We start from the raw sequence: 144179 nt of genomic DNA, 5'->3' as shown, positions 1-144179 counted from the left end.
TGGAACCAGAAACTCGATTATGAAAGTGTCCTCTTCAGATGTTGATCCTGCTTTGAGACAGGCCAGAAAAATTCTGCTAGAAAAAATCACCACAGATCTACATGGTGGGAAGGAGCACAAAAAGAACACTACACTGTCATCAAAGAGGAATACTCTCAAGAAAACTCTGAATCACAAGAAATCGGCCAAGAAAGAAACAACTCTCAAGACAAGCAAGGGGAAAGCCCTGCCCAACAACAAAAAAGTGAACTCGACAACCCCTCAAGCATCAAGAGTTATGAGGACTCAAATACCGCACAAAATAAATATTCATTTAACAGCAAAGCAAATCTCCTAGACCAAACTTCTTCTCCAACTATCTTCAAAAGGACGAACACAGTAGATCACGAAGCTAAGACACCAATGTCCCAAGAACCAGAAGAGATGAAGGAGATGCAAGATAAAGAAAGTTGGAAGACTGTAGAGAAAAAAAAGAAAGCTACAGCATCAATCTCGCCAAGAAAGACGAGGAGCCATACAATTAGAAACTAAGAAAATTATAGGTCTGATAGACCAATTTGGTCTTAGTGGACGTTAACCACCATCAAATATTTTATGTAAAATCACAGATATATAACTTTAATATTACCCACAATAATGACATTATACAAATTAGTCACCAACAATCACTTCCTTAAGCATAAGGCTCGGTGAAACTTGTAGTAAGAGGATTTTTTAATTGTTTTTTAAAGAATTTTGCATAGAATTTTGGCTTAAGTATATATTATTTAAATTTTCAATGAGTATTTAACTTAATGAAATTTGATTTTAACATTCTTTATAATGAAAAGAAACATAAAATACATAAAAATCTCTTATATATATTTGAAATCATCAAATCAACCAATTATATAATATTTAAACTTTAAATATTTTAATACTATTAATTGTTAAATATTTTTATCTTTTAAATATAAATAGGGAATTATATAAATTAGTCAACTTGCAAAACTTAATTGACATCAAAATACTGTCTTTAATCTCATTACTATGATTTAAAATATCATAAAAATCAATTCAATTATAAAAATTTTATTATAATTATTATTGTTATTATTATTAAAAATTAATATATGATATATATATATATATATATATATATATATATTAAAAATACATGTAATGTTTTAATTATGAAGGTCCATCTTTACTTTATCATGAAGTTTTTTTCTTTTGTGACTAGGTTAAGATTAAGCCTAAGCGAGAGTCATCCTATTTATTGGATGTAATAAGAATAATCAACCTATAGTGTAATGTTATTGGATACCATGGAGATTCACCCCTACTTTACCGTGAAGATTGGTTTTTTAAGCCTAGGCCAAAGCCACCATATTTATTGGGTATACGAAGAATAATCAACTCATAGTGGGATGCCATTGGATACCATGGAGATTCACCCCTACTTTACAATGAAGATTTTTTTTTGTGTGGCTAGGCTAAGCTTAGGCCACAACCACTAAGCTAGTGGTGAGTGGCTTCTCTAACTAGGCTAAGCTTAGGCTAGAGTCACTATTATGATCAACCTAGCGAGGAGTGCTTCCATCCTCAACCCCTCCCCATGAGGTTTGAACCTAAGATCTGCACTTACTTTTGTGTGCACGGGTCACAAACTCATTTAATATTATTCTACCACTACCTCAAGGTGCCCTACTGACTCGTGGGAAGCTCTCGTGGGAATTGAACCTTGCCCAAGGGTGAAAAACTCCTCACCTTTCCACGATTGAATTTGACCCCCTTGGGCTACCATGGAGATTATTAACATGTAAATATGATTTTGACAATACCATGGCTTACTGTACTAGATGTCAAAAGACCATAACTCACATTCATATGATTTTGTTTGTTAATTAATCAATTTAATTAAAAGGGTAGAAATAGCATAACTCCTTTTGTGATAAATGTTAACCTTTGATATGTTACCACTACTAAAAATATTCTATAATACTTTGTGGAGGTTAAATCCCTACAATCCACCTAATAATTATTGATAACTGAATTAAAAATAGATAGACACGCCTATCAAAATAAATATTTATACATTTTTATATAATTGTCTCATTACTATGTCAAAAAAAGTTTGCTGGATTTTAGATTTTTTTTTTTAATTACATATATTATATGTATCATTGATTTAATAAGAAACAAATGAAATGTTGTAATTAAATTTATTAATTTGCAATTTCTAGGTGGGGAGTTATGATTATATTTATTATGAAAAGGTTTTTTAGCCACATATATGATTTCCAACCTTAAGATTTGAATTCTTCCAACTTTATTAACACATTGTCTTTCTTTCTTGCATGAGTGTCCTAAGTCTATCTATGTTTATTAATCATTTAACTTATATGGCTTAGTTAATTATATTATTTCATAACCCCTAAAGATGTAGATTAGTTGGTGTTAAATTGTATTGTTAAATCATTGTGACATCACTCATTTAGATCTTCTCCAACCCATATGCCATACATAGAGGATGTACAATACACCTAAAGATTATAGTATTAGAAGTCGTAATGAATAAGACCCCTCTCTAATTACAAGATGTGTGATGCACCTAACTCCTTTAGAAAAAAAAAAAAAAACAAAACAATTATATATATATATATATATATATATATATATATATATATATATATATATATATATATATATATATATATATATATAAATAAGCTTTACATTAAAAATAATAATCAAAAACCAATATTTTCATACTTATTTTTAATAAAATATACAAATCTTATCACTAGCCTAGATCCATTTTAACCCTAGATCTATCAAGCAACGAGAGGGATCAAATATCTCGAGGTGAAAACATCTTTTTTTAATGCAAAACTTGAGGAAAGTTTTGAACCTCAAGAGGTTCGATCCCTCTCAGCGCTTGATAGATCTAGGGTTAAGATGGGTCTAGCCTGGTTTTAGTCATGTGTGGTCATACAAAAATTTGTTGAATGTATAATTATTTTGATCATTTTAAATTTGCTAAATGTGTCCAAGATTAATCCTGTCATTTTAATTTTAAACTTACTCAATTACCTCAGTTTGTTGAGATGATAGACACTTAATAACATGAATGGTGAAAATGATGAAATAAAAAATTTGAATGCATAGTGACAATGTAACAATGTTCAAAGATAGAAAAATTGAATAATAAGAATGTATTCAATTTTAAAAAGTCTTCATTGTGATCAATCTCAAACTATTTTCTTCTATTGTTCTTATTGTCACATCTTTTAGTTTTGTCATATTTTCACATCGATCATATGAAAAGGGTGGTTGAAATCATAAGCTATTGTAGTAAATGTCATACCTTGGCTCTCTTTCCCTCCAATATTAATAATAGCTTTCTCCAAATTCAATGCTTAAGACTTATGAAGTGTTAAACTCCAAAGTAAGTTTCAATGGTGATTGTTTTCTATTACCTCATATGAATGCAAAGTGACTTACAATGTTGAATGATGGAAAATGAGAATAATAAAAAAGCAATCAATTACAAATAGTTTATTGTTTAAAGAAGCAAACAGTTCAGGTAAGTGAACATTTTATTTAAAATGAAAAATCAAGTATTTTATTTATGGTTGGAGTACTATAACACAGAAATCAATGCACCTCGTTAATATTTTTTTCCTTACATTGAAATCAATCTACAACATTAATCTAATTACTTTAAAATTAATGTACATCATGTTGGAAAATCAAAGTAGTTATATTAGGGTTTGATTCTCCTTTACTGATAATTACTTGTGAGTGTGTTGGCTTCGTTTACTTCTTTATTATCTTGTATTTCATCAAGCAATTACCATATTATGTGTGTATGAAGATCACAAAACAAGAGACACAAGATGTAGGCACTATGCCAAGGAAAAACCCCCCTCGAGGGGAAAACCCAATCAAGAAAATTCTTTCTTTCAATAGTATTCTTTGAGACTCTTCACCCTAGACAAATATGTGACCTTCCCTCCACACCAAGTTAGCCTCCCATATCTACAACCCCTTTCCAGCAACTTCGACTCGGCAACATCTTCCAGCAACAGTGAAACTTGGAAGACTTTTATCTCCCAATCTAGGGCACAAAAAAAAGAGAGAGAGGCACCAAAAGTTCAATTTTCTTCTTCTCCTTAGACATCCCCAAACTCGCACTTCCTTTGGCTTCCCAACAACAGGCTTCACGCTTCCCCGACTACTCTTGAGATATCAAACTAGCTTGAGATGTGATGCTCCAAATGACTTTATAGCTTGTATTTATAGGCTTCTTGTAGGTTGAAATAGGGTCGTTATGCTGACTTGGTGTGGAGGATACATAAATCATATTTGACTCAATAGTTAACATTTTTACATGATTCAAAAGCCCAAGCAAGTCTCTTTGAATGTACAATGACTCTATAGACTCAATATTATCCTAGGAGTCCACAATGGGGACTTTGACTAATATAATGACTTCATCTTTTGTTTTGAGGAGGTAGATCCATGTCTTTCTAGAATGGTCATCAATGAATGTTACATAGTAGAGATGACCTCTAAGTGATTTGTTAGACATGGGCCCACACACACCAGAATGGATGAGGTCTAATATCTCTTTAGATCTATTTTCACTATTGTGAAATGGATTTCTTGTATGTTGTCCCAAAGAGCATCACTTTCACACACCTTCATGATCCAACTTCATATTAGGAATACCATGAACCAATTGACTAAGAGTAGGGATGATATTATAATGTAGATGACCATACCTCCTATGCCATAGCTCAATGGAACTTATTTCCATATGAACCAGAGCTTGAGGAGGTGGTGTAATGACTCTATAAAGACTTCCTTCATGAACTCCAGTAACCCTAGATTTATCAATGCTAGAGTACTTTCCCAAAACTAATACTTTTACATGAATAAAAGAAATTATTTCCCCTTTATCTTCTAAAAAAGATATAGAAAGAAAATTAATTTTCAAACGTAGAACATATAGAATGTTGTTGAGATGCAACTTCAATTCATTATCCACCTTCAAAGATGTTGATCCCAGGCCTCTAACAACATAGCTTTTGTTGTCACCAAATCCCACTGCATGAGAAGATGGCTCCTTTGATAGTGTATGAAGTTGTTTATTTTACCATGCCATGTGTCTCTATGCTCCAATATCAATGATCCATGCATTGTCATCATTAAGAGATCATGTAAGAGCAAACAAGAATCCTTGGCTTCTAACCTTTTTGAACAATTAGTATATGACCTTCTTGATCTTCAGACACCGCTCCGTTAACAACACAATAGAGAAGAGGTGCAGAAGGGGAGCCTTAACTCTCTTGCATTGCACAGTTTGACTCAGGAAAAGATGATGAAGTGGTGAGAGTACTTCGAATCAAGCACAGATGATGAAGAAATTATTCAGTTTCAAGAAGAACAAGACCACCCATCCTCCCCCATCTATGGAAGAGGTTTATGAGAAGGTAAGCATTTAAGAAATTATCACTTGTTTAATGTAGCTGCCATGGATGATCATACTAAGTATCTATGATAATCTATCGCGTAAATTATTTTTTTGTTTGTGGTAGATGGACAAGAGAGGCGATGTGATTAACAAAGATATGAAGAAATTGGACATGAATATTTGGATATACAAAGGAAGGTTTGAGTTTGTCCTTCTCATCACGCTCTCAAAGCACAGGCTATGTGCATCCTCAAGAAGAAAAAAATGTATGTATATATTCTCTACATTTTGAATGATCCTTCTCATAACTCTCTCAAAGCACATGCTATGCGCATCCTCATGAAGAAAAAATTGTGTGTATATATGCTCTGCATTTTGAACATTTGTGTGGGTTTCAATTTGTTTAATATTACTATGTTTTAATCACAGAAAACAAAATTATGCACAACTAAATATTAGAATTTGGATACAAATTTAAAATTGAGTGGTGTTTGAAGTCTTGTTTGGTTGGGGGGAATTTCTAAACTAGTGGGTTTAGGGATTCAAATATTGTTGGCAAAAAAATAGAACTCATTAGCTAAGGTGGATGTCCTAGGCTTTGTTGTGTGGGTGGGTTGGGCTTTGAATCCAACTGGAAAAATATGCATAAAATCATAAGCTAAGGTGGTTGACCATGCCTCTGTTACCTTTCAACATAACAAGGACAAAATTTGTAACACACCCCTGATCCACTCTAATAAAGGCAATTGGTTACTATCTTCACTCAATTTCCAAGTACAGTTATGAGGGTGTTATTCATAGGGATAATGCACTAAAGTTACATATATGTTCCTAGAAGTTCTAGAACATGGAAGAAATGGTCATCACCCTCACATTTAGGGCGTAGACTCGAGAAAATGACATCACTCTAATATAGGGTTTTGGGAAAAAGAATTGACTGTCAAGCACACAATAATAGGTTGCTATTATTTAGTTGGTAGTATCCCCTTACATTAGCATGACAAGAGAGCAAAGATTGAGTTTCGTTGACTATATGGTTGGAGTCGAGGAATAGAAGGCTAAAATAATGGAGTTATGTGCACTTGGAGTATGCGATATAAGATATGTATAGGTGGCCTTTACTTTTACTAGGGAAGGAAGAAGAGGAAAATGGTTTTCACCTTTCAAAGTATCTACTTTAGTGGCCTGTTCTTGCCAGAATGTTGTGTGCAATGGAGCCTCAAACAAATAAAAGACCACTAAAACAACTTCAAGATTTGGGCTGATTTATAAAAGTCTTGAAGTTTCCCACATGTTTATACAGTAGGGAGAGTTGACTTCACACCATGTTGCAAAAGTTCTGAAATCATATACAGATCTGAAACAAGCACTAGCTTTCTTCACATGGGTAGCTCATAAACCAAAATTCATGCACCACACAAAGGCGTACAATTCTATGAAAGAAATTATGCGATCAACCCACATGTTCAATTCAATGATATAAATTCTCGATCTAATGGAGAAAAAACATTGTAAGCCCCTGACTTTTTAATGATACAATTGGATCACTTTTAGAACAATTTTTTTGGGTCTTTAGGTTCAGAGGAGTTATCTAGTAAGCTTCTCTAGCCCTGGAAGAGATGAAAGGATCTATTTTTGTGCTAAATAACATGTCATACAATGGTATGATAACTCTACTGTTAAAATCTATATTTCAGATAGAATCCATGGATGTATACAAGAAGATGATATCAGAAGACTTCTACCCATCATGAATTGATATTCGACGCTTATGAGTTCCTCGGGGAAAAAAGGAGAAACAAATAGGTATCCAAACTTTTTATAGAAATCAAAGGTTTGGTTTGAAGCCCAATGTTTACACCTTCACAATCTACATCAAAGTTCTAGGGAGAGCTAGGACAGTGGATGAAGAATGTGTGATATTGAGACAAATGAAGATATAGGGATGTGAATTGGATGTCATGGCCTTCACTGAATTGATGGATTCTCCTTGGAATGTTGGCATATTGAATGAGGCAAGGGAATTGCTAAGTGAAATGAGGAGAAACAAATGCAGGCGTGATTCTGTCACATACTATACTCTAATCCACAAGGAAGTGATTTTTGGAGACATCAAGGTGTGTGCGAGACGTGATTACCTTCACTACTCTTATCAATTCCCTCTACACAAAAGGAAAAGTTGATGAGGCCTTTGGAGCATTGGATAAGATGGTGAAGAAGGGAAACTCTCCTAATTCAATTACTTACAATAATTTGATTATTGGGCTTATCAATACTATCAAATTAGAAGAAGCACTAAAATTTTTGCAAGTAATGTATTACCAATTAATGCAGTTTATTTTAAGCCTGCTTGTGTTTCTAGAGTTGGAGAAAAGTGCCAAACGAAACAAATTGCTATGGTTGATGCTTAATAACTAACAATTGGAGATTGTTCTTGGGAATTTGACTGTGTAGGATTGTAGACCGTAAGATAAGCTAGATATAAAACTCTATATTTCAACATATGTGCTCATGTATGTTTTGGCGTATAAAATTTTGAAGACACCCTAACTTGATTTGTCATGTTGTGTAATTTGGTAGTTTCACGATATTTTTACACAGTAGTGGTTTCTTAGATTGGAAGTGAAACTCTAATGATGTAAAAAGATCAATAATGTTCTAAGAACCACACAAAAATTTGAAAATCACAATTTTGATCATCAGTGAGCCCTCAACATGCATGATACTAAATAGTAAAGACTACTTGCACTTAGCAAAAGACAAGGTAAATTAATGAAATTGTTTTGGTAGAATTAGTACCCTCACTTGAAGGTGTAAATTAGAATTATGAAAGTATAGGAGGATGCATAAGCAAAAATAATATAGCACTATATTTTATGACTTCTCCATAGGTACATATGCAGGAGGTTGTGTGCAAGCAGGTTAGGCTATAACACAGATTTTAACCTCAGAAATGCAATTTGGCCACTTGGCATGCAATTTTGACACCTTAGTGTGCATTCTAAATATGGAATATAATGTTTCACGACATATAGTATATCTTATTTTCCTTATCATCCATTAGGTTTTCAATTTATGTACATGGTATGCATTTTATAATGCAAGTAGACATTTTGGCACTATGAAAATAATAGGTAGAAAGAAAAGTTGGTCTTACAAAAAGCATATTTTGGCCCATGCAAGTATAAGTCAAGGTAGGAGATGGTGCTAGTGAGAAACATGAGTCGGTGTCCCCTTAGACGTTGCATGACTAAAAATCATCATAGAGGCTAACTTGGAAAATTTATCATTCCAAAGACCTCCATGGAAAAAACTAATGGAGAATTTGTTTGGTTAAGAGACTAGGGTTTTAGCTTTTAAAAAATGGTATAAAATTAACTGCTAATTATTAACCCAAATATGTTAGGCTTGCTAGAGTGAGAAGGCTCTAGAGTAGTTGGCTCCCTAAAGAGAAACAAAATCCATGTGACAGGCAAAAAAAAATAACTGACACAATACTAAATCTACAAAGCTATATATGAATATTCTAAGATATTAAGACTATGCAACAAGAAATATTAACCCTGTCATAGTTGCAAAATGGGAAAGCCTCATTTTGGTTAGTCTTTTTGAGTCTTTGCAACGTGTTTTGGCAACATAGAGAATAAAAACAATACTCCCCATGAAAAGTACCGACAAGGAAGAAACTAGAGAGGGTGGAACAAAATGACGCACACAGCTAGGGTTTACCAGTTCTCAGCAACCCAACAGGCTGCCAACAAACTAGAAGACCTCGCCACTGCAACACTATGCATTCCAGGCTTTGGCACAGACCTGGTCATGCTGAGCTTAGCAAATTGCAATGGATCACTCATCCAGGCCTCCCTTTGGAAACGACCGAAAGACATCCCTGAGCCTGCAAAAAAGACTAAGAACGGCAGAGGGCTCGAGGAGTTAATCGAACCTCTGTATCAGGACTAGACTACACCACAGAAATTGTTGGGCTTAATATATGTTGTCACGTATTTTCTAGTACAGTCGGTCGAGGTTGATTTCCAAGCTACTGACCTAGGAATCAAGGGCGTTTGGGTAGTTGTGAACAACGTTGCAAGAAAGCAAGCAATCACTTGCCGGAACCAGAAAACAAGGTATGAAATCCCAATGGCAGAAAGACATCCACAATGGTCATGGAGGTCCTCCCCCCATCTGATTTGCGGTGCACCTTACATATTAGGCCAAAGGAAAAACGATGTGTGCAACTAGAAGGCAGAGTTGTTCATATGCTGGCCAGATCTAGCCGTCTATAGACCAATCTCCCCTGTTTACCACCAGCTACCAGACCTTGTGATAAGAGGGAAAGGGGAATCCTCTATGATGATCACGACAGTGCAGGAGAAGGTATGGCGCACCTATCTGGGCGCACCTTATACAGACCTACCAGCACATCGAGAACAAGATCTCGAAAAGAGAGAACTAGACAGGGCATCGATATGCTTAGAATTGACATATCCGAGCACGAGGGCAACAAGTCGAGCCCCTCCTCAGGAAGATCCACACACAAATGTGGAGGATATGATACAAATATTCATTAAAACATTGGAAGGAAAGACTATTTACTAGAGGATCTGGAAATGGAGGAAGATTCAAGAGCTAAGAAACAAAATCTAGAACCACCTCGGTATACTAGCATGCTGACAAAATCTGATCTACATAGGCCATAGTTTACAGGACAACCTCACACTCCATGATTATGGCATCACCACAGACTCGACCATCATAATTAACCCGTGTCTAAGGGGTGGGTGCTGGAACCAGCTCAAAAAGAACAGGATTCTTCAAGGAAGCAGTCAAAGGTAAGGAAAACACACAAACCAAATCTGCAACACTGCCTGAGCTTCCAGGGCCCTACATTGTAGAACAAAAATGATAAAATCTGAGAATCTTGCTCTTACCATTGAAATGCATGAGGTAAAAGACCTGTACACATATCTCTATTCCAAATCAGTTATTTACAGATTTAATGGGTTTTGGCCTAAATCTGATGTTCTGCACCAATGGATTTATGGTGCTTGGTGACCACACTGTGAAATATACTTATGCCCCAAAGGATTTTCTATAGTTAAATTCAAAACAGTACAGGAAAGGGAACATATCCTCAATAAGGGACCATGGTTCTGGGGAAATGAAAGACTATTTATGACCCCTTGGTTCCCGAAATTTGATGCCAACACAATGGTGGTATCAAGGATGCCAGTTTGGGTTAGGCTGCACAACCTCCCGTTACACTTCTGGAATCACAATGCATTAATCGCCATAGGGAATGTATTGAGAAAATTCCTAAAGATCGATGAGGACAGACTTACAAGGGGGATATTTACTTTTTCCAGGATATGCATTGAGGTATATCTTAGTGAGGGACTACCAGAAAGAATAAAATTGAATTTCAATAATACACAGTGGACACAACCACTAGACTACGAAAATACAACCTTCTGATGTCGTGGATGTCTACAAACAATACACGTCCACAATGTATGTCCTAAAGCAAAACAAACTCCCAAATGGAACAAGAAGCAACATAAACAACAAAAAGGATGGAAATATATAGCCCCCTAGGAAGAAGAAGAAGAAAAAGAAGAAACAACAACATACAAAGTAGAAACGGAGGATCAACATGACTAGAACAACACACAAAAGGAGGAGGAAGTCCCAAGCAACCCTATGCAGCACCAAGCATGTCAACTAACAGGAATGGAAATAACTGGCATCAAATGAACTCATGGATTAGAAGGATTTGATTCTGACAAAGACACTCCCACTCATACAAGTGAAAATCATCTTTCCATTGTATCGGCCACTCCCAACACTGGGGGTTGGAGAAAGGTGGAAAAAAAAGAAAGGGAGAAAAGAACAATAGTTATTTTTATTTTTATTTTTTGTCTATTTTGTTTCCTATGAAAACGGGAACATGCCATATTCATATGCTCTTCAGCATCTACAAAATTTAATTTTGTCTTCTTAATAAAATTACGAATTTTCCAAAGTGAAAAAAAAAACAAAACTCCCCTTTATCCTCATCAATCCACCCACCACCAACCTCAACTACTAATTTTTCATAACTTGTTATAATGGCTTCTTGCTCATTCATGATGGTATATGAAATTCTTGCAGACCCAAATAAGCTCACCACCATTTGATACCATACAACCATCCTGGCTAGCCAAACCTCACACAACATATTCTACTACAAAATGACCATAGATGATATGTTGAAGACATTCACAATGGTGTGAAACCATTTGAATCAGACACCTATCAACCTCATGATGAAACCCACTTAATGCCCACCTGACATGAGGGTAGGAAAATATTCTTGCACTAGGTCACTACATATAGTTTGAAAAGATTCCCAATGAAATTTATCCCATTATCACCCTAGGACTTGGTTTCCCATGTAAATTCCTTAATTTGTCAACTTTTATATGACTTTTTTGCCTTCTCTATGTATATTTTAATTTGAAATAATAGTCTATTTATTATTTCTAAGCCAACCTCTAGTTTTCATCTTTTGTACATTTTCATAGGAGAAGAGTCATTATAAAGTTTTCATCCCATTCTAATGATTACCTGTGATTCCCCTTCAAGAATGATGTTAGGTAATATTCTTCTTATTACTACCTCCAAGCCAAATTCTATAGAATATAACTCCATTGCATTATTGGTGTCCATACTTATAGAACTTGTATATATGTGGATAACATTTCCTTGTGCAACCCTAATGACTCCTTCAAAGCATACTAGGATATGGTTTCCCTTTGATGCACTAATGAAATTAATATTCAAATAGCCCTAGGGTGGGGGTAAACAAAACTCTAGGCTTGGAATTCTCTTATTTTGAGGGCCTCCATCTCTTAGTTCTTGTTAAGGGTTTAGATATAGGGTATTTGAGATTCTTGACTCTTCTAGAATACTTGGCTAGTTCTAAGGTGATGAATTGTAGAATAGATTCCTTGATACTAGATATAATCCACTTCCAAACATCACTTACTGAATTTTATGTGGATTCGAAGATCATTTTTCTTCTTTACCTCTAGTTTTAACAAAGTATGAAGATCAATAGAAGTTTCTAGGCTCTATTGACTATTCCATTGTTGAAGAAATTATCTATCCAATCAATGATGCTTAAGGTTTTGTTTCCTTTTATTATGTCGAATTCCTAGAAAGTCCCACCCCCCTTATTATAGAGATTTGATACAAATTGAAAATCATTAATGATATGGTCCAATATTTCTTCCTTAGATTTGCAGATATGGTGGATCAAGGGACCAATGAATCCTATTTTCTTGATTTTTTCATAGCTTAAGGGGTTTTGATGACCTACGACCTAGAGCAAGATTGTAATTTTTGGCCAAGCTTTAGACTCCATATTTTCTTCCAAATATTTTCTTTTCAAAGCTGTAAAAGGAAAATGGGTGAATTGCAAGCTCCTTTAAGGTTGCATTTGCCTTCATGTTTGTAGGCCTCACAAGGTAGAATAGTTTGGATTTTTATTGGATGCTCTTTGAGTTTTGAATATAATTCATCTAGTGTTTTAATATCCCCATGACCTACGAGCTAGAGCAAGATTGTAATTTTTGGCCAAGCTTTAGATTCCATATTTTCTTCCATATACTTTCTTTTCGAATCTATAAAAGGAAAATGGGTGAATTACAAGCTCCTTTAAGGTTGCATTTTCCTTCATGTTTGTAGGCCTAGCAAGGTAGAATAGTTTGAATTTTTATTGGATGCTCTTTGAGTTTTGAATATAATTCATCTAGTGTTTCAATATCCCCATGATAGCCCTGTTTTTATTTAGGAAATTTTTCCCTCCATCCATAAGAGGATGTTGATCTTTGCCAATAGTCTTCTACAATGGCCGTGATTCTATTTATCATCCAATATTTACGCTGATAGGAATTTTCTTTGCTGGCTTGGGGTGGCCAAACATTGTTCGCCCCAGCTGATGGGAAAGCTTGGATTTCACCCTTCCAGCCAATAACATTTAACCATGTGTTTTTTCCTTCAACCAATAAAATATTTCCAGCTGTCCAAATTATTATAGGCCCATGATTTCTGCTACCTTTCTGTTTCTACAGCTCTCTACCCTCAGCTATACTTGTGCCCTCCCTTCCAGTTTTTGTTTTCACATCCTCCTCTATAGAAGGTTGGACCTTAATCCTTCATGATTGTCAATCGAGCACCATCTTCCATACCTCCAGCATTGAATTTCACTGAGCCCCGTCTGCCATCTCACTCACATGGCATCACCGGTGTTAAAGAGCATTGTTATTCATAGGCCATCTCAAAGTTACAACTTTTGGCTTGATATTTTCTTAGATAATATTTGGTGCATCCCAAAAAATAGCAAATGATAGTGAGAATTGTTGTTATTGGGGTATTTCTTGTTGGTTGTGGTCCTAAGAACATAAACAAAGTAAGTGCAAGAAAAAAGAGTTCTGAAGAGAAATGGGGGAAATATTAGGGATTTTTCAGTCATATTGATTAGTAAGCCTAAGTTTATAGCCCATTCCACGTTAGCATGGAGAGGTATTCAACTTCTGCAGTTAAATATGACTCCAGAAATGTTCCAACATATGAGGAGCACGAGGAACCCATCTCATGCATACCATCTGTGGATGGTAGTGCAGACAACCCAGATTATTTCGATGTTGATGATTAGTCATGGCATTCACAATATACTTCAAATGGAGGAAATTATGATGATGAAGATGAATATTCTAATGATTATGATACTAACATTATAGGAATGTCAAATCTCGCAAGGTGTTCTCTTTCTGATAGTTCTGATGTAGATCTTGTGAAGGGTCTTGACCTCGAGGTGAAGGCACTGGAAGGGAATGTGCCTTCTGATCAAGGGAGGCAATTAGACAGAATTGGGAGCCGGTTTGAGAAGGAGTGTAGAATATTCCATCTTACAATGGAGAGAAACCAAGAGGCATGGGCACCTATTGTGTTGGGTTGTTCTTGCAAGGATGATCTCATTGTTGCATACAAGAAGTGTGTAGAGGCCTGGTTCAAAATTAGGGGTAACATGTTAGTTCTTTTCCCCAATGACCATCTTTTTAAGTATCTATACAATGGTTACTTATTGGATATAACACCGTAGACTCAAATGATGGCTTAATTTTATGTTTGCATATTCCCCTTGTCGTAGGTTTTATCTTAGCTTCCTATCTAGGTTACCAGAAATGAGAAACATGACCAAGGGACCTATTTTTCATTTCATTCTAGTTATTGTATCTGTTTCTGTATTGACAAGAAATCTTGACACTAAATTAGTGCACTGCTAATCAATTTTTCATCTATAAAATACGGCAGAGAAAGTGGGGTTTGTGTTAATTATCTTCTAAAACCCTCTAGCTCTACTTCTCACTTTGTTCCTACTTCTATTTCCTTTTCCCCCTTCTGGTAACGTAGACACATATCACTCTTTGGGTGAGGGGCTCTTCTCATTAGTTGTTTTTGAAACAAAGGTAGCAATTTTGGACTCTTTTTTGGATCATGTTCTTCACATTTTTGGAAAATTTGTCATCTGGACAATATGAATGGTTTCAATATAAATTATTAGGTTTATTTTCTAGAGTTTTTCTTCTTTTGAAATATTTTATCGATGTATTGTAAGAGAAAAATAAGAAGCTTTCAAAAATAAAATCACTGAATTGGTACTGTAGGTGAGTTGTAAAAATCAGTGCTTTAGAAGCACCATATTAATTATATGGTTTTTTACTTCTTTGTAATTAATGCTAGTCATCTGATTACCATAGACAAGTTTCTTAAGCTACCATCAAAATTTCTGTTAAACAAAGACAATGGTCTTGTTATTCTATGTTGTTTGACTTATTCATGTACCCTACCAGATCAGACTATTTTAAGGTAATAAGGTTATGTCTTTGGTTATCCATATGTAATTTGCAGTAGTCTTACTTTCATTTTGGTTTTCTTGCATCCCTTTTACTTTTGTCATGATCCAAGATAATGAGCGGAGAAAATGGTCTAAAAACGAAATCAACACCTTAACTTATCAACCTTAACAATTGCAAGTAAGTGGGTTTATAATCTAAATTTAATACCAACTCAACAATTATTTTTAGGTGGCACCAAAATCAATCCCATCAGAGGAGTAGGAGTAAGTAGCTTTTAAACAGACCTTCATTATTGTTGGCCATACCTAGTTTGTTCATGTCTATTTAGTCTTAACACCAAATTGCTATCAATAGTGGTTAGATCCCTTGGGCATGCCACATTGTTGAGTAATACCATATGCCTTCATATAGTCACATTTGGATCCTGAATAAACAAAGAAAATGCTATGTTATCTATATCTATAGCAAAATCATGAACTATTTCCTCTTTGGTTTCCAAAATTCAAAATACGCAGTTGAACCTTTGTCCAGAACAAGAATGCCATCTTTATTTTCTCCTTATATATTCTCAAGAGGGAAGGCTAGGAATCTCTTTGGCTTTCCAGATGTTTCTTGAGTCGACAGAATTTGGAGCCTTTATAGTGGCATGAAGGGACTACATTCCTAGTGATAACCCCATCCATCTTCTCTCACCTTTTTCTAACAACAATTGTTATGTTTTTTTGTCTTTCCCATTGGATTGCAAATTCCCAAGGTACTCATTTTCTTTGAAAATTCGTTATGACTGAGTTCAAACATGGCTTTCAGAAAATTGTCCAAAATGGTATTCGGTTATGGTCTCCTTAGAGGATGCTTACTTCTCTATATGCTTGAAGGTGGCTACCAATCCTTGATGTTCAACCTTAAGAAAAATTGTTAGATTGAGATAGTGGAGATCTATTGTATATGTGTAAAAATAGATGAAATTTATTGGCCTTAGTTGTGCACAAAATGGTGCATCCATTATCCTCTTGTATGCATACAATAATTCCCTAGTGTGGGATTTGACCTCAAGGAAAGACCAAACTACTGTACAACTATTTCTTAATCTCTATCAGTGGTGTTTTCCTAAACTATAACATTTGCTACTATTTCTAGAGGCTAGAAGTATTGCTTGATGTGTAACATATTATATAAGCATAAACTCCTCTCCTTTGTTACAACTTCTTCTCTTTTTTTTCTCGGTAAAAGACTAAACTATTCTATTATGTACAAGATTCAAAAATACATCATGGTGAAACAGGAGAGAGTCAGGCTCTGGGCATGTCACCCGAGAGTGATTGAGTCATCCCAAAATAGCCCACACAAGCGTGCCAGACACAGAAACCAGACTTCCATAGGAGCTCGCCCACACAGGGGCACCAACCATTTCATCCCACGTAGGGGACACCGACCTTACCCAGATCATTGACACAAAATTCAGGAACATGGACATAGACCCAGATACTGTAGGTTTTAACCCTGTACAGAAATTACCTTCATACGAATTCTTAAACAAAGAAAATAAACAATGCGAGAGCATAACCCATAAAACACATATACACAGAGATTTTCCCTTGGATCCCAAAACCGGGACTACCAGCTTGATTTTTCATTATGTTCCTTTCAATGTTACAATACATATTTATACATGCCGAAGCATCCAATACCATGGACCGAAAACCATCGCGTCCAAAAAACATGTGCTAAAATCATGCACAAAACCATAGGTGGGTCCGCCCAACCTAACATATGGTCCAAAACCAAAATTTTCTGGGGCGCTGCCCCGAACCCCATAAAGTGGGGTTACGGGTGCCCTTCAAACCCCCTATTAACTACGTGGAAAGAATATAACACAACCCAAAAATCTCCCACTTGTTTTTTTCTTTCCACAGGGGGCCACAATAGAGCTTAGTCATTTTTTCAGCCCTGACATTCCCATTGCTTCTCTACACCAAGAGAACTTCTCAGAGCTCACAAATTTTGTCAATGCATATGCAGTATTCTTCAAAGTGTCCACCTTTACCAGAAACACCTTTCTATCTTCTATCATATCCCTCACAAAGTGATATTGAACATCAATGTGTTTTGTCTTTGAATGATAAGCAGGGTTCTTTGCCAAGAAAATTGCACTTTGGCTATCACAGTCTATTCTTATAGCTCCCTGTACTAACCCCATACTTGAGCAGAATCTCTGCAACCAAATTACTTCCTTGCTTGCATGAGTGGCTGCCATGTATTCTGCCTTTGTAGTTGATAGTGCCACTACAGATTATTTCTTACTCATCCAACTGACTGCACCTCCAAATAGGTTAAACACATACCCACTTGTAGATCTTCTCTGATCTAGATCTCCAGCCCAGTCTGCATCAACAAAGCCATGAATATCCAACGCTATGTCCAATCCTGGTCTTCCTTGGTAGCACAAACCATAATCACTAGTGCCACGCAAATACCTAAAACCCCGCTTCACTGCTGTCCAGTGGTCCTTCCCAGGTTTAGACATAAACCTGCTCAATACTCCCACTGCATGTGCAATGTCTGGTCTAGTACAGACCATTGCATACATCAGGCTACCCACTGCACTTGCATATGGAACACAAGACATTTCCTCTTCCTCTTCTTGTGTCTTGGGACACTGTTCAGCAGATAACCTCACACCTACAGGAATAGGAACCTTCACCGGTTTACTATCCTCCATATTAAACCTCTAGAGTATTGTCTCGACATACTTCCTCTGGTTTAACCAGAGCTTCCTCTTTGACCGATCTTTTAATTTCCATGCCCAAAATATAGTTTGCAGCACCAATATCTTTCATGTCGAATTTGGAGGACAATTGGGTCTTCAAATCCTGGATAATTTCTTTGTCATTTCCAACCAGCAACATATCATCCACATACAAGACCAGATAAATAATACGGTCACCAATTAATTTAAAATACACACAATGATCTGCTTTGCTTCTGGTGAAGCCAAGTCCCCGTATAAATGTATCAAATTTTTGATACCACATCCTTGGTGACTCTTTTAACCCATAGAGATACTTCTTTAACTTGCATACCATTTCTTTCTTACCCTTCATCGCAAAGCCTTCAGGTTGCTTCATGTAGATTTCCTCTTCCAAATCCCCGTGAAGAAATGTTGCCTTCACATCCATCTCTTCTACCTCAAAATCAAAAGCAGCAGCAATAGATAAAAGTAATCTAATAGAAGTTACCTTGGCAACATGAGAAAAAATATCACCAAAATCAATTCTCGGCACCTGGGAATAACCTTTTTCTACCAACCGAGCTTTGTATTTCTCCACCTTTCCTTCTGCATTTTTCTTCTTCTTGAACACCCATTTGCTGCCAATGGGTTTCCTTCCAGCCAGTAACTCCACCAGATCCCAAGCCTCATTTTTGTGCAAAGATGCCATTTCATCGTCCATGGCCTCTTTCCAAAGTTTTCCATCCTCTGAATCCACTGCTTCCTTCACAGTTCTGGGATCATTATCAGTAACAGACAAAGCAAAATTTGAACTGAAAGTAGATGGACTATACCTTTCTGGCTGCCTTATTTCTCGAACTGATCTTCTCACAGTTGGAGTTTGTGGCTCTTCATCTTCTGATTCCTCCTCTGCTGCAGAGTCTGATTCTTCCTCCTTTGGCTCAAACTCTATCTTCTCAGGTTCCTTTGGTTGGACTTCATGTTGAATAACATCTTTTACCTCTCTGAACAACACATCTCGGCTGTACACACCCTTCCTTGTGACTGGGTTCCAAAGCTTATAACCCTTTAAACCATCCTTATACCCAATAAAGATGCACTTTTCAGATTTACTATCCAACTTGGTCCGTTTCTCCTTTGGAACATGTACATATGCATCACATCCAAATACCCTTAGATGTGAAATAGAGGGTTTCCTACCAGTCCATACTTCTTGTGGAGTCTTATCCTCCAACGCTGATGAAGGTGATCTGTTGATTAGGTAACATGCAGTATCCACCGCCTCTGCCCAGAATTCCTGTCCTAACCCGGCACCACTGAGAATGCTTCTTGCCCTTTCCATCAACGTCTTGTTCATTCTTTCTGCGACTCCATTTTGCTGAGGTGTATATGGAGTAGTCTTCTACCATGCTATACCACACTTCTTACAAAATTCTTCGAATTCCTTGCTACAAAATTCTCCACCATTATCTGTCCTCAACACCTTTATCTTCTTCTCTGTCTGATTTTCAACCAGAGCCTTAAATTCTTTAAACCTGTCAAAGACTTCTGATTTCTTCTTAAGAAAATATATCCATGTATTCCTTGAGAAGTCATCTATGAATGATACATAGTACAAAAACTTACTCAGTGATGGAACCTTCATAGGTCCAAACACATCACTGTGCACAAGCTCTAATATCTGTTTCGTCCTCTTACCACCAGAGGGGAAACTCACCCGATTCTGCTTCCCATATACACAATTTTCACAGAAATCAAAATCTAGAGAGATATTATTCATACCTTCTACCATACCTTTACCATGAAGTATTTGAAGGCCCTTCTCTCCAATATGTCCAAGCCTTTGATGCCACAACATGGTCTTCTCTCCAGAGGCCACTAGATTCTCTACTCCATTTTCAGGAACCATAGAACTATTGCACCCATCAACAACAATGCTACCTTGCAGCTTGTACAGAGTTCCAATCCGAACTCCCTGCATTAATATCAGTGCTCCTCGAACCATCTTGCAGGTATCTTTCTTGAACACCGTCTTTACACCTGCATCATCCAACTTTCTTACAGAAATCAGATTTCTGGCCAATGCAGGAATATGTAGAACACCCGGAAGTGTTCTAACCCTTCCACCTTGCAACTTCAACTTTACTTTTCCCCGACCAATGATTCTATCCTTCCTATCATCTCCTAAGAAGACATCACCACCATTGTATTTCTCATACTCACAGAACCACTCTCTATGGGGAGTGAAGTGAAAGGATGCACCTGAGTCAATCAACCATGCCTCATGATCTACATGTGTACTTGAAGAAGCCAAGTACACATCCCCACCTTCATCTGAGGTGGTTTTCGCCTCTGTAGAAGGAGCATCATTAGATCCCTTTCCTTTATCAGGAGCTTTAGATTTACAATCCCTTCTGAAGTGCCCTTCCTTTCTGCATTTCCAACACACCACCTTTGTAGGTTTTCCTGAAGATTTAGATCTCCCTCTAGATTTAGATCTCCCACTCGATGACTTATTTTTGTTTCTGTTCTGGGACCGTCCTCGTACAGACAAGGCATCACCATTCTGGTTGTCCATATTTTTCCGTCTCATCTCCTCCGTCAGCAAGGCTGAGACTATTTCATCAAACTGTAAAGCAGTTTCATTGCTACCTATTGCAATAACCAGACTATTCCACGAATATGGTAGCGAACACAACAGACTGATGCACTTATATTCATATGAAAGTTTAATATCAACAAATAATAACTGACTTACCACAGTATTAAACGCATTCAGATGCTCTGTCACCGAGTCTCCATCTTTCATCCTCAGGTTATACAGCTTTTTTCGTAGGAACAGTTTATTCACCAGAGACTTAGATTGGTACAAAGTCCCTAACTTGACCCACAAAGCCTTTGCCGTAGCTTCCCCTGATACTTTCAGCAATACTAAATCCGAGACACACAATCGTATTTTGCTCTTTGCCTTCCGATCTAACTTCTTCCATTCTTCATTGGTCACTCCCGATGGTTTAGTACCCGGATCTACCACGATCCACTGATCTTTATCCACCAACAAATCCTACATCTTGAGTTTTCACAACTCAAAATTCTGACCATCGAACTTCTCAATCACTATCTTTCCATTGCTCGCCATCTTCTTTCACCACCAGAATCGATCTCGTAGATCTCCCACTGAACAAGGTGTACCACAGGCCCGAGCGAAACCCCTCAGCAACAAAGGCGTCCCCTTGAAGCCAAAACAGCTCTGATACCAAATGTAGGTTTTAACCCTGTACAGAAATTACCTGCATACGGATTCTTAAACAAAGAAAATAAACAATGAGAGAGCATAACCCATAAAACACATATGGACAGAGATTTTTCCCTGGATCCCAAAACCGGGACTACTAGCTTGATTTTTCATTATGTTCCTTTCAATGTTACAATACATATTTATACATGCTGAAGCATCCAATACCATGGACCGAAAACCATCACGTCCAATACCATGGACCGAAAACCATCGCATCCAAAAAACATGTGCGAAAATCATGCACAAAACCATAGGTGGGTCCGCCCAACCTAACATATGGTCCAAAACCAAAATTTTCCGGGGCCCTGCCCCGGACCCCATAAAGTGGGGTTATGGGTTTCCTTCAAACCCCCTATTAACTACGTGGAAATAATATAACACAACCCAACAGACACGAAAGAGACCAGATGCATTGTTACTTTAACAAAGTCAAAAAACAAACAACAAAAGACCATACATAAGGCCATATAAACCTTATGTGTGGGCATCCTCAGTCGTCCATTTGCACCTCCTTGACCCGGCACCAGCCATAGGCTTCTCTTTCAACCGCAGTGGGAAAGGTGTCTTCCTCCTCGCAAGTTCCCAGCTTCTTATCTTGCGTGCGTTGCATTACGTCTTCTGGGGCTAAGGCCGCATCCTTAACCTTCTGCTCCTTGTCCGCTTCAGAGGCCGTTGCTTCATGCTTCTGATTGTCATTCGTCCTCTACCCCTGTTCATCCAAGGCATCCTCATCTTCCCTTGCATTTTCTATGAACAAGACTGAGACATGCGTGCTAATCCGCAGATTGTTCATGACACTACTGAAATTGAATATAGCCGAACCAAAGGCAGGTAGGGCATTCGAGCTCGAAGCCCCTGCATCCATGAATTGGCTGGAGTGGAGGGGGTTGGCGTCAGTAGAGCGAGCGAGGTTATAGTGGCAACAATGAACAACATTGTCCGCTTCATGATTGCGCGTGGTTCCCCCCCTGGAGGTACCTCGAAGGCTAAGCATGCGCTGTCGAGGTCTCACCATTCTCGCGAGATGTGGAGGAGCGAAATTCCAAACGACCACAGGGTAGTTCCAATCCCCTGCAACCAGACCCCCTGCACCCAACTCCGAATGAGGGATGAACTAGAAAGATGGATAAGAAATCTCGACAGAGACGGAGAGGCCAGGCAACTGCAAAACCCCAAACATTCTCTGATCCCAAGCAACGATTTCCCTTATAACTTCACCGGCTCTGCTTTGGAGCTCCCCTGCCATAACTGTTGCCATCGCCTGAGCCAAGTTACCTCGCGTATCATTAACTCTCTTCTGCCATCCCACCTTATACCAGCTGCAGTCAGCGGCTATGTTCTTTATTGTTTCCACGTGATGGCCACGGGCTGGCATGTGGCCATCTCCCAATTCCTGTCCCATCTCATATATCACCCGCATCCGGGGGTGCTGCATCGTTCTTGACTAGTTGAGAGCACTCTTGAGCCTTGTCATGTGGTAATATAGTGTTCAGCTGCCCTATGATTAGAGAGTGACCAGTCTCCACTCCTACATTGGCCATGAAGTCCGCAACCCTGTTGCCTTCTTGTCTTGTGTTAGTGAAGGTGATTCCTCTGTTGTTATGGAGCTCACGTTCTATGGCTTCCAGTCTTGCTTCAAGCCTATAGCTGGTGACGATATTCCTGGCCTGAGATCCATAAAGGATTTTTTTGGCCATGTTTATAAGGATCTGAGAATCTCCTTCCACCTTCAGGGGGTGATAGTTGTGTCCCCCAGCAAGTAGTAATCCACGCCATAGACCCTCTAGCTCAGCTGAGTTGTTGGTGTCCCATCCAATGTTTCCGAAATATAGCATTAGGGGTGCACCTTCATGATTTATTATTATTCCTCCAAAGCCTGCGAGACCAGGATTCCCTTTTGAAGCACCATCGAAGTTGAGTTTGAATGTAGACCTTGTTGGGGGCTTCCATGTGTTATGATTTTTGTTGTTGGTTTTAGAATGGTTCATCTTATGAGAGCCTTGAGTATGATGAATTTGCCAGTTGTCCATAATGGTTTTTTCGCTGGCTAGCGTAGGCCAGTCCTCCTCCTTCCAGGATTTTAACATAAGAGTCTCCTGAAGATTTCTGCATAGCAGGTTCCAAATGTTGTCTATCGAGGAGTACTGATTTTTAAATATACGCTTGTTTCGCTCCTTCCATGTGCTCCACAAAACTAGCCCGGGTACTAGTCTCCAAATATGATTGAGGATTTCACTCTTGTAAGGGTTTTGTGGCCACTGACGAATATAATGCGTGATGTCATTCTCAAGTCTACATCTTCTTTGACACCGAAAGCTCGCCTTTTCCCAGAGTTGATTTGCCAGGGGGCAAGAGTCCAGCAGATGTTGGAGAGTTTCCTCATGGGCGCTGCAGTTGAAACAGATGGAGGGGCCATGAAAATTTCTTCTTCTAAGCTTGTTCCAGGTTAAAATTATCTGATGTCCTACCAGCCAGAGAAAATGAAAGATTTTGGGCCAGGAGCCCGAACTCCATATTTTACTCCAGATTGGGTCCTGAGGAACGGATTCATTGCATAAGATTTTGTAGGCCTCGGATGTGGTGTAAGCTCCTTTCGGCTGGTATCCCCACCTTAGAATGTCTCTACTCTCATCACACCTAATTTTCCTTTTGCTGAGTTCCCTTTCCAGCTCCACAGAGATTTGGATATCTTCATTTGTGAGTACATGGTTATCCGGTTTCCAGATCCTGAAGCCCTTCTCAGAGTCCTGAGCTCAGTATTGCCTAATCTTCGCTTGCGGTGTCTCCTCCTCAATGGTGTCCAGAGGCAGGTTCAGAACATTACTAAGAGTAGGCATTTGGTTCCAGGCATCTGTCCAAAATCTAGTGGGGAGACCATTTCTTACTTCCCAAAAACTGTGCTGCTGAATCATTTGATAGTGTTCTTTGGCTGCATTCCAAATTAGCGATCCTTTATCATTGGGCTTTAATCTGATGAGTTCTTCCTGGGGTCGATGATTGGCATACTTTGCCGTCCATAATGTGACCCATGGTTTTCCTGGACTTGTGAGCCATTTCCACCATATTTTGGCCCCCATGATGGCGTTGCTGTGCTCGGGATCTCGTAGTCCAATGCCTCCTTTTGCTTTTGGTTTGCATACAGTGCTCCACTTTACCAATGCCCATTTGCGATTAGTTGCTTTTCCGCCCCAAATGAAGTGTCTCTGGATATTCCTTAGTCTTTTTAGGACCCACTTTGGTGCATCTAGGATGGAAAATAAGTACAACGACATTGCTTGTAGAACGGCCTTTATGAGCACTGCGCGGCTGACTAAGTTCAATGCTCTGTGCGTCCACTGGTTGAGACAGGATTCAAGATTTTCAATGAGGTTGCACCAAGAGGAGTGCTTGATGGCTGAGATAGCAAGGGGGGCCCCAAGGTACTTGGAGGGAAGGGTGGCGATAGGGAACCCCAAAATACGGACTATAGCAGGAATGACAACTAGAGGGGTATTAAAGAAGAAGATCTGTGATTTGGAGCAATTGATGCTGGTTCCAGAGGCTTCGGCGAATTCATTGAGCACGAATTTAAATTTGGAAGCTTCTTGAACGGAGGGGTAACCAAAGAGCATGGTGTCATCAACAAATTGCTGATGGGAAATGGCAGGCGACTGATGAATAGAGAGACCTTTAAGCTGATGAGTGTGAAGGGCATTATTAATGTGACGTCCTAGTCCTTTAGCCATTAAAACAAAGAGGAAGGGGGAAAGAGGGTCCCCTGGAAAAGGGTCGAGAAGGGATCCCATTCACGAGTATGGAGAAACTAGTGGAGGAAATGAGGCTAATGACCCAACGAATCCATGCGGGACTAAAACCGAAAGCAGTTAGCATTTGCTGTACATAATCCCAGCTGAGTTTATCAAAAGATTTTGAAAGATCCAGTTTTAGGAGCATACCTGCCTGTTTTGAGTGCTTGAGAGTGTGTATGATCTCATGCGAGAGGATGATGCCGTCCATGATCTGTCTCCCCTCCACATATCCTGACTGCTCCAGAGAAATGAGCATTGGCAAGAGGGGCTTTAGCCTGTTTGCAATGACTTTGGAGATGACTTTGTATATTACATTGCAGAGTGCGATCGGTCTGAACTTATCCGGTTTGATCAAGTCCTCCTCTTTTGGGATTAAGGCTATGAATGTGGTATTGAGTGAGGGAAGCAGCTAGTGATTCACTCGAGATTCCTCAACCACTTCCCATACTTCCAATTTTATTAGTTCCCAGAACTTGTGGAAGAAAGTGTTGGTGAAACCATCTGGGCCGGGAGCTTTACCTTCTTTAAGCTGAGCCATAGCTACGTCCACTTCCTGTGTTTGGATTGGATTGAGGAGGAGTTCATTGTGCTCATCCGTGATTAATTTTGGCACATTGCGTATGATTCTTTATGTTGCTGGACATCTGTTGATGTCAGGCTCTTGATGGACTTGCTTGAAGTGGTTGAGGAATTCCTTCTCAATATCTTCGTGTTGTTCCACCCTTTCTCTTCCTGATGTTTGAATGTAAGGGATATTATTGCACATTCTATGCTGCACAGTGGTTCTGTGAAAGAATTTGGTATTTCATTCTCCCTCTTTTAACCATCTGATTCTTGACTTTTGCTTCCAGTATATCTCCTCCTGCTTTCTTCTCTCCTCAAGTTGATTGTCGATGAGCTGCTCCTGCTTAAGGGTTCTCTCTGTGTCGCCTTTAGTACTTATTTCTTGCTGCAATTCCTTCAGAGCTTTTTGGAGATCATGTTGCGCCTTGAAGATGTTTCCAAAGGTCTCTCTGTTCCATCGCTTGAGGCAGAGCTTTAAATGTTTGAGTTTCTGTTGGAACTAGTACATCTTGGAGCCGTCTGGGGGCCTGAAGGATGTCCATGTAGAGTGAACCAAATCGTTCAATGAGCGATGGGTGAACCAAAATTCCTCGAAGCGAAAATGTCTTCTTGTGGTGCTGCCAGGACACTGCCATTGAAGGGCTACCGACCAATGGTCAGATCCAGAATGTGGAAGAATGGTTGCCGAGAAGTCTCCCCCTAGGTGAATCGTGTTGTCTGAGATTAGGAACTGATCTAGCTTGGAGGCTATTTGATGCTTCCCTGCTCTTCGGTTGCTCCACATAAAAGTGCCATTGCAATAATGTAGATCTATCATGGATGCGTTCTGGATAAAGTCTTTAAAGTGGGTATTTTCCTGTTCCAGCCTGTTTCTGCCTCCAATCTTTTCCTCCAATTTTGTTATCATGTTAAAATCCCCCCCAACAATCCAGAGCGAGTTCCTTCTATTGGAGTTAAGAGCTTCTATGGTTTGGAGGAGAGAAATTTTTTCCTTCGCTTCCTGCGGGAAATATACATTCGAGAGATTCCCATGTATATTTGTGCATATTATGTGAAAAGCAGCCTGAATTATACTATGAGAAGCATGAAAGTCTGTGAGGGTAGGTGCTTGGGAGTTCCATGTCATAGCCAGACCTCCATATGCCCCAGAGGCATCCATAGCCACCGAATGACTACCTGGCCAGGCTTTAGAGAGGATCACTTCTAGAGTTGAGCTGTTACATTTTGTCTCTTGGAGAAAGCATATTTGTGGCTTTTCCATTCTTAACATATTTTTTAGCATTCTGAGTTTTCCTGGGCTGTTAAGCACCCTTAGATTCCATGAAATGAGCTTCATGATTCACTATTGGTAGAGGGCTTGTAGTACTTCGTAAGCTTAGCATACCTACCTGAGTCTACCAGGATCTTCCCTATCGCTATTGTTCTTTGGAGATCAGTTCTTCTTCCTCTTTTTTTGGAGTCTTTTGGAGTTTGGCTTAAATCCCATTGGCTTCCTGCTTGGATACCAAGCTGGTGCTGAAGGTATGCTCTGGAAATTACCATTTCCAGTTTGTTAAGCTGAAACTCTGGGATGCTTTCATAAGCTTTCTTTTTGCATGCTGCTTCAAGTTCCAATATGTCTAATCCATTTAGATCTATACTCTCCGATTCTTCCTCCATGCGTTGCATCTGGTTGTCTTCTTCCGAGGGAATGTTTGGGCTTAGGAGTGGGTCTGAGGATCCGTCAACCTCCATTTCATTTTCTTTTTCCCCTTGCTTTTCCTTGCTTTCCGAGGGGTTATCTGGGGCCGCTTTGGTTGGAGGAAGGTTCGAGGAGGGGGCAGAAAGAGGTGGTTGGGTGGAGGAGGAAGGGATATCAGTGTTGGGGGGAGAGGAAGTGTTTTGATCTTCCATGGTTTGAGCCAGGATTCCAAATCTATTTCTGACCGCAGGGTCAGAGGTGTTATTTTGCTGGGGTTTCTTCCCTGTTGTTGATTTTTTGTGAGCTCGTTTGTGGGTAGGGGCTTTGGTGAAGCCATCATGGGTCAAAGAGTTAGAGGGGATAGGGGCAGTAGCTTTGACATTTAGGGGGCAATCTCTAAAAATATGCCCTATGGCATGGCATTTACGACATCGAAACGGGACATGTTCATAGTCTAAGGGTTGAATCCATTCATAGTCACGGTGAGAGAGACTTACCGATTCTGGCAAAGCTTTGTCCAGGCGCATAAAGACGCAGATGCGAGCGTATGATGTGTATCTTCGCATTTTCGTTTCTTCGGCAGCCTTTATGTATTCCCCCAGACCATTTCCAATGTTTCTCAGGATATCCTCGCCCCAATACTCATCTGGGAGTGAGTATAGTCTTATCCAGACCGGAGCCCAAGTGAGGTCCTCCTTATCCGGGTTGAACCTGGGTGCCCAGTCCCTTAAGTATAGACCTGCTGAGTTGAAAAAGTAAGGTCCCTCCACTAGGATTCTGTATTTGTCTTCCAGGCAGAAGAAGATCGCTGTGAAGAATCCTTTTGGGCCTAGCTGCAGAGTTACATCGCCCTCCGGCTTCCATTTCGTTGCGATCCAACTGTGTAGGGCTTTTTCCATCGGCCAAAACCCTATAAATTTCCCGATGAGCGCATGATCTGTCATAAATTGGATTCTTTCTTCTATTTTCTCTCCCGGTAGTTCGATTCTGGGTCGATCTGTTGATATTGGTTTGCAGGTGGTCGAGGAGACCTTCGGGGTATCATCTGGTCGGTTATTCCGCCCTGTTTCTTCATCCACCTTATTATCCGGTTTGTTCTTGCCATTGCACTCATGCTGGCACGGAATCTCCTGATTGATCACATTCTCGTTGATCGATCCAAAGCGTATCGTTCCTTCTATTTGGTTCTACGCTTTATTTTCCATGGGGGAGGTCATCGTAACCCCCCCTGGGGGTTATCCATTTGCCTTCCGGTCCCTTCCAATGCAATTGAGTGATTTTTGGGTGCAGGGTTAGGTCCTCGATGGTTGTCTGCGCAGGTTAGGCTGCGTCGTCTGAGGATAGTACGAAACCCTAGCAGTCAAGCTGCTTCAGTCCCCGGCCATCGCCCTCATTTTTTGTTACAACTTCTTTTACTGGAAGGTGTTATTCTCATTTTTCTACCATCTGAGTTCAAATGTCTATCTCATGGATAAGCGATTCTAATATTCATTGTCTTGTTGTTGCTTCAACATTGTTATAGATTTGTCCAAAGGAATTGTTTACACATTGGAGATAGTACTTTTGTGCACCATGTGCCTAAGCAAATAATTTAATTAGTAGTAATGTGGAGGGTGGTTATACAAAATTCTAAATTTTTGTTGTAACTGTGGTTGAGTTCTTATCATTATTGAAGGCCTTGGTTTCTCATACTAATTAGTCTGAGAATGTAGAGCTCAATATTTAATGGGAAATATTATCAGGATATTTCTTTCCACACATATTTATATCAAAATTTTGGTTCATTACCATCTACATGGGTCGGTTTCTCTGCATTGAAGGTAAAATTGTATTTTGTCATTTATCTATGAGAAATTTCATACGATTGATTTTGATGATATCTTTTCATCGCAATTGCCTTTTGTGGCACCCTCCTTTGTTCCATCATTTGGTGGTTTAACATTATTCTTTACAGTCTCTTTGTCTACTTACTTTTTAGCAACCTTGTCTTATTCTTTGTATATTTCTCCTCTATTTGTTTTCATTATCTTGAATGAGCTATGCCACCATTGAAAAAATGTTGTAAGTGCTTGCATGTGATCTTTGAACTTATAAAGTAGTTATCTTTGGAACATGCCCTTTATTTTAAAGAAAAGAGGACTTTTATGGAAATCATCAAAATTTATACGAAATATTTTTATTATGCATTTAACCATCGACTAAGATTCAAGACTAAATTAGCCATGGTCATCCTTCTAACTAGTTTCCTTTTTCCATTCTTCTTGCTTGAAACTGTAGTCAATTTGTCCCTTTACAAGTACCTTCCAATCTCAACGTTATCATCTCATACCACTCCAATAATAGCTTAGAATTGTTGGTGCCATCAATTGAGGGAGAGTTAAATCTTCTTCCTCTTATGTTCTTTTCCTATAGCCTTAAGGTTTTCACCTTCACTCTATCCCTCTCATATGTATTTTCTTCAGCTTTATTGTTGCAATCTTATAACTTTGTTCAAGTACAACTTAAAAAATCTACTCGAGAAGAGATTTACGATATCAAGTTTCGAGGGGAAGTAGAGGTAGTTTCCAGTGATGATCAACTCAATGATGCTATTAATTCACCTAGTTGGTAATGAATTCATGTGATTCATTTATTGTATCTGCTTATTGTCGCATTTTAAGGTTTCATGTTTTTTCATAGCATGAGATGAAAAACTCCTCGAATAACTTGATCTATATGTGTATGGATATGCAGGCCTAGCAATAGTCCATTTAAACAAAATATCAAATGACCAATGCAAGAATTTTTCTTCGTTTTTCGATCTGTTATGTGGAAGATACCATTCTGTCAACTTCTTGAAGGTACCCATAGGTAGAAGAATTCGGTAAGGACTAATATAAGTGATCGCTGATGACTGATTCTGAATTTTTGTAGATATTTTACAATCATTGAAGTTTTAGATCGAATTGTGGATCATCGCACACGGAGTAAGGGCTTGTGTAGCTAAACGATGATGACCTACAGAAAGTTTGTACATATTTTACAAACATTCATGTTTTACATCAGATTATGTGTCAAATTGAATACTGTAGATGAGCTTGGGATTTATGCTAAAGGGCAAAGACAAATATTTTTTTTTTGGAAATTGATGTATAATATAATTTTAAAATTGAATTACTACTATTATTTTGTGATGCATTTGAGAGAAAATGAACATTGTTTAACTTTCTCTAACATGAAATTGTGTTTAATTGATGAAGGTGGACACTAAAAAAAATAGAGTTGTATTGAATTATTGGTTAACCGGAGATACATTTGAGATAAAATTGTAGATTGTTTAACTTTCTCTAACACGGACTTGTCTTTAATTGTTGAACGTGCACACTAAAAAAAAACAGATTTTCACAACGTTTGAAAGCATTTATTGTACCCATGTTAAAGATTCACAAGAATGGTGTCAAAGTAAAGGAAACCATTTTCCCAAGCATTATTACAACCTCTAGAAAGAAATATGCAGCCTTTCTCTATAACCATTGCCATATCATTTACACATTCTGTTGTGAAACACCTATAGACAACATAAAAAAATGGATTTGATTCATATAGGAAGAGTATTTCCTAGTTTTTTCTAAGATTCTTTGTGGCCTCATCCCATTCTCTTCAGATATTTCTACCTTCGAGATCAATTTTTCCCTATTCATGTTTCTGTTTAGTCATGACGGTGATACAAGAGATACTTAACAGATATATCCTCTACGAATAAGCATATCAACCTAGTGCATTTTCAATTCCAGATTTTTATACACATTTCAAATCGTTGGTCAGTTGTAAACAATTTGCAAATATATTCTCATTCTGTTTGATTTCTCTCACAGAAAACATTATCAAATTGGTGGGTGTTATAGGTTCATTTCTTGCACTTGAATAAATATATGGCATGGTACATAGAGAGACAAAGACATGTTAGATAGAAGTCTACTCAAGTAGGATTGTTCACTGTATATGTTTTTTAAATGTATCGGAAGGCCAAGTTTAACCAAAATTTTCAATATCTCTCCCTCTCTCTCTTTTGCACTTGAATCCCTGCAATCTGTTCAGGATGCACAATAAATGAAAAATGTTTTTGTATTACTCTCACGGATAGGTGCTGCTAGATTTTAATGTCATTTTTGGGTATAAAGGGGATGTTGTTTCTTTAAATGGTAACTTCTACATCTGTTAAAAAATTGACATTGTAGGTTTCTTCTACCAGCAATAAAAAAAATCAATCAAATTAATTGTGAAACTAGTTTTTTTGGCAAAATCAGAATTTATCTTGTTACTTGCACGAAATATTCACACCCCCACAATACCATAGCAATGTAGAAAACTTTAGCTCAATTTCAAGTTTCTTACTAGCCTCCCACATTCTCATTGTCACGTGGGCGACAAGTTTCCATATTCTAGCCATGGTTGGGAGGGTTTGTACATTGAACACTTTTCATAGATAAATCACTAATAAAGTTCTAGTGTAATTCCATGCTAGAATATCTACAACCCTTATGTGGGTAAGAGGTTACCCAAACTGCATTGGGCGCAAGTCAAACTATGCATAAAGCCCCAAGATTCTTGGAAACAACTCATTATCGATGAGAGAACCCAAGCTAGACTTGGCTGCAAGCCAAAACTGTCAGCAATGCCCTTAACTTCTTAAAATAAGCTCACTAGGTTTCTATATTCTCCTTCTAACTGTTAGATGATCCAAAAATAATTTATTATCATAGGTTATAAAATTGAAATAAAATAATTATTAATTTAAGAAATTAAATTAATAAGTATTATTCTAGAATGATTAATTATTTAATGGAGACAATTAGAAATTAGTATATTGTTGTAACAAGATATGACTCTCCAAATGTGTCGTATCTTAGGCTCTATTTTAGGAGATTAGTTAGCTATTTGGTTTGAATAGCATTTAATGTAAATGGACACTTGTTATTTAATAAGTGATCCATAATTAGAGGTAGTTAGGACATGGAGCTTGTAAATAGCTCATTGCAAGAGTGTTTGGTTGTTCGGGTGTAAACTCTTGCAAATCAATTATGTAAATGTTTTTCTGATTAATAAAATTATGTGTCTGAGGACAATAATTTTATTCGAAGGGTAAAAAAAACAAACAAAATATTGATGTATCTTTGCACCTTTTGGTGCAAATGCTAGTTTAACCCTTGGAATCAATCAAATTGGTCGAGCATGGGAAGTTGATTCTAGTAGTCCTCCCATAAAAGAATAGATTTCTCTTCTCTAAATAACCAAAAGTAATGTTCTTGGATAAGTGATTTATTTTCCTAGGAAATATGTGACCCTTATAGGCCTCCTTCAATTTGAATGCAGATCAAAACCTCGATTAAGAGACACGCCATACCGTGGAAAAAAAATGATGGTATTGACGAGTCTTCCTTGTTGGTCAGCTCTAATTATTACAACACTGCCCAAATTTCAGTTATCTGCAATGGCAATAGTGACTTTAGGTTTAGTTGTAACTTGTATGAATAATGACTCTAGCTATTGTCTTGTTCTTTTCCTATGATTGATTTTGATTTTTTACCTCCAACTAGTTTGTTATGAAACTAATTAAAGATTTGATGACAAACATATAGTTTTTAAAGCTCTTTTCTAAATCTATTTTCTTGAGAAAAATTGTGTTTTTACTTTATGTACAACAATTGCTACTCAGTGACATATGTTATGATATAATTTCATAGATTAAAAATAAAATAAAAAAAATTGTTTAAATCTAAAGAAACAATATTTCTAAATACAAAGTTTATTGATTAAGAATATCTTTTTGACCTCTTAGCTAAGTTATGATTTTACTTCAGTAGGGATTTTAGAAATTTTTCTCTCTATAGATCTAGCCCTTAGACCATGTAGAAAATCAGCTATAGGTTAACTCGATAATGCAATATAAATCAAAGCAAAATATTATAACCTACTTCTACTATCAATTTGCAGAAGCTTAAAATATTTGAGCAAGATCAAGTTGAATACATATAACAAGAAGAATAATCGATGCACATGAAACACTGAAAATACTCAGGGGAAAGCCTCAGCTAAAAACCCCACTATTTGTATTATCATGCTAGGTGGAAATACATTAGAATTATACAAAGCCTTAGCTCTCACAACTAGTCAGCTATCAGTACAATCCTCCTGGATGCTCACAGGAAATCTAGGTTTCTCACAAGCCTCCCTCTATGCCCTCCAAGCTCCTATTTCCTTACGTTGTTTCTCCTAAGTGATCCTCCTGTTACCAAGTGGAAAACTCTAAACCAAGTGGAACACTGATCTCACACCTTGTCAAAATTGCGCAATCCTCAAGGAACCTCTACCTTGACTGCATGCTTGAGTTTCCTTTATAGGTAAACACATGCAACTAATAGTACATTGTCCCTGCCTTTAATATCAATTAGGTCTTTCTCATAATAGACATGCATGAGTTTCTGATGAGGGAATCTTCAGTTATCTGAAGTACACTAGTTGAGTGCATTCATGCATCCACTGACTAATAACTCACAATTAGTTCCTCAAACAGTTTGGAACTAATTTAATTGGACTTAACTCAGTAAACTGAATTAACTAATTACACCTCAAATATAACTCAATATTATCTCCTTAATTAAGGGATAATATCATTAATTTAAGGGATAAATGTTGCATGACTTTAGAAAGACTTCTAAGTTGAATTTATCCAACTAATTAATCCATAATGAATTAATTAATTATTTTCAAGTAGCTGGTAAGACTAAATTCAATTTTAATTCAAATACAAATTAAAATTGGAATATTCTGGATTCTGTTTTTATCATTTCTTGTTACTATTTTCAACACTCCCTCTCAGCAAGAAAGGAATTCAACTCGATCCTGATCGTGTTGTTGAAAAGTGTGCAACAAGAAATGCTTGTTGAGATTGCAACAAGATGATGGAGCTTAGTGAAAAGAGTCGCCTTCACTAAGTGGGCCCGCAGGCTATTTTTGGTGCAAGTCTATTTTTAGACATATGGATCATGTCTATGGATTGCAGGTTGTTGTTTATGGATGATTGATCAAGTTGGGAAAAAATAGATGGACTTCTATTTTTGATGAAAGTGTGAGTGATCACAGTGTGAGTGATCAAAGTCAAAAATAGAAAAGTCAAATATTATTGTCTCATAATAATATTTGGACTATAAACTTAATCTTATTCTCTTGGAGAACTTCAGGATGAGCTACGGATGTGGTACATGCAGATCCCAAAGGGAAATACGTGGTTACCTATGGGATGACTAATATTTGCATGCATGACTTCAGTTAGAACTCAATCAGTTGAGTTTGGTGGAGTTGATGGAGTTGTGTTCAGTTTAGCTTTGTTAAACTGGTTGTATTTAGTCTAACTGGCAAATAGACTAGAGATGAGTTGGGTGAATTAGTTATTAATTAATTCACAAGTTATTAACTCATAATACAACAAATGAATACATCAGTTAACTCAGTTGTATGTCAGTGCATGTTCAGTTCAACAGGGACAGGTGGTAGAGAATCAGATTGCTATCAGTTGTGACTATAGTTGTGCACCAGATCTTGCACAATAAAGGGATTGAGTATGCCAATGAGTTTGCTCACGTATTTGCCCAGTATTTTAGCCTTTGCTCACGTCCAAAAAAGTGTGAGTGATTATTTTGAGGTGAAGTACGAGTTTGGGAAGACATTCTCATCAGTTCTTGAACAGGTATTGAGCTGTGGAGGCAGGCAAGCAGCGGGGGAGATTTGGAGATCAAATCTGAGTTGTATTGTGTGTAACAGGTGGAGCTGGTACTGGATTGCTTGTGATAAGCATTATACTTTGTAATGCTACATGATTCAATCACTATAATATACAGATAGTTGGGGTTTTTAGCGAGATGCTTTCCCCGGGAAAATACTGTGTTGATATGTGTGATTGATGCTTCTATGTGTACCTGTGAATGTTTCTGCTTCTGTAAATTGATGATCAACGTAGAGGAGATTATGTATTATACATGTTCCGCTTATAATTGTAGGATCAGGATAATCTCTGTGAATATGTGTTAAATTATTCAAAACTTCTACATGGTATCAGAGCTAGATGATTTGTAGAAAAAAATTCTACATGGTATCAGAGTTGCTTGATTTGTAGAAGAGATTTTTACAGGATATCAAGCGAGGATTGATCATCGGATCTATTATTCAGAAAGTGTTTACATTCTATTTCTTCAGGCAGAGTCTGTAATTGGGCTAGGTAGCCTCTGGATTCATCCTTCTTTTGGAAGGTGATATATCTGGTGAATGCCCATACAGTCGATCTCTGTACAAGAAATAATTTGTTCTCACGAATTCTAGATCGGAAGCCGTTGAGTTTTGTGCTGGTGGAATTCGAATTTAATTCCAAAGCAAGAGATAAACTCAGAAACATTCAGTGTGAGAATGGAGACAGTATGCCCAGGTAACTCACAAAGTTCATCCAATGCCAGGATGAGCTGGGAAGTGTGGGGGTGACTGTCGGATGGGGATGGTGAGTCTAGGACTCCTTGACCTTCCTAAGAGTTGGCATAGCTACCAGGACTCGGTGAATGGAAGGGAGAAACTGACGAATTGTGAACGACTATGGTCGGATTTGATGCAGGAGGAGATTAGACGGAGCACCAGAGACGGTTCTTCATCCATGCAGGATGAGGAGAACTGTGGCTTAGCGAGTAAGGCGAAGAAGGGGAAGGGGAAGGTTTCTCTTTCTGAATCCAGTTCTTCCAATGATGGGAAGAAGGTTGACAAGGCGAAGGTGAGATGCTTTCGTTGTCATGAGTTCGGTCATTATGCTACTAATTGCCCAAAGAAGAATTCCAAGAAGGGATCCAGGGAAGGATCTGAAGGTGAGGCAGCCTCACTTGCTTCACAGTTTGAGTTGGACTTCACACTCTTCGCATGCATGGTTTCATCCATGGTGGGAAGTGGTTGGTTTCTTGACAGTGGAGCTTCTTTCCACATGACCAGTGAAAAAAGTTTGTTCAGTACTTTGGAGGAGAAAGATCTCCATATACTCATAGGGATGGGTAATGATGAGAAGTATAGTGTCTCAGGTGTAGGCACGGTTATTTTTTAGAGGGAGCATGGAGCTCGCCTTACCTTGACCGATGTCAAGTATGTACCAGGACTGAAGAGAAACTTGGTGTCGATCGCGATGTTGGAAGACAGAGGCTATGATGTGGTCTTTAGTAAGGGAAAGGTTTTCCTTAGACACATCATCACTAGACAGGTGAAGCAGATTGGTTCACGGGTCAAGAACCTGTATGCTCTTGAGGTTCAAGATGCATGCAAAGCCTTGAGCAGTGAGGCAACTGATGGAGACTTGGTGGTTGAGAGGGAGCGTATATTACCTCTCAACATGCAGAGCCAGAAGAAGTCTCAGACTATTGTGGAGGAGCCACGATTGGTGCAGCAGCTTCAGGAGATTGTGGAGTAGCCACAACAAGGGAAGCTGAGAGGAGATAGAGTAGAGACATCTACTCATCCAGAGACCTCCAGTAGGGGGAAACTTCGAGCCAAATGGGCTGAAGGATCGCATGCAGACATACCTCCAGGTAGGAGGTGGGGTGATGTGGATTGATTGTCCCAAGGAGGAGGGGCAGGATCCTTGAGGTACCCAACCTCTTGGATGAGACCTTGCTACGGGAGCCCCCGATGTGTAGTAGCAGAAACTGACTGATTGGGTAGAGATAGATGCGGATGGAGCGGTAGAGAGAGCGACAATGCAGGGAATCCCAGGACAGCGCATAGCTAGCAGGCCGCAACAATGTGAGAGGCACAAGTGTTTTGCACAGTGCTAGGAGGCACAAAGAGGTGTGCAATGGTGCGAGATGCATGGAGATGTTGCAGTAGCGCAGATGTCAGAGAGGGAGCACTTGTCAACAGCAGGTAGAGCTTCAACATCAGAGGATGTTTCTATCCCAATAGGGAGGTCATTTGGGAGGTGCAGTGCGGATGCAATGCTGGGAGATAGAACCAACAGCAGCACGGATGCAGTCAGAGATCAAAGTGACAAAGGCTAGAGCAGTCAGATACTGAAGAGCACAAAGATGCAGAGTTTCAGTCGACAGAGGCAATAGCAGTCAGAGACTTTGATGACAGAGCAAGTGGACTGGCCAGATGTATTGCATGGAGAACATTCCAGAGTTACAGGATCGGGTTTGAGAGGAAGCCTTTCTTGTTGAGAGGGAGTGTTGAAAAGTGTGCAACAAGAAATGCTTGTTGAGATTGCAACAAGATGATGGAGCTTAGTGAAAAGAGTCGCCTTCACTAAGTGGGCCCGCAGGCTATTTTTGGCGCAAGTCTATTTTTAGACTATGTCTATTTTTAGACATATGGATCATGTCTATGCATTGCAGGTTGTTGTTTATGGATGATTGATCAAGTTGGGAAAAAATAGATGGAATTCTATTTTTGATGAAAGTGCGAGTGATCACAGTGTGAGTGATCAAAGTCAAAAATAGAAAAGTCAAATATTATTGTCTCATAATAATATTTGGACTATAAACTTAATCTTATTCTCTTGGATCACTTCAGGATGAGCTACAGATGTGGTACATGCAGATCCCAGAGGGAAATACGTCGTTACCTATGGGATGACTAATATTTTCATGCATGACTTCAATTAGAACTCAATCAGTTGAGTTTGGTGGAGTTGATGGAGTTGTGTTCAGTTTAGCTTTGTTAAACTGGTTGTATATAGTCTAACTGGAAAATAGACTAGAGATGAGTTGGTTGAATTAGTTATTAATTAATTCACAAGTTATTAACTCATAATACAACTAATGAATACATCAGTTAACTCAGTTGCATGTCAGTGCATGTTCAGTTCAATAGGGACAGGTGGTAGAGAATCCGATTGCTATCAGTTGTGACTATAGTTGTGCACCAGATCTTGCACAATAAAGGGATTGAGTATGCCAATGAGTTTTCCCACGTATTTTCCCAGTATTGTAGCCTTTTCTCACGTCCAACAAAGTGTGAGTGATTATTTTGAGGTGAAATACGAGTTTGGGAAGCCATTCTCATCAGTTCTTGAGCAGGTATTGAGCTGTGGAGGCAGGCAAGCAACGGGGGAGATTTGGAGATCAAATCTGAGCTGTATTGTGTGTAACAGGTGGAGTTGGTACTGGATTGCTTGTGATAAGCATTTTACTTTGTAATGTTACATGATTCAATCACTATAATATACAGATAATTGGGGTTTTTAGCGAGATGCTTTTTCCGGGAAAATACTGTGTTGATATGTGTGATTGATGCTTCTATGTGTGCCTGTGAATGTTTCTGCTTCTGTAAATTGATGATCAACGTAGAGGATATTATGTATTATACATGTTCCGCTTATAATTGTATGATCAGGATAATCTTTGTGAATATGTGTTAAATTTTTCAAAACTTCTACACGTGTACCTTTGGAATGTTATGCATGCAAAACTTATCTCTAGTGTTGTTGCACCAACAACTCCAGAAATAATAAAACATCCAACTTGAATTAGTATGATGCATATGTCATCAACTTCTGTGACTACTATTTCTTCTCTCAACTAAAAACTCTGTGCTTCTGCTGACTGTGACTTTCTGCACTATTGTCAATCTTTCTCTGTGCTCTTTAGTATCTGACTATTCTAGTCTTTGTCACTTTGATCTCTGACTGCATCAATCCTACTGATTTCTCCCACTACTATGTACTTTGAGCTCCCATAGCAAGGTACGATCCAGGAGATAAAACCTCTCAAAATGTTGGGCAATTTATTGGGACTTAAATTGCTGCATTAATTATCAACCAGGGAAACTAGTAAGCTTGTGATGATGCCAACACAATATATGAAGGAGTAGGCAACTAACCTATGTCTAACTTAATTATTTACGATTCAATATAATATGCAAGGGAAGAGGCTCCTAACTAAGGAGGTCCTGGTTGTCCTTCCCTACAGTATCATAGAAAAATCATTGATTACATGAAACTAAAAGAACTTGAAATGAAGACAAGATAATGAACTTAATTATTGTTCAGATTCAAGTAGAGAGAGAGACTAACTTAGTCTCTTGATTGTCCTCTCATGTACTAATCCAAACTAAACTAAGATTCATTTACAAGCATAAGAAATGAAATAACTTGAAACATAAACACAAAAGAATGAATTTCAATTACCATATAAATCAATGGAGAGAGAGCCTAACTTAGACTCTTGGTATCTCCTCATATGATACTTGAAACATAAAAGCAAAAGAATGAATTTCAATTATCATGCAAATCAAATGGAGAGAGAGAGTCTACTTAGACCCTTGGATATTTCTCATATGTTGATAAGATTCTAATTTAAAACTCATTCATCAATCACAAAGAAATCCTCAAACATCTAAGCAACTAAATGAAATAAGATCTAATATGAAATAACATGCTCCTTTGATCCTTCTAGAATGAGCTCAATTCTCCTAAGAACAAAGTGACAAGCTATTCCATATACTACATTAAGGCAATTTATATCTAAAACTACATAATGAAAATATATGTAAAATGAAGCTTTATTCTATTCCATCATAAGTTGGATACAATGCTCTAAGAGTCCTCTCTTTGGAATGGAGGAGGTACTCCTATTTATACAATGAGAGGAGATAACAAACTCATAATGATGATCCACTAATCTCTCTTTAGTTCCATACATTTCTCAACCATCTAGACACATAACCCTATCCTCCATGAGGTCCATGATCTTCTCCATGATCTTATCCATGAGGTTTATCTTATCAAATTCGAATTTGATCATTCAAGGCCACATAAAGGTGTCTTGGAAGCTTCCTTGCAACCTACACATGTCACCAAAACAACCCACTTTCCATATATAAAGTAAAATATATTATTTTCTAATATTTAATCAAGAATTTCTCTCAAAAATGCTTAAAAATAAACAATATTTGGAAAATATGAATGAGACCCATTAATGGTGAATAGTAGGAAAAATGGAGTGGCAAGGTGATGAATAGTGAGCGAAATAATGGAAGCATAGGTGAAAAATGTATGGTAATGAGTGCCATTTTTGGAGCCCAACATGGACCCTGCTCAATTTCAACCCTCTTGGGACTATCACTTCACATCGCCCACCTCACACTTGGAGTTATGGCTGCATGTGATCCCTCTACTCACTTGGATCGAAATCCCCCTTTTGGAGGTCTCTGCATGACTAGATGTCTCCACTCGGTCTCCTCTCAACTTCTCTAATTGTGGTTGCTCCACAATTTCCTGAAGCTGCTTTTGGGGCTTCTTTTGGGGCTTCTTCTGGGGCTGCATGTTGAGAGGTAATTTACTCTCCCTCTTAGTCACCAAGTCTCTAACATTTTCCTTGCTCCTCAAGGCTTTGCATGCATCTCGAACCTCAAGAGCATACCGGTTTTCAACCCGTGAATCGATCTGTTTCACCTGTCTAGTGATGATGTGTCTAAGGAAAACCTTTCCCTTACTAGAAAATACATCATAGCCTTTGTCCTCCAACATTACAACCGATACCAAGTTCTTCTTCAGCCTTGGCACATACTTCACATCTGTCAAGGTGATAGGAGCTCCATGCTCCCTCTGAAAAGCAACCGTGCCCACTCATGAAACACTATACCTTCCATCGTCACCCATCTCTATGCATCTTGAGATCTTTCTCCTCCAAGGTATTGAATAAATTTTTATCACTGGTCATGTGGAATGAGGCTCCACTATCAAAATACAAAACACAACCCATCATCGATGACACCATGCATGCGATGAGGGTAAAGTCCATTTTGAACTGAGAGGCTAAAGCCTGACCTTCCGATCCTTCTGAGGATCCCTTCTTGGACTTCTTCGATTGGAAATTAGTCACATAATGTCCCCTCTCATGACAATTAAAGCATCTCACTTTAGACTTGTCACCCCTCTTCCCTCCATGAGAAGAATTCGATTTGGAATGGGAAACCTTCCCCTTCCCTTTCCCTGCCTTACCTGCTAAGACCAATTTTTCTTCATCATCATTCTTGGATGAAAAACCATCTCATGTGCTCCTCCTTATCTCCTCCTGCATAAGATCCGACTGCAGTCGTTCCTAATCCGACAGCTTCTCCCTTCCATTCATAGAGTCCTGGTAGCTATTCCAACTCTTTGGAAGGCCAATGAGAGCGAGGCTCGCCATATCATTATCGGCAATAGTTATTCCCACACTTCCAAGATCATCTCTACAGGTGGTGAGCTTGTTCAGATATGTGGAAATAGTATCACCCTGCTCCATTTTGATTCTTCGAAATTTATCTTTGAGTGCCAATTTCCTCTAGTTTCTACTATTCTAGTAGAGGTCCTCCAATGTCTTCCACATTGAATATGGAGTATCATTCCCATGGATACTCGAGACAATATGGTCTCGAACTCCCTTAAGGATGATTCATCTCGCCTTCGCCACACACTTCTTCCACTTAGCCAATCCTTGTGCACCAGTTGAAGCACGCTTTGGGATTTCTTGATCAATGAAATCCTTCAAGCCGTTGTCTTCTAATACAGTCTCCATTTTTTCTTTCCATGCTATGTAATTCGAGCTATCTTCCAAGGTATACTCGAGTCTCAAGCCATAGAATGCCATTGGCTAACCTTGAAGTATGATATGAATTTGATTTGCACCTGCAACCCTGAACTTCAAACATCGAATTCTCTTCTCAGTGTACTGTTCACTGCTCCGATACCATGTAGAACTTCTTCTACAATTCCTGCTCTGATACCATGTAGAAATTCTGCTCTCTACAGATCTAGCTCTTAGACCATGTAGAAAATCAGTTGTAGGTTAACCTGATGATGCAATATAAATCAAAGTAGAATACTATAACCTACTTCTACTATTAATTTGCGGAAGCTTAAAATATTTGAGCAAGATCAAGTTGAAAACATATAACCAGAAGAAGAATCAATGCACATGAAACACAAAAAATACTCAGGGAAAAGCCTTAGCTAAAAATCCCACTATCTATATTATCATAGAAGGTGGAAATACATCTGAATTATACAAAGCCTTAGCTCTCACAAATAGCTAGCTCTCAGTACAATCCTCCTGGATGCTCACAGGAAATCTAGGTTTCTCACAAGCCTCCCTCTATGCCCTCTAAGCTCCTATTTCCTTGCGTTGTTTCCCTTGGGTGATCCTCTTGTTATCAAGTGGAAAACTCCCAACCAAGTGGAACACTGATCTCTCACTCTATCAGAACTGCACAATCCTCAAGGAACCTCTGCATTGACTGCATGCTTGGGTTTCCTTTATAGGTAAACACATGCCACTAATAGTACATTGTCCCTACCTTTAATCTCAATTGGGTCTTTCTCAGAATAGACATGCATGAGTTTCTGATGAGGGAATCTTCAGTTATCTGGAGTACACTAGTTGAGTTCATGCATGCATCAATTGACTGATAACTCACAATTAGTTCCTCAAACAGTTTGGAACTAATTTAATTGGACTTAACTGAGTAAACTGAGTTAATTAATTACAAATCAAATATAACTCAATCTCATCTCCTTAATTAAGAGATAATCTCCTTAATTTAAGGGATAACTGATGCATGACTTTAGAAAGACTTCTAACTTAATTTTTCCAACTAACTAATCCATAATGAATTAATTAATTATTTTCAAGGAGCTTGTAAGACTAAATTCAATTTTAATTCAAGGACAAATTAAAATTGGAATATTCTGAATTCTATTTTTATCATTTCTTGTTGTTATTTTCAACGGGGAATTTTATGTATGCTAATGTTGTGTTGTCTGTTTGGGTTGTATGAGGTAACAATGGCTAATAATGAATGTATTCTTAAACGGAAAACATATATCTTATTTTAGTATCCACATGAATCTCCATGGTTTTCATGCATGGAAACAAAAACACAAATGTAAATGGGACCTCCAAAGTCTCTCTTAGATGAATTTAATACCATTGATGATTTTGAGCTCATCAAATATAAAGCAATGCATTCCTAAGCCAAAAGAGTCATACATATGTCCTATTATAACATGCCAACAAGTACAAATATGGAAATACGTTGCAAGAGTGACAAACATTAGGAATATATAGCTTTGTAAATTCTTCTCTAGATCGAGTCTACTTAAAGGATAAAGCAAGTTGAATAATAACAAGTCCACAACACAATCAAAATTGCACTCTGTCGTTTTATAACTAATTATGGTAATGTAGATAAAAGTGTTGAAAATCTCGTAATGTGTTGCACCTCAAATATTTTAAATCTTAGATACACATCCAAAGATCAGACTCTTAGAAGAATAATTATACTCCTGTGCAATTCTTTTCAGATCTGGAGACAAAGACAGATTTCATCTAAATATTAATGCGTAGACTTCATAAAAAAATGTGTATGTCCAACATTACAGGTATATTCCACTGAAAATGTTTTTCTATGCATCAATTTGTTTCAAAATAATGAGGCCGTATTTTAATATTCCAGGTATTAAAATTATAACGAATATGACATTAACACATGTCTCACATTAGATCGAGCTCTATATTATTGAATCTTCACAAACATAGACACCACACGCTAACGAGTTGGAAACGAGGCCATCTGATGCCTCCTGTAGAAAATTTAAATTACAGAGAAGCAATAAAGCACATAGAATAAAAACATAGAACTTGGCACAAGATTTTTGTATTGGAAATATATCTAAGCCTTCTACATCGTGAAATGAAAGGTCAGGGTCCCATAGCCAAAAGGAGGGACGTGAAAACTTAGATTGATGGCATAAAAATGCAAATCAAATAGCTGCTAGCACATGGTCATGAATTTCCTTTTTATGATTTTTACAAAACTTTACAAGGCTTCAAACCAGTCAATCAATACAAATGAAATGGAAAGAAAATCATAAAAAGTTTCCATAGAAAGAAGGTTGGCACAACCACTAACTACTAGTCATAGATCTGGTGCATGTTTTTTCATTTTCTTCAAAATCTGGGCTTGATTTTGGAAATCTAGAAAATTGAGTGTTTTAACCAATCTTTTTATCTTACGAAGAATAAGAAATTTTGGATTACAACCCATGAAATACCCAATTTTCCATACTAGGAAAAAAGATCATGTCCCATAATTTTTAGATTTGACGTCATTTATGCGTAAATTGCGGAGAAATTTCACTATTTTTAGAACTGCCACAAATTTGGGCTGAAGTATTAATTTCTTCTAAAAATCCATTCTCAGGACCTAGGTGTGTTTTGAATCACAGGGGAATGAAAACATCACTGCAGAAAAAAGCCATGTTCCAAAGTGTGCCAATATGTCAAACTATATATGCACCACCATGTTCCTAAGTAAATGTGCCAATATGTCAAACTATGTATGGTGCAAGCACTGTATTGTTGGTGCATGATCATGCCAAAAATTTGTTACATGCTACAATATGATCTTGTTCGGTCCTTTCTCACGCTGTTTATGCACTACAAACCAATTATTATGTCAACCTGCCACCGGATGAACCATTATTAATAGAAATCTCACATAATTCCTCTTAAATTATTGAAAAACAAAGGAAATTAAACAAGTTACCTTGTCATTAGTTGAAGAATGTGAAAAATGATGATAATAACCATGAGAGTGTTGGAAGTAATGGAGAAAGCCAGACTTAGATTGTTGTTATGATGATGACACGTTTGAGACTCTAATTTTAGACCTCATATCCTAATATCTAAGGAGTCGTTGAAACCATCCCGTTAGTGTGAAAGCCTGTATATTTGAGGCTCATATGACTCAATGTAATAAGGGGCTTGTATGAGTGTTTGTACACTCTCCAGGTATCTCACCTAGAGAGCCATTTAATTAATAGAAAATTAGATTTTATCATGGTATCAAAGCTATAGGGTCGAGGAACCTTTATGCTGAGTGAAGGATTTTTCTGGCATGCCTGAGGCAAAATAAGCGTGTGGTTTGGGGAAAAATAATGTCGACCCTCTTAGGAACAAAGCTATGTGTTTTGTTTTTTGAAAGCCTGTGAGTTGTGGCAGCTGTGGCGTGGTGAGAGGGGCAGCGTGCTCGACCTGATTGAACTGCGTCGCAAATTGGAGTTTGTTTGTCATCGACACACCTATTCTGTAGTGATATTTCACTGAGCCGAGCGCAGTTCTACCTAGTACCCACAAAAAATCATCTGACCTTCGGTCATTGTTGTAGATCGGAGGCTGTGGAAGGTGTGAAAAATGCATGGAGGAGGCCAATACATGTGGCATGAGTTTGTGGCATGAACAACCATAGGTGGCCTGAGCTACTGAAGAACTCGTAGAACATTAGCAGCGATGGTCGTGGAGGCATTCAACGGGAGGAGGAGCCGTTCAGGTCGCAAGGAGGGTTGCGTGAAAATGGCGTAATAGAAATAAGTCTGGGCCCGTGTAGCGTGGTGGAGGTCAAAAACCTGTTCGAAGGCCATGTTGGTGGAGCCCTACACGTAACAGTTCATAGACGGTGTGTGACTGACCAATAGTAATTGCGTTCAACCCTTTTTCTTAGGCCATGGAGGGAGCATTTGGATAGAAACAATCCGGTATTGTTGTCAGCATCATCTAGCATATTTGTCCTGGAAATTTAATTGTTTGAGAAACTCAAGTTGTAGGTTGTGGAGATCCCAAAACCAATTGGGTAAATTTTCTTCTAAGTTATTATATGCCACAATGAAAATGCAAAAGTTCTTGCTAATTTGAACCCATCTTCAGAAATATGTGTTATTAGAAATTGCTAATTACATACATCAGAATTAGATATTGATAACGTTTCCAGCTTGTGAGAGGTCATTTTGTTGCTCGTCGCCAGAGCCGAGGGCACTGAGAACTGTGTGGCACAGAAGCCACAGTCTACAAGGTTCTATAGTTGAAGAGCTACCAAAGGGAGAAGTTTCCCGCTTGCGTGGTAACGAGGTTGTTGGCGCTCGTTAGAGGACCATGTGGAGTCAAAAAGAAATCTTGAAGCAAGATAAAGCAAGATAAGCTAGAATTTAACATGTCTATATTTTTAGATATTTCTGATTCTGATGATGATGATTTTCTCATGTGGGCATTTGGAGGCATTAGCATGAGTAGTATGTTCGAGTTAGAAGAAATTTCAGAAAAACAATGTGGTTTGGTTGATGACCCTGAGAATCAAGAGGCACAGTCTGTTATGCAAGATCCTGAGATTGAAGACCCACAAGTTATTTTTCAGGAAGGAAGTAAAGAGGAACATATTTTTGAAGATCAATTGGACGAGCCACATGAAGCTAATTGCAAATACTTGGTAGAAGAAGACAAAGCTGGAAAGAATTAAAATTATCATGATCTTATGAATGTTGAAGACAACATGACTGACATTCAGTTGTTTGACATTGGAAGTAGTGAGAGGAAAAATTCTCCTACCAAGCTTGTACATTCTAAAGTACTATAAATTACCAGCCTACAATTAAGATCGAGGAGGATAAGAGTTCAATCATTTCGCCTTTGGGGAAGAAAACTAAAAAAGGAGGTGAAAATCTATCACTACGTGATGGCAAGGAAAGTAAAAATGAAGTCTCACCTACGAATGAACAAGCATGGACTCTCAAGCAAGAAGACTAAAATGAAAACTCTGTTACTAAGTTTTTTATGTACTATTGTAAGCCTAGTTGAGACTAGACCAACAGGCGTATATTATTGTTTAGTAACCTTTCTCCATTAAAGGGGAGTGTTGGAAGTAATGGAGAAAGCCAGACTTAGATTGTTGTTATGATGATGACAAGCTTGAGACTTTAATCTTAGGCCTCATATCTTAATATCTAGGGAGTGGTTGAAACCATCTTGTTAGTGTGAAAGGCTATATATTTGAGGCTCATTTGATTCAATGTAATAAGGGGCTTGTATGAGTGTTTGTACACTCTCCAGGTATCTCACCTAGAGAGCCATTTAATTAATAGAATATCAGATTTTATCAGAGATCTCAGTAAAAACATGAGGGATTATAGAGAAAAAAGGTGCATAAAACTAGACCCCCTATGACCCCCCAGCTACGCAATCGGCGCAACGAAGGGGGGGGGGGGCTGCCCCCCCTCTAACCCCCTAGTTAACTACGTGGGCTAGTCATGGAAAGAATATAACACAACCCAACATTCTACCACTTGTTGGTTTCTTTCCACAGGGGACCACAAGAGAGCTTAGTCATTTATCCAGCCCTGCAATGCCCACTGTTTCTCTACACCAAGAGAACTTCTCAGAGCTCACAGATTTTGTCAATGCATCGTAGTATTCTTCAAAGTGTCCACCTTTACCAGCAACACCTTTTTTTCTTCTATCATATACCTCACAAAGTGATATTGAACATCAATGTGCTTTGTCTTTGAATGATATGTAGGGTTCTTTGCCAAGAAAAATGTACTTTGACTGTCACAGTCTAGCCTTATAGCTCCTTGTACTAACCCTATACTTGAACACAATCTTTGCAGCCAAACTGCTTCCTTGCTTGCATGAGTTGGCTGCCATGTATTTTGCCTCTGTAGTTGATAGTGCCACTACATATTGTTTCTTACTCATCCAATTGACTGCACCTCCAAATAGTTTAAACACATACCCACTTGTAGATTTTCTCTGATCCAGATCTCTAGCCCAGTCTGCGTCAAGAAATCCACGAATATCCAACACTTTGTCCAATCCTGGTCTTCCTTGGTAGCACAAACCATAATCACTAGTGCCACGCAAATACCTGAAAACCCGCTTCACTGTTGTCCAATGCTCCTTCCCTGGTTTTGACATAAACCTGCTAAATACTCCCACTGCATGTGCAATGTCTAGTCTAGTACAAACCATTTCATACATTAGGCTACCGACTGCACTTGCATATGGAACACGGGACATGTCCTCTTCCTCTTCTTGTGTCTTGGGACACTGTTCAGTAGATAACTTCACACCTACAAGAATAGGAACCTTCACTGGTTTACTATCCTGCATATTAAACCTCTGCAATATTGTCTCGACATACTTCCTCTAGTTTAACCAGAGCTTCCTCTTTTCTTGATCTCTTTTAATTTCCATGCCCAAAATATAGTTTTCAACACCAAGATCTTTCATGTCGAATTTGGAGGGCAATTGGGTCTTCAAATCCTTGATAATTTCTTTGTCATTTCCAACTAGCAACATATAACCCACATACAAGACCAGATAAATAACACAGTCACCAATTAATTTAAAATACTCATAGTGATCTGGTTTGCTTCTGGTGAAGCCAAGTCCCCATATAAATGTATCAATTTCTAATACCACATCCTAGGTAATTGTTTTAACCCATACAGAGACTTCTTTGACTTGCATACCATTTCTTTCTTACCCTTCACCGCAAAACCTTCAGGTTGCTTCATGTAGATCTCCTCTTCCAAATCCCTGTGAAGAAATGTTGTCTTCAAATCCATCTGTTCTACCTCAAAATCAAAAGCAGCAGCAACCGATAAAAGTAATCTAATATAAGCTACCTTGGAAATAGGAGAAAAAATATCACCAAAATCAATTCCCGACACCTGGGATTAACCTTTTGCTACCAACCGAGCTTTGTATTTCACCACCTTTCCTTTTGCTTTTGTCTTCTTTTTGAACACCCATTTGTTGCTAATGGTTTTCCTTCCAGTCGGAAACTCCACCAGATCCCAAGCCTCATTTTTGTGCAAAGATGTCATTTCATCAACCATGGCCTCCTTCCAGAGTTTTCCATCTTATGAATCTACTGCTTCCTTCACAGTTCTGGGATCATCATCAGTAATAGATAAAGAAAAATTTGAACAAAAGCACATGGAATATACCTTTCCAAATGCCTTCTTTCTCGAACTGATCTTCTCACACCTGGAGTTTGTGGTTCTTCATCTTCTGATTCCTCCTCTGCTGTAGAGTCTGATTCTTCCTCCTTAAGCTCAAACTCTATCTTCTCAAGTTCCTTGGTTGGATTTCATATTTAATAACATCTTTTACCTATTTTACTAGGTTTCAAAGCTTATAACCATTTAAACCATCCTTATACCCAATAAAGATGCACTTTTCAGATTTACTATCCAACTTGATTCTTTCTCCGTTGGAACATGTATATATACATCACATCCAAATACCCTCAGATGTGAAAGAAAGGGTTTCTTACCAGTCCATACCTCTTGTGGAGTCTTATCCTCCAATGTTGATTAAGGTGATCTGTTGACCAGGTAACATGCTGTCTCCACTGCCTCTGCCTAGAATTCTTGTCTTAACCTGGCACCACTGAGCATGCTTCTTTCCCTTTCCATCAACGTCTTTTTCATTCTTTCTGCAACTCAATTTTGCTTAGGTGTGTATGGAGTAGTCTTCTTCCATGCTATACTACATTTCTTACATAATTATTCAAGTTCCTTGTTGCAAAAATCTCCACCGTTATCTCTCCTCAACACCTTTATATTCTTCTCTGTTTGGTTTTCCACCAGAGCCTTATATTCTTTAAACCTGTCAAAGACTTCAAATTTCTTCTGAGGGAAATATATCCATATATTCCTTGAGAGGTCATCTATAAATGATACATAGTACACAAACTTACCTAGTGATGGAACCTTCATAGGTCCAAACACATCATTGTGCACAAGTTATAATATATGTTTCGCCCTCTTACCATTAGAGGGAAAACTCACCCGATTCTGCTTCCCATATACACAATTTTCATAGAAATCAAAATCCAGAGAGCTATTACTCATACCTTCTACCATACCTTTACCATGAAGTATTCGAAGGCCCTTCTCTCCAATATGTCCAGGCATTTGATGCCACAATGTGGTCTTCTCTCCACGGACCACTAGATTTTTTGCTCCACTTTCAGGAACCACAGAACTGTTGCACTGATTAATAACAGTGCTACCTTCCAGATTGTACAGAGTTCAAATCCAAACTCCCTGCATCAATACCAGTGCTCCCTAAACCATTTTGCAGGTATCCTTCTTGAACATTGTTTTTACACCTACATCATCCAGCTTGCTTACAGAAATCAGATTTCTGGTCAATCGAGGAATATGTAGAACACCCTGAAGTGTTCTAACCCTTCCACTTTGCAAATTCAACTTTACTTTTCCACGATCAATGATTCTAGCCTTCCTGTCATCCCCCAAGAAGACATCACCACCAACATATTTCTCATACTTTCAAGACCACTCTCTATGGGGAGTGAAGTGAAAGGATGCACCTGAGTCAATCAACCATGCCTCATGATCTACATGTGTACTTGATGAAGCCAAGTACACATCCCCACCTTCATCTGAGGTGGTTTTCGCCTCTGCACAAGGAACATAATCAGATCCCTTTCCTTTGTCATGAGCTTTAGATTTACAATCCCTTCTGAAGTGCCCTTCCTTTTCGCATTTCTAGCACACCACCTTTACAGGTTTTCCTAAAGATTTAGATCTCCCTCTAGATTTAAATCTCCCACTCGATGAATTATTTTTGTTTCTGTTCTGGGACTGTCCTCGTATAGACAAGGCATCACCATTCTCGCTCTCCATATTTTTCCGTCTCATTTCCTCCATTAACAAGGATGAGACTATTTCATCAAACTGCAAGGAAGTTGCATTGCTACCTATTGTAATAACCAAACTATCCCACGAATATGGTAGAGAACACAACAAACTAATGCACTTATCTTCATATGAAATTTTAATATCAACAGATAATCATTGACTTACCATAGTATTAAATTCATTCAGATGTTCTGTCATCGAGTCTCAATCTTTCATCCTCAGGTTATAAAACTTTTTCCATAGGAACAGTTTATTCACAAGAAACTCAGAATGGTACGAAGTCCCTAACTTATCCCACAAAGCCTTTGTCATAGCTTCCCCTGATACATTTAGCAATACTAAATCTGAGACACACCATGGTATTGTGCTCTTAGCCTTCCGACCCAACTTCTTCCATTCTTCTTCAGACACTCTCATTGGTTTAGTACCTGGATCTACCACGACCCATTGATCTTTATCCACCAACAGATCCTCCATCTTGAGTTTCCATAACTCAAAACTCTGACCATTAAATTTCTCGATCTCTATCTTTCCACTACTCGTCATCTTCCTTTACCACTAGAATAAATCCCATAGATCTCCCACTGAACAGGGTCTACCATAGGCCCAAGCGAAACCCCTCAGCAACAAAGGCGTCCCATTGAAGCCAAAACAATTCTGATACCAAATGTAGGTTTTAACTCTGTACATAAATTACCTGCATACAAATTTTAAAACACAGAAAATAAACAATGTGAGAGCACAATACATAAAACACATATACACAGAGATTTTCCCCTCGATCCCTAAACTGGGACTATTAGCTTGATTTTTCATTATGTTCCTTTCAATGTTACAATACATATTTATACATGGCGAAGCGTCCATTACCATGGACCAAAAACCATTGCATCCAAAACCATGGACCGAAAACCATCGCATCCAAAATCATGTGCGAAAATCATGCAAAAAATCATAGGTAGGTCCGCTCAACCTATATAGGGTCCAAAAACAAAATTTTCCAGGGCGCTATCCCGGACCCCATAGAGGGGGGCTACCTGCACCCCTCAAACCCCATGTGACACCCTCGCTATGCAATCGACACAACGAAGGTGGGGGGGAGCTCCGCCCCCCCTTTAGCCCCTTGGTTAACTACGTGGGATAGTCATGGAAAGAATATAACACAACCCAACAGGCTACCTATAAGGTTTCTAACTTAATGATTAACCTTTAATTCATATAAGATATTTTCTTCATAATACATTATTTTCCCATGGCCCTAGTGTTTATATATTTTCTTAATGACATCTTTACATTTTCAATGTAAAACCTTCTCTCTTGATATATCAGAACACTACACAACTTGGATGTTGGTGTTGTACTCTCCTTCCAATAGTTTTCTTCACTAAAAACCCCTTGCAATAGTGCTTCCTAACAAATACTTTGCCAACACTATTTTCTCTTTAGGTTTCTCTTGATATCTCTACCCAATAACATTTTCTCTTGGAGTTATCTTCAACCACTCGAAGACTTTAAAATATATCCTTCAATCTTCAAAACCTAATTGGTTATTATCTACATAGAGAGGCCAAGGTTTGCAACTCTTTGTACCAATAATGCATAGATACCAAATATTTCCAAAAATTCTCAACACGCCATGTGAATTTTCTCTTATACTATGTGCACTTTCAAGTCCTTAATAACATATACCCAACTGCTAATTAGAGTTGTTCATTTCCATTTCCTACAAATCTAGCTATTAAACATTGAAATTGTTGTAAAAATCATCCACTTAGTTTTCCCTCTTTCATGTTGTGACTTATAGCAAGACTCTCTCAACTTTGACACCAATTAGTGTATCCAATAATGTCACTAATTAATTAGTTGAAACACACCAAAGATTTGAGTTGAAGGAACAAACAAGTAAGGGGAAAATAAAAAATTGCACAAACAAAGTTTCCTTTTTTCCAAAGGGAAATTTTTTCTATTAGGTTGTAGATTAATGTATTTACAACATATGTCTCAATGGGCTTCCACTATTGAAATAATGATAAAGCCAAATTATCTTTTCTCCAATCTCTATATTGGAAGTACGCACTAGCCTAAATCTTAGCTAGGCTTATAGAAATTCAAAGAGATGAGAAAAGTGTTAGGTAAACTTGACTCAGGATAGAGTCAAAGTTGACCAGGTTAAACAGTGATGGTTTTGGGGCACATGGTATTGTGCACCCATAGTATTTTGCCCGTGGTATTATATGTAATGGAGCCTATAAAAGGATGGAAGGACTTCATTGTAAGGAAAGATTTGGAGGTGAGCGGTGAAGGCTCACTTGGTCAGATTGGCCAGGGTTTTGGCCAAGGATAATAAAATTTCATTATGGTTGGGTTTTTCCTTGGATTTGGGGTTTTCCGTGATACTTTTTTTTTATGTGTTTATGGTTGTTGCTGGTTATTTCTTATATTTATTCCTCTCAGTAATTATTTATGTTATGCAGTAAATTTTTTAACAAAAAGAAAAAATAATTTATGTTGGGCCTCTTTCTATTATACTTTCCTCTACTTTTCTCTTATTGTAGGCCTTCTTTGGTAATCCTTCTCAATTTATTATATTTCTTTTATTTCTTTTCCTCAAGCTTTGTTGAAACAATAACATTGTTCTACCCAAAAGTGTTTCTTGATGATAATTATCCACAAAAAATTATTGGAATTGTCTCCTCATCTTTGACATATCTTTTATTTTCCCTCCACTTCTAATTTCCTTATCCTCGCCTTGCAATTTTGTCCAATAACTTGTTGGAATTTCTTTTGTAATACTCCTGCTTATTTAATCATGTAAATACATGTACCAACTACTTATTTAATCATGTAAATATATGTACCAATGAAATTAGGTTGGCGAGCCCAGTATTTTGACTATTAGGCTAGTGAGCCAAATGTTTTACTATATGGCATATGTGTCTAGTTAGATAGTTTTGGGGCTGTGGCCTAGATGCTTTTATGCCAGTTTTGACTGGGTGGCCACAAAATACACAATGTAGATATTGTAAAATTGTATATATTTTTATAAATTAATAAAATGAGACACACTACAAGGACACTCCACAAAAGGAGTATGGAGACACAGATTCGAGGGAAAAGGAAACAATTGGGGATGTTTTGGAAAAAGTGTGCCCTTGAGCCCACATGGCTTCAATGAGAACCACATGGACAGATGGGGCCATGCATTTATAAAGATGTGTAGGTTGTTTTTATGATTATTGATGGATGGATGGATGCTTATTATTTTTGTTTTTAATTATTCATGGGAACTCATGGAAACTAAGTAAGAGAAATAAGGGTGAATGAGTCGTGGGGTGGAATCTGGGTATGGTTATTAGGTTAACCATTCCCAGGGATGTATCTAATTTTTATGGAGCTCCAAAGCATCTCCAATAGCTTGGTGGGTCAAAGGGTTTGTTTGCCCTGGTCATGGCTTAGTGACATGGATTTTTGGTAGGAAACTCATTGTCAATTTGCTAGCCTAGAGGGTGCATGGAGTCCTCTGAGTAGCATGATTGTTGGGTTGATACTTTAGTAGTTAGTCTCAAGGGTTCTTGAAGCCCTAGAGAAGCATGTTTTTTAGGTTGGAAATTTGGAAATGGATGTGTGGTTGTCTTTGGCTTTTGTTGCCTTAGAATTGTTGTCCCAGATCGAGGGTGAATAGTGGTTGAGTTCATGAACCACTCAGTTTATGGTTGGGAGGAACATTGAGAGCCCACAGACAACTAATATTTTCTCTAAATAAGTTTTGAAATATTGTATTTAGCTATGAACTATGGAAAGTGTTTGAATAAATGTTTATATGTTTCGTGTATTATGTTTAATTTTTTTAATGTGTAGTATACATAATTTCCTATATTATAATGCTGCACATTAAGATAATTAAAAGTATAGCTAGGCCCACATTCACGTGTTGGAAAAAAATAATATATACATGCTTATTCAAATATTTCCATAGCTATTAATTGAGTTTGCAACACTATTAAGGTAGTGTTAACTGGTTGGGGTTTGGGGACAATACAAATTGATATTAGAGCAAGTTTCAACAATGGGTTTGAATTGGGCTGGTTAGACACCATGTTTTTAACGAAATGTTACATGGTGGAACTGTTAAAAATTTCATTGATATTTCAGAGCATGTGTCGTCAAGGATACAAAGCAGAGTTAAAATAATTGTTGGTTAACAATTGAGGGGTTATGGGCTCAGTGGAGATAAGTTAGTGGCAAAATTAAGGAAGTACAATTATTTTGCCAAGTGGTTAATGAAAGTTCTAAGGATGGGAAGGGTGTGATGTCCCTCAGAACTAGACAACAATTTCTATGAAGGCTTGATGATGGTTAATTTGGTTCAAATGCAGGGCTAGTTTGTTAAAATTTGACCAATATTAGCCTTGGAGGGCTATCGATATAATTTAGGGTATTACACCCATGGAGAAGGAGATATTTTAATAATTTTGATTGATTAATTACATACTTAATGTAATTGTGCCGAGAGGTGATCTACAACCTAGTATAAGAGTAATGTGTAGATGTAATGTAAGAAGGTTTGTAAACATTTTTACATGTGAGCTTAATATGTTGAATTTATATTAATATGTCTAATTTATAATACTTAAATTGGTAAACATTTACATGTCCGTTAAAATTACATGTCTTTCACCATCTTTATTAATATGTCTAATTCATAATACGTAAATTGGTAAACATTTTTACATTTCCATTAAAATTACATGTCTTTCACCATCTTATTTGGCCTCTTCTCTAGGTGGGGAGGAAAAAACATAGGTTATATTCATTAGTTTACTTTGCATAAACTAACAATTGAATTAATGCTAAAGTTAATTCTGTAAAATTTAATGTTTATTATTTTTTCATTGCCTCTGTTTTATGTTTTATAAAAAAAATTTACCCTGACATGCAAATTGCAACATTCTACCTAGGCGGCAACATGACACATGTGCCGCGTACCAAACTACAACATTATGCGTGGCAAACTCCAACATTATAGCTGGGTAGCAACCACCCAACCTCCCATGATGTGGGGTGTTATGCAGGGTCTTTTACTAGGTAATATAATCTTATTCAGGGTCTTCTACTGGTAAGCATTAGTAGCAGCTCTAGATTATCCAGTCAAACCAGCAGTGGTAGTAGCAGTTCCATATTATCCACACGATCCAACACTAGCATCATCTTTCAGTGTCTTTCTCTCGCCAATGTACACCATTGTAGCTTGAGTCTTTATAGCTCGTATAGCTTGTATCTTGCTATTAGGCATGACTGTGAATAAGGTATCAAGAAAATGTTACATATAAATTTAAGAATTGTAAGATGAACACACTAATAAAAAATGACTTTGTAACAATTTTGATATCTTGCCTTATAGGTAATAGAATGACTATAATTTTGATTAGTAATGAGGAAATATAGCTGATGTTAGAATTACCGGAGTTCAAATTCTAGGATCACTTTCGCAAGATATTGAATTATTAGTTTCCTTGCAGTCAATTGCATGATCCACCTATGAAACTGGGTGAAGGGAAGCCAATTGCATATCGATATCCATCAGCAAAAGCACTAGAAATTTACCCCAATTACTCCCCAACAATCGTTACCTCGTAGAAATTGACAAGGGGCAGTTTGTAAGCCTGAACCTATTGCCCTTCAAAAGCCAGTTCTGCAGCCTACCTGTTTTTATTTATCAATAGTTGCTTGCACGTTTAGATTTTGCTTAGTTACGCTAACAAAAAAAAGAGACGGATGTGATAAAATCAAGTCCATAGTCCCACCTTTTTACTTCTCGATTTCTTCATGCTCCTTGCTGAGAGCGTGATAAGTATAAGACAAGCAACAGCACAACCAGTAGTCCCCCACCAGAAAATGCACGCTCAATGTTATACAAATCATTCTATGAAAATATTGGACTTGTCTTTATTAGGCATATTTAACACGTAACATTCAATATTTCCATAAACAGAGTAAAAGCGTCACATATTTATAAGAAATACAAGAACTAATAGCAGAATAATCTCCTTTTTTTTGTTCTTCAGAGCTTACATGACTTTACATCCCAATCAAACTCGAACTCCATCTGCTTCCTATAAATCACGATCTTTGACATCCATATGTTTCATGTGGTTTTGTCTTCACATACCCACAACCACCACGAACTGTCAACTTTTGCATTTCAAACAAACTGCCAACAATTAATGCTCCAACAAGAGAAAAATGAGTTAAGAAATAGAAATATATGAATATAGTGAGACTCCTAGTAACTCGTATACTGATTTGCACAATTCTCTAGGTTTATGAAGGCTACTCTCCCAACACTCTAGGTTTATGAAGGTCACTCTCCCATCCGTTCTCATGTTCATATGTGTAAGCAGGCATGACATAAAGAAATTTTCAAATAAATAAAAATGGAACGGTTACAAGTTGTTGAATAAGTGTTTTCTGCCTAATTACTTGCATCTCTTTTACTTCAATGGTGAGGGAACATGTAATACATGCAGAATTTTAATAAGTGTTGGTCTCCATGCATTTAAAACCATATCCCATCTCATGTACCTACCCTTTGTGAAATCTCATTTCACGCATTCCCAGTACCACGTTCCAACATAAGTAGATGATACATTGACGTTTGAATTATTGATAACACTTGACCAAGTGAAAAATATTACTACAAATTATGGATATGCCCCTGACTTGGCATACTTGGATCTGGGAAATGATATTCAGTCCACTCATACTAGATTTCATTTTTTCTTATGGTACTACTGCCACAGAAAACCCAGTTTTTTTATTTCCTATAAACACGAGCATATGTGCGCTAGATTACATTGTAGTTAAAAGAATTCATTGAAGAAAAGAAAAGATGCTAACACCAGAGTGAATGGATAAGTGTTATCAGTGTTAGCATGGAAACGAAAAACAAGCAGGAAGAAAATGTGAGAAACACAAAAGTGTGCCAAACCAAGGCATATTACAATTTGCAAACAACAATATCAAATATTGTACCAGTGTTTCTATCTTGTAGTGTTGCATCAACCAGGAAAAAATAGCATGATGTTCAAACTGAAAGCACATGCTACTCCATCATATCAAACATCTACAACATCGTTTTAGTTAGTAGAGGTGAACCTTAGCAAGAAACAAAATCAGAAAAACAAACACAGAGTTCATAAATTCACTGGCGCACTAACTGAAGATTGAATTATTGACTCAGGATCGAAGTATCATTTCATACTAATGAACCAACATCATAATAAATCATTAGATGTTAACATGTTCCTATTTACCAAGATTCAGGGCAGGGACTAGCTGCCATGTAACCAATCTTGTTCATATATATTTTAACTCGAATGATGAATGACAGGAGGAACAATGTATATAAATGTCTCAAATTTTATGTTTGAAATACCCGAGGGATATATAGTTTCTTAAGGATATGTGTTGTCACATATAAATACTTTGTTCCCGTCCTCGCTCACTGAGTGTGTATGTGAGTATTTTATAGGGGAATTTCTCGATACGTTACAAAAGACGATATATACATATATAGGTTATTTTGAAATCCATGTTTGGATCCCGTTCCATGGAGTATGGGCATGGTTCAGTGTTGATTTATGTGTTCGAACAACGTATGGTGGATCACATTGTGGTAGGGTAGTGACGACATGGTGGCACAACCACGAAGGTACGGTGGCACAATGATCAAGGCCACGAAGGCACAGTGGTAGGGTAGTGACGGCCTTAAGGATTGTAACAACATGGAGTAGGGTCATGGTCACAAGCTCGAGATCGATGGTTAAGAATATAAGAATAATGAGGGGTAGAGTTACTCTACAAGAAAACAGAAGAAGTACAAAAAGTGAAGATACCATCAAGAAAACAATTAGTGGCAGAATTGGATTCCTTGTGTAAAAAGTCGAAGAAAAATGATTAGAACTTATGAGGGACATAGATTGCAGCCTATAACTTGGAATTAAGCATGTAATTAGTTGTTGGAAAGCTCATTCCAAAAAAAATTAATTGTTCACCCATAATTTGAAGTGAGGTTTGAATTTTTGGGAGACTTTAAAGGAAAGTTACCCCAATTTTTATTGGTAAAAAAATTCCTTAACAGGATGTAAATTTTTCGAGGGTGTATTCTTCAACTCGAGCATCAGAATTAAGTAATTAGATAGTCAATAGAAAGATATTAGCAAGGAGCATAGGATGGTGATATTATAACTCATAATTCCAAGAGGAAATTGGGTAAGAATGTACAGAGAAATGTATAGGTGAAAACTCTAGAGAAATTTCATAATGGAAGATAGGAAGCTTGTGGATGCTCAAAGACCTTACAATGAAGGAGATGAATATAGGGCTGAAAATATCTCTTTGTGTAATGATAATACTAAATTTAATGGTCATGAAGAAAGAAAACTTGAGGAGACAATGAGAAGTCTAAAGATGGAAGTGCTCAACTACAAGGCTGACAATGAAAAAATGAAGGAACAACAACTGATTAATAATTAAATTATAAAAACCTTGAACAAGATGCAGTAGGAATTAAAGCAACACATTGAGTCCAAATTAGCCTATGAGAACACTGAATAATTTAAGGAGAACCATACAAGAAGTTCAATGTACTCTACGAGTGTTTTTCATCAAGAGAGCAAGTAAAAGGGCCTATTCCACTACAAAATACGATAATAGCTCTATTGTGTCACCATAGAGAGAAAAAAAAAAAAAATATGACTGGGAAAGTCTACAATGGGAGCTGAGGAAAATTAAGCCCCCCACCATCAATGGAGAAACCAAGAAAGGGGATGAAGCATAGACTTGGTTGTTGGAGATAAATAAGTATCTTCAATTGCTCCATTATTCTTAAAACTTAGAGGCCATCATTTCTATATATCTCTTGAAGGGTAAGGAATATATCTGGTGGGAGCAACTTAAGGCAATTAAGGATCTATATGAGAGACAAATTACTTGGAATAAATTCAAAGAGTACTTCCAACAAAAGTATCTTTCTGAAGATTATTATGAGTGTAAAATGCAGGAATTTTTTGAGCCATAATTGGGACATATGACCATGGAGGAGTATGGTTGGAAATTCACTAAACTTCTAAGTTATGTTAATTTCATTAAAGATGGAAAATCCAAAATACAAAGGCAAATTAGTAGCCTACACTATTTTTAAGAAGACAAATTAAAATATGATGAGCCTAAGACCCTTGAGGAAACTATGAGAAAAGTGGAACAACTATATGAGAACAACAACAATGTCATTCTGTAGAAAACTATGGGAAACAAAAAAAAAAAATCCATAAAGCAAAGGAAGAAGGGGTTCAAACCTCCACAATTCAAGAACAATTCACATATAGGTCAATATGCTACATCAACTCCTAGCTATCTAGAAGGGGGCAATATTTTCAACAAAAATCCTCAAATTACACCAATTAAATATTGGGGTTGCCAAGGAGTTCACATGTATAGGGAAATCCTAAGAGAGCATAGAAGATGAGGGTTGTGCACATAATGTAAGCAAACATCCTCATAATTTATGCACCTTTGGATAACCAACAAACAAAGCATCATGCAAATATCATAGAGGTAGAAGGTAAGCTTGCAATAAGTTTATTACTATTTTAATTTATTCTAGAGTTAGTCACAATTATATTAATGTGAATGTGGTTGAAAATCTTAATTTGAATAAATGTAAGAATTCCAAACCTTGGTTAGTACCACTAGTTATATGTTTGAAAATAAAATTTATGGAGTCGGTAAGAGAATTCCCAATTAAGATGAATGGGTTGAAAACTATAGTGGAATTGATTTTAATTCCCTAAGCTCGTATGATTATTTGACTGCATGGATTGGTTGGAAAAGCACCATGCAATCCTTTACTACTACAATAAAAAAATTATGTGCATGGATGATAAGGGACAAAAAAGAAAGGTTCAAGGAATTCCTAGGCCAATATCCATGACGTAAATATTATCTATGTAGCTGAAAAGGAACTTGAGGAGAAAATGTCAAATCCTTGTAGCTCATTTGGAAGAGAAAAACATGAATCAACAATTTGATTTGTGGAATTACCCAGTACTTTAGGAATTCCCCATAGTATTTATAGATATACCTTGATTTCATCCAGGAAGGGATATTGAATTTAGTATCGCTCTAGTATTAGTGTCAGTGTCTAAGACACCATATAGAATGAGTACTCCATAGCTTAAGGAGTTGTAAATGTAGTTGGAACTATTACTCAAAAAGGGATATATACCCCCAAATGTGTCACCGTGGGGTGCAACAATTCTTTTTGTTAAGAAGTAGGATGAAACTTTGTGTTTATGTATTGACTTTGAATAGTAAAATAAAGTCACCCTTAAAAACAAATACCCACTATCGAGAATTGATGATTTGTTTGATCAACTCCATGGGGCAATTGTTTCTTTCTAAAATTGATTTAGGATATAGATATCACCAACTATAGATCAAAGAGGAAGATATTAGTAAAACTACATTCTAAACTCATTATGGGCATTATGAGTTCATTTTTGTACCATTTGGATTATCCAAGGAACTAAATTTTTTTATGTGTTTAATGGATGGAGTCTTCAGTGAGTATTTGGACAAGTTTGTTTTGTTTTTCTCGATGATATTCTAATATACTCCAAGTATTAAGAAGAACATCTGAAACATTTGAGGCCATTGATGGGCCTCCCAAATAGGTACAATTCAAGGCCCATATGACCATCCTTTCAACACATTTTAACCTCTGTTTTTTCATTTTGATGATATATTTTTGAGATATAATGTGTTCACTAGGAAGGTTAAGGAATATTTGTTATATCCTATAGCATAATGCATTGAATGTGCATGAAAAAGAGCATTTATTATGCAGAAAATGTTCTGGACCAACATGGGAAGGTTTAGGAGGCCTGTTCTTTGCATCATCTCATCAACAAATCAGTTGTCTTATGGGTAGTTATTACCCCCTCAGCGACTACGAGAACCCTAGGAGACCAAATCCACTTCTGTAAGAGTTTTGGAGGAAATCAACTCTCCCTTCAAGAACGTTGACTATCACTCATTTTTGTGTAAATAAATGAGCTTAACAACTTAGTATGGTTGAAATTTCAAAGGAAGATAGAAGACCAAATCTACTTGTTGTTTCCATTGTCATGTTATTGTTGGCAAGGTTAATCCTCTCCGTCGAAAGAGACGATTCCTCTAGCCCAATGAGTGGGTCTAGCAACTGAGTGACAATCAACTAGACATCTTCCTAGAGTACAATTGAAAAGTAGAATGAGAGAGATGACCTACCTCGCTCTAATGCTATTTCAATTTCCTTTGTTGAGATCCTCGAATCGCTTATATCACAAACTTTTTCTCACTTCTTTCAATGCTTATGTACCTGCATGAGTGATCAAGAGACTACAAAACATGCCAAAACCAATAGAAAATCCAATAATAACCTACTTTAATCATAAAGGAATGTCAAGCTAATACATACATGAACATATATTTGGGAAGATGAATCAGTAGTTGTATATTATTTAAAGAATAAAGGGAAGCTTACAACCATAGCCTTGATGTTTAAAGGCTCTCCTTAAGTGGTAATCCAATTCCAAGCTAAGAAACTCTCTAAACACTCCTTCTCCAAGTCTAATGAATAACCTCTAAGCACAAGCTTAGCATAGGGGTGCAAATGGACATAGACCAACCATTTGGGAATGGGAGAGGAGGAATTTATATGTTGGGAGAGGGAGTTAGTACTTCTCCAAAGATAGGATTAGGTCCACATCTCAAGGAGGTAGCTCATAGGTATGAGATGAAGAAGTCAAATTATGAGGATTCGACCTCATCTATGAGAAACCACCTCTAGCTCGCTGCTTTGGAATCTTCTAGATCATGAAGCTTCTCACCCTCTTTGGGAAAAATTCTTTTTGAGACCATCATGGGTATGCAAGGGAAAAAAGTGATGCCATCACTATCCTAACATGGTGCAACAAATGACCATCATGATTTTAAGCTTCATAAGAGCGATGACCCTCATTTTAGGGTTTACGAGCTATTTCTTCAGGGAAAGCTCTAGAGATTTATAGGAGGGATCTAAGCTATATACATGGGGGCTTCACTCAATGAACCTCTAACATATCGCCTGTGTTCGTGTCATACTAAAAATACCCCTAATTTGACTACATATCGGAAAATACCTCTAAAAATCACATTATTTAACCCCCTACTAATATGAACCCAATACACCTTCCCAATTTAAAAAACCCCTACTTTCGCTAGATATTGTAGGTATGCATTTTTTCATTAACATTTTTAATATCCTTTTATATTTTTTCATTAACTTTGAGCTCCTTTTTTATAACCATCAATATAAAAACCCTTTACCCCTTTATATCCCCCAATATATTATGTCATTTTCCCCTCAATATATATCCCCCAATATGAACCCACGTGGTATGGTATTGCTTCCCTAGTGAAGTTCCCATGGCTATATACATGGATGAGTATACTGTATAATGGTCATGTTTCGAGCACTTTAGGGTATGTCACAGGGAAGTGTAGGAGGCGTGAGAAAATACTACGTAATAGATGCCCCCTAAAGCATGAAGGAAGAACGAGTAGTGATGGCTAAGATGATTTACAAGCTTTTGTCAAGGACAAGGAAACGCAGTGTCAGGAGACCTGCAAATCAAGAATGCATATACATATACATATTAGATATCAAGACATGAATCCATGGCATGGACACAACCATCCGGATGATGAAGACTATATGAAAAGATCCATGGTTTAGACGCAACCATCCAGATAACAAGGATCATCATAAATATAAAGTCCCACGGTATGGTTATAACCATCTATATAGTAGAAACATGTGTACAACCATGAATGAAATATAACTCCATATATCCTGAGTCATAATAGAAAAGACTCAGGGTCTTGCGGTCCATCTCGACCCAATCAATGTATGAATCCTAACATGCAAATAAATGTGTTGAAGTCAAACATTCTAGAAAACCACCTGATTACTAGCCAATGATGTGGACCATTAATAGGTATGAGAGAAACCACCAATAATGAAAATGGCCCTCAAGGTACAAAAATACAATCCATGAATGTGATAATGAATGCTGAGGTCGAACATTCATGGAATCACCCGATTGAAAGCCAATAATGAAGACCTATCATTGGATGCGAAGAACTGTCCATTAGGGCATGCCATCTCTAATGTACTGAAAGGGAGTTCCTAAGTCATCTTCCTGGATAATAAGCTGAAGTCCACAGGAAGAGACTCGTCGAAGGAGGGAAATGTATAGGAATTTACAGGGTAAGTTCCTCAGACAGAACACCAAAGGACACTGCTCACAGATCACAGATCAATACACCAGTATTTCAAAGAGGGAAATAGTCCATGGCTTGAGCCAACATGTCCAGTTCAAGCAATTTATTAATAAAAGAATGAAAATTTACATAAGCTTCTCTCATGAACAGTTACCCTACAAATGACCCTCCATGCTCTTTAAATAGAGATCATGGACCAATCGGGTGATAAGCCACGGATCAAGTGTCGGTAATACCGAGGAGGGAATGAACCATTGGATCATTACATATTGTGACCGTTGGATTGTAATTTACAAAAGTACATAGTAAAGAAGCAAACTTTACCTAACTCTACACTAGACCAAGTTATACTTAACTATTTCCTATGTGTAGGAATTTCATAACATCCCCCCTTAAGAACAACTTGGGTTAGGATTGAAGGTGTTAGTGTCACTGTCTTCACACTTCCATCAGTGATCAAATTGCTCTTTTGCACGCATATTAGGTGTCTCATTCGATCAACTGCATTCCATTAGGTCATGGATCAATTGATGGTAGTGGTTTCATTTCAATTTCCCCCATGTCATATACCTGTTGGCTCGTTCAAAACCTATTTTCAGTCATTTATAGTCATTTCAGTTCATTTCATTCCATTTTAGGGTTTAGTTTCACTAGGTCTAGGGTTTGTCATCATGGTCATCCAAAATTGAATAAAAAGGTTGGCAGGCACATGAGGAGGATAAATGATTTCATAAAATCATAAATTTACTTCTGATATGCTCAATAAATCTATTTTTTGGAAAAATTTCATGTAATTTAAGTGTTTCTATATGTAATAAGCTTAACAGTTGTTCCTGGTCACCTTGCCAACTACTACCAGTGCAAAAACAAAAGCACCAGGGCATCAGTCCATCAAAGTGCCAAGAAAAAGCCAAACTTCTAATTGAAAAAATAGAGTTTTTGAGAAAAGTGACTAAGACTTTATAAAAGTCGGTTTGTAATGAGGAAAAATTAAAGTGCATGATATATAAAGAAAATTCATGCTAGCTACTCCTTTCATTGTGCAAAAAGTCAAATAGAGAGCCAAAATCACATTTTGAAGGGAAATTGAGCAAAGGAGGAAGAAAACCCAAAATTTGCAGCAAGTTTGCCTTGCGCTGCACATCAGAGGGTCGGTGCTATGCATCAGAGGAGCACTGCACATGAGTCAATTTTTTCCAGTGTTAAATTACACAGGCATTGCGCATCAGTCAGTCACTGCGCATTGGGCTCAATGCGCTGCGCATTGGCCAGGGAGTTTCTAAAATGACTCAAATTTATCCCAAACTCTCCCAAATGCTGCATTTCACTCCTAAAAGTAAGTTTTCATCGATCTTGAGCTGAAATCAGTCTTCTTCATGTTTTGTTCATGATTTTTTCTTCTTAAAATCAAAACCCTATCTTGCCTTCATACATTTCCACCTCATTGCAAAATTTTCACTTCATTACAAAACCAGCATCCTTTGTCCCTTTTCCCAAACTTCATTACCCTAAAACTACCCATTAATTCCATTTTCCCTTTCCCTATTCCCCTAAGAAACTAATTCCCTTCATTGAAACCTAAGTCCCTCATAAGTCAAAACCCTAGTTTCCTAAATCTTTCCCTTCATTCCCCTACTCCACTTCACATTTGCAAAATCTCTTCATGCTCATCCTCTTTGTCCCCACCCATTATCATTGTTCACCACACCATTATCACATTACATCATTAAGACAAGCATGGAAAGAAGCAGTGAATCAAGTTTTGAATAAGATGCACTTAGTGATAGCTCAAGGGAAATAAATGTGCAGTCCAAGAAACCTCACAAGGGTGGAAAAATCATTAGGGAGGAACCTATTAGCATGAGCGAATTTCTTGCTTTCCCTCTAGCCACCACATGTTTCAGATATCAGTCCTATTTTCAGTTTTGTGAAATGATTGAGAGGTTCAAATATCACTATGAGTTAGCAAGGCAGTTTGTGATAAACTTGGATAACAATGTGGTGCATTTTTCTGGGGTCAACTTCACTCTTTCACCAACTATCGTTTCAGAGGCCACAAGAATTCCAGATGTAGGGTAAAAGTGGAACAAAAGGTATAATATTAGTAAGCATCATTATCAGGGAAAATTTTAAGAACCCCCCCTAAATTTATAAATATAATAAATGGGCGAATCTCCATGGTATATAGGAAAAATGGAAGGCGATTTTATCAATAATATAATATGCATATATAATTTTTTGGCGAATCTCTCATCAGGTATGGCGAATATTTTACTCAATTATAAAATCTTGTAAGATCTTGGCGAGTCTTTCACTAAATAATAAAACTTTGTAAAGTCCTAGTGAATCTTAGCATAAGCTACAGGTTGGTTTAATTCCCCCATTTAAATAGGCTACATTCCAGGTGAATACCATGGGTCAATACCATGTGCCATTTTGGTGAATACCATGGGTCAATACCATGTGCCATTTTTATTTTTATTAATTCTAATATTAGGGTTAATAATGGTTTTTTGCATGGTATTAATAACAATCTAGTCCATGGTATTTGTCCCATAGTATTTTGGCCATAGGTTTCACCTAAATATAACCCATTTTTTGAGTGTTCGTAAATATAAGGTGACTTATGGAGTAAATATAAAAAAATGTTTTATTTGTTTACTGTACCTCTAGTTTATTTATATTTTATTAATTTACCATACCTCTTTTACAAATATGGTATTTGGCCCATAGGATTCACTTAAATAAAACCTCTTTCTTGAGCCTTCATAAATAGAACGAGGGTTATGGACTAAATATAAAAAGAGGTTTTATTTATTTACGATACGTCTAGTTTATTTATATTTTTATTTATTTACCATACCGTTTGAGTAAGTATAAAAAGACGTTTTATTTATTTACCATACCTCCACTTTACTTATATTTTTATTTGTTTACACCGTTACATGTATATAAGGTGACTTATGGAGTAAATATAAAAAATGTTTTATTTATTTACCATATCTCTCATTTATTTATATTTTTATTAATTTACCATACCTCTTTTATAAATATGGTATTTGGCCCATAGGATTCACTTAAATAAAACATATTCTTGAAAATGGGCGAATGGATTCACTTAAATAAAACCTATTCTTGAAAATGGGCGAATGGAAGGTTGTAAGTCCTAATTTCAAGGGCTAAATTTACCTTTTTTACCCTCTCCCTTAAAATAAGGTGGCTATTTGAGGTGATTTGTAAAAATGTACTATGATACAAAATATTCGCCCACTAAAAATTTAAAACCCCTTAATTTCGCCAAAGGGCGAACATTCGCCCCTAAAATTATCCTTGATCATTATGAACCTTATATCAAGGCCAAGTACCATGGTAAACTTCGTAGGGTGTTTCCTTTCAAATTCTTGGAGGACCGGTATGTTCCACTCATGAAACTTATCATCAAATACTTTACATGTGAGGGTAGGTTCTCCAGAATTTATGCCTACCATATCAGATTGCTTATGCACTTCACCAGGGTCAGAATGATGAGCATCCCTTATTTCATATGCAAAAACATAGAGAGGATGAAAATGATTGCAAAAAGAAAACCATATCCACAGTAGCTCAATAGTATTTATCATTTTTCTATTATCAAAATTGTTGTTTTGCATCAACTCACTCAGTTGGGAGTGCCATGGGAAAATTTAATTTCCCATGAGTGCTTCAATGGGCCTAAAATGTTTCAAATCCTCAAGAAGAAGGTGAAACTTCCGGGCAACAAAAGGAGCATGAAAATAAAACAGAGGAGGTTCATCTTCATGTGTTTGTCACTTATGAAAGAGGCACTAGGATGCTCTTTGCAGCTACCAAGCGAGTACTATCTCCACTAGGGGTGGAAAGGGTCTCGTTCTATTCACTGAACCATAGGCAATTGCTATCTTCACTAGGGGTCAAAGGGGCTTTGCTTTCTTCTCTAGCTAAAAATATATAGGGTAGAGACAAAGGAAAGAAAAAGATGCATGAGGAGGGCCCTACTGAAGGGCAAGATAGGGATTTTGTTTTGATTGAGGAGGATGTCACTGATTTAGGTTCTCAAAGCTCAAGACTCAAGGACATGATTATCAAAGAGAAGGAGGCTGAAATACAAGCCTTATCACTTAATATTGAGAGGGCCAAATGGATCATCAACTTTCTTGAGCAGGAAAACAAGCAACTGGAAGATAAGCAAGCTATTATGGAGCTGCAAATGATTAGAGAAAATAGGCAAGTGGCAAAGAAAATAAAGATCAAGATGACCTCCCTTGAGCAAGAAATTGAGGATGACCGAGAATCATGGTTGGAGAGGGCAAACATTCACCTTGAGAAGATGCTTGAGAAAGCCAACAAAGAGAATAAAATGTTGCACCATATGGCCTATCACTACCTAACCCAGAACAAGATTTGCAAAACAAGGGTAAAGAGGCTAAAAGCTAAGTTAAGGAGAGCCTTGAGGGTCAAGAAAGAGAATGATAAACTTAAAGTTTTGGCTGAAGCTTCATTAGCTCAGAAAAGAACTTAATATGGTTGCTTCTTGCCAAATTTGAAGAAATTTTGGGAACTTTTTGTCATTTTTCAATTTTGTACATAAAAACACAGGAAATTTCAGCTGATGGCACTGTGCATTGCATTGGCTCACTCTTTTGCCAAATGTCTTGTAGCTTTGGATTCCTCATGAAAAATAATGAAACCCAGAAAGTTTCATAAATTTTGGAGGAGATCTGGGTCACTTAAAGGGCACTGTGCATCAGGCTCAGGGCGCTGCACATTAAGCAAATTTTTGCCAATTTTGCCTAAAACTCAGAATTTCGCCCAATTTGACTACCAGTTGACTTTTTCTTTTCTCCTTGGTAAATTTGTGATGGTAAATGATGTAATATGATGTAAAATGACTTGAGGGGGTAGATACATCAGTTAGAGGTGGTTTGAGGTTGAATGAATCAGTTTCCATGGTTTTAGAGGCAAGTTATTCCACTGCCTATATTCCTATTCTTAATTTAAATATGGTTGAAACCACCCCTCTTCTCGTGGATTCAACACCTGATGGATAGCATAGCTGTTTTGATGCCTATATTATGTACTTTCTTAGTCATTTGTAAAGGTTGGACTCTTGTGGATGCTTTGAGCTTCATTTTAAATCACTTCTACAATTTGGCAAGGAAATGAACGAGGGTTTGGTAGCATTTTATGGGATTCTTGTGATAATGTGTCTTTGCATTGTTTCTTCCTTTGTTATTTAATTTCTCTTATGTGTTATATGTGCCAGCATCTATTTCTTTCTTCATAACTAAATGAATCAAGATAGATAGGTGGAATCCATTGATATTCAATGCTCTGCCTTGGGAATACATTTAGTTTTTAATGTTTTCTATTGTTTGAATAGGACTCATGAACTTTGCATGCCCTCTCCAACTCCTCACTAGTCTTGGACTTACCATCACACTCAATTCAAAGTGCCAAAACACCTACCTACCTCGTGTAGAGTCCCTACTTTACACCTTATCCTCCATCATTACCTACTGTTTTCATCACTTTCCTCTCTCTTTTACCTCATTTTCCACCCAGATCATTACATTAGTTGTCATTAAACATGATCAAGTGAGCTTTGCTAATGGATAATTGTTTTGTTTAGTTTTTGATATACTTGCAGGTATTCCGCAGCTTTCTGCTGATTCCGCAGCCATCTGCTGATTCCGCAGCCATCTGATGATCCCGCAGCCATTTTGTTGTTCTCAAGGTTCCACGTGCTATTTTGCAGAATGAGCCACGTGGGCATGTTGGAATATACATGCTCGAGGTTCCTGTGCCATCAGTTCAGCCGGCCACGTCATTTGTACCTCCGGTCAAAGGGGGTCAAGTTTCGGTCAAATAAAGACAACTCAACGTGGATACGTAAGCCGTTTGATCACGTCGGTGGAAAAGGTGACCTGTCCATGTTTTGAAAGCCGTGGGGGACATGATCTACTGTTAGATTCATTGCCCATATCGACCAAGACCTCCAGCTTGACCACGAAGCCTATGACGTGTTAATTGCACCTTTAATACGCATGACAGTTAGTTCATTTTCTGTTTTTATGTTTACGTACTAGGCCATCTTACAGATTCCTATATATACTTGCGTCTGCGTACGCTAAGGTTACCTTTTCAGATGCTGTAGTGTATGTATTTGTGAGAATTTTGGCACGTTTTCAAAACTCTGTTTTTGTAAGAGCTGTTACAACACTTTTGGATTATGTATCTTTGCATATAAAGTAATGGAAACGCTATTTTGAAGTCTTAAGAGCATCTGAGTTTTCTGTGGATAATATGAATGGAGCGCCCCTGTTCGTATTAACCTTGTAAAGTATTTTTATGTTCATATTTCTGCAATTTCTTTATTTTACAAACATAATTTCTTTTCTTGAGTTATGTACAGCTTGATTTCTCTTTGTTGCTGCAGCCTTTATTTTCACTGATCAGGTTTACTTCTTTGCAGGTTTTCACCCGGGATTAAGTGTGTTGTGTTTGCTTTAAAATCTAATGGTAGTTGCAGTTGTGTTGTTCATGATGCTGCCCTTTTTACTCTGTTTTTTTTAGACTAGTTTTAGCTTAGTTTTACAAGTTGGATGCTAACTAGTTTATGCTCTCTTTATCATGAATGGCTTATATTTCAAGAGAACAGAACACTAATTAATTGCAGCTTGTATTTGAGTAGTCTTGGCTTGTGATACTAATACTTTTTCCACTTGTTACACATAATCACATATGTAGGAAGCAGTATGTTGGAGAAGGCTTAGTAGTGTTACAATTTGTCAATTAGAGTAGATTAGAGTTTTTATCAATTCTTGGATTTGTTTTCAGCTACCTCCTAATCGTGTTTTACGCAGTACTATGTGGTAGAAGCAGGGAGTTAGGAGGAGATAATCATTAACATCAATCCTTGAAGTGATTTTCTTGTTTCTTTCATTTGCAGCAGTATGGATAGAGACTAATGCCATTAGAACATGGTCATTTACTTTCAAGTCATTTTAATTTATTCATTTCTTTCAAGTTCTTCTTCTTTACGAATTCAGCAAGTAATTAGAAATCACCTCCACACACACACTTTCACTCATCTAGAACTCACTTTTCACACACTTGCACTCATCTGTTTATAATCATCACTCCATCTTAGGGAGATAAGTTAACCATAAACAACACCCCCAAATGAAAAAATCTCTAAGAAAGTTACTTAAGTACATATAGTACACCCTCACTTCATCAGCTTACGAGCCCCGGGTTCACAATTAATGACATCAATTTAGGAACACTAAATTGACTAAACATTTTGGCGCCGTTGCCGGGGAAGTGAAATTAAGTAGCCATACTTAGAGAAAAAAAAACATAAAAAAATTCAAGGAAAGAAGTTAATAATCTATCCAAGTATGCTCTCCTCTTGCACTTTAAAGTGATCTGGAGGATCAGAAAGGAGAAAGTTATTGATTTAGTAGTCTCTTGAGTATGCTCTCTTCTTGCACCTAGAGTGAACTCGAAGATCAGAAAATGAACTATTAACTTGACTTGAAAAAAAAATAAAAAATGACATGCATAGAGCTAGAGATTCTAGAGGACGGTTTTTAGCTAGAGCTCGAAGTTCAATTTTTACAAGTCCATCTGCTTCAAGGGAAAGACAAGAGACACCCCCCTTATCTCCAACCGAAACTCCTAGTCCTAGAATTCCCGAAATTCAAGAGCCAAGAGTTGACTCTCCTACACCTTCTATTGAGTTTGAACCAGGAGGAGACTCTTCTCTTTCTCCTACAGGAAGACCAATTGTAATTGAGGAATTGGAATCATCTGAAGAAGAAGGAGAAATCCCTTCTCATTCACCTTTTGTAGAGGAACCAGAAGATTTTGAAATCCCTAGGAGAATCATCATGGCAGAGGAAGAAGGAGGAGGTAGAGGTAGGGGTAGAGGAGGAGGAGGAAAAAACAATAACAATAACGGAGGTAGAGGTCCCATAGGAGGAGGAAATAGAAATGGGGATAATTCATTTGGGTTTCCCATTGTTAATGAGGATTCCCGAGCCACTATGAAAAACATATCACCATCTGTCCTCCCTAACTTCCATGGGTTAAGGACTGAGGACCCTGAAACATTCTTATTTGAGTTTGAATTGGTGTGTCGAACTTATGACTACCTGGATGACTCTCAGAAACTCAAGTTGTTCCCTTCAACACTGAAGGATCAAGCCTTGAAATGGTTTATGGGGTTACTCACTCAATCCATTAGGACTTGGGATGAGATGAAACAGACATTTTTGGATAGGTATTTAGACTATTGCATGCCTACTAATCACAAGGATGAGGTTTTTAAAATGATACAAAAAGATGATGAGAGTCTAGAAGATTTACTTGAAAGGTTTCAATATAACTTGAAAAGAGAAAAAATGAACACCTTGGATGAAGAGACCTTAAAAGCCCTCTTATTAAAAGCCATCAGGGATGAATGGATAGACATCTTAAACATGATGGGGAAAGGGGATATTTCTCAACTTTCTCTCAATGACATAGCAGAACTTTGTATCCATCTCTCAAGGGGCAAATCAAAAACTCAAAAAGGGCCTAGAGATCCTTCTCTCCTTAGGGCAAATAAATCTGCAACAGGATCAGTGAGTAGGGCTGAAATCGGTAGTATGCTTGATGAGTTTAAAACTGACATCTTAGGGAGTCTTAGTGAACAACTTGATACCCTTAAGATTCACAATAGACAAAAAGCAGAAGCTGAAGCTTTGGCTATCTTTTTCCCGAAATGTAGAAAGAAACATGCTTTAAGGGAATGTCCCTTAGATGCACACGTTGTAGAAACATGTGTAATTTTCTCAGAAACTCATGAGACCAAGGATTGTCCTTCAATCCCTGGCCTCAAAGCAGTCTTTCAAGAGGATCCAGATACACTCGAATCTCTCTGTTTTATTGCAAGGAGACCTTGGAAAGGACAACAAAATCAAGGGTTTAACAACTCTATGAATTCTCAATCCCAACCAAGTTGGAATCCTTGGAAACAACCTTGGCCTCAACCTCAAAATGCTTTCCAAGCATGGATGCAAAGCATGCAAAATCCTTATGGGAGATTTGCACAATTCTATCAATATCCTCCATCATTTCAGAATCAGCAAGCTCCACAAAACCAAGGTCAACAACTATCATTGCCATACCCTCAACAACAACAAACGCCTCCACAAAATCAAAATTCTCAATTAGCACTTCAATCCCAGCAGAAATCTAACCAACTTCCCCCTCAGCCATTACCGAATCCAAATAATAGGAACCCTCAAAATGCTTATATGATGGAAGGTCAACCATTCCCTACCTACATGGTTGTTCCTCTTAATGAAGTACAACTTAGATCAGGTAGAATCCTAGATCAACCTTCCACAAGTGTTCAACAACCAAGCATTTCTGAGGAAGAATCTCTCAAAGTCAATAAAGGTTCTGAAGTATCACTTCAAACCCAAAATATCCAAAAAGAAAAAGAAAAAGAATCAATTTCTACAACTCCCCTAGTTGAGCAACCTACACCTACACCTACACCTCCCTTTCCTGAAAGATTGCAAATTGATAAAGGGGTAGAAAAGCAGATATGGGTGCCTGACTATAACTTCCTAGATGAATTGAAAAATGTATGTATCAAGATTCCCTTGTTACAGGCCATTAAGGAAATTCCCATTCTAGCGAAGACAATAAAGGAGTTGAGTTTGAAGAAAACAGTAAAAATAACCAAAGATACTAAAAGGATACATCTAGTTGGAAAAATTGCAGACATAATGATGGGTAAGATTACCATGCAAAAGTATGTAGATCCCGGTAGCCCTATTGTCAAAACTCATATTAATGGGGTTGAAATCCCAAATACTCTTATCGACTTAGGGGCCGCGATCAACATCATGAGTAGACAGACCATGGATCAGTTAAAGCTTCCTAACCTTCTCTTTACACCCACTCTACTGCAGCTTGCAGATAGATCAATCATTAAACCTGATGGTGTATTGGAAGACATTCCAGTCTCTCTATATTCTTGGGAATATCCTGTTGATTTTATGATCTTAACTCCCAAGAACAATCTAGGAGGACATCCTCTTATTTTAGGAAGACCTTGGCTGGCCACAGCTGATGCTTTCATAAGCTGTAGGTCTGGAGACATGTATATATCAGATGGTAATTCCACCAAGAAATTCAACTTGTATCCCCCAACAAAAGCCATAACAGAAATAGGAGAAGATGAATGGGTAGAGGATGAAGATACTATACAACCAGTTCTAACCATCTCTGAGATCAGTGAAGATAGTCAAATTCTCAATACATTAGAAAATTTTGAAGTATCTTTAGAATATGACTCTGAACATTTTTAGATAGATGCAAACATTGAATATCTCTCCTCTAGAAAAATGTCTCTCTTCTCAATGGAGGAGTTTGGTAGTTCTACAGTTGAAATCCTCCCAGGAAAAACATTAAACATTAACAAAAACTTGGGAAGACCACAACAAGAAGAATTAACTAAACTGTTGCAAAAACATTCCACTGCCTTTGCATGGGAATACACTGACATGAAAGGAATCGATCCTAAGACTTGTATTCATCATATCTACATTTAAGAGAATAACAGACCTATTAGGCAACCACAAAGAAGGATGAATCCAAATCTTAGGGAAATTGTGAAAGAAGAACTGCAGAAATTGCTCAAGGTAAACTTCATTTACCCCATCTCAGATAGCCAATGGGTTTCTCCCTTGGTTATAGTGCCCAAAAAGAATGGTAAATGGAGAGTTTGCATTGATTATCGAGAATTGAACAAGGCAACCTTAAAGGATCATTTTCCTTTACCTTTTATTGATCAGGTACTAGACACTTTAGCAGGTAAAAAGTATTTCTCATTCTTGGATGGTTTTAGTGGGTACAATCAAATTCAGGTAGCACCTGAAGATCAAGACAAAACCACATTTACTTGTCCTTGGGGAACTTTTGCCTACCAAGTACTCCCTTTTGGATTGTGCAATGCACCTGCTACATTTCAAAGGGCTGTATTAGGAATCTTTTCAGATCTGATTCATGATTGTGTAGAGGTATACATGGACGATTTCACAGTTTATGGTAATACATTTGAAGAAGCTTTGGAAAATTTGGAAAAAGTACTGGTAAGATGTAAGGAAACAAATCTTTCTTTAAGTCATGAGAAGTGTTTTATGATGTTTACTGAAGGGATTGTTTTAGGACATCATATTTCAGGAGATGGGATCAAGGTTGATAAATCCAAAGTTGAAGTCATCTCTAAGTTACCTGTTCCAAATTGCCAAAAGGATGTTAGAATTTTTCTTGGGTTTACTGGGTATTATAGAAGATTTATTGAAAACTTCACTAGGATAGCATCCCCTCTTTTCAAATTGCTTACCAAGGACTGTGAGTTTAAGTGGGATCCTGAATGTCAATCTGCCTTTGAAGCTTTAAAGTCTAGAATATCTGAAGCACCCATCTTAAGGGGGCCAAATTGGAAACTCCCTTTTCACATCTCTACTGATGCTTCAGATACAACTCTAGGAGCTGTTTTGGGACAAAAGGATTTGATCCCTTATGCCATTTATTACACAAGTAAGAATTTGACTCCTACTGAGTTAAATTATAATGTTACAGAAAAAGAGTTCTTAGCTGTGGTACATGCAATCAACAAGTTTAGACATTACATAACCGGCTATGAAACCTTTGTCCATACTGATCACTCTGCCATAAGATATTTAATGAACAAACCTGTCACTAATGGTAGAGTTACAAGATGGCTTTTACTCTTGCAAGAATTCAACATTATTGTGTTAGATAGACCTGGAAAGCAAAACACAGTAGCTGACTTCTTGTCTAGAATCCAAAACACTAATGAGGATTCTCCAGTAGAAGATAAGTTCCCAGATGAATACTTGTTTGCAGTGACTACCAAGACACCTTGGTATGAAGATATGGCTAATTATCTTGTTACAGGGAAACTTCTTCTACACTTATTTCCTAATGAGAAAAAGAAAATCATTCGGGAGAGTTCACATTATTCTTGGATTTCTAATGAATTGTTCAAAACAGGGCTAGATTGTATAATCAGAAGATGTGTGCGGGAAGATGAGATACCTGACATCCTTAAGGCATGTCATGATGAACCATGCGGCGGGCACTTTGCGGACAAGAGGACAACCTATAAAATCCTTTCTCTAGGATATTATTGGCCTTCTCTCTTTAAAGATGCAAAGCAGTATGTTAAAAGGTGTGACAGCTGCCAAAGAGTTGGGAAATCAACTCCTTCAAATGAAATTCCTCTACAGCCTCAGGTATGCATCGAACCCTTTGAGAAATGGGCTCTAGATTTCGTTGGACCAATTAATCCACCATCAAAGCAAAAGAAATATATACTGGTTTGTACTGATTATGTTACTAAGTGGGTAGAAGCAAAAGCATTGCCTTCTGCCACTGAAAATTCAGTTGTTCAATTTCTTTTTGAGGATATCTTCACTCGTTTTGGTGTCCCAAGGGAAATTGTGACAGATCAAGGCAGCCAGTTTACATCTAATTTGATGGAGAAGCTGATGGAGGAATATAAGATCAAGCACAAAACATCTACTCCCTACCATCCGCAATCTAATGGTCAAATGGAATCTACCAATAAAGTTCTTGAAGGCATTATCACCAAGACTATTCATCTTCATAGAAGAGATTGGGCGGAAAGGCTCCCTGAAGCCTTATGGGCCTATAGGACTACATGGAAGAACACAACAGGACATTCCCCCTATGAACTTGTTTATGGGAAGGAAGTCCTGCTTCCTATTGAGTTCCAAATAAAGACCTTCAAGATGGCAGTCCAATTGGGAATGAGCCTCTCAGAAGCTCAAATTCACAGAATGGACCAGCTAAATGAGCTAGATGAAATGAGACAAGATGCAATTCTAAGGACCGATCTAGTTCAACACCAAAGATCTAAATGGCATGATCGTCATATCAAAGAAAGAAAGTTTCAGAAAGGAGATTGGGCTCTATTGTTTGATTCAAAATTCAAAGACTTCAAAGGAAAGTTTCAAACTCATTGGCTTGGGCCATATGAGATTGATGAAGTCTTTAACAATGGAGCAGTTCGAGTAAAAACTATCGATGAATTTCATACTCCTCTTATTGTGAATGGCCACCGCTTGAAAATCTATCAGAAGCCATTCTCAAAAGAAGAGTTTGTCAAATTGTTCAAAGGAGATTCTGCAATCAGGCTGGTGGAGAAGGATTCTTCTCCTCCATCAGCCTAAAGCTTTGGTTTTTGAAAAAAAAAAAAAAAAAAAAAAAAAAAAGAAGAAAAAAAGAATAAATGTATGAGCCTGAAAACCAATCTCTGATTGGCAGTCTCATACATAAAACTTGAGGTGAAAATCAGGGTCACCTGACACCTCATGTTTTCTAAAGAAAAAAAAATTCCCTTTCTTCCCTTATTTCATTTCATTTCATCATCACCACCATTTCATCCATCATTTCATCCATTTTCCACTCCACCTCATTTGTTTTCATTCATCCATCCACCCACTACACTCCATCTCATCAATAAAGTCATTTTTTTTTTACAACTAAAGTGCTTTTGTGCAGATGGAGGCTACTACTGCAGATTCCGCAGCCATCTGAGGATTCTGCAGCCACCTAATGATTCTGCAGCTCTCTGTACCTGCACAAATAAAAAACACAGTCTGTTTGAAATTTCTTTACAGCAGTAGTCATCAATAATAGTCATGCAAAATCAGTGAAGGGTTAAGTGGCAAGTTATCAGAGACAAAACTAAGCGGGAGTCTGAGGTATGTTTCAAATCCTACACTAACAGTTATTTCATTATGTAAAGTTCTCTAAATTATGTTTCTTCCCACTAAGTGTAATGATTGCCTAGCCATGAGAACATATATCCACGTATCATCCACGACTATCAGTCCTTGATTACCATGATTTTAAATCCCACTGCCGGCTGCTTCTTCCATTAAGATCTCGTACTTAGGTGACGTAACCTAATGTACTACGTCTCCACTCACGCAGCCAAATGTAATTTCGAAGCCGAGATCTAAGGACATAGCCGTTGTTTATTCATTAACCCTTCTACCCTCTTACGCTCATATCATTTCACTCCCATTTCCACTCGCATGTTTCATTCCATCTACGCTGCTACCACACTCTGTTATGCTGGGCTCACTACGCTGCCATTCACCATACTCTGTTTTTTTCCTTTCCCTCTCCGCTAATTCGAAACACCAGTGGAGGTCTGTTACGGCTGTATTCAAAGTTGAACCCATAATCCTCTGTGTTGAGGCCGTAAATTCACTGTCTAAGGCCATTTTAAAGCCAAGCTCCAAAACAGAGCCGTGAATTCACTGTATAATACCCTTGTTGAAGTTGTGTTCCAGAACAGAGTTGTGAATTTACCGTGTAAAACCCTTGTTGAAGCCGTGTTCTGAAACCAAAGCCATGAATTGACTGTGTGAAGCCGTTTAAATCCGTGTTTCAAATAGAACAGAGCCGTAAAAGCAAATGGGAAAGCTCTTGAGGGCAGAACCGGAAGGTTCAAAGTTTTTGAAAGGTTATCCTCAGGTCAAGGAGGCTTTACAAAAGGCAAATTGGTTACAATGTGTACAGAAGTTCAAAGGCTACCATAAGGAGGTGACAAAGTGTCGTGGCGGAAAAAGTCATTTGGGCTGACACAACTGACCTCCCTAGGAGTTTACACTCTCTAGCGACAAACAAGACAAAATGGAATGATCTTTCTCTAAATATACCTTTTATGACATGAAAAGTACAAGTGTTTAGGCTTACCTTATTCCAAAACGCTGTTGTCGTAGTTCGTCCTTGCCAATCCGGATGAGCTCCTCCTTCAAGTCAATTCCTGCAACCACAAACAAGCAAACAATTACCGAGCACTTGTATTTCATATAATAAAATATACATTCAACATGCAGACCAAGGAACACATGAAATAACTCATTAACACAAGCTATTGAGAAAAATAAACCCGTTTGTATTAATAACGAAACAAAGAAACTCTTACAACCTGGCCTTGGTGTTGTGCAAGTTCCTCCCAGGGTCCATCAAGTGTTTTCCTCTACCTTGACAAAGCTCACCCACTTCCAAGTAGAATCATGTAAAGACAATCTCTCCTCACAAAGGTTCTAATGGAAGTCCTAAATCCTGCAGCATTTACCCAAAGAAAATGTATAGCTTCAACCTCTCCTCCTTCTGGCTCAATGCCTTCATTTATAGTGCTGTAAAGAGGTTATTCAGGTCCACTATCAATGGGATCATTCCCCTCTATGGGTGGGATAGCTCCCTTATTGATGGGATAAGTTCCCTCTTAATAGAGATACATGAACCAACTGGAGGCGTATCCATTCCATCAAACCGACCTCTAGAATGTTCTAGAAGTAACCACAAGTAACTTTCTCAAGATAAAACTTGCGCATTTTGCCTTTTACAGGAGGACGCACCTGTCCTTTAACATACAGAGCGTCCATGGACGCAGTTTTTGTGAACATGGCCTGCGTCCCCGCAGGTAAGGCTAGAGAGAACCTGCGACCCCAGAGATAAACATAGTTTTTACAAGACTTTCTCTCTTCTTTGAGTTTGAGATGGATAACAGAGGCATAAGACTTGCCTAAGAGGGTAGCATGACTGTTGATTTTGAGCCATACTAACTGTAAGTATTCAAGGTGACATTTTTTAGTGTAACAGATTGCCCCCTAAAGTGCGAAGCCTGGAATAGATTGGTGTTTTATAATTCTAGGAAGGGTGAAGCGCTTTATCATTTCAAGGATTGACTTGTGGATGCCCTGGTTGGAACCTGCAATTTTCAACACAAAATACATGGATAAGATTATATCATCACTGAGGTAGGCATTCCCATACTCAGATTCAAAACTTTAACTAATGGACTAACTATTCTGATACAGGAATGATCTTGCAGTACATCATTTTTATAGACTTTTGTAGACACAGTATGGACGCAGCCATCTATTTATGATTAGTCTACATAGATAATGAATACAAAACTCCTCGCAGCCTGGATGGTAGAAACTAGATCCAGGGTCTTCACTTCTACTTCCCGAATTCGTACGATTCTAAACATGTGATTAAATGATTCGATGTCGAACATGCTAGAAACCACTTGATTACCAGTCGATGATGTGAACTGTTAACAAGAGTGAGAGAGACCACCAGTAATGTCAATGGTTCTCAAAGTACCAAGCACAACCCGTGAAATGTGAATAGATGTTTTGATGTCGAACACTTCACGGAATCCTTTGATCGAAAGTCAATGATGTAAACTGACGTCAAAGGAGAGAAACCTGCCATTGATGCATGCAGACTTCAAGGTACTGTCGATTCCTAAGTCATCTTTCTAGATAATGTGTCAATGTCGATAGAAAGCGACCCGTTGCAGGAAAGCCCGCAACACGAAATCATTGTTCAAGTTGAAGAAATGTTGCTGTAAGGACTGACTCAGGGATGGTCAAACGGATGATAAGTATTTTGCAGATGAAAGTTTTGCTCGCAAACCTCTTGAACACATAACGACACAACAGATGGTTTGGTGACGAATAACTCAAAGTTAATCTCTGAACCCAGTTAAAGATTTTCAAAGTGATTTAGTCAACTGTGAGGTAAAAGATTTCCCAACCCAGGTGAAATGTAAAAGTGTCGTGTTCAAGAGTGGTAATAAAGTTTCGTTTGAGACAAAAGGTGACAAATAGGTTCATTCTTCTCTCTTTTCCCCCACCATTTCTGGCAAGTACCTCTTTATTTTTAACAAGCTTGAGGAGGATAACATATGCTTGGTTATAAGCTCATCCTTCGGACGAGTCCAACCTAGTTTAAATTCGAACCCTAGGAAGGAGTGGTTCGTTCCTGTTTGTAATTGAACAGGTCCTTTACTGTAAAAGTTTAACGAGTCCAGTATAGGAGAAACTCGGCGTTTTTCAATTTTAGAGAGTCTGAAAAAACTTAAGGAAACTCCACGTTGAACTTTTTCGTAAGTTTGTGTCCCTCAAGCCCGAAAAAGTATAAAATAATACCTGGGGGAACCGCTTGATCTTGCGACCAAGGAGTACTTTCATAATAGTGTCGTCGACCTGAAAAGTAAAAAGCGATCAAAGACACGTCGTTTTAGTTCCTTATCGAGTTTGAAACGACAAAAACCCGGCAATCTTTTCCTGATTTCACGGTCAGAAAAGAGCTAAAAGGGGACCGTCTTTTAATTCCGTTTTAACGAGTGAAAAAGAGACACTCGGCGATCTTTTCATGTTTTAGGAGTCAGAAAAGGGCTTAAAAGATGACTCTGATATTTTGTTTGTGAAAATTACAACTTCCCTCGGAATCCCTTTGTCCTGCACAAAAGCGACACATTACTCATACCTGTTTAAAATAGGCAAAAATTCATCGAAAAACATCTTTTCATGGTAAAAAATGAACTCATTCACCCAAAAAACCTATAAAAAGACCTTTTACCATGTCATTTTTACCGTTTGACTTTGGAGGTTGAAAAAGGAGCTTTTGACAAGAAACTTCCCGTGGTCGCTGTGGAAAATCTGACCGTCGGAATCGAACGCCGCTTCACCCAGGTATTTTACACATCCTACTCTGCATTTCTATCCATTTAGAATTTAGTTTTTGGTCTCTGCTTCATTTTTTGGGGGGGTTTTGGGTTCAAAATGCGCCTCTCGGCGGACGCAGGTGCCCTTCGGGTGACCTGCGTCCCCCGACTTTTTCTCACACGGGAAAAGGGTCGGGGGACGCAGCCCGCCTTCAGGCAAGCTGCGTCCGGACGCCCTGTGCTACAAAGCCGGGGTGCGTCCTCCGCAAAGGGCGCATTTGAAAACCCTAACTCTCTCAAAAAACCACCAAATTTGCTCAAATTAATTTCTAATTGACTCTTTTGATGTGCAGGGCCTTAAACATGTTAGACTGGAGAGAGAGAGAGCACGTAGAAGAGGATGAAGCTGCAATAAACCACCAGCCTTCTGTGGATGCCTTAAGAACATGTGGGTTGTATAAATATTGGACCATACTGGGCATGAGGGGCCAGGTAAGATTTCTGGAATGGCTGGTTGAGCGATGGAACGTTCAAGATCAATGATTTTACATAGGAGGGCACCAGCTCGAGATAGAGCCCTCGGATGTATACTTTCTTACTGGCTTGCCAAACAGAGGTGAGCAACTCAATCTCGCGGGGACCAGGCCGGGTGGCCAATCCCTCGATGATCTCCGCGCGGAGTGGTGCAGACCCGGGACTCGCCATAAAAAAGGCGTAGAGATAAAACACATCGCTCTACCGGAACTCAGAGTCCTTTCGTTCACGGTTACCAGAATTTGCGGCGCGGCCGCTTTACATATTGCTTCCAGATCCCAAATGCGGATGGCAGTTGACTGTTACCAAGGCACCATCTTCAACTGGTGCGAAGCTGTGTCGGCTCATATGAAGAGCCAACTGACCAAGGCAAAGAACGGACGACTAAAGACTTTTGGATATGGGCCTATAGTCGTGAGCTTTGCCTTGGAGAGAGTTCCAATGCTGATCCCTCAGCAACTCACTGTTGATGACTTGGGTCCTTGGGAGCCAAAGCTTATTCGATGGGTTGCGGTAATGGCCCGGCATCCTGACGAGGGCACGGCAGTGGTTCGATTCTCAGACAGTTACTTCGACTGGTTAGAGGGCCAGCTTTTTGTGATACAAGACTTTCCATATGCCGGAATGGATTTCAGAGGTAGCCCGGACATGGTTCTTCCACAGGGAGAACAATGGGACGACAGAGGTACTTTCATTTTCACGAGTTTTCTAGTTATGTAATTTTTTATTTTTCATATATATCGTCTCAAACTAACAGTAAAATTTAAAAAATGCAGATGTTGGACCACAGCGTCCAGCCAATCTCCGGCCTTACGACAGACGACATCCAGCTGCACCGGCACCGGCCCCACAGGACGCGGCTGCGGACGTACTAGCTGAGTTGGAGCATGACCTAGATCGTCTCACGGTAGACATACCTGAGACTCCTATGGACGACATTCCTATCAGGCTTCAACGTTTTGTAGTCGCGGTTCCTGGACCGTTTAGGAGATTTCTGCGCAAGGTAGCCCGCGCAGTGGTATCGTACAGAGAGCACCACCAGTGATTGACTAGTCACTTTTGTAGTCACATGTGACATTTTTGACTTTTTGTACTATCATTTTTCCGATCATAAGGTGTGTTAAACCTATGATCAAAGACGATGTATATATTTTGGACACACTTCTATTTATATCTATATACCACTATTACCGGCTTATCTTGTTTAACATGTATGATGAAATGTCTTTAAATTTACTTGCATGATTATTATAAATGTCTGTCCAACACTCGAGAAGCAATTGCATCTGCTAATGTATTCAGGGACCTTGGAATATGTTGATATTCAATGTAATCAAATTCACGTTCCAAGAGACGCACTCTCAAAAACAACCTTAACAACACAGGATTTCTAATGGCATAAATTCTATTAAGCTGTAATACAACAAGTTCAGAATCTAACCTCACAATCAAACGTCGAATTCCAAATGAAATAGATTCGGATAATAATTCAACCACTGCACTGTATTCTGCAATGTTATTCGTTGTTTGACCGAGGCTTACCCCATGCATAGAAACTAACTCGTCAGAGGGCGAATAGATAACCCAAGCTGCGGAAGAGATATTCCGTGTACTACGACAAGCACCATCAGCAAATCCAATGTATGTTTGGAGAGGCGTCGACATCTACAATATCAAGAGTAAAACCAAGATAAGCCAGAATAATGACGAAAACCACACGCGCTATACTAAGCACACTGACTAAACTAACACACTTGCTAGCTAGAAAGGAAAACTAACCTATCTAAAAATTTCTCCATCCATCATTTTAAGCATAATACCTCTTTAGGTAAAGTCCATTTCTGGGTTTGCCCAAAGAGTCCCCATCAAAATCAACTAACTCATAAGCCCCTTTTGCTAGCTTTCGCTTTACAATGTAGGGCCCATGCCACATGGGAACGAATTTTCCAGCACCTAGCTTATCGTTTGCTTGATCATATAATAGTACTAGGTCTCCTTCTGAAAAACTTCGAGGAGTTACATTTTTATCGTACTGGGCTTTCATTCGTTTTGCGTGAGTCTCGATAGCTAAGGTAGCGTCACGTCGAGTCTCATCTAATTTAGCCAAGTATAACAACCGTTTCTCCTCTTCGGAAGTAGCTGGAAGTAATTCGACAGCCATTTGAAGTGATGGGATTTCGCATTCAATAGGTAACACAGCTTCTAAGCCATAAACTAGCTGAAAAGGGGTGAAACCTGTTGAATTTTTCACTGAAGTTCGATATGCCCATAGCGCCGAAAATAACATGTTATGCCAATTCGTTCGATGGATACCAATGATCCGTCGAATCATGACGACTAGAACTTTGTTGATTGACTCAACCAAACCGTTGGCTTGCGGATAATAAGGTGTAGAGCTATCGTGGCGCAAACCAAGCTGGCTTGTAAGCTCAGTCATCATGACGTTTCGAAAATGGCTCCCATGGTCAGTAATGATTGCTTGTGGGACACCAAACCTAGTTATGATATGATTGAATACGAAAAGTGCAGCTGTCTTGCCGCTTGGGTCGAATGTAGGCATCGCCTCGGCCCACTTAGTAAAATAATTAACCGCGAGGATGATATACGCATGCCCCCCGGCCGAGTGAGGGTTACAAGTAATAAAGTCAATGCCCCATTTGGCGAATGGACCAGCGGCAATTATAGGGTGGAGAGGAGCAGGTGGAGCGCGCATCTTGCGATCAAACACTTGACAGTTGTGGCATTTTCTGACGGCAAGGATACAATCTTTGAACATAGACGGCCAGAAATAGCCAGCGCGCAACACCTTCTGAGCTGTGGCATACCCAGACATATGACCGCCACATGCTCCAGAGTGACAATCATTCAAAACTCTCTCAGCCTCATCGTGAGTCAAACAACGTCGAAAAACTAAGTCTGCCCCCAGGCGATAAAGTGTATCTCCAATAATTCTGTATTGCTGGGATTGAAACCGAATTTTTCGACGGTCTTCCTTGGAAGCTTCAGGCCGAAAGGTTTGGGTTTGGAGATAGATGATTATATCCCCATACCACGGATCTACAGTGCTAATAAGAAACAAAGATTCGTCCGCAATGGACTCCTCTGCCACAGTCTCTGTGTCAGCACTTGGGAAATCACACATCAATTCCGCGAAGACTAAAGATTTCTTAGACTTGGATTTCTCAAACTCCAAGTCGAACTCTTGCAGGATGACAATCCATTTAGAGTACTTGCCCCCTAGCAGTTGTTTTGTCAGTATATAAATCATAGGGTTGCAATCCGAAATAACAGTAGTTTTGCGGAGAAGAATGTAGTGACGAAAACGCTGGACAGCTTGAACGGCTGCCAGGGCCAATTTCTCCACATGTGAATATTTTAACTCAGTTGGATTTAAGGTTCTGCTAAGATAATATATCACATGCTCTGCCTTGAATTCATCTTCTTGAACTAACACCATTCCAATGGTGGAATGCGAAGCGGCGAGGTATAAGAAGTAGTCCTGGTTGTAGTTGGGAGGATGCAATAACGGTGCATGGGTCAACGCGTGTTTCAGTGCATCAAAAGATTGTTGGGCAATCTCGTCCCAAAAGAATTGTACTATCTGTTTCAACAACCGTGTAAAACCTTTAGTGACCTCGGCGTAGTTAGGGATGAATCGGCGTAAAAAGTTTGCTTTCCCTTGCAAACTTTGGAGTTGGCGCAAACTCGAAGGAGGAGGCAATTGGATGATAGCCTCGACTTTCGAGGGATCGACGCGAATGCCGGTTTTGGAAACAACAAACCCCAGCAATCGACCTGTTTCTATACAGAAAACACACTTGTGGGGATTCAACCGAATTCGATAATGCCTACACCTCATAAAGATTGCTCGTAAATGGACAAGGTGATCAGCTCGACGTAAAGAATGAGCAGGCAAATCATCGAGATAGGGTTGCACAATGTGCTTGATGTCATGAAACGCATAAGACATGGCCCGTTGAAAAGTAGCGCCAGCATTCTTAAGGCCAAAAGGTAATTTGCAATAAGCAAATGTCCCCCATGGACAAATGAATGCCGTTTTTGGTTGATCGGCAGGTAGAATATTGATTTGATTATAACCTGAGAAACCATCCATGAAGGAAAACATCTCACTTCCGGCACAATCATCAATTATTTGATCGATATAAGGCGTAGGATAGTTGTCTTTTGGACAAGCTCGATTGATATCCCTATAATCGATACAGATTCTTATTGTTCCTTGTTTTTTATTGACGGGAACAATATTCGATACCCAATCCGTTAACGGGATCGGATATATGAAACCTGCTTTCAACAGCTTTTCGACTTCTGCTTTGATTGCAGCTGCTTTTCGAGGGTGAATCTGACGCAACCGTTGCCGAATGGGTTTAGCATCCGGGTAGGTTTTGATTTCATGAACAACAATGGCAGGATCGATTCCTGGCATTTCTTCGTAGGACCAGGCAAACACGTCGCGGAATTCTTGGAATAGGGCCTTGTAAATTTGGATTTCTTCTTCAGTACATGCGGCACCTATATGAATGTTCTCCTCAATTCCGGGCTTCACTGATATATCAATGGGAATAGTACGAGAAATATTCCCTAAATTCAGCTCTGAATCAGAATGTTTCGTTGGATCCTGAGCGTCTTTGACATAATCAGCGGTAAAGATAGATGAAAAATCATTTTCAAATGCATCGCCCTTAGGTAAAAACGAAGATCTGTGATGGAGATCTTCCCATGGTAGATCATCTACACTTAGGATTTCGCGAAGTCGTTCGTCAGATGACACTTCTTCGGGAAACGTTATCCGTTCTAAAGGTGAGGTGAAAAGTGACTCTTCACTGACCACATTCATTTGGTCGGGTTGGGTTGAATGAAAATCAGTAAAAGACATAAGAGCTTCATAAGCAATTTCATACGGACTCAACGGCATAACATCACCGAGTGAATCTAGCTCAGAGTCAGAGGGAACATACCAAGGATCATCGTGAATAATGTTTTCTGACGTGATCATATGAATCGTTGCAAATGAAGGATCTACATTGAGTGGAGGGAGAGGAAAAGTTCCCAGTAAACCGGAATCTTTAACTAAACCTACACCAATGTCCTTGTAAGGGATTGTCATTTTACCAACATGTTGGATAGTTTCTGAAGAGGATGGGTCGGATGAAAAGTATGTCAGCTGATCAATAGTCACGATCTTACCGTTATGTGGAAATTTAATGACTCTGAAGACCGATGAAACGACCGCTGTCATAGCATATGACCAACTTCGACCCAAAAGAAGGTTGTAATCTAGAGGGGCATCAACCACTTCCACATCCAGATTAACGGTTTTACCTTCGACCCCTATAGGCAACTCTTGTAGAATACCAAACGGACGGAACCCACGGCCATCAAAGGCCTTAAGGATGGTGGGGGATTGGTTCAATGAAGGAGAACCAAGTGATCTCCAACATTGAATGGACATAATACACGTAGAAGCTCCCTCATCAATCACAGTCCGATGAAGAGGCCTGTTTTTGACTATCACTAGGATTTGGAAAGCCATTTGATGGGGGAGACGCGGTGTACTATTTTCTAGATCAAAGATCATTAGGTTCGGGTCCTAAACATCGACAGCTCCAATAGCCGACAAAAGCAATTTTCGTTGCGCTGGACATGATTGCAGCACTTCGAGTGCCGACATTGCTGAAGGTGAAACAGCTAAGTCTTCAACAATGTTGTAATTCTGGGCTGCTCTCGCATGTGGATTGAAAGCAGACCTTCGAAGTACACCCTTGGCGGGCGGCTTAATCACTAAGTCTGGGTTAGGTTTCTCGATCTGTAGTGGATCGGAACCAGGAGTTGAAGTTGATGGGTTAGAGTGAGAAGATTCTGCTTCTTTACCATCAACAGGAGCCTTACTACCATAATCTTGCGATCGAGTCGCAATCCTGACATGAGACATCATCAAAATGGGTTCTTCACTGGCATTTGAAGAAGAACCTATCATCTTATTTTCCTGCTCGGGAAATGGATTCTTTAACACAGCAGGAGTGGAAGAACCTTTGACAATTTTCACTACCTCGGCCCGATGAGGGCAGTCTCTCGTAAAATGATCTTCTTCACAAATGAGACAAGGATAACGAGGTTTGCGTCTTTCGTCATTGGTTTCCAATTTTTCTACTTTCTCCTTTGGAGCCTTATCTGCTTTGGTCTTCTTCTTTCCTTTCTTCTTCCCACCGTTTTTTGGTTTGGCCGTAGATGACTCTACGGCGTGAATGTCGGCGGTGAGTTCAGGAGAAGACTCTCCTGTCGGAGAATCAGGCAAAGTGATAATTGGAGTAGTTGAAGCCTTGGAAGACTTCTTCTTGCTCTTCGTAGTCACGATACCAATCATACCATCAGCGGCATGAGATCCCGAAGGAGCAGCAGCGATTTGGTTTGACTTGGGAAGATCCAGGTATTTTCTCGTGTAACGTACCCGACTGAGTATAAACTAAGTCAAGGTACTGTGCTTGAGCAATGACTTGCTCCTCAGTAACTACTCCGGCCTTAGCTACATCTTCAGTAATTCGTGGTAATAATGATTTGACAAACCATTCAGCTAAGATTTGGTCCGGGATAAAAACTTTCACTAATCTTCTTCGACGTCTCCACTCATGGATGTGATCAGAAATGTACGTGGATGTCGATTGTTTTAGCGAAGTTAATAATTCTGTACCATTATCATATCTGACTGGTAACTGAAAATGAGTTAAGAACGAAGTAGCTAACTGGCTAAAGTTGTAAAAAGAGGCCCGTGGCAACTCAATGTACCACTTGGCCGCGAGACCAATGAGTGTACGCTGGAAAAGACGTAAGCGGATGGAATCATCTGAGATGGAATTTGATGCACACCAGAGGTGGTAAGTCATCACGTGATTGGATGGATCCTCTCCAGACTTACCTTCGAACTTGGGTATATCGCTGGGCAACTTATTTGGCATTGGCGGCCAGAACTGTTGATATTGAATTGGATCGTTTGTTAGGCGCGTCAAGTCGGGTAAATCTAAAGTTGCAATAAACGGTAACTGACGGTTAGGATCTCTAAAATTCTGAGTCACAAGACCAGCCCCAGGAGGAGGATATCCAGGATAACTAGGAACAGGAGTTGCATTTGGGATATTATATCCTCCTGGAAAACCAGGATTAACCGGACCGTACTGGGGTTGTTGAGGTTGATGATAAGTGTACCCAGGATACGGTTGATACTGGTAAGCCGGTTGTTGGGCAGCTTGCCCAGGTTGATACGGTCCCTGGTACGGAGGTTGAACAAATTGAGGTTGAGTAGTAACAACCGTACTTGTACCAGGCGGTCCTACAGGCATCTGGACTGTGGTTTGGACTGTAGATCCAGACAACGGTACAGATGTCTGAGGAGTGGTTACAGGGACTGTAGAAACCGGAGCTGCCGATACTCCAGAAGTAACCATGGTAGATGTAGCGGTAGTTGCTGCAGCCGTGTGAGGTGGAGTACCAGGTGCAATTGGCGGCTGAGTAACTACCGAAGTTACAGGGGTCTGAACACTTGACTGGACAGGTTGCGGTTGCTGGGATGGACCAGGAACTGCAGGTTGTCCTGCTTGAGGTGCCGACTGTATACTTGGCTGCAACATCTGTTGACCCTGTGAAGGATCCCATGTTAACAATCCAGGGTACTGACTCGTAACAGGTTGAGGGTACTGAGATCCATAGCCGTATTGAGGATAGGGTTGATAACTGTAAGGTGCAGTCCCATATGATTGCCCTTGAGGTGGTTGATAACTTTGACCAGGGTATTGACCCGTAGGTTGATAACCTTGAGGTAAATACGAGTACTGGGGTTGACCTTGACCTTGAGGTTGCCATCCTTGAGGTTGATACTCTTGGGGTTGATACCCTTGGGGTTGATACCCTTGAGGTTGATACCCTTGAGGTTGCCATCCTTGAGGTTGCCATCCTTGAGGTTGATATTGGTACTGAGGTTGACTTTGGGGTACATATTGAGGCTGGGGTTGATACCCTTGGGGTTGATACCCTTGAGGTTGCCCCCCAGACGCAAATGAAGTACCTTGAGGTTGCCCCCCAGGCATTAACGAAGGTTGCCCCCCAGGCGGTAATTGGCCACCTTGAGGTTGGTTAACGGGAGTTGAACCTGACATCATATAAACTTCACCTACACTCAATGGAACGTTACCACTGTTTCCAACGAATAACCCATGCTCAATGGGTCGAGGAGATGCTCCTGAAAAAGTACCAGAAAGTGATTGATACCCAGCAGGAACAGAAGGACCACCATGTAAAAATGATTCAGGACTTTGCGTAAACACAGATGACGGACCAGACATATTTACAGGATTATGAATTCCTCCGGGTGGAAAAGGAGTACGAGGTGTGGAAAAACTTACTGCGTTGTCTAAAAAATTGGTTAAAGTAAGGTACCAAGGTTCACTTCTAGGAGGACTGTAAAATATGGATTCACGCTCCCTCAAATCAAGGGTAATTATATCTTCAGAATCAGAAACGCCTATTTCTTCCTCTGGAACAAGTTCTTCTATAGCAATTAACCCAACAGGAAGATTTTCGGTGATAATTCTTTCTATTTTTGGTGAACCAGGGACACTAGGAGTTGGAGTAACAGGTTCGGAAATTTCAGGTTCTTCGCCTGTTTCACTGGCAGATGAAAAACTACCAGTAAGCTCGGAAACTGTAACAGCTTCGGGATTGTAACCTGTTTCTAAACTTTGGTAATCTGGATGGACTACCAAGGCAGACTCTCCTTCTTCAGGTGAACCTACTTTACTGCCACTAGGAGTTACAAGGACCTTTAAACCTTCTAACTGACCCGGAATATCTTCAGGAGATTCACCCCGTGATTGACGGAGTTTTCTTAACAAATCTAGTCCGGTGACAATCTCAGGAGACTGGCCCCCAATTCGACGGGACCGTCTCGGTAATTCCGCCACAATTAATGATTTTAACTACAACACACGAAAACAAAGTAAAAAATTTCAAATCAAACCACCTAAGTCTTCTAAAGAACCAAACAAATTTGAAGCACACGCCTAAATAATCTAGAGTGTCAAAGCACACACAAACAGTATCTTCCGGACCAAAAGCGCTAGTTAATGATTAGGCCCAACCTCGCAGGATTCAGTACAGAAATGGTGGGTGGAACAGTTACGCCGACAACCTGCTTAATGAATAGACTGGACCAAGTACCTCCACTTTAACCGTCTCGAAGTGAAGCGTACCCCCCAGAAAATCCAAGTGAGTATAGCCGACGTCTGCTCCAGGTACAGTGGGACCTTCCCTCCACCGTCACCTTGGGTAGAATCCTAGATATTATGGCCACTAAGGTTATCAATCACAACAATTACACCTGGGGGAACAGTCTAAACTCCGACAGCACGCAAGGGCAGAGTAACAAGCTCCAATCCCCTTACCGGCTCCTTGACAGTAATCCAAGGTTTACCGATAAGTGACCCCTGGCTCCTCGACAATGGTTAATCCGAGGTTTACCGTTTTTAATACGTACTGACTGGCGTCGTTCCCAACGAGGGAGGAATGATCCCCTCACTGGTTCGGACACGAGCTCGTGCTTCTCCTTTAAGAGGAGCTTTCCCAGAATGTAACTGAAACAATTGGATTTGTTCTACTCAAGATAGACTAACTGTTTGGTTTTGTAGTCTTGGAGAGTTAAGTACTCACCTACTCCAAGACCCTAGCCTAAGCTATGTTGGTGCTTCAGAGCCCTAGAAAATAAAAGTTACTAGATCAATTTTAATTTAAGCGTTACTTTTAAGGTTGTTCTTTAAGTCAAAAGGTGATGGAAGTGAAACTAGTGGTGTGTTGACTCGACTCAAAACCACTACAAAATGCACCTAGGATGATTTATCCACTACTTTTGCTTTTTCGATGAATTGTTTTAACTAAAAAGTTGAGAGAATGCCATCTTTATAGAAGCAACTTCTTAATTGAAGACAATCAAAGAAACAATTCGATTTTCTTTTCCAAGCATAAAAACATAACTTCTCTTTACATGCACGAAAAAACTCTTTTCTTCTTTGAAAAACAAAAAGCTACTTGAAACAAGACTTTTAAAGAAGATGTTTTTGTATTTTTCTTTTAATAAAGCAAATAAACTAATATAACCAAAAAGCAATCTTTGACAACTACCAAAATCTATGAAAATGCACTCATAAGCAAACTAAAGATAAATTTATTCTAAGCAATTCTAACAAGGTCAAAACTAACAATGATTATTCTAAGGTGTTTTACTTGATTATGAACGAATCAAGGACTAGCTTATTGCAGAACCAAAAACTAGTCAAAACAAAATTCTAATCTTTTTGTTCTTTTTTGAAAATGGAAATCAATACTTTAAAAACAAGCAATGCGAAATGTGACCCAAAACAACTCAAATGACAAGTTGCTCAAACAAGGAGACTTTACAACAGGCTCGACTTCTAAGAAGGTTGACTAACCAGAGATATCTAAGGCTGGACAACTTTCTAAGCTCAAAGTCACTACAGAACCTATTCAAAAATCAAACCCTAGGTCTAAATTCCGTTGAAATCCACTAAAACACTCAAAGCTCACAAAACCAGTTCAGGTGAGAATTCTTAACAGGGTACTAAAGGATCTGGGCAGAAAATACTAAGGAAAAACAAAATCTAAAAGCAATTTAAAGCAAAAATGGAATTTTCTTAACTTTTACAGGAAGACGCAGGCCACCCGTTGTCACAGGTGCGGGCCCGCACTGTGCAGTCGACAACAGCGCGTCCAAGGACGCACTGTGAAGCACACAGAGACTGCGTCCTTCTGGAAAAAGAAAGAAAAACTAAAGCCAACTAAATCTACAGCTAAACCACCCAAATACAATTCCCACAGTAAAAAACCAGAAAATAAAAATGATTTTCACAAAGCAAAGTTCATATAAAGGAAAAGACTTATCCATTAATGGAGTCCCCAGTGGAGTCGCCAATTTGTCGTGGCGGAAAAAGTCATTTGGGCTGACACAACTGACCTCCCTAGGAGTTTACACTCTCTAGCGACAAACAAGACAAAATGGAATGATCTTTCTCTAAATATACCTTTTATGACATGAAAAGTACAAGTGTTTAGGCTTACCTTATTCCAAAACGCTGTTGTCGTAGTTCATCCTTGCCAATCCGGATGAGCTCCTCCTTCAAGTCAATTCCTGCAACCACAAACAAGCAAACAATTACCGAGCACTTGTATTTCATATAATAAAATATACATTCAACATGCAGACCAAGGAACACATGAAATAACTCATTAACACAAGCTATTGAGAAAAATAAACCAGTTTGTATTAATAACGAAACAAAGAAACTCTTACAACCTGGCCTTGGTGTTGTGCAAGTTCCTCCCAGGGTCCATCAAGTGTTTTCCTCTACCTTGACAAAGCTCACCCACTTCCAAGTAGAATCATGTAAAGACAATCTCTCCTCACAAAGGTTCTAATGGAAGTCCTAAATCCTGCAACATTTACCCAAAGAAAATGTATAGCTTCAACCTCTCCTCCTTCTGGCTCAATGCCTTCATTTATAGTGCTGTAAAGAGGTTATTCAGGTCCACTATCAATGGGATCATTCCCCTCTATGGGTGGGATAGCTCCCTTATTGATGGGATAAGTTCCCTCTTAATAGAGATACATGAACCAACTGGAGGCGTATCCATTCCATCAAACCAACCTCTAGAATGTTCTAGAAGTAACCACAAGTAACTTTCTCAAGATAAAACTTGCGCATTTTGCCTTTTACAGGAGGACGCACCTGTCCTTTAACATACAGAGCGTCCATGGACGCAGTTTTTGTGAACATGGCCTGCGTCCCCGCAGGTAAGGCTAGAGAGAACCTGCGACCCCAGAGATAAACATAGTTTTTACAAGACTTTCTCTCTTCTTTGAGTTTGAGATGGATAACAGAGGCATAAGACTTGCCTAAGAGGGTAGCATGACTGTTGATTTTGAGCCATACTAACTGTAAGTAGTCAAGGTGACATTTTTTAGTGTAACACAAAGGCCTTTGCAAGGTCCTTCAAAGAAAAAGATGGTCACGTGGAGATAGGAGACTTACAATTCACAGTTAATGAAAGCAGCATAGCTCAAGCTACGTCACTTCCACAGATAGGAGAAAGGTGGTTCAAGAACCGGGCAGTCCAAGATCAACAGTGGAAACAAATTTTGAAAAACCTAGGTATGGACACAAGTATCTTTACCAAAGGGATTCCGGTTTCTTATGTTAAAGAAGAGTGGACCACTTTACTCTTGTTAGTGCAGAAATTTTTCACTTGTGAAGGTAGATTTGGGGTCTTATATGTTTATCATGCAAAGGTTATGATGCATTTTCTAGGTGATGACATTAATCTCCCTTACTTTCTCTTTTCAAGTCTTAAGAAAATGTGTGCAATGGTCCAAAAGAACCCTAGAAATGCTGAAGCACATTTATGTCATCACGGTCTTGTGAAATTGTTGGTAGAGGAACAATTAAAATCAAAAAGAGACTCATGGGAGAGGTTTCTCATAAGGAACCATTTTCAAGAGTTAGGAGAAACTTCTGGAGGATCCCCTCAAGTTCCAAAAAGAAGTAGAAGGAAAAGAGGAGAGGGGGTTAACCAAGAAACCACTGCCCAAACGGAAACCATTGTTCCTGATACTACTATGCTTGAAACAACTGCCCAAGAGGAAACAGTTCAAGACCAGTTTGATGAGGAAACTGATATACAACATTCTGGACAGGATATTGATCCTGGATTTACTGAAGATGATAACCAAACATCCCAAGGAATTATCTCTGAAACCCTTTCAGAACTTGCTCAAGAAATTGCTCAGAAAAGGAAAGAAGGGAAGAAGAAACGTAAGAAAGATAAGGGTAAATCTGTAGTCCAAGAAACTACCCTCATTCCTAAAGATGTTAGTGAGGAAGACACTCAACCCTTAGCTCAGAGAATGGCCAAACTTCACAAAACTGCTCTTTCCAAAAAGGAGACAAAACAGAAGCAAAAAGTACTAAAAGAAAAAACAACAGAAGGTACTAAAAGAAAAACAGAGTGCTACCTCTGTAAGAAGGAGCAGCAGATTGCAAAATAGAAAAGTAGGGGCCACAAAGGGTAAACAGTCATTCTTCATTGATTTAAGCTCACCTCAAAAAGGTACTGCAAGTCCTCCACACGCTGAGCACATTGAGACTTCTCCTCCACGTGAGGAAAGTCCGTTTGAACATGAACTTGAGCATGAACATGGATCTGAATTTGACTATGAACCAAGTCCCAAAAAGTCACCTGAAGTGGACCCGGAACAACAAAAAGTGTATAATTATCTGGAAACATTGGAGCAAGCAGCCGCTGGCCCTAGTAATGTTCAACCTTTAGAACAACAAGTCCACTCCTTGAAACAGGAACTTTTTGAGATTGAGGTTCTAAATCGACATATCACGCAAGAAAATGAGAAATTGAAAGAGCAAGCCAAATTGGATAAGATGATTCATGATAACACCATGTTACATTTGGGCCTGTGGCAAAGAAATAACAAGAAGTTAAGGAAGAGATGCAACAAGCTCAACAGAGCCTTGATCAACCTAAAGTTCAGATGCTTAGTAAAGAAGCCAAGGGTGAATGTGTCTACACAGAGAAAGAAGAGGAGATGGGATGTCTTGGCAGAGGCATCACAGCAGGTTGATTGATCAGTGTTTTTGCATGAGGACATGCAATGCCCTCGTAGTGGGGGTATGTAGAGTCCCTACTTTACACCTTATCCTCCATCATTACCTACTGTTTTCATCACTTTCCTCTCTCTTTTACCTCATTTTCCACCCAGATCATTACATTAGTTGTCATTAAACATGATCAAGTGAGCTTTGCTAATGGATATTTGTTTTGTTTAGTTTTTGATATACTTGCAGGTATTTCGCAGCTTTCTGCTGATTCCACAGCCATCTGCTGATTCCACAGCCATCTGATGATCCCACAGCCATTTTGTTGTTCTCAAGGTTCCACGTGCTATTTTGCAGAATGAGCCACGTGGGCATGTTGGAATATACATGCTCGAGGTTCCTGTGCCATCAGTTCAGCCGGCCATGTCATTTGTACCTCCAGTCAAAGAGGGTCAAGTTTCGGTCAAATAAAGACAGCTCAACGTGGATACGTAAGCCGTTTGATCACGTCGGTGGAAAAGGTGACCTGTCCATGTTTTGAAAGCCGTGGGGGACATGATCTAATGTTAGATTCATTGCCCATATCGACCAAGACCTCCAGCTTGACCACGAAGCCTATGACGTGTTAATTGCACCTTTAATATGCATGACAGTTAGTTCATTTTCTGTTTTTATGTTTACGTACTAGGCCATCTTACAGATGCCTATATATACTTGCGTCTGCGTACGCTAAGGTTACCTTTTCAGATGCTGTAGTGTATGTATTTGTGAGAATTTTGGCACGTTTTCAAAACTCTGTTTTTGTAAGAGCTGTTCCAACACTTTTGGATTGTGTATCTTTGCATATAAAGTAAGGGAAACGTTGTTTTGAAGTCTTAAGAGCATCTGAGTTTTCTGTGGATAATATGAATGGAGGGCCCCTGTTCGTATTAACCTTGTAAAGTATTTTCATGTTCATATTTCTGCAATTTCTTTATTTTACAAACATAATTTCTTTTCTTGAGTTATGTACAACTTGATTTCTCTTTGTTGCTGCAGCCTTTATTTTCACTGATCAGGTTTACTTCTTTGCAGGTTTTCACCCGGGATTAAGTGTGTTGTGTTTGCTTTAAAATATAATGGTAGTTGCAGTTGTCTTGTTCATGATGCTGCCCTTTTTACTCTGTTTTTTTTAGACTAGTTTTAGCTTAGTTTTACAAGTTGGATGCTAACTAATTTATGCTCTCTTTATCATGAATGGCTTATATTTCAAGAGAACATAACACTAATTAATTGCAGCTTGTATTTGAGTAGTCTTGGCTTGTGATACTAATACTTTTTCCACTTGTTACACATAATCACATATGTAGGAAGCAGTATGTTGGAGAAGGCTTAGTAGTGTTACAATTTGTCAATTAGAGTAGATTAGAGTTTTTATCAATTCTTGGATTTGTTTTCAGCTACCTCCTAATCGTGTTTTACGCAGTACTATGTGGTAGAAGCAGGGAGTTAGGAGGAGATAATCATTAACATCAATCCTTGAAGTGATTTTCTTGTTTCTTTCATTTGCAGCAGTATGGATAGAGACTAATACCATTAGAACGTGGTCATTTACTTTCAAGTCATTTTAATTTATTCATTTCTTTCAAGTTCTTCTTCTTTACGAATTCAGCAAGTAATTAGAAATCACCTCCACGCACACACTTTCACTCATCTAGAACTCACTTTTCACACACTTGCACTCATCTGTTTATAATCATCAGTCCATCTTAGGGAGATAAGTTAACCATAAACAACACCCCCAAACGACAAAAGCTCTAAGAAAGTTACTTAAGTACATATAGTACACCCTCACTTCATCAGCTTACGAGCCCCGGGTTGACAATTAATGACATCAATTTAGGAACACTAAATTGACTAAACACCTCGCCCCACAAAACATCCTGCAAATCTAAGTTGATTTCCTGGACCCAAAGCTACCTTCTTCATTTGATCCAACAACCAACCATCAAAATCAAACAAAATCCTTTGACCTAATATATCTGGCCTAAAATCAACATTCATTTCATTCATCTCAAGCCTTAGTTACCAATATTCTAATTGAGATTGACAAGGAGAGAGCCCTCTCCCGACTTGGTAGGGCTAGCTACCAGGTTAAGCGTGGTTTGATGTTACCCTAGACCTGCCTTCCTTTAGCCTGAGGTCAATATAGGCTCTAATAGAAGGATGTATAAATATAACACAATAGGAGAAGGAAGGAAGCATTAGAGCCTATCCTACCTTAGTGACAACTTCCTAAACTCCAACCATAAATCAAATTTTAGTAAACTTCGTCTCTGTGACAGCCTTTGTAAAGATGTTTGCAACTTGATCACCTGTTGAACAATATTGCACATCAAGAACATGGTCATGAATGGGCTTTTTGATGAAGTGCATGTGAAGTTCAATGTGTTTGCTGCGCTGATGTTGGACTAGATCGTTTCATAGTTGAATGGTGCTTTGATTATCACACCAAAGTGTAGTCGGATGTTGCTGCTGAAAGCCAAACTATGACAGGATCTGACGAAACCACATGGCTTCCTTACTAGCTTCTACGACACCATGATAATCTGCTTCTGCTGAAGAAAGAGAAATGGCACTTTGTTTCTTTCAAGTCCATGTAATAGGTCTTGAACCAATAGTGAACACAGAACTTGCAGTAGACTTTCGATCATCAGGGTCACCAGCCCAATCGGAATCAGTGAAACCAACCAATAGAGGAGATGCTTTTGCACTATAATGAATCCTAAACTGAACTAACCTTGAACATAATGAAGTATTCTTTTTCGCTACCTTCCAATGAATTTCATGTGGGTTTTGCATAAATTGAGCAATAAGGCCAACAATAAAGGAAAGTTCAGGACGAGTATGGGTCAGATACAAAAATTTTCCTACAAGTTAATAGTATAAGTTAGCATGAACTTCAGGGGAAGTACAAGTGACTAAAAGTTTGGCTCCAGACTGAAAGGGAGAAGGGGATTGATTACAATATTCATGTGAAAATGGCATAGAAGATCACATGCATACTTGGACTGGGAAAGGGAATACCTTCCTTGGATTGCAAGACTTGAAGACCAAGAAAATAATGCAAGTTTCCTAAGTCTGTCATTTCAAACTTCATTTTAAGGCCGGACTTCACATGGATTATAAGGTTGGGATCACTACTAGTAAGAATAAGATCATCAACATAAAGAACAAGAATGATAAGAGACTTGCCCACTTTCTTGGTGTAGACAGTATTGTTAGAATGACACTTAGAAAAGCCAGTTTCTAAAAGAAAGCTATCCATTTTGGCATACCAAGCCCGAGGGGATTGTTATAAATTAATGGATAATAGGTTAAGTAGTTATGATTTTCTCCTTATTTGACATTCAGTTCCTATTAATTAGGAATTTGTTTTATGCCTATGTATCTATTTAATTTCTGATGATTAATGAATAATAACTGAGCGAATGCATTTGCTGGTGGGAGCTCCTGGTGATCTGCACCTGTGAGCTCCCGTGTGTTTGATCCAAACTTCTGTCTGCTGCATTTCTTATCATGGTATCAGAGCTCCAGGACTGGTGAGTCAATGTCAGTGTGCTTTGATAATGTCTAGGTGGCAGAGGTGAGGCCCCTGGTGGATTGAGTGAAGAGAGCCTATGAGGAAGTGAATCCTGTGGTCGCAGCAGCAAAGGCGGATTCATTTGAAGCCTAGTGAGATCTGCTACCAGTGAGATCTATGGCGTGGCAGAGGGTGCCGAGTTTTTGCTTGAATATATAGACGATCCGGACGGAGAAGACAAGGGTTCTGGTGAGCTGGGCGATGTTCTGGTGAGTGGAGTTTGGAGCGGTCTATGGCGCTGCTTCATTCGTTCTTGGGCATTAGGCGTTGATATTTGCTGTGATCAGTTTTTCAATTTTGTGTGAGCTACTTCCCAATAGCTTGAGAGACGCCACAGAGTCTGACCTAAGCCTCGAGACCCGTTCTAGCGAGGTATTATACATTGGATGTGCTTGATCGATTGCTGTATGGAGAGACACTGGAACGAGGCCCAATTTGAGTCTCAATTGATTAAAGTCTCGGAGATTTTCTGTTTGAAAGTTTAGGTAACAACAATGGCAGCCTCTATTCTCAAGGCCGGTGTGAAATTTTTCACTTCTTAATTCACTGGAAAGTCGCTCATATGTGGCGAGTTCTTCTGTCCCGAGGACGAAGACGAACCCTGCGAATTGAAGCGCTCCAAGAATCGAACCTGGGTATGCAGGAGGTTCATGTGCGAGGCCTGGATAGAGGAAGTTAAAGCGGAATAGGATTCGATTTGCGGGCAATTCCTCTGCACGACGTCAGTGGTAACAAAGGGGCAGAGCAGGTGCCCGTCGGCGTGTCGGCCCCTGCTACTAGGGACCTTGAAAAGGCTGAGCTCCAGGAGGTTTTGAGTATTGGAGCGAGTTGATGCTCGAATTGATATACTCAGTGTATATCTATAAAAGCACCACTGCTATAAGAAGTTGAGAGGGATCTGCCTGATTTTGGGTATTGCAAAGAAGCATTGATATAAGGGATCTGCCTTTCTCCTGTTCACATGGGATTGAGCCGAGATTTTGATATTGAAATTTGGAGAGAAGCAGTTGTTTAAGGACTTTGTCTCTTGGGTTTTCTTATAGATCTGTTGCTGGTGGACTGTGGCAGCGAAGGAGCTCGAAGGTTGAGCGTGTAGGCTGTTGGGAGGTTGAGTGGAGAAGCTCATGTGTTGTAGTGGTGGATTGTTGTGATAATCGAGAGTTGTTCGTTTTTTTTTTCAGTTGCCGGGGTAACCTGTATTTTTTTTCAAGATGAATTCTCAGATGGCAGATTATTTAAATGAAAGCAGCAAATTGGATGGTTCCAATTACATAAATTGGAAATTTAAGTTTCAGACTTTGCTTGAAGGTCAGAATACCTACAACATTGTCATCGGTGATGAAGGTAAGCCAACTATTGCAAATGGTGGAACGAATGCAACAACTCAAGAATGGGAGAAAAGGGAGCTGAAGGCAAAGGTCCTACTAAAATTGTCAGTTAAAGATTGCATCATCCCTCATATTCGGGATTGCAAGACAGCGAATGAGATTTGGACAACTCTGAAAGACATGTATGAAATCAAGAACACCAGCAGAACCTTGTTCCTCAGGAAGAAGATCCTCTCAATCAAGATGGAGGAGAATGAGTCTGTTTCGTCATTCTTATCTCGGATAAAGGAAGTTAAAGATAAACTATCTGATATCGGTCAAACCGTGGCAAATGATGATCTGGTGACAATCACCATGAACGGTATGACAGATGACTATCAGATGTTTATAACTGGATTGAATGCAAGAGAAAAGCCTCCTTGTTTTGAAGAGCTTACTGGAATTTTGCTACATGAAGAGGAAAGGAGGTCGTCTCTCAAGCCTCAAGATCCAGATCTTGCATTGATAACAAAGTTCAAGCCAAAAGGGAGAGCGATGGCTGATCAGAGGAGGGGCAACACATCAGAAATGACACCACAAGGTATGACCTCGTATAGAAATGACTCTGCTCCTGAATGTTTTTATTGTGGTAAGATAGGCCATATTGCTAAATTTTGTCGCAAGAAGAAGGAAAATCAAGAGAGGTACAATCAGAAAAGGCATGCAACTCATTTGGCAGATGCAGATGCAGATACAGACCCAGATCAGCATCTAGATGTTAGACTATTTATGGCCGAGGGTGACACTACTACTGAGGAGGATCAATCAGATATTTGGATCGTGGATTCTGGAGCCTCCTCGCATATGTCAGGTAAAAAGCAATGGTTCAGAAATTTTAAAGAATCCAACACTGGAGTAAAAGTCTATCTTGGAGATAATAGTGGGTACGAGATCAAGGGACATGGAGATGTCCTTGTTACTCTGCCTGATGGTAAGATCAGGAATATATCTGATTTGTGGTATGTTCCTGACATTAAGAAGAACCTGATTTATGTGTCCAAGATTACAGATCAGGACCTGTTGATGCCCCGAAAATCGTTGCAACAACATCGGGGAAACCACCCGGTCCGGAACTTAGTGCAGCTCCTTTTCCGTTTGGAATAGTGGCTCCGACTGGGGATAACGGGACCAGTTTCCCAAAGATTATAAGTAAACGGGATGGATGGATGATCTAAAATATGGAATGATAATAAACCAATAACTAAACTATAAAAGAAATATAAAACTATAAACTAATCCCGGGACTTATCAATTCGGACAGTACAGCGTTTGATAGCCTATGCTCAATGACAGGCATATAGATGACACTAACAACAAGCATAGGTGTTTAATCATTTGAGATTGCTCTGCGTAAATAGTTACGCAGAGCTATAATAGCGAATTACTGTACTCAGTCATTTATATCATTGATACATACATGAGAGAAAGATAACAAATCACAAAACATTCAATAGTGATATGAAATGCAGACTTGTTGTTGTATTACATACATGTATTCAATAATAGCAAAGCAATAACACAGCAATTCATATAACTGAAAAGAGAACAGATACAGATAATAGTACCATGCAAGCTGTTTGATCAATCCAATATATTAATCGCCATGTCGCGGTCCTTCCTTCCAACCAGAAAGCATTCCAAGTAAACGACAATAGTGCACAATTCACTTAAACAGCATTCCAAGTAAAATTAAGGACCAGTGGTCGAGTTTCAAAAAGAATATAGACTGAAGCACAATAGTGCAAACTTCAGTCTTTAAGTCTTTTACAAAATTTTACGACCCTTTCCAAAACAATGAAAGGGTCTATAAATACTATGCTAATCTAACTACTAAATATCTAAAAACTAAAAACTAAGAAATCGGCATCAAATATCATTTTGCATTTGGGTGATTCGGCAGTCGGCGGTGATGCTTCAGTCAGCTGTCTTTTTGCCTTTACTCTTTCGCTGACATATCGCCAGCATTGGCTCTACTTCTGGTGGAGTATTAAGGCGAGAAGTCAGCTGTGCATCATATGTGGCATCTTGGAAATCGGCGATCAGGTATCGAAGAGCGTCGGTCAGGCAGTTAAGAGCCGACCTCTGAGAATGCGGTTTAATCAGGAAAAGCCAGTATGCATCGGTAGTCAAGGTATTCACTCCAGCAATTAACCGCCCTTGTTCTTCTAGCTTAGGATAATTCTTTTGTTCCAGCTCATTCGCGGTTGTTATGTTTCCAGGCGTGCATTGTGAAATCATATTAGCCAGATACAATGTATCATTGACTAAATTGATTATGTTTTTGGAAATTGCTTCGCACCTGGATGCTGCCCTCTCTGCCTTCATTACCTGTGTTTCCCATTCTACAAAAAGTATGTTCTTGTATGTTGCATTGATTTGGGTAAAATTAGCAGCTTGCCCCTCTGGAGTATCTTGCCATTCAATATATTTTATTATTTCATCTTCGGCCTGATCCAATTTAGTCCTGGCTTTCTCGATTTGTTCACATACTGCTGTAGATATATCACAAAGTGACTCAGCTTCGACTAGCTGTTGGCACAAAAGTCTGGTCTGAGATATCAAAGCACCATTTATCAGAGTTGCCTCTGCTCTGAAATCTTGAATACTCTTGGCACCTTTGATATCCTCAAGCTGTGCTGTGAGCTGAACTATTTGATCTTCCTTAGATTTCATTAACAGCTCATTTGATGCCTCCAACTGTGATAATGCCTCTGCCAATTCTCGTGCTTTTATGTCACTTTGGTCTATCTTCAGTTGTTCAATTTGCTTGGTCAACATATGATTCTCTTGTTGTTGAGCCAGCAATTGTTCTTCTGCCTGTGTCGCCTTATTCCTTGCCTCTATCACTTCTGCTTGTAATGCATATACCTCATGCTCTTTAGTCTTCAACAGAAGACTAACTTCGGATGCTTTGTCGATGGTTGCTGCTGAATAAGCTCCCGAAAATTGCGACAGCTTTGTCAAATCTTCAGAGGGACTTAATTCTCCCTTCCAGACGACATTGCCCGTGATTGTTTGCTCATCTGAAACAGAAGGTTGATCAAGCCTTCGCCTCTTTCTTGAGCGTTTTACAACAGCTCTATGCTTAGGGCTGTAGAAAATGTCTAGAGGAGGAATTTCCTCTACCTGAAGATCAACTTGATCAGATGGATTTTGAGTAACTTCTTCGACACTTTGTACCATGGGTGGGCCGCTGGTTCCTTCAAGAACCGGAGAAACATTAGCATCGGGGGTTTTTGAGACATCTAAGTCCTTGGAGGCTTCTTTACCACTTATAATGGAATCGAATTGATTCCATTCCTTAATTAATTCAGTGTCAACAGAGATTTGCTTACTCTGTTCTTTTTCCTTCTCAATTCTCTGTTGTTCCTCGAACGCCTCCCGCTGTTGCTGCTCTTGTATTCTCCGTTGCTGTTCTTCGAATTCCTTTTTCTGCCTATCTTCCAGTTCTTTCTTTACTTTTTCTTCTTCCTCTCTTTTCCTCTGTTCTTCTATTTCCCTCTGTCTCTGTTCTTCTATTTCCCTTTGCCTTCTTTGCTCTTCTTGCTTTTCTGCCTGCAGCTTTCTTTGACTTTCCTCCTGTTCTCTTATTGTAACGGGAGGTGAATTTATCTCTGGCTGATCAGGCTCGCTTGAGGATGAAGTTGGGGTCGTAGATAATAAGTTTAGAGGCAAAGTTTGCAACCTTTGCTTTCTAAGTCTATTAAATTCAGTTAATTCCATATCTCCATATCTCATTGCAGCAAGTTGTGTAACTTGACTTATTGATTCAGCACCCATGAACAGGTCATCAAACTGGTCTTCTTGATGAACAACCTTTGTTAGCTTAGCCTGTTCTAAGGCAATGAAAGCAGTCTTTTTCGGGTCATAGAGTCTGTTGGGAATAGAGACAAGAGGTAGCTTTTGGAGTTTCGCTGCTTCCTTCTCTGCATGCTTATAATTTAGCAATGTAAAAACACCAATTCTAATGGGAAAAGATGGCCATCCTTCCTTCTTCTTATCTTTGAGAGTTCGGGTGACACCTTCAGACATGATTTGATAGGAGATTTCTCGGGCTAACAATTTGTCTGGCATGTATATGGGAAGAACATGTGGCCTGGCCTTGCTTCCAAAAACTCTGATATAAGAAAAACATTCTTCGCCGAACCAATGGGCAACGGCTGGTAGGTCAAAAGAGGCTTCATAGGAAATCCTAGGGATAGGTCTATCAAAAATAGAGTAGTGAAAGGGAACCATAAAACCATTGCAGATTTGGTATAAATGGTCTTTGTGAGAAGGTTTCCACAATTTACGATGATACAAATGAATAGGTGTTGGGTCATGGGTTGTCCATCTCCAACCAAGGACAGGGAACTCAGAATTAAAACAAAGGGCATCCATGATGTATGCAGAGTAATAGAAAGGTGGGATTTTTCTCTCACTGACTCTGGTTTTGGCCCTAAACTCACGAATAGCTAAGACCAATTTATCAGATAGGATAGTGGCCCAATCCATAATTATGCTATTAACGGCCGCTTCCATTAAGGGAACCATATCAACATGGATATTTGCAGAATCATGAAATCCCCACAATCTACACATCATAATTCCAGCATAGCAGTAAGGTGAAGCCAAAGAGGCATTGGAGTACTTACCCGACATATCCTGCTTGTGTTTTGCTGGATTTTGTCTCCAATCACGGAGAGGTTCGGATGGTGATTCATTCTCTTTGGCGAATTTCTCCACAAATGCTCTGTTATAGACTTGCTCGGGATTGGGCAAATGGTACATTTGTTTCAAATCCTCAGGCCTGAAGGAGCCGAAAATCCTTCTATCCTTAGTAATGAAAGTTCTATTAGTGAGAGGAATTTCTTCAATTGCCCATCGTACTATGTCAGTATAAGGCAAGACTTGTTCTCTGGCTGTTATTCTGTGTAGAAAGGAATCAGCCAAATCTTTAAGAGTTGCCTCGGACTTTCTTAGTTCATCCACACTTGCCTCTGTTACTGTCACTTCTGGTTGTTCTCCTTCTAGCAGATTGTATGTCCCTTGCCATGTAGTACCAGTGAGACCAGTGCATGTAGTATCTGAGATTAAGCCTTTCCTTGAAGGTGTAGCAGCTTGGCCTGAGGCAGGTGTCGCAGTAGAACCTGCCATCTTCTTGAACTTCTTTCCCATCATGTTCTGACTTCTCTCGTCAATTGAATTCTACACAAGTGCAAGAGAAATCGTAACAAAGAAATAACAATGACAATCCATAACGGGATAAATATATGATTTGAAGCGTGGCGAGATTATTCCTAAAAGAGGCTGCGGATCTAATGATTTGAGAAGGCATCGTATATGCAATGATGATGATTTTACAGCCTGCAGCTCCATAAATTACCATTACTTGAGTTATTAAACCGAATGACCCCTAACAGCGTGTAATAGATTTTTTCAAAGGTCTAATCGTGATTGCTCGTTAATTCGAAAGGGTAAAGCTTTAAATACGCATGCATTACCTTATCCCTCCATTTAACGGCATTTCGAAATCTGTGCTTTTGTCAAATCGAGTTTAAATATAACTTTAATGCTTTGAAATAATCACCTTTTGGAACTGAGGTCATCATTACGTGTCATCTCATCGCATCGGAAGTTGCGTGTGTGGCGTTATCACTTGGGAGAGTTCTTTAGCGAATGCCGATTGCGATATCGCATTCGGCGTGCGAATATAACCCCCGAATGTGTACCAATTGCTTTTAGTGATTGCCGATAGCGATATCGCATCGGGGAAATGATGTGAATGTCTTATGAAAATGTGTAGGTTTGTAGCGACTGCCGATATGCGAAATCGCATCGGGTCGGAGTGTTAAAACATTTTCCACAAGTCATGGTGCCGTGCCGATAGCCGATTGCCGATATCGCATCGGGAAAAAGGTAAGTGCCTTTTTGTGTGTGCATTGGTTATTGCCGATGGCCGATAGCGATATCGCATCGGGAAAAACCAAGATTGCAACCGAACTTGCGATTACTTTTTTGGACTTAACCAAAAATTGCTTATCATTTGTTCAACAAGGGTTTTTTGCATAAATTTATTTGATTATCATGCCTTATTTGAACAAGTTTATTAATGCCGATTAAAAATTTCAAAAGGGACCCATTTCATATGTAAAATATTCGTGATAAAAATAATATGAAATGGGGGGTTGTTGTAGGGCACAACAGGACCTCAAGGTAGAATTTTTTAAATCTTATTGCATTATTAAAGATTTGTTGGATCAGCTTCAAGCTCCATGAGGACTCTCTGCTGTTGTGTAGGCGCAAGTGCTCCTTTTAGAGCTTTGCCTATCAAATCCCTAACAGCAGCTCCACGACTAGTGTCAGCACACATGCCTTTATCCCAGAGCAACTCATGATTGTTATCAGGTGTAAGCCACACTAACTCTCCATTTTGTTCAGGAAGCCTGGGTGGGACTGGCCTAATCCATGGTGGTTCAAGTCCTTTCAATGATGTATTCTGAATCAGGCCAGCTACTGCCCAAAGCCGGATCAGCTTCAAGCTCTCCAAGACCATAAAGGGAATCCTTAAGCTGGCATACAAGGTTGGAGTTTGTTTTTATAAAGCTAGTAGGTTGTTCCATATATATTTCTTCATGCAATTCCCCATGCAAGAAGGCAAATTTGACATCCATATGATGGACTTCCCATTTGAAAGAGGCAGCAAGGGAAAGCACAAGGCAGATAGAGTTCATTTTTGCAATAGGGGAGAAGGTTTTAGTATAGTCAATGCCTTCAACTTGTGAAAAACCCTTAGCAACAAGACGAGCTTTATGTTTATCAACTTTTCCATCTAGTCCATACTTGGTTCTATAAACCCATTTTCATCTAACAAGTTTTCATCCCTTTGGAAGAGGAGCAAGATCCCATGTATCATTTCCCAATAATGAACGATATTCTTCATTCATAGTTATGTCCCAATCTGGATGGCTTGAGGCTTCTGCAAAGGTGTCAAGATCATATTTCGTTGAAGCTTGAGCCAGTAAAGAAGAGGATCTATCAAACTGAGAACGTGTACGTCATTGATCTATAGGATCACCGACAAGAGCACCTGCTGCATCTCGAGTAACACGTACCCATTTTGGAAGCTAATGAGTTGAAGGAGAATCCTGAGAAGGTGGGGGAGGATTGTCATCCTTGTTGTCATCATCTGAAGAAGAAATATTTTCAGAAGTAGAAGGGATAGAGAGATGTGGCGCATCTGTTGAACTAGGCTTGTAGGCCGATATATTTTTAGCAAACTTTACATCTCTTCTAATGATAACATTTTTGGACTTAAGTGGAATAAGTCTATATCTTTTGACATCTTCAAAATATCCAAAAAAAAATACATTTTTCACTCTTAAGTTATAAATCTTTATGTTTCTCATCTGGAATATGGGCCCATGCTTCACTTCCAAAAACATGAAACTGACTTACATCTTGTTTAATTGAGCTCCATGCTTCTTCTGGAGTGATATTCTTTAAAAACTTAGTAGGAGTGCGATTTATTATGTAATTTTCATAGTTAATTGCTTCTACTCAAAGCTTTTGACTAAGTCCTTTAGATTGAAGCATACAATTAGAAATTTCCTTTAAGGTGTGATTCTTCCTTTCAGCTAAACCATTTTGTTGTGGAGTATATGGAACAATATGTTGCATTTGAATTCCATTCTCAGTGCAAAAGATGATGAATTTGTTGTTAACATATTCTTTGCCATTGTCAGATCTTAGCTTAAGAATTTGATGTCCATATTGTTTTTCAACAAAGGCCTTAAAGGCCAAGAACATGTTAAATACTTCACTCTTGAGTTTTAAGAAGTATACCCAAGTGCATCTGGAGAAATCATCAATGAAAGCTAAGAAATACTTGTAGCCAGAGAATGAAACAACTGGAAGTGGACCACATAAATCACTATGCACAAGCTATAAAGAGGCTGAGGTGTGCTAAGAGGCACGTTTTTTAAAACTATACTAATGATATTTTCTGAGTACACATTCGTAATAAACATCGTCTCTGCAAGATACCATTGGAAGACCTGTCACCATATTTTCTTTGTAGAGATTATGAAGGGAGCAATAGTTTAGGTGACCAAATCACTCATGCCAAAGTTTTCTCACTTCATCATTATGAGCAACAAATACCGAGGGAAGATTTCATGACCCAAATTTGTTAAACTTATACAACCTTATAGAATCATCAACAATAACAGTAGCTAAAATCTGTCTAGGATCTCTTTGGTCCTTAATTACAACATTGTGAGGTGAAAATTCAATGATTTTACCTTCACCTAAATGAGTTATTTGATATATAGATAGAAGGTTGCAGGATAAGGTTGGAACACAATACATCATTAAATTGACCATTGTCTAGATGAACAGTTCTAGTCCCTACAACACTAAGCGATATATCAACACTAACATATATATTTTTGGTGTTACAATCATTTAAAGAAGAAAACATGCCTTTGTTTTTGGCCATGCGATAAGAAGCTCAAGAACCAATGAGCCACTCATGAGAATGAGAAGAAGAAGATACATTTAGTGCATAACTAGACTGAGATGCTTGAAAACCACATGCAGAAAGTGATATTCCTAAAGTTGCAGTTGAAGTTGAAGTTGAGGAGTGATCCAAATGGATGTTATGCTTCTTCATTACTGCTTCCAAGGCTTCCATCTTCTTAAATCATTTGGATTCTAAGTGGCTATCTCAATTACAAAAGTGGCAATGTCTATTAGTCTTCTTCCCTTTGTTTTTATTTGCCTTATCATTTTTTGGAAATGATTTTCATTTTGAAACTGAAATTGCTTAGGACCCTTGTTTGGTTTACGACCATTCTTTTTAGGATACTGCTTCTTAGGATTCTTTGAATTTGGTTGCTACTAGGCGTCTAAGGCTTTCTTAGAAGAGTTTCCAAGATTAAGAAGACCAAGATATAAGAGATTTTCTTGTTCTCTTATTAAAGAATCACAAAAGGCATCAAAAGAGGGGTACTTGTAGTCTTGTCCTTGAGAAATAAAGGCTTCCCTAGTAGAATGGAAGGTCAAAACAAACATAGAGTAGGTTGGTACCAACTTAGTAAGAATGGAATAGATAAGGCTACCATCTTCTTTCTTAACCTTAACACCTTCCAAGAGAAGTCTAAGGGTCTTGAACTTGGACAAAAAATATTCAATGGAAGAAAAATTATTGGGTTCCAATGTAAGCAACTCATTTTCGAGTTGATGGGCTCTATTTTCATTTTTAATTCAAAACTTTAGTGATATGTTTCATTTTTCTGCGATATGGACTCTAAGGTATGGAGAAATAGACATCCCTATCAACCCATGTGCTTGATATTTCCTATTTTCCCATTTGGCTGCCTTATCTTCATCTTTCGGTTTGGTTTCTTGGCTTAAGGCTATTCTGTAAAGACCTTTACTTCTAAGTAAATCCACAACGTAAGACCACTATTGGAAGTAGTTGGTGCTGTCAAGAATAACTTGGCATGGACTTTCCATTTTAATGGAAATTGAAAATGTAGATGCTGAAACTAAGTGTTCCAATCGAAAGATCTCAAAAAATTAGGTTGATTAAAAAAAACGGCTTTGAAAACGGATTCCAGATGAAGAAGTTATGGCTTTCTAAAGAAAAGTTGTTGAAGATGCTGACGAAGTGCGTGAATGTGCGGAAATGAATGATAATGTTATATTTAAAAAAAAAAATCCGCCCCCTTTCCAAACTTAATCTAATTAGCTCACTTTAAAAAAAAATGATGTGTCTCACTTTTATAAAAAAGTGAAAGTCACTTTTACAATGGTACTTTATAGCTACCCACTAAATTGTAACTTAAATAAAAGATAAAGAGAATTTAGAATTATAAGTGACTCACTTTTTATAATGGGTGAGAAAACTTTTACATAAAGTAACTTTAAAACATAAGTTACATGTGCTTTTTGAAAAATTAACTCAACAAAAAGAAAGACTTGAGCTGAAGACCTCTATTCTCATAAAGTAACTATGGACCAAGTGAGCTAGTTTAAAAGGTTAGTAATTTTTGGAAAAGAGGAAGGTTTTTTTTGAAGCTTTAGGGTGTGTGCTTACTTAAGAAATCTCTTTTTTTTCCTACAAAAAAAAACCACAAAACCCAACACGAACATACAAAAAAAACAAACCTTATGGTTTGATGTTAGCTTTACCCAAAAACTAGAAATTTTCCTCAATGTTTCTGATTTTCCGAGATCACACTAAGGCGCGGCAGAAAATAGCATACGCATGAGAAAAATCCTTCCTTTCCGTTTCTGATTTTCCCAGATCGCATAGAGTCATGGGGCAAAGAGAATACACAAAAATGAAAGGTATAGATCTGGTAATAAAAAACAAAGAGATAAATAAACTGAAATAAACATAAAGAAAATAACTAAAAACTGCAAATAAACATTATATACCTCAAGATCTTAAAAATGATGTAGCTAGGGATACCATAAATCTTTTCGCATGAAATGAAAGGGGTTCCTCACTCGAACATATGCTCCTAAAAAAATAGAGTAGTCCTCTCGACCCAAAAGCAGTCAGAAACAATAGATCTAGGAAAGGATAGTCGGATGCAGTTCTACCATCTTTTGATTTGGATCACCAACGAATGCAGCCCTCAAATAGCTCTGATACCGTGTAGGAATTTACAGGGTAAGTTCCTTAGAAAAAACACCAAAGGACACCGCTCACAAACAGATCACAGATCAATACACCAATATTCTTAACATGGTTAAAATCCTCAAAGAGGGAAACAGTCGAAAGCCTGAGCCAACGTGACCACTTCAGGCAATTTATTAATAAAAGAATGAAAATTTACATAAGATTCTTTCATGAACAGTTACCCTACAAATGACCCTCCATGCTCTTTAAATAGAGATCATGGACCAATCGGGTGTGAAGCCATGGATCAAGTGTCAGTAATACCGAGGAGAGAATGAACCGTCAGATCACTACATATTGTGACCATTGGATTGTAAGTTACAAAACTACATAGTAAAGAAACACACTTTACCTAACTCTACACTAGACCAAGTTATACTTAAATATTTCCTATGTGTCGGAATATCCGAACAAAATGATGAATCCCCCATCATCGACATGAAACAAGGAATAAAGTTGAATAATATTCAGGACCGTAACAATGACTCAAACAATGTATAGGTAAATAACTGCATGTTGGACTTCTCTTGAACATATTGGTAACACGACTCCGAAGTGTGGCAACATCTGACTCGACATAGGACTAAGTTCATGATGACAATGTGGAATAGTCAAATGAGAGGAAAAATGGATCACCCAAACCCGGGAGGTAAAGTGACTGAGTGAGGATATCCCAAACCCAACATCAGAGCAGAAGAGTATCATGTTCATGAGTAACATGCTGCCTATACAAAGGATATCTCATATTCATTTTCCCCTGCTATTTCTAGCGAGTACCTGTTACACTAAAAAATGTCACCATGGCTATTTACAGTCGGTATGGCTCTATCAACAGTCATACTACCCTCTTAAGAAAGTCTTATGCCTCTGCTCTCCATGTCAAACTCCAAAAAGAGAGAAAGCCTTTCTAAATGTATTTATCTCTGGGGACGCAGGTTCTCTCAACCTTACCTGCGGGGACGCACCCAAGGTTCACAAAAGCTGCGTCTTTGGACGCTCTGTATGTAAAGGTGCAGGTGCGTCCCCCTGAAAAGGTTAAAATGCGCAAGTTTCATCTTTAAAAAGTCACTTGTGGTTATTTCTAGAGCATTCTAGAAGTTTGTTCGACGTGTACTGAGCGCCTCCAGATGGTTCATGCGCTCCTACCAAAGAGGAACTTATCCCATCAATAGGGGAGCTATCCCATCCAAAGAGGGGACTATCCCATTGATGGTGGACCTGATTAACTTCCTCTTGAGCACTATAAGTACAGGCATTGGGCCAGAAGGAGGGAGGTTGAAAGCTATACATTTCTAAGGGTAAATGCTGCAGGAATTAGGTCTCCCATTTAGAAGCTTGTAAGGAGAGACTGCCATCTTTGCTTGTTCAATTTGGAAGTGGGTGAGCTTTGTCAAAGTAGAGGAAGACTCTTGTGGACCCTTGAAGGAGCTTGCACAACACCAAGGCTCAGGTTGTAATGGTTCCTTTTGATTACCTTTAATGCAAATTGGTCCATTCTTCTCAATAACTTGTTGTTTGTGGGTTATTTCATGTACTCCTTGGTCTATATGTTGAATATGCTTTGTTTTATGTTATAATCAGGTGCTATTTAATTGTTTGACTGTTGGTGATTGCAGGTTTTGGAGAAAAGGAGGAGCTCATCCAGATCAACAAAGCTTGGACTTCTACAACAACATTTAGACAAAGGTAAGAACGAAACACTTGATTTCTCATATCATAATGCATGTTTAGAGAAGGATAGCTCCAGTTTGTTTTGTTTGTCATTAGAATGTCTTAGACTTCTAGGAAGGTCGGTTGTGTCCTCACTCTTGACTGATTCCGTGTGACATTGGCGACTCCACTGGGGATTCCATTGATGAGAAAAGTCTTTTCTTCTGTGTGAACTTTGCTTTGAGAAAATTGGTTTATTTTTCTGGTTTTGGCTCTGTGACTTTGTCTCTGGGTGGGTTAGCCTAGGATTAGTTTTATTTTGGTTTTTCTTGAGTTTTTTAGAAGGACACACCCTCTGAGTGCTGCACAGTGCATCCCTGGACGCACTTTTGCTGTGTGCACAGAGCGGGCCCGCACCTGTGCTAACGGGTTGCCTGCGTCCCCTGTTAAAATTTGAGAAAATTCCATTTTTTGCATTTTTTGCTCTTAGATTTTGTTTTTTCTTAGTTTTTACTGCCCAGATTCATTAGTCCCTTGTCAAAGATCTTCACCTGAACTTGTTTCATTAGCATTCCTACTTTAAGCTTTCATCAATTGGGTGTTTTGAGTCTCTTTTTGAGAAATTCTTGATTTGATTTCCTTTGGTCATTACTTGGAGGTTTGTCTCAGTCCTTTCACAATTTTGCATCTTTAGGGGGGGGCTAAATTGTGTATGAGTGTTAATCGCCTTTGAGTGTTTTTATTTTTTGATCTTTGGAACTCTCACCCAATTTTCTCGACTTGCACTTGATTGGTTCTTAGATTACATTGGAATCGTCTTGTGTTTGAGGATTCTCTTGCATAGATCACGTTCGCATAATTAGAATTCTCATTTTCAGAATATGAATGAAAAATGTGCATAGATTACATTTGCATACTTTTTGAGTGAATTGTGCATAGATTACAATTGCATAGTTTACATTCTGGAAAATCAATCGTAGATTTAGATCAGTTTTCTTTGATTTGAATTTACAAAAAAATAAAAAATAAAAAATGGTTTGGAATTGATTTGCATTAGTTTTTCTTGATAAAATTAGTGCATTAGAGAATTTGTTATATTTTCTCTTAGTGATCAATTTTTTGCATTATTTGAAGCGAAATGGAAACTCTCTCCTTACTTTAGTCAGGATTCATCGAATTGAAAGGATTACATTATCATATTCGATTGCATTCAATTGAGTCGGGTCATAACACCATTGGTTTCTTATCCATTTACCCATTTGAGTAATAACAGCCTTAATAACACAACGCTTAATTAAAATTCATCTAGTAATTTTTACATTTCTAGGGCTCTGAAACACCAATATAGCTTAGGCTAGTGTCTTGGAGTAGGTGAGTAATTAACTCTCCAAGACAAAAAAACCAAACAAGTAGCTTATCTTGTGATAGAATAAATCCAATTGTCTCACTTGTACACTGGGAAAGCTCCTCTTAAAGGAGAAGCACGAGCTCGTGTCCGAACCAGTGAGGGGATCATTCCCCCCTCGTTGGGAATGACGCCAGACACGCACGTATTACAAATGGTAAACCTCGGATTAACCATTGTCGAGGAGCCAGGGGTCACTTGTCGGTAAACCTTGGATTATTGTCGAGGAGCCGGCAAGGGGATTGAGCTTGCTACTCTGCCCTTGCGTGCTGTCGGAGTTTAGACTGTTCCCCCAGGTGCATTTGTTGCGGTTGGTAACCTTAGTGGCCATTACCTTTAGGATTCTACCGAGGTGACGGTGGAGGGAAGGTCCCACTGTACCTGGAGCAGATGTCGGCTATACTCACTTGGATTTTCTGGGGGGTTCACTTCACTCGAGACGGTTAAAGTGGAGGAACTTGGTCCAGTCTATTCATTAAGCAGGTTGTCGGGGTAACTGTTCCACCCACTATTTCTGTACTGGATTCTGCGAGGTTGGGCTTCATCACCAACTAGTGTTTTCGGTCCGGAGAGCTTACTGTTTGTGTGTGGTTTGACTCCTAGATTTGATAGCGCGTGTTAATTTGTTTGTTTTTACTTTTAGAGACCATATGTGTGAATTGTGAATTTTAATTGTTAGGTGTGAATTGTGAATTGTTAATTTTAGTTTTAAATTGTTAATAAAATTCACTGAAGTTGAATATAATGGCAAATGTTCCGAATTTTATCAACCTAGGAACCCCTCCTAATGAGAATCCTAGTACTTTTCCTTACTTTGGAAATGTTGGTCCTCCTTATATGGCTACTTTGTCATTACCTGGATTTACAATAGGTCTACCGATATGGTTATTTTCAACTTCGTTGGCCCAAAATACTCCAATTGTTCCATCTCAACCGGATGCTTCACCTCAACAGAGTTCACCATCTCAACATCACCAACCTTCTGTTGACCCTTTACCTTCTTCGCCTAATTTTTCTTCCTCCATTTCTTCCTCTTCGCCTGGTAAAAGCCTTGATGCTAGTAACCAGGAGGCTAAGAAGAAGAAGAAAGGGAAGAAGAAGAAGAAGAAGAAGAAGAAGAAGAAGCAAGATAAGAAAGAAGTCAACCAACCAACCATGGTTGTAAGTGTTAGTTGTGTTGAGGAAAATTCCGACATGCATCGTAAACCCAAATACCCTTGCAGGCTTTGTAAGGGTGACCACTTCCTTGTCAATTGTCCTGGTATTCCAAAGGTCTTGGAAGTATGGTCAGAAAAATCTCATCAACTTTCTGTTGATCCATCAACCAGTGATAGTCAGGTTCCTGGGAAAAAGGGTAAAGTTAGGTTTCCTTGTAATTTATGTAAAGGGAGTCATCAAACTCACATTTGCCCTCACATGGATGAAGCCTCAACATTGTTGGAAAACCTTACTGTTCCACAGCAAGAATTTCCAACTGGTTACCGTAAACTTTCTCCCAACCTACCGTCAACTGACGGAGTAATTGATCTCGTTTCAAGTATGGTCAATCACACTCTTCCATTGGATAGTGAAACTCATGTCACTCAGGTTGATGATCCTTTAGTTGATCAAGTGGTCGATTCAATTTCACATTCGGTCGATCACACTCTCCCTTTAGAGAGTGAACTCCATACCGCTCAGGTTCTTCTTGTTACATCAGATTCTTCTATGCCGGGGGGCATTTCACCTGTTTCTACAGAACCCCCTCCAAGCACTGAGGTCTTTTCCTTTGATTGGAATAGACTGACAGAACCTCGTCTTCCTTCCTCCATCCCTTTCCAAATCATTGTCAAGGCTGGTGGTAGGGACATACATCGTACATAGGTAGATGAAGGTGCTTCTGTTAGTATTTTATCCTCAACTGTTTGGAAAGCTTTGGGTTCCCCTCAGCTTGCGCCTAGCACACAGAATCTGAAAGCTTTTAACAGAACCATTAGTGAACCTTTAGGGATCCTTCCTAAGTTTTCTATTACCTTGGAAGGTAAAACTGTCTGTATTGATCTTATGGTAGTTTGAGGTCCCTTGGATTTCAATTTACTCCTTGGGCGAGACTATGTTTATGCAATGAAAGCTGTCGTATCGACACTCTTTCGCGTGATGTCTTTCCCTCACAATGGCAGTATTGTGACTGTAGACCAGCTTTCATTCCCTAGTCTTGTCTCAACTACCAATAATATGACACCCCTAAATGTTCCTGATTCTAAAGTGGTATCTACCCTGCCACGGGTTAATTATGTGGCAACTGATCCCATGTTTTCAGTTACCGATGTAAGTGAGCCTCTCACTGTTTGCTCATCTTCCTTTGATTTAGATCCGGTAATTGACATGGAAAACTCTATGGGATTACTTGAACACGATGTTCTTATCCCTTTTGAGTCCCTTGACATGTGTTCCTTCCAAAGAAGTATTCTTCCTTCTGATGAAGACCTTTTGGAAGCCATGATCAAGGTGTGTCCATTGACATGTCTTTCTTCCAGTTGGAAGCCATGATCAGTGTGTGCGAGGACAGTTCCTTTTCCTGTGCCAACCTCGTTAAAAAATGAAACAGGTGTCCGCGAGGATAGTTGGTTCCTCTCTCAACCTCGTTAAAAAATGAAATTGGATGTTGTGAGGATAGTTTCTTCTAGTCTCAACCTCGTTTAAAAATGAAACTAGATGTGTGAGGAAAGTTCCTTTTACTGTGTCAACCTCGTTAAAAAATGAATTAGTATGTATGAGGATAGTTTTTTCCTGTATCAACCTCGTTAAAAAATGAAACAGGCTAGCGTGAGGAAAGTTCCTTTTACTGTGTCAACCTCATTAAAAAATGAATCAGTGTGTACGAGGAAAGTTCTTTTTACTGAGTCAACCTCATTAAAAAATGAATCAGCTAGATTTTAGGATATGTAGCTAGATTTTAGAAAGTAGGGTTTTTGAGGATAGTTCCTGTTACTGAGTCAACCTCGTTAAAAAATGAATCAGGTATGAGGATAGTTCTTTTCTTGTGTCAACCTCCTTAAAAATGAAACAACTCCCTTTTCAAGTTAAATATTGAAAGTAAACCTTCATTCCTTTCATCCATCTAGTTGAATGCAATGAAGCCTGGGGGGCATGTACCTCATTTTGCATCATTAAATTGGGGGCATGCGAAATTTTTGAGCATAGTTCCTTGTCTTGTGTCAAGCTCGTTTACAAAATGAAACAAGGATTTTAGAGCATAGTTCCCTGTCTTGTGTCAAGCTCGTTAAAAAATGAATCAAGGTTTTTAGAGTAGAGTTTTTTGTTAAGTAGATTGTAGAGAATAGTTCTGAGCATAGTTCCTTATCTTGTGTCAAGCTCGTTTAAAAAATGAAACAAGGGTTTTGAGGATAGTTCGTTTCCTGTGTCAACCTCACTAAAAAATGAAACAACTCCCACAAGTCTTTCCAAGATCTTGAAAGTAAAGCTTCATTCCATCCACCTCATTGAATGCAATGAAGCTTGGGGGGCGTGTACCTCGTTTTGCGTCATTATGCTGGGGGCATGTGAACTTATAACAAGCATAGTTTTTCGTTTCAAGCTTGCCTAAACATGAAACCGAATCCGAGCATAGTTATTTTCCTGTGTCAAGCTCGTTAAAAAATGAAACAAATCCTCCTCTACTTGAGTCGAGAGTTTGACTAGATCTCATAAATGTTAAGTTTAGGTTAGTTATTTCAGTGTTTTGCATAATTTTCTTATAGTTTTAGGTCGAGTTTTTCAAATGATCTCGTACTCAACCTTCATTTCATCCAACTGATTGAATGAAATGAAGATGGGGGGCATGCGCTCTAGCAGTTACGCTTAGGGGGCATCAAGCACAATTTTCTCTTTGTTTCAAGCTTGTGTAAAAATGAAACTACTTTGAAGCATAGTTTTTGTCTGTTTCAAGCTTTTGTAAAAATGAAACCTATCTCGAGTCAAGTTCAGTTATTTTCAAGACTCGTTAAACTCATGAAAATCCCGAGATTATTTTGCTATCTTTCATTCTCGTAAAACAAATGAAAATTCTGAGTTCTTTCCGTCTTTTCCTACTCGTAAATTAAATTGAAAGTCGGCCATATGAGTACATTTTTATCATTTTTTCGAACTCGTTAAAACTTACGAAAAAGTGAAACCTTGGAGTTCTCTTTTAAGCCCTTTTCAAACTCCTAAAACATGAAAAGATTGCCGAGCGTTTCTTTTACACTCGTTAAACCGGAATTAAAAGACGGTCCCCTTATAGCTCTTTTCTGACCGTAAAATCAGGAAACGATTGCCGGGTTTTTGTCGTTTCAAACTCGATACGGAAATAAAACGACGTGTCTTTGATCGCTTTTTACTTTTCAGGTCAGTGACACTAATTATGAAAGTACTCCTTGGTCGCAAGATCAAGCGGTCCCCCAGGTATTATTTTATACTTTTTCGGGCTTGAGGGACACAAATCTACAAAAAAGTTCAACTTGGAGTCTTCTTAAGTTTTTCAGACTCTCTAAAATTGAAAAACGCCGAGTTTCTCCTATACTGGGCTCGTTAAACATTTCACAGTAAAGGACCTGTTCAATTACAAATAGGAACGAACCACTCCTTCCTAGGGTTCGAATCAAAACTGGGTTGGACTCATCCGAAGGATGAGCTTATAATCAAGCATATGTTATCCTCCTCAAGCTTGTTAAAAATAAAGAGGTACTTTCTAGAAATGGTGGGGGAAAAGAGAGAAGAATGAGCCTATTTGTTACCTTTTGTCTCAGAAGAAGCTTTACTACCACTCTTGAACACGACACTTTTCATTCACCTGGGTTGGGAAATTCTTTACCTCACAGTTGATCAAACCACTTTGAAAGTCTTCAGCCGGGTTCCGGGGATTAACTTTGAGTTATTTAGCACCAAACCATCTGTCGTGTCGTTATGTGTTCAAGAGGTCTGCAAACAAAACTTTCATCTGCAAAATACTTGTCATTCATTTGACCATCCCTGAGTCAGTCCTTACAACAACATTTCTTCAACTTGAACAATGATTTCGTGTTGTGGGCTTGCCTGCAACGGGTCACTTTCTATCGACATCAGCACATTATCTAGAGAGATGGCTTAGAAATCGTCAGTGCCTTGAAGTCTGCATGCATCAATGGCAGGTTTCTCGCCTTTGACGTCAGTTTACATCATTGACTTTCGATCAAAGGATTCCATGAAATGTTCGACATCAACTCATTCATTCACATCTCATGGGTTGTACTGGGTACTTTGAGAACCATTGACATCACTGGTGGTCTCTCTCACGCTTGTTAATAGTTTACATCATCGACTGGTAATCAAGTGGTTTATACCGTGTTCGACATCGACTCATTTATTCGCATGGCTAGAATCGTACCAATTCGAGAAGTAGGAATGAAGACCCTGGATCAAATCTTTACTATCCAGGCTGCGAGGAGTTTTGTATTCATTATCTAAGTAGACTAACCATAAACAGATGGCTGCGCCCATACTGTGTCTACAAAAGTCTATGATTATGATGTACTACAAAATCATTCCTGTATCAGAGTAGTTAGTCTGTTAGTTAAAGTTTTAATCTGAGTATGGGAATGCCTACCTCAGTGATGATATAATCTTATACATGTATTTTGTGTTGAAAATTGCAGGTTCTGACTGGGTTCTCCACAAGATAATCCTCGAAATGATAAAGCGCTTCACCCTTCCTAGATAATACAAAACCCTAATCTATTCCAGGCTTCGCACTTTAGGGGGCAATCTGTTACACTAAAAAATGTCACCATGGCTATTTACAGTCGGTATGGCTCTATCAACAGTCATACTACCCTCTTAAGCAAGTCTTATGCCTCTGCTCTCCATGTCAAACTCCAAAAAGAGAGAAAGCCTTTCTAAATGTATTTATCTCTGGGGACGCAGGTTCTCTCAACCTTACCTGCGGGGACGCACCCAAGGTTCACAAAAGCTGCGTCTTTGGACGCTCTGTATGTAAAGGTGCAGGTGCGTCCCCCTGAAAAGGTTAAAATGCGCAAGTTTCATCTTTAAAAAGTCACTTGTGGTTATTTCTAGAGCATTCTAGAAGGTTGTTCGACGTGTATTGAGCGCCTCCAGATGGTTCATGCACTCCTACCAAAGAGGAACTTATCCCATCAATAGAGGAGCTATCCCATCCAAGAGGGGACTATCCCATTGATGGTGGACCTGATTAACTTCCTCTTGAGCACTATAAGTACAGGCATTGGCCCACAAGGAGGGAGGTTGAAAGCTATACATTTCTAAGGGTAAATGCTGCAGGAATTAGGTCTCCCATTTAGAAGCTTGTAAGGAGAGATTGCCATCTTTGCTTGTTCTATTTGGAAGTGGGTGAGCTTTGTCAAAGTAGAGGAAGACTCTTGTGGACCCTGGAAGGAGCTTGCACAACACCAAGGCTCAGGTTGTAATGGTTCCTTTTGATTACCTTTAATGCAAATTGGTCCATTCTTCTCAATAACTTGTTGTTTGTGGGTTATTTCATGTACTCCTTGGTCTATATGTTGAATATGCTTTGTTTTATGTTATAATCAGGTGCTATTTAATTGTTTGACTGTTGGTGATTGCAGGTTTTGGAGAAAAGGAGGAGCTCATCCAGATCAACAAAGCTTGGACTTCTACAACAGCGTTTAGACAAAGGTAAGAACGAAACACTTTATTTCTCATATCATAATGCATGTTTAGAGAAGGATAGCTCCAGTTTGTTTTGTTTGTCAATAGAATGTCTTAGACTTCTAGGAAGGTCGGTTGTGTCCGCACTCTTGACTGATTCCGTGTGACAGTACCTCAATTATTTTTATCACAAGCTCAAATGGGAGAGAATATGCTTGTCATGTAAGTTCATTCTTCGAATGAATCCATCCTAGTAAGTTTTACGAGCTCTCGGAAGGAGAAGCTTAGTCTCATCATGGTGACAAGTCTTTCATCATAAAATTTTAATGAGCTTGACGTAAGAATAGCTCGGTATCTTTTCCATGTTTAGAGAGTTTGAAAAAGAGACAAAAAAGAAAACTCTATCATGTCCCTTTTCGTAATTTTTCCTTGAAATGTAGAAAACAATACTCGAGGGAACCTCTTGACCATGTTGACCAAGGTGTACCTTTTTCGTAAATAGTCAATCTCAGCCTGAAAAAGGGGTAAATGTATACTGAGGTGATGTCGATTCATTTACTTTAACAAGTTTAAAACAAGTACTCAAAAATATTTTTAGTTTTCGAGTGTTAGAAAAGAGATGAAAGATGACTCCAAGGGGGTTCCTTTTTCATTTGTTTAATGAGTTCGAAAAGAGATAAAATAAAACTCACCAGAATCGATCAATAACATCACTGTTCACATTGAAGGTACCTATAACTACACAAGGAACAAACCCATCATCGATATCAAGAGAAAATATTAAAATATTATGAAAATATTGATGAAATGACTTTCAAAACTTATAAATAGGTAAAAGTAATTCATTTTTTACCATTTTACCAAACTGAGCTCTGAAAGTTATTTTTGTGCCCTAATTCTCTTTATTTTCCAGTGGTTGTTACAGGAGATCCAAGGTACCATTTCACGAACCGTCTACGACATGTAAGAGCCTCATCCATGCTCTTGCATTTTATTAATTTTTTATGCATTTTAAATGGTGATTTTCATGCTAGAAAGGAGGATTTTCAAAACATTTAGGGCATCAACGACCATCATGGGTATGGTCATTAGACCCGCGATGGTCTGGCTTAAGCCTAAAGGCTCACGCAATGCCATTGCATTGTTTGTAAAAATAGGTGCGATGACGCCAATGGTGGTTTTTAAAGAAATAAAGCTCTCTTTTAAGAAAAAAATTGATGATTTTGATACATGAAAAAAGCCATTAATAAGTGTTAAATATTGTTTTGTAGGAGAATTTGGTCTTGGAATGGAAATAAAGAGGCCATGAGGTTGAAGACATTCAAGCAGCTCAAGATTGTGAATTCATAAATGCTACGAGGAATTGTGGGATGCTAAAATTCTTCAGGACCACAAGGTTAAGGGCTCAGATGGAATTGTTTCCCGACTTGATTAGTCTCTAGGATGTAGATCGAGAGATCTTCATCATAAAAGGCTAGGAACTAGAACTGAAGGAGATGGATATCTACTTCATCACGGGATTGTCTCGACGAGGGGAAGTAGTTCAACTCTTTGGATCTTGCCAAGGAGGTGAGAGTACAAGGGGTTTATTCTAGAGGTACTATCTAGGTGACAAAATAACCAATGGAAGTAAGGTGAAGATAGCGAAAATCACCAGTAACCTCGTTTTGAGAACGATTTTGTTCACTATGGCACGTGTATTCGAAACACAAGCCTTGCATGAGGTTTTAAAATTCCAGTTCCAATATGCTATCACATGTTTGAACCCCACTGTCCTCAACTAGTGTGGAGGCCTCTTGGAAAACAGGAAATGGTAGCTAACCAAGGGGAATAATGGACACCTAGAGAAATTTAGGTTCGGTTCTATACTAGTGACCTTATTTTTGGAGCGGGTTCCCCTATTCTGGTATCGTGGGCAGAGGTACCAGATCTTGTCCCCCGATATCTGAGACTTGTGAGATGAAGTCAACTGATGCCTCAAGGAGGAACAGGCCAACATATTCATTATCCACCACAATTATTCGTTTGGCTAGAATGCCAACTACTCGTGGTGGATGACTACGCTTATCCTGGCATGAATTTCATGTGGGATCCAGATCTGCCTCTGCCACTAGGAGAACAGTGGATCGATGCACGTAAAAAATTGTTTTTTGGATTTTTTCAAATTTTATGATTTTTATATAGAAGTGTAAAATGAGACTCTACTTGTGATAAATGTGCATATGTGGGACCAGAGAGACCACCAAGCATGCCGCCAATAGCACGACGATTTGCACAATAGATAGTGGGTGCAGACTATGAGGAAGGGGCAAACCCCTTAGCTAAGTTGGAGTGTAATATGAAGGTGATAACTTATGGTGTTCCAGAGTATGCCACTATTGATTATGTTCCACTACATTGGTAGAGACACACCATGGGAGTCTCTGCGAGACTGCGTGGGCTGCTAGGTCGAGTGATCAGGGCGGTCTCGTGCTATCATGAGCACTGTACAATTTGATAGTGTATCTATCCTTTTACACATTTGTAGGCTTTGAAATCCAATTGTCCCAGAACACTCTATTTTTGACATTTTGATGTAACCAGTCTAGCAGACACGATATATATATATATATATATATATATATATATATATATATATATATATATATATATATATATATATATATATATATATATATATGCATTTTTTTATTATGTGTTCATAACATGATTAAGTTTCATAAATAATGCAAATGCCTATTAAAGAACAAAATTTTCAAATGCATCCGTTAATGTATTGAAATTACGTGGAGTATGTTGATTTGTAATGTAATCAAAATTTATTTCCAGCAATTTAACATGTAGATACATGTACAATATTTGTGGATTTCTCATTGAGTAATGATTATTTAATTGCAATACAACGAGCTGTGAATCCAACTTGACAACTAAATCCCTAATGCCAAGGGTAACTACTTCTAACATGATTTGAATAACTGCACTATACTCAACAACATTATTGGTTCTTTGACCAAGGCAGATACCTTGAAAATTAATCAGCCCACCATTAGGGTCATAGAGTACCCATGTTGCGGAAGAGAGGTTCTGTGTGCTACGATAAGCACCATCAAGAAAACCAACGTAATGGCTTGACGACATCAATAAACCGAGTGGAACACAGGGTAAGTAGAAAAACACATGTCTGTTAGATGATCCAAAAATACTTTTTTATCATAGGTTATAAAATTAGAATAAAATAATTATTAATTTAAGATATTAAATTAATAATTATTATTCTAGAATGTTTAATTATTTAATGGAGACTTTTAGAATTAGCATATTGTTGTAACTAGATATGACTCTCCAAATGAGTCGTATCTTAGGATCTATTATAGGAGATTAGTTAGCTAGTTGGTTTGAATAGCATTTATTGTAAATGGGCACTTGTTATTGAATAAGTGATCCATAATTAGAGGTAGTTAGGACATGGAGCTTATAAATAGCTCATTGCAAGAGTGTTTGTGTTGTTCGGGTGTAAACTCTTGCAAATAAATTATGTAATTGTTTTTTTTCTGATTAATAAAATTACGTGTCTGAGGACACTTTTGCCATTATTGTGGTATCAGAGCTATGGTAATGCTGCAGTTGATTTGAGAAAGAGATTCCAGCAGTTGATGTGAAGAGGAGATTCCAGCTCTACAAGTTTGTGGAAAACTCCATTGAATTGATCAACAAATAATTGGTATGAAATTTGTCAAAATTTTGTTCAAAATGGAAGAAATTTTATTGTTTTACTGGTTTTAGATTTTTTAAAAATCTGAAAATGTATTATCAAAAAAAATTTTCTATCTGCTCCGCTTCAATATGATGTTGGCCATGATCGCCTTGGCACGAAAGCGTTAGAGATCCCTCATGGCTGTTGTACTCATTTATGATGAATGCGTGCTGAATGGCTCTTAGATTCTTCATGCCATTATTGAATTTGCATGTAGCTGAGCATCCTCAAGCCAGGTAGCAAGGTGATCATGCGCGCCCCCAAATCAGAAATCTCTGTGTTTCATTAATACTAAAAAGCATTCAGTTTCCTGCTTATTCTTCTGCACTCTTCCCGAAACTCTGCTCGGCTCTCAGGCTTCCGTTTGGATTCGTTTTGATTATGGTTAAATGGTTTTGAGTTATTATTAATAAAAGTGGGAATCGATTGAGGGAATCATGTTCCAACGGTAAGTTTCGGCTTTCCATGAAGATCAGGTCCACCCTATGATCTTATTCTGCACCGTGTTCACACTGTAGCAGGCGTGAGTGGTACAATGGTGTGGTGAATCATTACCAGGAAAAAGAATCCAGAGGTGAAGTTCTGTGTTTTTCGCGTACTGCCTCCAGCTCCAAATATATGATTTTTTGGCAATATGAACTAGTCTAACCTGCTTCTTTCGACTTCTATTTCGGAGTCTATTTTGTATTAATATGTTGAGTCGATGTGGGAAAGTTTCTAATATTAGAGAGCCAAGAATTGAATCCGGGACAGAGTTGATGGTTTCAAAGAGATAATTGAATACGGTGGCAGCAGGGCGCAGATTCCTCAATGGTGCAGAGAATATCAGTGTATGATCCCATGATTTCGTTTGGGAAAGCGGAGTAGATTAAATACATGCGCAAATGAGGATTCGTTACGCTGGTTGAGCAGAACAAATCAAAGGAAAGCCGTGAAGGAGCCAACACAAATCGTTCCACTCACAGGTCATTAAATAAATATTTCATATTATTTAATTTTCCCAAATTAAATCTTCACGTCATTTTTTTATAATTCACTTTTGGAAAGTGATTTGAAAGTTTTGTAAAGGTGTTTATAATGTGATCATAAGGTTAATAAAAGGTATGTAATATATATATTTTTGGGAGTGATAAGTGAGTGGGAGTAATAAGAGATTTTTTTTGGGAGAAATAAGGTGAGCTTTATAAAAGTATTTTTTAAAGCTTTGTAATAGAGTGAGGAGTGAGCTTTTTAAAAGTATTTTTTTAAAGCCTTGTTATGGAGTAATAAGGGTGATGTTTTGAAATTTTTTGGAGTAATAAGGAGTTTTATTTGTAACTTGGAGAGATAAGGTGTGTTCGATAATTGGTTTTTAAGAAGCTATTTTTTAATTGGGATCATCATATTTGTAACTCAAAGTAATTTTACTTTGAGGGGGGGTAATTGTTTTTTACCAGATTGTGCAAAGCACCATTGTAAAAAGTCAAATTTTGAAAGTTGCCCTGTAAAACTTTGAGAAATTGACTAGAGCCAAGTGCAAAGCTCAGTCAATCTTCTCCTGTTTTGACGACTATTCGAGGGTCAAGGCCAAGCCCCGATAGATCGTGTTTTTTGCGTGGTGTGTTGTGTTGACTATCTTGTCCTTTCTGTTCTGCTTCTTGGTGCGTCTCTTCATCTCTAAAAATGTCTAAGTTGATTAACTTATTTTCTGATTCCGACAAACTAGAAGGCACCAAATATTATAAAACGTGGCATCGTCTTATTGAAAGCACACTTATTTACAATGAATTATGGCAAGGAATATGTGATGGCGATGTAAAGCCGAATAAACCCACAGATGCAGATCCACTAGCAAAATGGGAAATCAAGAATGCTAAAGCCTTAGCTCTTATTAAATCGTCTGTGAATGATGAAATGTATGTACATATAGAGAATGCAACAGATGCATGGACTGCCTTGAAAACTTTTAAAGACCTCTTTGATACACTTCTGCCATTAGTCTGCAAAGCAAACAAAACACATCAAAAATCAAAGACGCACACTAACGAATTAACACACTAATTTACAAAAGTTATTACAAAAATTTAATGCATAATACTTTTTATGATACAACCCATTACGGGGCTGTGACAAAGCATTTCCCTCATAATCACATAGCTCATAGGCACCTTTCTGTAAGACATGCTTGACGATGTTGGGCCCATGCCACATGGGTTCGAACTTTCCTACCCCCAATTTATCATTGGCTTGATCATAAAGAAGGACCAAGTCGCCTTCAGCAAAAGTGCAAGGAGAAACAATTTTTTCAAAATGAGATTTGACTCACTTGTTTTGAGCTTCGATGACCATCGCAACAATGCAACGAGTCTTGTCAAGTCTCTCAAGATACAATAGCCACTCCTCTTCAGGCGAAGTATTCGAAACAAGTTTGATGGCTAGTTTAAGCGAAAGGATTTCACATTCAATTGGCAGAGTTGCCTCTAAGCCATACACCTGCTAGAATGGAGTAAATCCGGTGGCCATCTTAGCAGAATTTCTGTAAGCCCAGAGAGTTGAGAATAGCATTCAATGCCAATCCTTTCTGTGCTTCCCAACGGTACGCTGAAGCATATTAATCAAAACTTTATTAACTACCTCAACTTGGCCATTGGCCTTTGGATAATAAGGAGTTGAGATATCATGTCAAAGGCCCAACGGAGCAGTCAGCTCTGCCATCATGTGCTGACAAAAATGTGATCCATGGTTAATCATGATATCTTGTGGAACACCAAAACGTGCTATGACATGGTTAAAAAGGAATTGAGCAACATTAATATTGTTATCATTGTATGTAGGCATTGCCTCGACCCATTTAGTAAAATAGCTGATGACAACGATGATATAACCATGCCCCCGGCTGAGAGAGGGTTACATGTCATGAAATCAATGCCCAATTTAGAAAATGGGCCAACGGTAATTACAGTGTGTAGAGGTGCAAGTGGGTTTCACTTCTTATAGTTGAAAATATGGCATTCATAGAACTTTTGGAGAACTAGAATGCAATATTTGAAGATAGAAGGCCAAAAATAACATGCGCAGAAGACTTTTTGAGCAGTGGCATATCCAAACATATGACCACCACAAGCACCAAAGTGGAAATCATCTAAGACCTGCTCAACCTCTTTTAGGGTGAGACATCTGCGAAGAACAAAGTCCACACCAACCTGATATAATGTATCTCTGAGGATCCGATAGGGTTGGGACTGATGCTGAATGTGGCATCGGTCCAATTGGGACAACTAAGATTAGAAAGTCTAGGTTTGGAGATATTAATGTCTCCATACCATGGGTCAAGAGTGTTGATCAGAAACATAGTTTCATTGGGTATCTACTTAGTAAAATCAGTTGAAGTGATGGTATACAAAAAAGCACAGATTAACTTAGCAAAGACGAGCGATTTCTTTGATTTGGAAACAATAAATTCCAAATCAAAATCTTGTAGGATGACAATACATTTGGAACATTTTCTCCCCAGTAATTGGCGAGTTAGTATATATGTCATGGGGTTGCAATTAGAAATCACAGTGGTTTTTCCTAAAATGATATATGTCGAAATATTTGGACGACATTCACTGTCGCCAAGGAAAGCTTCTCGACATGAGCATACTGAGACTCAGTATCAAGAAGATTCAAGATCAAATAACAAACCACGTGATCTTCGCCATCGTCGTTGTCCTGAACTAACACCATAGCAACAGTGGTATCGGTTGCAGCTAAATATAGGAAGTAATTGCGATGATAATCAAGGGGATGTAATAAAGGAGCACTAATCAACGTGTTCTTTAAAGCATCGATGGATTTCTAGGAAAATTAATCCCAAATAAAAGGGATCCCATTCTTAAGTAAGTGAGTAAAACCCTTGGCAAGTTCAGTGTAATTAGGGACGAACTGATGGAGAAAATTATCTTTTCCCTGGAGGCTCTGTAATTGTAGTAATGATGTGCGGGGGGTAAATTAACAATGGCCTCAACTTTCGAAGGATCAATCCTAATACATTCAAGAGACACCACTAAACCTAAGAGCCAGCCAAAATCGATGCAAAACACACACGTGTGGATTGAGACAAACATTGTGATGCCAACATCATAAAAACATGACCCTTAAGTGATTCGGATGGTCATAATGTTTAGTCGAATGAGCTAGTAAGTCATTGAGGTATGGTTGAAAAATGTGTCGAATGTCATGAAATTCATAAGACATTGCACGTTGGAAAGTAGTGTTAGCATTCTTCAAACCGAAAGGAATCTTTTTGTAAGTGAATGTACCCAAAGGGAAGATAAAGGCCATTTTATGCTGATCGGCGGGTGAAATGTTAATCTAGTTATAGCCAGAAAAACCATCCATGAATGAAAAAATCTCACTCCCATCTTATTCGTTGATGATATGGTCGATAAATGGAGTAGGATAATTTTCCTTAAGACAAGCACGATTGATATCGCAATAATCAACACAAACACGTATCGTGCCCTGATTTTTGGAAACATGGACAATATTGGATACCCAATCCATTAGTGGAATAGGATAAATAAAACAAGTTTTCAAAAGCTTCTCCACTCCTGCTTTGATAGCAACAGCCTTTTGAGGGTGCACAAGGCGAATCCGTTGTCGAATAGGCTTAGCACCAGGATAAATTGGAATCTCATGCACTGATGAGCCTCATCATTGGGTAATTATATGAGCCTTAATTCACCTCCTAGCTTAGTCAAACGAACTTTTCTCATAACATATTACATGCTTTTGATTATATTTTGTTTATGAGGTGAGTTAGAGTTGGATATTATTCTTAGTGGACTAATATGCATTGAATGCAGGATTAAAGGAGAAAATCAAGGAATTTTGGCAAAGACTAAGGTAAAAACTCGAATGAGATAAATGAGGGATTTTTGGAGGTAAATCCTCCTCATTTACTACTCCTCCATTCAAATATTCCTCCATTCATCACATCAGCAAGGAGTGAAAACAACCAAATCATGAGGATTAGAAGACAACCGAGCAAGTGAGAGAAAAAGCACCAGTTTATCTCGAGTTTGGGAGCCGAGCCTCCCTAATTTTAAGGAATTCGTTGGGGACTTCAGTTGTATAAGTAGAGAGGCCTAGGACCTCAGTAGGATTAGAATTTTTATTGTAAAACTCTAAACTATTTTCGAGCTACAATACTTGTGAAAGTTCTATTGATTTAATTTGTTGTTTTGGTAATAAGAATGAGTTCAATTTTGAGCCAGCACTGAGTTAACTCAGAGGGTTGAAGCTCTTGGGTTAGGGCCCAACCCTAGCAGCCAAGGCTCCTATTTCTTGTACATGTATGTTTAGTGTAGTTTCATAGCTTCATTGTTAATTTTCCTTTTAGATGCATTTGCATTTAAAGTAGTGTAGATTAGATTGGTTGTTTATTAGTTTGCTTCCATTTGTACCTTACTTCAAGCAGCAGGTTAGTAGGGATAAAAATTCAACACAAGGTTGTCAGCAGGTGTCTCGGCCTCACTTCCTCCCTCTGGGATCTTGACTTGAGGAAGGGACCCTTAAGCATCTCCGAAAACACTGATTTCTAGTTCTTTTATGAGCTTTGGAGTTTGTTGTCTTTAAATTAGTATTTGGTTAGTTTTGCAAGGTAGATTTACATTGTCATCTTTTTCATCTCCATTTCTGCAGTAGATCTCATCCATTCTTTCATTCCTTCAACAACTTTCCTCATGAATAGTGTAGGCAGTTAATTCATTAATTCTGATTTTCTAGTTTGTGAAAATGTTCTTGTTTGCATAGATTTTTGGAAGAGATACATTTTTTATGCAAAGAAGGTGCTTCAAGAGGAGATTAAGACTTCATAGCCAGTAGCCATCTTTCACTCCATCCACCTTAGCCATCCCTTTGTTCACCATAAACTTCACTAGTTTTTCATCATTTTTCATAGAAATCCTTCCAAGCCCATTGAGCGAATCCAACCATCTATAATATTGGATATTGAATGTTGAGTGATCCTAGACCTTCTCCCACTCCGTTCCACCCATCACACACCTTTCCTAGGCCTCCCATCACCTGCAACACTTTACATTTTTCTCTCGGTTGTATCCTGTAGGTTTCTAGTACATCCTATAGGTTTTCTTGAAATGGTCTGTGTTAAGGCCGAATTGATGGAAAACCTCTAGGAAGTTACCAAAAGGCTCCCAAGGGTCTTCCACATCATTCAACCATCTCATAACCCTTCCATCCATCCTCAAACATCCTTAATGCACCTTCCACATCCATAAAAGCAATTAGTTTGCATACTTGATTTTGCATAAAAAGACAAAAAAAGAAAAAACATATTTAGTTCAGTTTCTTTACTTGCACATTAGTGATGTTTGATTCTTCTTACTTCTATAACTTAGATAGTAGCATTTGTTTCATGTTGATTTAGAATTTCTTCCAAGCATAGTTTTTTAGTGGTTAATTAGGAAATGGTGTGATTTAGCATTACATGTCGACCTTCTCCATTATTGCAGTAGAGTAACTCTCTCTTAGAGTAGATTTACCTTTCTTCCATCAAAGAATCAAACTTCTTCTGAATCCATAGAAGTCTGGCTTGGAACCCTAATAGTCTCTCACCAACTATACAGTGACAACAAGAAGAACCATCACTTTTACTTGTGTATACAACACTGTGACCTGTTAGCCCTGCTATGCAGCGCTGACTTTCTAAGGTCAGAAGGAAGCACGTTTTGTTTGGTTATGTCAAAAAAGGGGGATTACATTGGTCACTTCCCCCTCTTCCTTCACCCCTCTAACCTTTAATCTTCCTCATTTCCTAAACAAACCTTCTAAACCTGACAAAATTCCCTTGGCCTCAACCCCAAGCGCAAAACCCCAAAACACCCATAAAACCCTACCATATGTCTTTGCACATTCATAACTCGTCATGCTACATCCATGCTGTTGATCACCCCCACTGATCCAACGGTTCTCGTCGCACCTGATAAAGGTGACCTTCTCTACCACTCCCCTCCGTCAGATCATCTCCGTCGAGATCTAATAGTCTTTGCATTCATCGTGTTGGTGACTTGATTGATTGATAGCACGTGATGAGAGCAGTTTTTCTCTCTCATCTGCCGCTACGTGTCGATCATTGAATGGAATCGCTCAGCCCCGGGCATTTCCCACTTAGTGCCCGAAAGCAGTGCGATGAAAACCGTTACCGCCCGACCAAACTGCCCTTGCCCGTTAAATGCCCATGCAACTCCAATGCCCGATGACTGTCTGATCTGTTTGCTGAAGGTCTAAGAACCATAACACACCCCGCTCTCATCTCAGCCGTTCATTTCCCTGATTTGACGGTCATTCTTCTCACTCACCCAAATAATCCACATACCCATGCATTTCATGTCCTCTGACCATTCTGTTGCTCGAAGAAGGAGATAACCAGCTCTTCTAGCATCAGTTACAGTCATACCCCCAACAACCATATTTAACATAAAGCATGGCCGAAGGAGAAAAGGACATAGCATGACCCCGTAACCGAATTTATCAGTCATGGATTCCACTGCTACGAGCATTCCAACCGCCTAAAGGACAACACAACACCTAAACAGATTGGATTCACCCACTGAAATAAGCAACCACGTTCAGAGACTCCATTAGGTAGTTAAATGTAGTTGGTGGTCAATTAGGACCCCTCCATATCTAAATAGCCAGAGGCCATTGTAATGTAAACTTATAAATACCCAGAAGAAAGATGTAATCAAGGTTGGCATTTGATGTAAGGTTCAACTTCTGGAAACTGTAGAAATTTTGTCACTTGTAGCGTCTCATCTTCATTTTCAGCAAATACAAGCTTCTTTTGCTGTTAACTGCTCACTGTCCATTTTCCTCTGTTTTAAGCTTGTGCCTGATATGTTGTGTTCTTGATATCTATATGTTTAGCACTAGATAACTTTCATCTTATCTCTGTGTTAGAATCTTGAATGCATCACTGGATAGGTTGCTGAGGTTTCTTTCTATCTAATGTAGGAGAGTTGTCATCCTATCTTTTCATTAATAGACTAGATTTCCAGGTTTCTGTACTAATTGCAGCGAGCCATCACATGGTCTTGTGCATCTGCTAGTGTGGTTAGTATTCTCCATATTCACCTAATATCTAAACTGTGAGCATTGGTGGTCTAAAGCCTTGTAGTCTGAGGGTGTTCATGCATGTCTGGAGTGAAACAGAGTAGAAGTGGTTATCTGGCTTGAACCAAACCATCATTCCTTCCATTAAACCTGCAACAATAGTTTAATTTATATGTTACCAGGCATCTCCAAGCTACAACCTAGGAGAGTTTCTTGGAATCCTAACATAATTGGTGCAATTGTTGAGGAGAGGAGATTTAAGCTCATCTTCCCTGGGAGAATGAAATAGATCCAACTTTGATGATAGACAAAGTCTGGACACATTTTTTGTTGTAATCATCTATCTGGCGACTCTACTGGAGGCCTAACCTTTTGGCGACTCCACATCACAGTTCTGGCTCAGTTTGTGAGACACACTCGGAGAAATCCTCAGAAATCACCAACTAACCTAGCGCCTGACCTTGAGAAGATTCTCAAGCAAAGAAATACATCACGAAAAGGAGCATTAGGATCAGGTAAGCCTAAACAATATTATGTATCTCTTCAAGAAAGGCTTGTAACTGAGTATGCACAGGTTGAAAATATGGAGCCTAGCACTATCAATAAAGAAATACTCTCAGAGATTCATAAAGATCCTTGTTCAATAAGTTCCCCTTTGGATCTTAGTCCAAAGGAACCCTCTCTTCGAGTCCATCAGTTTCCTTTGGCCCTGTCATTCATTTCTCAACTCCCGACCTTCCAAACTTCCAGTACCCTCCCATCCACCCCAGTCATGGCAGGCCCACAAGCACCCACCAAGATGGAAAGAATCATAGCTGCTAGGTATGGACCACTAGTCCTGCCTATTCCTTTGAATGCCATGCCTGTAGGAGAATATCAGAAATGCATGCCTAAGTTCATTAGGACAGAGGGAGTAACAGCTGAAGAACACCTTGAGTCTTTTTATAGCTATGCTGATAACCTAGATATCAGTAAAGATGATGTGTGGATGAGAGTATTTGTCTAAAGCCTTGATGGAGAGGCTAGAAATTGGTTTATAGAACTGATCCCTAGGTCTATAGCAGACAATGAGGCATTATTCGATGTGTTTTTAAAGCACCGGGGAGATAAGAAAGATCTACTATACTACCATACTGAGTTTGGCAACCTGAAAAGGGAAAATGGAGAGTCATTGTTTGATTTTAATAAAAGAGTCAATCATATGTATAGCAAGATACCAAATAAAGTAAAGCCTACCCCCACCTCTGTCAAACTCACCTATTCCAATACCTTTGATTATGATTTCTGCCTGCTATTAAGAGAAAGAAGATGTGCTACTCTAGCTGAAATGCAAGATGCAGTCTTGGAGGTGGAATCCAATATCATGGCTGTAGAGAAACTCAAAGGACATGATGATAGAAGGAGGTAGAGAGGTGAGTCTTCCTCTTCTTCTTCATCTTCAGAACCTAAAATAGAAAAAATGACTAAAATGATAGAGTCATTGGCTACTGAAATATCCAAACTAAAGGTTGAACAGGGTTTTGGGAAGGCAAGGATACCTAATACATTTGCTCCTAGAAATCCCAATCCATTCAGAAGAGAAAATGAAGAATTGCAGATCATTCAGAGGGGTAAAGAGACCAGTGAAGAATAACTGATTAAGACTCCTTTCCAGAATGTAGTCATGGAGGAGGAGCAATTTTAGGAAGAGGATGAGATTCACTGCATGGAAGACAAGGGCAGTGCTGCCTTTTTGACATTAGCTGCCTATGAGGAGTCATTACTCAGGGACGTAACCAGTTAAGAATGGGATAGAGAAGCCATTATACAAACTGAAGATGAAAAAAGATATAACTTGAGGTCAAGAACAAGTAATGTCAAAGAGAATCCTGCCCAAAGAGCTGCCACCCCCACATAGCAGCAGATCGACAAGCAGAAGCAACCGACAGCTGATCCCATCATCCTGAAAGCACCAGCTCAAGAGGTAAGAGGCCCTGACAAGTCTTCTTCCCCTTTTAGTTTTGAATCAGAAGTCCAGAAGTTAAAAATATCTGTACCTTTGATAGAACTTTTAAAGAGTGAGGTCTTTAAGAAGCCCATCCTTGATGGCCTTGAGTTGAAAGCCTCACAAGCATCCAATGACTATGTGAATTTACAAGATGATAAACCTGTAGTCATACTGAGCCCAATGACTGAACCCGCTAATGACAACTCCCCATCATTTTATGTCTCCTTGACCATTCAAGACAAAATCCTCCACAACTGTTTGCTAGACATAGGTGCCAGTCATAATCTGATGCCCAAAGCTGTCATGGAAGAGTTAGGCCTTGATATTACTGACCTTATCATGACTTGTTCTCCTTTGATTTGAGGAAGGTGAAATGTGTGGGGTTAATCAAAGACTTAGCCATGACCCTAACTCAGCTGCCCATGAAAAGCATGATGATGGATATTGTGGTAGCAGATGTCCTCCCAAGTTTGGTATGCTACTTTCAAGAGGGTGGATTAAGAGGTTGGGTGGAACATTACAAAATGACTTGTCTTATGCCACTGTCCTAGTTTTTGGAGGAGAAAGCAGAAGACTATACAGGGAAGCCCATCTGGCCTATATCATCAGTGATGAGAATGATCCCACTAATCATCCCATTTATGCTGTGGACACTGATTTTGGAGCATGTATTCTCCAAATTGAAGAATCCCATAGGGCCTCGGTGCAGCTCAAGAAACCAGTATGCCAAGCCATGGAAGAAGAAGGGACATAGGCTTGGGATATGTTCTTTGATGGAGCATGTTCAAAGGAAATTGTAGGAGTAGGAGTGGTGCTAGTGTCTCCAAAACAAGAAAGCACACATTTGTCTTTTCAACTAACTTTTCAGGTCACCAACAATATAGTAGAGTATGAGGCTCTGATATTGGGCTTAAACGCTGCCAAGGGCATAGGAATAAGAGACATAAAGGTGTTTGGAGATGCTGATCTCATCATTCAACAAGTGAACAAAAAATTCCAAGCAAGACACCCGAGGCTGAAAGCATACAGAGATGAGGTATGGAGACTCAAAGATGCTTTTGATAGCTTTTGTATCTCATATATTCCTAGAGTGAAAAATCAGCTTGCCAATTCCCTTGTTGTGTCTACTAGTATGTCCATTCCTCCCATGCCCCCTAGATTGGCTTATGAAGTCCAAATAAAATATAGACCATCCTTGCCTGATAATGTCTAGCACTAGAAAGTCTTTGAGGATGATGATGAAGTGAATAGGTTTCTGCAAGTCATTGATGAATTCTCTAAAATGTAAATTGATCAAGAGAATGAAACCTTGAAGGAATGCCCCCAGCCCCAGCTAAGGAAAAAAATTGGCCAAGATAGTATTTTACAATTGCCTAGCAATCATATACCTAAAGGGCTAGTGTCTCTAGAGAAGTTGTTTGACCATAACGATGTGCCTCATAAGGTTACCCTAAAGGAAAATCAGTCTGCTATCCATAGGCATAAAATAGGGAGTCTAGATCATCCAAAGTATATAAATCTATCCATGCATTTTTCTGTTGCTCAAAGTTCTGATTACTGCACCTTATTGAAGCAATTTGCTGATGTCTTTGCTTGGGAATACAATGAACATAAAAGTTATAAAAAAATATCATCTAGCATAAGATCCCATTGGAGAAAGATACCATTCCTTTCAAGTAGAAGCTGAGACCCATAAATCCTTTGCTCCTCCCTCAGATTGAAAAGGAAATCAAGAAGTTGTTGGCCACCAAAATCATAGTTCCCCTGAGATATTCAAAGTGGGTAGCCAACTTGGTAGTGGTGAGGAAGAAAAGTGGAGAAATCAGGCCGTGTGTTGATTTCAAGAACTTGAAAAAACGTTCCAGAAAGGACAACTATCCCCTACCAAAGATGGAACATTTGCTACAGAAAGTCTCAGGAGCCAAAGTTATGTCTTTCCTGAATGGATTTTCAGGGTATAACCAAGTTGCTGTACATCCAAGTGACCAAGAAAATACTACTTTCACCGCTCCTTGGGGCACTTTTATGTACTCTAATATGCCCTTTGGGCTGATGAATGTTGGGGCTACCTTTTAGAGAGCCATGGATATAGCATTTGTAAGAGAAAAGGATAAGTTCGTCCTTGTCTACCTATATGATATAACATTATACTCTAGCAACCATCAAGATCTTTTGCAGCATTTGAAGAAAGTGTTTCTGAAGTACAGAAGGTTTGGGATATCAATGAATCCTAAGAAGTCACAATTTGATTTAGAAGAGGGAAAGCTTCTAGGAAACATTGTTTCTGCTGCAGGTGTCATGATTGACCAAGAGAGAGTGAAAGCGATATAGACCTGTTCTGTCCCAAGGTCAAAAAAGGACATCCAATCCTTTCTCTGTAAACTAAATTTTGTAAGGAGCTTTATTCCTAATTTTGCAGAATTGGTAAAACACATCACCTCTATGCTGAAAAAGAAATCAGAGATCAAATGTATTGATGCAGCAAGAAGATCTTTTGAAGCCATCAAATGAGGTATTATGGAAGCTCCCACTTTAATCAGCCTAGACTATATCAAGGAGTTCCATATCTTCTCCTTTGCTTCTGGTGACACCCTTGCAGTAGTACTATTGCAGAAAGATGATGGAGATTCAGAGCATCTAGTGGAATTTTTCAGTAAAACCTTAAGGGATGCTCAACTAAGGTATGATATTATCGAAAAAAAGGCTTATGCTTTTATCAAATCTTTAAAAGCTTTGGAATCTACATTTTTCACTCCAAGGTATTTGCATATGTGCCCTCTTCTTCAGTAAAGGATGTCCTAATGCAACCAGATGTTGATGGAAGAAGGGCTAAATGGATTGCAAAGCTTATTGAATTCAAAATAGAATTGAAGCCCACCAAGCTTATTAAGGGTCAGGGCCTTGCCAAGCTGATGGCTGAAGAAAATTGTAGGATGCTGGACATGAATTGGATAAGCATAAACTCAGATGACAGACAGACAGGGGGTGAAACCGTCGAATGAGGACAAAACTAGTCTTTGGTCGAAAATTTTGCATCTTGTGAATGTTATGATAAAATATCTCAAATTTTGTTGAAACTAGAAGTTCCTCCAGACCTTAGTTCAAGCCAAGCTAGGACTATTAAGCTCAGAGCAGCCAGGTTCTGTATTCATGAAAACTTCCTTTATTGGAGGGATCCATCTGGAATCCTTTTAAGATGTCTGGACAAGGAAAAATCTTTGGAGGTCATGCATGAGTTTGATTCCAACATCTGTGGAGGACATCACTATTGGAAAACCACAACCCATAAGATCCTCAGAGCTGGGTAATATTGGCCCACTCTGTTTTCTGATGTCTTTTCATTTGTAAGGTCCTGTGACAAATGCCAGAGGTTTGAAGGAAAACATCAGTTGAAATCCTTACCCTTGAAGCCAATATATGCTAATGGCCCTTTCCAGTAGTGGGGTTTGGATTTCATAGGGGAAATTAATCCACATTCTAGTGGCCAGCGCAGATGGATCTTAGTAGCCACTGACTACTTCACTAAATGGATTGAGGCCATCCCTACTAGGAAAGTTGATCACCAGCTTGTCATGAAGTTTTTGACAAAAAACATTTTCACTAGGTTTGGATGTCCACACAAATTGGTTACAGACAATGCAGTAGCCTTCATGGCAAAAGAGTTGGTGGACATGTGCGACTCAATGGGCATTAAGCTAGTGCATTCCACCTCATATTACCCTCAAGGTAATGGTCTAGCAGAATCATCCAATAAGATCCTGATAAGGATAATAAAAAAGCTGTTGGAAGACAACAAAAGGAACTGGGATTCCAAACTGAAGTTTTCATTGTGGGCTAACAGGGTAACCAGCCAGAAATCCACAGGGAATTCTCTGTTCAAGCTGGTATATGGCACTGAGGTTGTATTCCCAAACCAGTTGACCCTCCCTGTGGCCATATTCTTGCAGGAAGAGCAGAATGAGGAAAATGACATGGCAAAGAGGATTAGTGACTTGGCTGAAGTGCATCAAATCATAAATCAATTGATTGAAAGGTCTACAACACATCAAAAGAGAATCAAGGAATCCTTTGATAGAAAGGAAAAGATGGACCATTTTCAAATTGGAGACTTGGTTCTTAAGAGGGATGCACTGAAGGAAAAAAAAGGCAATAATGGGAAGTTCGATGCCCTATGGACTGGGCCTTTTGTCATTGCTCAAATCCAGGGGAACAACACTTTCATGCTGCAAAGTATGGAAGGAGAAATAGTTTTTGATGGTCCAGTCAATGGGAAATTTTTTAAAGTTTATGTTAATTAAGGCCTTCAAGCCTCAACATTATAAATATGTTCTTTTTACAAGTTTCAGTGTAGGCTTAATTAGACTCCATGCCCAATGGAACACTAGGAAATATTGATGATCTTGTTTTTGTAGGAATGGCAGTGGTCTACGGTTCTTGAAACCTCACAGGGAGGATTCCATCCCCAGAGGGAGCTAGTGTTAGCCCTGCTATGCAGCGCTAACTTTCTAAGGTCAGAAGGAAGCATGTTTTGTTTGGTTATGTCCAAAAAAGGGGCTTACATTGGTCACTTTCCACTCTTCCCTCACCCCTCTCACCTTTAATCTTCCTCATTTTTTAAATAAACCTTCTAAACCCGACAAAATTCCCTTGGCCTTAGCCCCAAGCGCAAAACCCAAAACACCCATAAAAGCCTACCATATTTCTTTTCGCATTCATAACTCATCACGCCGCATCCCCACCGTTGATCACCCCCACCGATCCAACGGCTCTCGTCACACCCGTTAAAGGCGACCTGCTCTACCACTCCCCCCCATTAGATCATCTCCACCGAGATCTAACGATCTTCACATTCATTGCGATGGTGACTTGATCGAGCGATAGTGCATGATGAGAGTGGTTTTTCTCTCTCATCCGTCACTACATGCTGATCATTGAGTGGAATCGTTCGTCCCCAGGCATTTACCACTTAGCGCCCGAAAGCGGTGCGATGAAAACCATTATTGCCCGACCAAACTATCCTCGCCCGTTAAAAGCCCATGCAACTTCGGCGCCCGATGACCATCCGATTTGTCGGCTCAAGACCTAACGGCCCTAACACACCCCACTCTCATCTTGGTCGATAGCCTCTGCCGATCTATTTCCATTGTTCATTTCCCCGATCTGACGGTCATTCTTCTCGCTCACCAAAATCGTCCACCTACCCATGCATTTCATGTCCTCTGACCATTCTGTTGCCTGAAGAAGGAGATAACCAGCTCTACTAGCATCAGTTACAGTAATACCCCCAACAACCATATCTAACGTAAAGCATGGACAAAGGAGAAAAGGACATAACACAACTCCATAACCGAATTTATCAGTCATGGACTCCATCGGTACGAGCACTCCAACCACCTAAAGGATAGCACAACACCTGAATAGATCAGATTCACCCACTGAAACAAGAAACCTCATTCAAAGACTCCATTAGGAGGTTAAATGAAGTTGGTGGTCAATTAGGACCCCTCCATACCTAAACGGCTAGAGGTCATTGTAATGTAAACTTACAAATACCCAAAAGAAAGATGTAATCAAGGTTGGCATTTTATGTAAGGTTCAACTTCTGGAAACTGTAGAAATTTTGTCACTTGCAGTGTCTCATCTTCATTTTCAGCAAATACAAGCTTCTTTTGTTGTTAACTACTCACTATCCATTTCCTCTGTTCTAAGCTTGTGCTTGATATGTTGTGTTCTAGATCTCTAGATGTTTAGCACTAGATAATTGTCATCTTATCTCTGTGTTAGAATCTTGAATGCATCACTCAATAGGTTGCTCAGGTTTCTTTCTATCTAATGCAGGAGCGTTGTCATCCTGTCTTTGCATTAATAAATTAGATTTACAGGTTTCTTTACTAGTTGCAGCCGACCATCACATGGTCTTGTGCATCTGCCGGTGTGGTTAGTATTCTCCATATTCACCTAATATCTAAACTGTGAGCATTGGTGGGCTAAAGCCTTGTAGTTTGAGGGTGTTCATGCATGTCTGGAGTGAAACAGAGTAGAATTGGTTATCTGGCTTGAACCAAACTATCATTCCTTCCATTAAACCTATAACAATAGTTTAATTTATATGTTACCAGGCATCTTTGAGCTACAACCTAGGAGAGTTTCTTGGAATCCTAACATCACCTCCATGTTTTTACGAACCCTGGGTTGATAAAGTAAAGCTGGTAGCCCAGGAGTTGTAGCATCCTTGCTACAATACTGGAGCTCATCACTTTTTGGCATCGTTTCCAGGGTGTGTCTGAGTAAAATGTGATTACTGATTTCTTTTCTTCTATTTCTTGTCTTCAATATTCTTCCATTGGTTTATTTCTGCAAAATCTAGTTGTTTCCTTTCTTCCATTTTACAATTTCTGCTTTCCTTTCCATTTTGCAAGCAAGATTTCAATTAAGCAAGTAGCTTTTTCATTCTGTCAGTAATTTTCATTCAATCAACAATTTTAATTCTGCAAGTACTTTCCAAGTTTGAAAAAATACAAAACCAAACCAAAAATATTTCCTTTCATGCCTCATAGGAATAGGGACAACTTAGGGAAATTTTTGCCAAATACCCCCACTGCATCAAACAACCAACCTTCCCTCTTCTTCAGTGGCTGTGAACTGGAGGAACCCTTAGGTGAGAAACTGACATATTTGAAGAACCTACAGGGGAAGACAAAGAAGAAGAACCCGTTCCTACTAAACCAATGGCTGAAAACAAAAATGGCAGAGGGAATAGATACGGAGTTGAGGGTGCCTTCCCAATTAGAGAAACCAACGACACTAAGATGAAAAATATAAGCCTCACTACCCTACCTCATTTCCATGGCCTAACCAAAGAGAACCCTAACACTTTCTTATTTGAGTTTGTTTTTATATGTCGAACCTATGATTATACAGATGATGAGAAAATGTTAAAACTATTTACATCTACCCTCAGGGATGTAGCATTGAGCAGTTCATGGGTTTACCTGGAGATACCATCACAACTTGGGCTTAGATGCAACAGGCTTTTAACAACAAATATTAGGACTACTGTCAGTCAAAAGATACTAAAGAAGAAATTTTCAAGATGACCATAGGCAATGATGAATCCGTAGAGGATTATGAAGAAAGATTCCAGCTTAGTTACAAAAGGGCCAGGTGCACACTTGACCCTAAGTCACTAAAGCTGGTCTTGCTTAGGGGAGTAAGGAAAGATCTTTCGGATATCCTACATTTTTTAGCAGGAGGAGATATCTACCAATTACCCTATGAGGATATCAAGATTGTAGAAGCCATTCTAGGGAAGCTAGGAAAAAGGGTAGGGGTAGTCAACCTATGGTCAGTACATCATCTTCCAACTCATCTGTGAAATTAGAAATATGCTAGAAGATTTCAAAAGTGAGATGCTGCAAACCCTTGCCTTGAAATTGGACACCATTAATATCAAAAGGAAGCAAGAGGAAGCAAAGAGAGCCTTGACCATTTCTTTTCCTAGATGCACTAGTAGGCATCCTAGGAATGAATGTCCATTGAACTCTATTGAAATTTGTTCAGTCTGTGAAGAAAACCACTCCATAGAAAAGTTCCCTTATTTTCCTGGGCTCAAAGTTGTATATCAAGGAGCTAAAGGGGTCACTAAGTAGCTCTGCTACATTAACTAAAGAAGACCTCATGGGCCTAGACCATACTATCATGGCATTCAAGGGTCGGCCCATGCATATTAAAACCCCAATCAATCCACAACCATACCTTCTTAGGGACTCCTTGCTCATCCTTCCTAATCTACACCCCCTCCTTTGTCCTTTGCAACTAAGTATCACTCCCATCCAGCTAGCCAGTCATTTCAACGTTATGCTCTGCCACAACCTCATTGGAATGCACTGCCTCGAGGGTGGAGCCCCCAATACAACAATGCTCTAGATCTATTGCCTCCACCACCTACCCAACCACAGCTCCTACACTCTGCTCTATCCAAGGAACCCCAGATGCCTTCCCATCCAAATTCAAACCCAAACAATAGGCAGGCTCAACAAGTATACAGTGGAGAGACAACATATCCAGCTTATGCTATGGAAATCTAGGAGATTAACCTGAGATCTAGGAGAGATCTCCCAGATAACCAACCTCCACCTCCACCTATGGAGGTTGAGGAAGAGAGAGAGGAGAGAAATATTAAAATAAATCCACCCTTTCCTAAGAGATTAGCCCAACCACTTGAGCCTACCCCAGAAGAGACTGAACTTATAGGAGAATTGAAAAAACTGTGTGTAAAGATTCCACTTCTTTGGGAAATAAAAGATGTTCTTGTTTACAATAAGTCTATTAAGGAGAAGTGCTTCAAGAATCTAGGGAGATGAAGAAGGGATGCCCCTATAATTAATGTCGCTGGGCAGCTATCTGACTTAATTCTGGGGTAGGTAATCTATCCAAAATATTTGGACCCTGGAAGCCCTATAGTATATGTGCACATCAATGACACCATTGTCCTACACACTTTGATTGATCTTAGGGCTACCATTAATGTGATGACTAAGGACACCATGCTCAATCTCAAACTCCAAGGTTCATTGAGGAAGACCATAATAGTTTTGCAACTTGCAGACCATTCCGCAGTAGCCCCTGAGGGGATTGTGGAGGATGTGATGGTCTCCATTGACTCTTGGGAGTACGTTACAGATTTCCTAGTTCTCCAACTTAAGGCTAAGATTAATGTTACCATTTCATCCTTGGGAGACCATGGTTGGCCACTGCCGATGCTTACATTAGCTGCAGAGCTGGGAATATGACCATTACGAATGGGCATATGTCCAAGTAGTTAGTCCTATAC

The 144179-nt window shown here is 38.8% G+C and overlaps 1 pseudogene; it reads left to right on the top strand.

Moving 5' to 3' along the window:
* Window positions 1-14018: 14018 nt before the first annotated feature.
* Window positions 14019-14606, top strand: LOC149211533 (uncharacterized; annotated as a pseudogene).
* The last annotated feature ends 129573 nt before the right edge of the window (window positions 14607-144179 follow it).

Source organism: Pinus tabuliformis, chromosome 1_1 (assembly GCF_031772625.1).
Source record: "Pinus tabuliformis cultivar Carrire ecotype Pingquan chromosome 1_1, CPIR1, whole genome shotgun sequence".
Classification (NCBI taxonomy): Eukaryota; Viridiplantae; Streptophyta; class Pinopsida; order Pinales; family Pinaceae; genus Pinus; species Pinus tabuliformis.
Note: the sequence above shows the minus strand (reverse complement) of the source record. Positions and strands in the feature narration are given on the sequence as shown.